At 36.4% G+C, this 120,445-nt stretch overlaps 2 protein-coding genes across 2 annotated transcripts; one reads left to right on the forward strand and one right to left on the reverse strand.

The window, feature by feature from the left end:
- Positions 1-2,222: 2,222 nt before the first annotated feature.
- Positions 2,223-45,194, reverse strand: ANKMY2 (ankyrin repeat and MYND domain containing 2). The gene is made up of 10 exons (XM_036894457.2): positions 44,892-45,194; positions 39,876-39,940; positions 30,934-31,072; positions 29,170-29,268; positions 21,769-21,929; positions 17,550-17,764; positions 16,666-16,801; positions 7,321-7,449; positions 5,630-5,759; positions 2,223-4,376 (listed from the first exon to the last, which is right to left on the reverse strand). The coding sequence occupies exons 1-10, from the start codon at positions 44,956-44,958 to the stop codon at positions 4,192-4,194; spliced, it is 1,326 nt and encodes a 441-aa protein (XP_036750352.2). The 5' UTR covers positions 44,959-45,194; the 3' UTR covers positions 2,223-4,191.
- Positions 45,195-45,497: 303 nt separating this feature from the next.
- Positions 45,498-100,279, forward strand: BZW2 (basic leucine zipper and W2 domains 2). The gene is made up of 12 exons (XM_036894458.2): positions 45,498-45,654; positions 65,483-65,547; positions 72,927-73,103; positions 76,559-76,662; positions 79,542-79,607; positions 82,520-82,655; positions 85,794-85,903; positions 89,283-89,453; positions 90,979-91,125; positions 92,287-92,425; positions 99,022-99,144; positions 99,819-100,279. The coding sequence occupies exons 2-12, from the start codon at positions 65,490-65,492 to the stop codon at positions 99,845-99,847; spliced, it is 1,260 nt and encodes a 419-aa protein (XP_036750353.1). The 5' UTR covers positions 45,498-45,654; positions 65,483-65,489; the 3' UTR covers positions 99,848-100,279.
- Positions 100,280-120,445: the final 20,166 nt, after the last annotated feature.

Consider the following 120,445-nt stretch of genomic DNA (forward strand, 5'->3'; position numbering starts at 1 on the left):
TCTGAATTAGATTGTAGTAAATTGAGGATGGGATGCAGCAATCTCCAGGTAAACCACTAAAGGAATAGTAAAAGAAAGTGTAGTCTGGTATTTTATTTTTAACCCCACAATCACTGAAAAGGATGAAAACTTCGTTACAAAAACATGGCTAATAGATTTTACTTAATCTCCTTTTTAGAGAGTGAATGGAAATTTGTCTCATTTCTATGAAGAAACAGATTTGCTTTCAAATGCACTTCTCAATACTGGGTATTTTCTATTCAATAAGGAAGTCCTGACTACTGAATGATTATCATTTCATTCAGTAGCGAAATTGTAGTAAATATCATTTGGGAGAAACACAAGACAGAAGATATGATCCTTATTTCAGTAACCTAAAACTCAACCAAAATGGAACACACATTGAGAGGGTGTCTTTAAGTTCTTTGTTTTAAACAATGGAGACCCACTCAAGCTGGCTCAAGGGATATTGACTTTAGGATCCATGAGAGCTTGTGACTAGGAAACTGAAAATACTAATACATAGATCCATAGAGGGTAGTGGCTAAAAGTTGGGGCTTTGGAGTCAGACCTAGTTTAGCTCTTCTACTTCGTAGTTATGTTACTCTAACAAATCAGCAAAGCTCTCTGATTTTTAAATTATTTAAAGTTTTAAAATAATAATCATAGTTAACTCAAAGACTCTTGAGGATTAAGTTAGATAATGTATGTAAAATGTTAGGTAGAGTGACTTTCTCAAAGTAAGTGTTCAATAATTGTCATTTACCCATTTGGGATCATTCTGGGATTAAGTAATTTTATATGAGTTAATGAACTAGCTAGCTACATTGCCTTGAAATGGTCAATTATGTAACTACCTGATTTATCTAGATAAATTATAATTATTTTAAAAGATGTCTTCATGTATTTAAAAAACAAAAACTTGATCTTTAAAAGATACAGAAAATTAGCCCTATAAACTATGCTAGAATTACATTTTGAAGAAAAAAAGATTTTCTCCTTATCTACCAAATTATGAGAAAGAAGAAATTTGCTTTTACTAAATTAATACCTTGCTTTTTGTCTATGAAAATGATGCCTTAATATTATCAGTTTACATAAAAATGCACTAATCTCTGTAATATTTTGAGCAAATGTTTTTCTAAAATAAACACTGATAAAGAGATGCACAACACCTGGTGTTAGTGGTTTTCTTTCCAATCAAAATGATAACTACAACCTAATTCAAAACTTAAACTGCTATTATATTTTCTTCCTGATGGCATATGAATTCCAAAAATTTAGATTATATGCCTTCAGGTTTCTTTTAGCTATATTTATATTTAACTTTTAAATTTTGGTTCCATTTGTTTTCTAGCTGTTATAAGTTATATCAATTGGGATTCTTTGGTTCTAATTTCTAGAAATCCAAGTGGAAAATGTATTTGCTCATGCAACCAAACCACATAAATCCAGTGTAGACTGTGTGAGAGCCCAGTGGGCTCAGGTCAGTGTCCCTCCCTCTCCCCTTACCTGTGTCTGCTCAATGGCTGCATTCTTCCAGGTGCCTCCACATGTCAGCAACAACAGTTCTGGAACTCTGTCATTTATCACTGTCCCAAGGGAAACACACACACACACACACACACACACACACACACACACACACGCCACACACCTCCAACTCTTCAGCTTGAGGAATGTAAAATCCCTGGGAAGCCCTCTGACTGGCCAAGTTGTGGCCAAGGAAAAGGCACCACTACTAGCAGCGATCATAAAACCACTTGAATTGGAAGGTGTACAGCTCCCGGGGGAGAGGCACAGGAGATGGGATCCTAAGAAGATAAAATGCTGCAACAATATCTACTTTAAGAATTTCTATTAAGTTCAATGTCTAATAATATTAAAACTCAAGCAAACTCATATACATGACGGATTACTAAAATCCATCTTTTTAGTGGCCAAAGTAATACCCTGTACAACAATGGCTTGTCTTCTGAGCTCTATTATCTTATATCTGCAGAGGTACTACCGTGAAGGTAGCATATTAAGAGTATGGAATGTAGCAGTCAAAACTGCAGACCTCAGCGAGTCCCAGCTCTGCACTTTTGGGTAAGTTAGTTGACCTCTTTAGACTTCCTCTTCTGTGCTGTGGGGATAAAAACATTAAAGTCTAATTCACAGGGTTGCTGTGCATATTAAGCAGAGTCAAGTTACCTATTGAATCAAAAAGCAGAGTCAAATTTCCTAGTAAATTTGTAACCAATTTAATATCCTAATACATCAGCTCTAGGTAGAAGACATACTGAAATAATGTGACTATTGTTTGAGAAAATTTTCCTGATAGCATATTGAAAAGAATTCAACATGGTTTAAAGAAAAAAGAATGATCAGGATGACCACCTGTTTTGATATTACAATGGAAACTTCTATTTTAGATTATTTATGACAAAGGAAGAAATTATAATTAGAACCAACTCCACTTTCTTCTGACCACCTCTTCTCTGAAATACATCCATGGAAAATTGTGATATCAACAATTTTTGTCCAGTGAGAGTTACTGTTTATGCCAGTTATAGCTCTGTTAGAGTTCCAACTCAAATTAGCATTCATTTCAAAGAAGGAGAAATGACCTCTACATTGCCACATCTCTCAATTTTCCTATTTCCTTCTGCTTCTTCACAATCCTTCATGGGATCCAAAAACACCATAATGATAATACAGGATGATGGTAATACAAACACACAAAAAAACTAAAAATCTATGAACTCAATTAAAAAACATATCTGTGGGAGAGGACTGCCTGGAAGGATATTTTACTAGCCAAGGAGGAATGTTTATCAGTGTGTAGATGAGACGCCTCGATGAGAGAAGGCATGATAAGTTCAGGTAAAAGCTGTTTACTGAATTCCTATCCAGTGAACCCCAACACTGAATTTACTCACATGAAGTCTAACTGGAGTGTGGTATAGGGTGTGCAGAAGACACAGGTGTTGGGGATGAGATGAAAGCAGTTGAGTGTAAGGAAGAGAAGAATCAGAAGATCAAGGAACGTGTGTATGTGAGGTGAGAATTCCAGTCATTTTGATTTGTGATTGTACATACTAAAATATTGTTTTGTTCTCCAATATTTGCTAAGTCTCCTAAAATTTCTCAAGTTGTCTAATCTTTCTCTAATATTTGCCACCCCTTTGGAGCAATCAACTGTGAAACAAGGTGGTAGTTGGTTTACATTAGTAGGCACAGTTTATTTTACAATCAACACAAGAAACCGAAACACACCACCATGGTCAGCTATCACAGTCGAGCTCTGTGTCAGTACTGCATACACTAAAAACGGATGCCAGGACGTTCTACAAGTGGCAACTATAAATCAGTTTCTAGATAGGAAGCAACACATGAAAAGCTTATGGGAAGATAAAAGCCTTTCAAGTGGAATATGGCACATGAGTTGGTTTTACAATAATTGTGGACACAGTATGTTCAGCCATCATTTAATAAAAAATTTCATGAGACATCTTTCTTAATGCACATGCTGAGGTCACTGTGGCTATGCCTTAGTCCCAGTGGGGAGATTGGACAGTTCTGAAGGTACAAACACTGTAGCTAAAACGTCACTGCAGGAACTATATAAAGTTCAGACTACTCGGAATAATTTCTATATAAAACTACAATTAGCTGAACTATGGCAAAGATCCTTTACCATACAACTTTTCTTCATTTCACTGCATCTTAGTAAGCAGAACCTCATACCATAAATGCTATTTATATGCATTTTATTCACATATAAGTTATGATTCTTTTAATTAACCATCTCAGTGGCTATAAAATTTTTCTTTCTGAAAATCTCTCTCCTATACCTATTCTGCTGGCCCCTTTGTTCCCTAGAGCCTATAGTTCTTCTTTAAGGGGATGTATTTTCCTTTGAGAACAATGGCTAGGAAGCTGGATTTAAAAAGTGAATAGAAGTTTTTCTCCTACATTTTGAAATAAAAATGTTTCCCTTGGGATATCTGTGCACTTATAGAATAGAGGTCACTAGGAAATTAGGGCATGGTAAACAGAGCTTTGCTTGAAAGCATCTATTCTACAGAATGTGGAATCTTGTCATGGTGCCATGCAGCTGCCATGCGGAAAGGAGGACACAGTCACAGGAGTTTTCCAGCTACCTGCCAGGGTGAGGACCATTCACGCTGGCACTTGCTCTGGCTTTTACTCCTCAGATACCTGTGAACCTGCAGGCATGTCCTGTAAGTCTTCCAGCCCAGCAGCACTCTGAAGAGATTCCTTCTCCCCTTCCACGGAGCCTTTCGGTTCGCAATCCTCTTGGGAGATTCCCGTTTCATCCTCTGCCTGTTCTTCAGGAACGCAATTCAGATTGACATCAAGCTTGCCATCTGACCAAAAAAAAAAACAATGATTTTGTCCCTACTATGTGCCACTCTTCTAACGGTTTTATGTGCATTAAATTATTTAATCTTCGTAACAACCATACGAGATAGATTATTATCATTATTTTATCAATGGGGAAACTGAGAAGAAAATGGTGCGGTAACTTGCTCCAAGTTTCACCACCAGTAAAGCAGAAGAGCATTTGAACTCAGGCCTCTGGCTCCTACCCAGGCCCTGAAACCAGGATTAATGAGTGTCTATAACATTTAGTGTGTGTGACGCTTGACAATGGGGAACTCCCCTTCTTCCAACAATCCTATTCTCCCACTTGCTGAGTACTTGTCCAGCTGTTTATCCTCTGTTCTCAACACACAGGATACAAAAGTTTGGTCCAGAAAACAGGAGAAGGCATAGCAGTCAGAAAGCCTGACTATTCTCCAACAATTTCTTAATAAAATTTAATTTTAAATAAATCATTCGATCCCACTAATAGTGTTTCTCAACTAAGTGGTAAAGGGGACATGGTGCCCTGAGAGGTAGGTAATGTGGCAGTGCTCTATCAGAGCCACCTGAGTGACTTTCTCAAACTCTGGGTACTCCCCGGAGTGTAGGATGTTATGAACTCTCCTGCAGGGGGCATAGGAGTGGGGGTGGTGCTCCTCTCTAATATGTGAGTCACTGTTGGAGCAACTCCCTGTTTTTGGTGAAAATGAGTCATATACCTCATGCGGGAGGGAGAGGAAAAATACTTTGGAACTTTCTGTCTTGGTTGCTTGTAGAAATTTTACCTGTTCATTAGATCTGCAGTTTAATCTATATAAATGTACTCTGTGATTTCACACAGTTTTGTAAATTAAGATATTTAAAGACTCCCAACCTTAAAATCTTTGGGTAACCATTAGGGGAAATTTAATTATTTCTTATTCAAAAACCTTAAAATCCTTTGTGAGCAGAAGTTAAGTGAATACTCATTTGGAGCCCCAGGGTATTTTCATGAGTCAGAATGAAGAATGTGGAATAAACTATATTCCTCAGAATTATATGTCTCTTTGTTTTCCAGTGACTTCTAAGCTGTTCATATTTTAAACATGATCCCAGTGATTCAAACTAGGGACACATGCAAGTGTGACTCTCACGTTGGTCACCCCCAGGTTTCCTTGGTCTCTGGAGAAGATTCAGTTTCTGCGGGCCCTGTGTCAAAATCTATCATTTCCCTTTTCAATAAGAAGCAGTGTGAGCTCAGTTTTTATATACATACTGTTTTCCTCTTCACTCTTTTCTTTGGCAGCTTCCAGCTGTTGTTTCTCATAAATGTCCTTTAGATTCTTACAGATTTTCTTATGTGCAAACCAGTGTGTTTTCTGGCAGGTTTGATCACAATATATCACCTGAAAGCAATCATAGATTTATTTCATTTCAAGAGCTGTGGCTACATAATTTTCCAACTATGACATTAAACCAAGAACTATGCTGTACAAGTTTTTTATACTTTATTTTAAAACCATGATGTATGGATGTGCATTATTTATATTTGTAACTTTTAGTTTATACTTTATAACAATAATGGATGTATAACAAATAATCTACCAAAGACTCTAAATGATTTATTAAGAACCTACTATGTGCCAGCCCTGGTCCTGCACCATGATGAGACATAGCTATTGTCACAGAGGAAGCTATGGTAGAAAAAGAGCAGGATGGAAGAGCATGGAGAGGGAGACACTGAACAACATGATTTATATACAGTACAGGATGTAACAGCAGTAGAAGCACAGAGGAAATGGTGACTCACTCTGGAAGGAGGGAGTCAGCAGACAGAGAAACAGGAAAGAAGCATTCCAAATGGAGGGAATGTCTTGTACAAAACGCAGAAGGAGGAGATGGAATGGTACGTTCAAGAACAGCAATAAGTTTGCAGGAGAGGAGAGTTGACTAAATATGGACATGGGACTTGTTTTGGACAAAGGAATGAGACAGCATGGCAATTTCAAGGCTAGACCTCAGGAGATCTCATGTGGTCAGTCCTACTTGCCCCCTTTTACCTCTGCCATCACTAGGAGAACATGCACAGCTTGGCCTGCTGGTCCAAGAAGGACGACAGACACATGGAGAAGACATGGCCCAGCTGAGCCCAGACAACCACATGGGAGAAACAGTAATTGTTTTAGGTACTGAATTTTGGAGTGTTTTTATCCAGCTATAGTTAACAAACATTAGAGTAATTTCCACAACTCTAGCTCCATTGCACACATAAAGAAACTGAGGCTCAGAGAAGTAAGTGATTCAAGGAGATGAAGGTAGAGACGTTCATATGGCAAAATGTGATAGGTTTTATCAATATGCTGAGGAATGTCAACGTTCAGAACTACAGGCAAGTAACGTTATCTGTAGGGTAAAGTGAATGTACAGACACCTGCCTGTGGGTGGTAGTTGTATGTGAGGAGAACCCAATCAGTTATGTCTTTTATGAAAATACTTCTGGCAGAAGTGTTTAGTACGGTCCAGAGAGCCTAAGAATTGGCCATAGTCAGAAGGGAGTTGTAGTTTTACAAGGAAGAGCTATGAAGAGACTGTAGTTAAAGTCAACTAAAAGATTCAAGATTGCATATTTATGAATCATCCTATTTTAGGTTCTCATAATTGCACCAGCTCCCATCCTCCATTGATAATCTTTTATTTTCTCACATTCATCTATTCATATTCTTTTTTCTGTGTGGTCAGCACAGAAGCGAGAGCAGGCAAAAATCTGGCAGAAGATAGGGCACAGAACTACATTTCTCTTCCAAAATTACTTTTAAGTATTAGATGTAATGCTTTATATCTGATTATATTAGAATTTATTAGAAAACTAATGTCAACCATTACATTTTCAGAATATTAAAACTCAAATATCAACTTGGATGAAATCTAAACTGGATATCAATGAACTTCAAAGAACTTCATTCTTACCATTTTGCACACTGAGCATCTCTTACTTGCTCCCTTTTCTCCACAGGTAGTGCAAAATTCAACATCCACAAAACCCACTTGCCCAGTGATGGCTTGGGTAAGTACGGAGAAAGCAGTAGGATCAGAACCCTAGAGTGGGTGGGAAGACAAGAAAAAAATGCTCTGAAATATCCATGGAAAGACTACAGAGATAACACTCCATGAACAACATTGTCAAAAGCAGAGACAAAATAATTAAAGCAGAGATTACACAAACTTTACCTAAGACATAATGGAAAATACCTCTTTGTGTATATGTTTTTTTTTTTAAGGGTAGTTGACAACAGTATTGCATTACATTAGTTTCAGGTGTACAACACAGTGATTCAACATTTATATACATGATAATTCTAGGTACCAGGTATCACCATACCAAGTTGTTACAATATTTTGACTATATTCCTTATGCTATACATTACATCCCGGTTACTTATTTATTTTACAATTGGAAGTGTGTTTATATATATATATATATATATTGTGAGGGCATCTCATATTTATTGATCAAATAGTTGTTAACCACAATAAATTTCTGTATAGGGGGGTCAATACTCAATGCACAATCATTAATCCACCCCAAGCCTAATTTTCGTCAGTCTCCAATCTTCTGATGCATAACGAACAAATTCTTACATGGAGAACAAACTCTTACATAGTGAATAAGTTACATGGTGAACAGTGCAAGGGCAGTCATCACAGAAGCTTTCGGTTTTGTTCATGCATTATGAACTATACACAGTCAGTTCAAATATGAATATTCATTTGATTTTTAAACTTGATTTATATGTGGATACCACATTTCTCTATTATTATTATTTTTAATAAAATGCTGAAATGGTAGGTAGATACGAGATAAAGGTAGAAAACAGAGTTTAGTGTTGTAAGAGAGCAAATGTAGATGATCAGGTGTGTGCCTGTAGACTATGTGTTAATCCGAGCTAGAAGAGGGCAATAAACATCCATGTATGCAGAAGATTTCTCTCAGAATATGAGGGGGGAGGTTCTAAGCCTCACCTCTGCTGCTCCCCATTTTCTCACCAGATGGCCCCCTGCGACTGTGCCTGTCTTAGGTTGTTCCTCCCTTGAGGAATCTTACCCGTCTCTGGCTAACCAGTCATCTTCCGGGGCCATACAGGGAAATGTGAAGTTGGTAAGTGAGAGAGAAGCCTTATTGTTTGAAAAAGTTAGCTTTTTACTTCTTTGCATATTTATGCCCTGTGGCTTCTATGCCCAGCATTTGTCTTGAGGTGTCTTTACCACTTGGAAGAATTATGATACTCGGTAAATTCGCCATGTGGCACGAGTTCTATTTAAAGGTTGTGATTAGGAAGGAAGAAGAAAAGCTATAGAAGTAGCAGGCAGAAGAAAACCTGGGAAGATTGATTATTTCTTTGACATATCTTCTTGTAGAGTAACTTCAGCATGGATAGGTTTTAAACTACTAATTAAATTGTGCACACACATTAACATAATAGGAATATAGTTACCTAACCAAAGCATACCTGTAATTACCAGCCATCTCCAGTGAAACCAAGAGTGTATATGTTTTTCTATACAAAAATATATAGGAGTATGTGAAACAAATACTAACAGATTTAAAGAGGGACATAGAATGCAATGCATTCATTTTAGGAGACTTCAACACAACGCTCACTCCAAAGAACAGATCAGCCACACAGAAAATAAGTAAGAAGACAGAGGCTCTGAACAACACATTAGAACAGACAGACCTAACAGACACCTACAGAACATTCTTTCCAAAAGCAACAGGATACACATCTTCTTAAGTGCACATGGAACATGTTCCAGAATAGATCACATACTAGGCCACAAAAAGAGCCTCAGTAAATTCAGAAGGTTTGAAATTGTACCAACCAGCTTCTCAGACCACAAAGTTATAAAACTACAAATAAATTATGCAAGAAAACAACAAAGCCCACAAACACATGGAGACTTAACAACATGCTGCTAAAAAAATCAATGGATCAATGACCAAATGAAAACAGAGATCAAGCAATATATGGAGACAAATGACAACAATAATTCAACACCACAAAATCTGTGGGACACAGCAAAAGCATTGCTAAGAAGGAAGTTTATTGCAAGACAGGCCTACCTCAGGAAAGAAGAACAATCCCATATGAACAGTCTAAACTCACAATTAATGAAAACAGAAAAAGAAGAACAAATGAGGCCAAAAATCAGTAGAGGGACATAATAAAGATCAGAGCAGAAAATAAATAAAATTGAGAAAAAAACAATACAAAGAATCAATGAAAGCAGGAGCTGATACTTCAAGAAAATCAACAAAATAAATAAATACCTAGCCAGACTTATCAAGAAAATAAGAGAGTCTACACACATAAACAGAATCAGAAATGAGAAAGGAAAAATCACTACGGACACTACAGAAACACAAAGAATTATGAGAGAATACTATGAAAAATTATATGCTAACAAACTGGATAACCTAGAAGACATGGATGACTTTCTAGAAAAATACAACCTTCCAAGGCTGACCCAGGAAGAAACAGAAAATATGAATAGAGCAATTACCAGCAAGGAAATTGAATTGGTTATCAAAAAACTACCTAAAAACAAAAGCCCTAAACCAGGTGGTTTCACTGCTGAATTTTATCAAACATTTAGTGAAGACCTAATACCCATCCTCCTTAAAGTTTTCCAAAAAGTGGAAGAGAAGGGAATACTCCCAAACTCATTCTACAAGGCCAAAATCACTGTAATACCAAAACCAGGCACAGACACCACAAAAAAAGAAAGTTACAGACCAATGTCCCTGATGAACATAGATGCAAAAATACTCAACAAAATACTAGCAAACCAAATTCAAAAATACATCAGAAAGATCAACCATAATGGTCAAGGAGGATTTATTCCAGGGATGCAAGGAAGGTACAATATTCAAAAATCCATCAACATCATCCACCATGTCAACAAAACAAAGGAAAAAAACCACACGATCACCTCAATAGATGCTGAAAAAGCATCTGACCAAATTCAACATCCATTCATAATAAAAACTCTCAACAAAATGGGTACAGAGGGCAAGTACCTCAACATAATAAAGGCCGCATATGACAAACGCACAGCCAACATCATACTTAACAGAAAGAAGCTCAAAGCTTTTCCTTTAAGATCAGGAACAAGACAAGGATGCCCACTCTCCCTAATTATATTCAGCATAGTACTGGAGGTCCTAGCCATGGCAATCAGACAACACAAACAAATAAAAGGCATCCAAATTGACAAGGAAGAAGTTAAACTGTCACTGTTTGCAGATGATATATTGTACATAAAAAACCCTAAAGAATCCACCCCAAAACTAACTACTAGAACTAATAGTTGAATTCAGCAAAGTTGCAGGATACAAAAATAATACACAGAAACCTGTTGCATTCCTATATAGTAATGATGAACTAGCAGAAAGAAATCAGGAAAACAATTATATTCACAATTGCATCAAAAAGAATAAAATATCTAGGAATAAACCTAATCAAGGAAGTGAAAGACCTATACTCTGAAAACAACAAGACACTCATGAGACAAATTAAAGAAGACACCAATAAATGGAAATACACCCCAGGCCCATGGATAGGAAGAATTAGTATGGTCAAAATGGCCATCCTGCCTAAAGCAATCTACAGATTCAATGCAATCTCTATCAAAATACCAATGGCATTCTTCAATGAACCAGAACAAATAATTCTAAAATTCATATGGAACCACAAAAGACCCTGAATATCTAAAGCAATCCTGAGAAGGAAGAATAAAGCTGGGGGGGGAGGTTACGCTCCCTGACTTCAAGCACTACTACAAAACCAAAGTAATCAAGACAATTTGGTACTGGCAAAAGAACAGACCCATAGATCAGTGAAACTGAATAGAGAGCCCAGATATAAACCCGTACATATATGGCCAATTAATATACAATAAAGGAGCCATGGATACACAAAGGAGAAATGAAAGCCTCTTCAACAACTGGTGTTGGCAAAACTGGACAGCTACACGTAAGAGAATGAAACTGGACTATTGTCTAACCCTATATACAAAAGTAAACTCGAAATGGATAAAAGACCTGAATGTAAGTCATGAAGAAAACATAGGCAAAATCTCTTGAATATAAACATGAGCAACTTTTTCCTGAACACATCTCCTTGGGCAAGGGAAACAAAAGCAAAAATGGGACTACATCAAACTAACAAGCTTCTGTACAGCAAAGGGTACCATCAGTAAAACAAAATAGCATCCTACAGTATGGGAGAATATATTCATAAATGACATATCTGATAATGGGATAACATCCAAACTATATAAAGAACTTACATGCCTCAATACCCAAAGAGCAAATAACCCAATTAAAAAATGGGCAGAAGATCTGAACAGACACTTCTCCAAAGAAGAAATTCAGATGGCCAACAGACACATGAAAAGATGCTCCACATCGTTAATCATCAGGGAAATGCAAATTAAATCCACAATGAAATATCACTTCACACTAGTCAGGATGGCCAACATCCAAAAGACAAGAAACAATAAATAATAAATGCTGGTGAGCATGTGTAGAAAGGGGAACCCTCCTACACTGCTGGTGGGAATGTAAATTAGTTCAACCATTGTGGAAAGCAATATGGAGGTTCCTTAAAAAACTAAAAATAGAAATACCATTTGACCCAGGAATTCCACTCCAAGAAATTTACCCAAAGAAAACAAGATCACAGATTCAAAAAGACACATGCACCCCTATGTATATTGCAGCACTATTTACAATAGCCATGATATGGAAGCAACCTAAGTGTCCATCAATAGATGAATGGGTAAAGAAGATGTGGTAAGTATACACAATGAAATATTATTCTGCCATAAGAAAACAAATTCTAGCATTTACAACAACATGGATGGAACTAGAGGGTATTATGCCCAGTGAAATACGCCAGGCAGAGAAAGACAAGTACCAAATGATTTCCCTCATTTGTGGAGTATAACAACAAAACAAAACTGAAGGAAAAAACAGTAGCAGACTCACAGACTCCAAGAAGGGACTAGCGGTTACCAAAGGGAAAGGGGGTGGGGAGGGAGGGAGAAGGAGTCTAAGGGGCATTATGATTAGCACACATAATGTAGGGGGCATCACAGGGAAGGCAGTAAAGCACAGAGAAGACAAATAGTGACTCTATAGAATCTTACTATGCTGATGGACAGTGACTGCAATGGAGTGTGTGGGGGGGGATTTGATAATATGGGTGAATGTAGTAACCACAATGTTGCTCATGTGAAACTTTCATTAAGATTGTATATCAGTGACAACTTAATAAAAAAAGCATATTTTAAAAATTACATATATATATATAGGAGGTAAGTCATGGATCCAAATAGTCAAAAAGAACTGACCATCCTCTAGTATAAAGAGTCTTTCAATTGGGATTATTCAAGCCCACAAAGATTTAAGATACAGGACAATGAACTCAGAGTGGAATTTTCTTCTGAGAGTTGACATCAATACATATATTTATTCTGTGGGAAATTTCACAGGGCATATACAAAGGTTTAAGTATCTTAATTCTTAAAAATTGGTGCAATTTAAATGTTTTAAATTCTCCACATATTTAAAACTATTTACTAGATGTGGGTCTGCAATTCTATTAGTTAAATTATCACCTTTACCAGTGAAATGTTCCAAACTCTTCAATTGAAGAGACATACATGCAATTGCATCAGGGTATTATGAAAAACCAAAAGTGTGAAAATTATTATTATAGGGTGATTGAAAATTAGAATGGGCTGCTGAAGAGGCTTATGAAATTTTTGTACACAAAAATTCTAAGGGTAAATATTTATTTGACTGGGATGATGCTGTCAAGACTTATTTAGACCAATCTGCTTACTTACCTACTTATCTACTCCTAACAGTTCTTGCTGTGAGCTTTTCAAGTTTACTTCCTTATTCCCAAACAAAATTTTGCTCATTTTCATAATTTTCATTTTCATTTCAGTATTTGCTTTTCCTTCCTAAGAATATTTAGTTTTATCCTACCAACTGTACCTAATAGAGCTTTACAAATATCACCTTTGAACAACGTTTTACCATTATTCTGTGTAATCAAGGTACTCAAAATATTCAAAAGATTTAAGAAGTGTTTTAAAATTAGCATTCATTTTGAAACTGTCATGCTCATTCTGCAAACAAATGATGACTGGGTTTCTTTTCATGTTAAAGTGTTAAGAATTCACTTTTAGAATGAAGGTAGTATAATGGTGAGAAAAACGTAGGTGAAATTAAACCTCAGATGCTAAATATTTAATAATTTCATCAGGAATGAAGGTCTATGGCAGTTGTGCTCAAATGCTGGTGTGCATCTGAGAACTTGTTAAAAATTCAGATCAATCCCTCCATCCCACACCTTTTCAACTCAAACTTCTCAGGATATGGTCCGTGCACCTGGCATTATTTCCGGTAATTCTGGGACATACTAAAAGCTGGGGAATTACTGGTATTTAATGTTATGCTAAAGACTTACTAATTTATGTAATTCTTTTGCCTCAAAAGTAGAATATTAGATCAGACATCTGCATGGTCCACAAATCAACAGAATATGATATACTCAACATATTTTTTTTTTACAACAATCACATTTTCATGTTCAAATATTTTTTCCAAAAATGCCTGAGACATGTTCAAAATCTGCCCCATAATGGGCCTTTTGTGGGAATCAGAACACATAAAAATAATCTATTTTTGTGGTGTAACCAAAGGTAAAACTAAAAGGCATTTTGCTAGGAACATGGCTATTAATATGAACTACTGTTTCAGAGAAAAAAAATGATGGTACAGCTGACAAACCCCACGGAACCTATCTTCACTGCTGGGCAACAACTTGCTTTTATACAAAATCTTGTCATCCACTTTATTAAGTAAGAAATCTGTTTAGGCACCAGTGCACCTTCCATGGAAAGATATTCATTCATCCTAAAAACAAACAAAATGCTTTATTCGATTTATCCTATAAAAGCAGAGACATTAGCTGGTCTTCCACAAGTTAAAATATGCACTGTCGATTGATAAAGCAAAACATTTTCCACAGTAAAATCTGTTATAATGCTGAAGCAACATTGCTTAAACATAGCCATGCCTCACAACTCCTTTATGACAAGACAGAAAGCAGATAGCACTAAGCAGAGAGGGAAGCAAACACCTCTGCTGGAGGGCCCAGGCCTCAGTCAGCATCATCAGAGAGCCTGAAGTGATCCTCGTGGCAGCAGCCCTGAGACTCACCAGATGATGATGTTAGCACTGCTTCAGAGGCTTATGAACTTGCAGCTTAACAAAACCAATTAGGCGATAAATAGCGGCTATCGAGGACATTCACAACCACAAGCATTCCAGATAGATAAAATTTTACAGACAGAAGAATATGTAACACTTAAAGAACAAAAGTTTTTAAAGAGAGAAATTTTTCTAAAATGTACTAAATACTATCTTATCTTCCCTGACAAATATTTTTTTGATGACTCAGAGATCACTAGGATAAACATTAACCATTATACTCCATGAACTCTAACTACATTATGATACAGGGTTAAGATGAATTGTTGACTCCTATACTGACCTGCCTTAACTTTTTCTTTAAATACTCTAGGCTATTTTACTTTTCTGGTTTCCCCATTGAAGGTGAACTGCCAGTTACCACTTGTTAGTGCTGGAAATACTCCACTACAGGCACTACTTTATCACTTCTCTGATACCTATTCCCCCAGCTTCCTTACTAACAGAAGCATAATTTTGTTCAGAGCAGCAGGGTTTTGACCAGCCAAAAACACTCATTTCCCCTGAGGCCTGTGTGGCCAAGAGTGGTCATGGGGCCCAGGCTGCAGGTTTCTAGGAGAGCTCATGTTTTCCACCTATGAACCCTTTCCTTTTCTTGCCTGCCAGGGATAGGAATGTGAGCTTGGAGGAAGAGCATGAGATGCCTTGCAACCATGAGTTCATAAGCATGAGTATAGTAATCTACATGGTTAAAGAATATTGGGTGGGAAAATAGGAAAGTTTTTGGGTCTCCAATCCATTTTGAGCCACAGTGCCAGATCTTCTCTTCCTACCTTTGGCTTCTGAGTAAATGTGAGTAAATAAACCCTATGTAAATTATTTAATATTTACAGTAAAAACACATTCATAATTGATAAACCATCCTTATAATTTGCTAACTTTAATCTTCAAAAAGCTTAAATACCAAATAACCAAGTATATGAAAAAGTAAAGGTAAAGCATTTCTATGTGAAATCAAAGAGAGCTCTCATGCATAAATCAAAGCAAGGACTCCATGAGATCTTCTTGTCTGCTTAAGTCTTATTTCATGGTTATGAATAGGTAAAGTCTTCATGTATAAAGGAGCACCTGGAACCCATTTCTAGTCCTGATTTTTCATACTGAGAATGATTTAACAGCCTAGAGGAGGCAGAGAAGAACTGATATGCCAGAGGGAGGGAGGAGGCCATGGATGGGACTAGTATCAGGATCAATTTCTTGCCTAACAGACAAAGGCTGATATAAGATTTGATTGAAATGTATAAAAGCATGACTGGTTTAGATGAGATGAACAAAAACCTTTCAAAGTAGAGAGGGCAGCAAGTGTCTTACGAAATACTACTTAAATAACTATATGATAAACAGACAATAAATAGTTTTAAGGACACACAATAAAGTTAAAATTTACTTCCCATTAGTGGGAAGTACAAATGGAATTTTTTCAAGTATGGAAAATTTATAATCAGAAACATTAATGTAGAACATAAGAAGCTGGGAAATACTTTGAAATTGTTCACCAGAACATACAATGAGCTTTCCAATGACTCATACCTTCAACATACCCACTGACCAGAAATAATCAACCTAGACTATTAATTCTTGCTTTCAGCTAGTCAGAACTCCCTACTGGTTGTTCACAAGCTACAAGTGTGTATGTATTACACAGCAGCTGTGTACCCACGTTTACACATTCAAAGAGGAATTTAAAATGTAAGTTTCCATATACATTCTGACACAGAGGAATACTGCATATCAAACCACGAGCTACGTAAGTGAAAGAAGAGGATTTAAGAGGGGAAATGGATAATATAGAAACAGAATTAACAGGCATATTTCTCTCCACAGTTGTTCCCGAAAGTTTCCTAAAATAATAAATAATTATTTCTTTATTATTAATTAATGCAAAAGAGACCTTTCCTTTAATTGAACAAAATACAGTAATTAGGTCTTACTGATAGAGTTTACTCAGTTATGAGAAGTCTTACAATTTCAACAGGAGCAATGCTTCGCACCAGCTGCTGGAGGAGAGTAGCTTCACAGTAAGGAAATTTTCGGATACTTTCTCTAATGATCTTTTCTTGATACACTGGAAAGCCATCAGAAGGTCGGCCTTTTAACAAGCTGAAAGACATTTTGTGAAAAGTAACTGGAGGTGAATCAGTAAGCATTTCTAGCTGAACCCATGAACTTTTAGTACTTTCTTTGATACTTAAAATTTTCATTGTCTCTTCAAATCATGGTGATGGGCTCAATTCAAATTGCTATTATCTCTGCACATTAGGCTAGGCCTCCTCAGGTTTAGGGTATATTTACAGACATGACCCCTGCCATCAAAACACTAAACACTTTATCAGGTTAGCTTGTTACTTATTACCAGGTTAGTTATTTGTACACAGAATGAAAATTCTCATGGAGTCACACCCTTCTGACATAGTTCATTTATCTCAGTAAATCTATAGGAGAATTTGATTGCTGGTGGTTAGAGAACAAGGGTAACACACATCTCGCTCAGGTACAGTCATGGAGATATGAGGGCCTTTATGAATCCAGAGCAGCAACCTCTCCTCACATTGGGAACTGGGCTACTTTCTAGCTCTATGATCAGGCACACACTACTTAGCCTCTCCAGACCTCAGATTCCTCACCTACAAACTGGGGATTGCAAAAGCATCATTGTAAAGAGTATAGGATGATTAATCACTTAATCTAAGGATAATATTGTCCCTGTTTCTTACAGATCAAATGTGAGCCCAACAGTAACAATCACTGCTAAATAAAATGCATAATTTTTTAAACTATAATGAGGCTTCATATAATAAGACATTATCCATTTGAGTGTATTTTATACATGACATGGTAAAAACAGTACCTTTTGATGAGAGTGTCCAGTTTATTCTCTCCGTCTTTTAAGAAGCTAATACATTTCTGAAAGATACAGCTGATGTAATGCATTTTCATAGCCAATACTTCATTCATGTCTCTCTGCTTCATACATTTCTCACAAATCAAATCCATCACCTTGTAGCATTTGTTCAGAGCTGCTTCATCTGCCAGCAGAGGATTCTCATTTACAAGCATCACAATCTAGAAGAAATTCCACTGAGCTTAGAAATTCCATGGAAAAATTTTTCATATACAAATTAGGTAGGTAGTCAGTTTTGGTTGATTCAAGGATTACCAAATAAAGTCTTTCTTATGGTCCTTTATTTATTATGCTAATCCAAATTAGAATGCAAATTACCACTGATCAAAGTCATAAAACTAATACCGAAGGGCCCAGACATTGTGGAATCTGTTTAACTCTGTATGTCTAAGTTATCATGTGGTCTGTCATCTAGCTAAATCAGGATGTTGGTATGACATTCAGAGTCATGGTTTTACTGTCTCTGTAAAAGGCACTTTTATTAAAGATAAACATGACATATTTACACACCTTTTATATATGAATCAAATCACTAAGCAATTAGTACTTTTCATTAACATTACTGAGCTTGGGAATTTCATGGCTAGAACTACAATTCTCATTAATTCTTATTAATTATAATGAAATGAGATTTTTAAAGAAAGAAGTCTAAAAATAAAAGGTGTATTATTTTCCAATTAACTACATTTCTCTGTGGAAATTTTCATAATATGCTTCTAATCACATACAATAATGAGAACAGGTCAAAGAGGAAAGCCAAAATAGCTTTAAAAGGAGGAATATTAGAGCTATCAAATCAGATACATTATGAGTCCCACACTTTTCTTATATAAGCTCAAAATTAGTGTAATAAAGAGTATAGAGTGTTTTTCTTAATTGGCTTTTTTTATAGGGTAGATTACCTAAAGTAGGTCTGCATAGGGTAGCTGTAAAAATCCATGGTGACATGCCAGTAATGTAAACATGTGTGCACCATCAGGGTGTTCTATGTGCAGAGCAGAAAATCAGTATTTGTTAACCTACGGGTTGGAGCTAACTGCGTATCCTCAGGCAATGTAAATGTTAGGAAACAAAAAATAGTAGATTTCATGAATGAGATCTTTTTCTTTAGACATGAAGAAAGATAAGTTAACTTAAGTAGAACCCGTACCTAGCCGCCTACTTGGAAATTAAACATAGGTTAAATGTCCTTGTGAAATTAAAATGATTTTTCTTATTTTGACACTGCTAGATTGATACATACTACCTAAAATACGGCACTCAACAATAAATTATTAGAGTTCATGAGGTTAACTATAATCAGAATCCTTGTTGGTAAATTTGCCAACAACTTTCTCTGCCATTACACATATCAAAAATTAACTTGTGGCAGAAAAGGCTCATTAATTACCTGCTTATATTTCTGTCAACTTCAATCATTTGAAGCTGTCTTCTCAATATTTTTACATACAGCATTTATAGTCAAAGCATCAAGTCTTAAATTCACAAGTAAAAAATCCTTCTAAAAATATCAAATAGAACCCAGATCAATCATTTTTTGAGGAGGAAGAAATACGTTTTTATAGACATAAAAGACAGATATATCTCAGCTCTCAAAGAATGGCTACTTTAGAATGTGTTTATACAGTGGCATTTTGAGCTTTTTTTATTTGTTAAGACTCTCTTTTAAAAAGTTATTAAGTCAACAATTCTGGGCTAAAAAAATCATATTAATAATCACAGACAGGATCACTTGCCCACATCTGCCTGCTGACCACTTAGAGACCCTTGGGCAACTCCGCTAATTTTTCCTGTGACTCTGTTTTTCTCTTTTGTAACTTCTGTGCTCTGGCACTGGTGCAATTCCCCAAATCCCTGCCGAAAGCAAACATTTTTATTGCTATAGCAGCCGCCCAACCTCACACAAACGCTGCTGTGTTGGATGCACTGTAGAGAAAAGGTGAGTTGTGGAGGATTTCCATGTTTACTTTAAAAGGTCTTTGGCTTTCTAGAGTGGGTGTTGGTTACTTTTTCATGATATGTTCTATGAAGGAGCATGTCACCTTGAAAGGGGGCAAGGCAATGAAAATGGACCTCCACAAAAGCAACCGGGCTGCTTTTATCTGAAGCGTGGATAAAAGAAAGGTTTTCACATGAGTAAATCATTTATGGCTACAAAAATTACACCTACAAGGTCTGATATGAAAAAAGGAACTATAATCATGAAATAAAGCCAAGCACTCTAAAAAATATAATGTAGGCTTGCCAGTTTACAAATCTTAATAACTTATTGCCTGTATAAATATGCCCTTAATCTAATTAATCAAATGTACATCTTCGGAGATAAGATCATTAGAGGTACAATAATTCTTCAGACACTTAATCCTGAGAGACTAGATTCCATGTAAACATCAAAAATTACCCCACAGACTCAATATTGCAATAATCAAGATTGCTGCAATCTCAAGGGGTGGAAATATAGATATAAAAGACAGTAAACCAGCAAAATACAGGAACTTCTCCTGATCAATCTAAACCAGAATATCCGATAACGTTCAGGCTAAAGGGAGAATAACAGTGGCCTTATAACACCACACATATTCTCTACATTGAGAAATACTGTATCCCTGGGAAAAGTCTTGTCTTCCTGCCCCACCCCTGAGAGAAAAAGTGCCACGGAGAGGGAGTCGCTGCTATTTATGTGAGTTCTCTCCCAGCCAGCCTGCGCTGTGAGGAAAAGAACCACTGGTCCAGAAGAGGCTAAATATTTTCTAAATGTTCAATTCTAAGTCCCATATATGCTCCACTAGAAATACAAACATGTGATTCATGGCTGACTTTCTTTTTTTGCCTACTTAGGACCACAAGGCGTGGCTCTAGCAGTTCTTCCAGAATGTTAAGTAAAAGACTTGAGTTTTGAAAAATGAAAACAGATTACACTGTCCTTTTCTGTCATATAGGAAAGATCTGATAGTTTGCCATCTCTCTGCATGGCCCATAAAATTAACTGGGTGAACAGCCACATGACAGGCATATTTATGTTAGTTTATTTGTTTCTTGAGCATCAAAGACTGTATGTAAAGGGATACATTTAAAAGTGATAAGATTATACACAATTTGAAACTTGTATCTTCAAAGGAATGTTAGTGTTCAAAAGAGGCATTTTATGAGAACTGTCCAGTTATTTTAATGGTGTTCAGTATATTCCACAGATTCTTCTTTTATAATAGACTTCTAGGGAAATCTATTTTACTACCTTGTAATAACACCTTTTGAAGGGGCAAAAAACCCTCAGTTTTTGACCCAATTTACTCTCTTATTCACTAAAGACTTCTGAATTACTATCACATCTATATATTATGGATGAAGATCTATGACAGACATTGAAATCTGAAAAGGGATAACATCACTGCAGCACACATGGAGTTTTCTCTAACGACTCGCTGAAATTATACTCATTTGAATTGATTTAAAAAAAGTAAAAAGGCTGTATGTAAAAATATGAAGAGAACAGCAGTGGGTATAATTCAGAATGGCTCTTACAGTTTCCCAGTTAAGCCATTTGAACTTGAGGGTTGGTCTACAACATTTGAAAATCTGTGCGATTTGACTAATACTGAAGAACTATATTTTTAAAGGTGTCAAACAGCTGGTTGCATTACAAAATGTGTTCATGAGTACATTTCAGAACATTTCCTGGAAGGCTAATTACTGTGGTGAATGCCGCTGGTGCCCCACTAGATCCTCTTTACCAGGCCTGTGCACCAGGCCCAGCTGCCGGGAGGGTTGGTGCTATGGGCTCCGAGCTGCCCCCTTCTCCAGAGGAAGCCTTCATCCATGGGGAGCCACCCCAGGAGACAGTCCTTTCCCTCTGGGGACAGCCTTCAGCCAACGACAGACTGACGGACACAGACGCCTGGCTCCCCTGCCTGGGCTCTAGGAAGCTGGAGATGAGGTGGAAGCCAGACTTTAGCTGAACTCACCTCTGCCGGCATTTTTCTCCTCACCCTTGCCAGTCTCTCTCACTCTCTTTCAGGCTTAAACGGACAGCACTCCTTCATGGTAATCGACCAGCTCTACATCTACAAAACCCGACCCAAGACAACTGTGGTCCTATACAACCAAAGCCGTTTAAACTCCAAAGCAATGTTGAAATAAAAAGCAAATATAATAGACGGTCCCCTACCTTGACGGGATGAAGATTTGTCGTGGTAATAATTTTATGCAGAGGGCCTGCCAACTTTGGGGCCAGTTTTGGCTCTTTGTCCAGTCCCTGGGTTTTAGTGTAATAATCCAGTCTCTCTCGAGGAAAGAAATTGTTGATTATAGTCACACAATCGTGTTGACCTTTTAATAGAAAAATAGGAAATTTGTTATTTTATTATACAAAATAAGAGATTTTACAATTTTTTATTCTGTTGCTCTGTGTTCTTGTGAAGTAAACGTGCATTATCTTTAATTTTCAGGAAAGGAGAGTGAGAAGGAGGAGAGGTAAAACATTTAGGGAAACATTTATAAGCATGCTTTGTGAAGTGAAGACATAATCTGCTTTTAAAGACACTGAATCCACAAGACATATGACATCCATGTGGATTATAAAAAAAGTGTTCAATTTATAACTTACCCTAAATATTTTATAAAACCTGCTTGTAATTTAAATGTTTGTTCTTACACAATGGTTGTTCTTCCCTCATCATATCTGTCTTTCTTTATAGAATAAAAATTTATTCTATATAAGGATAATTACTATTATTTTTCCTATTATTAAGCTAATCTCCTCTCCCCTGGAATTTGAGAAAAGTTTTGCCTCTTTGTAAAATGAATTAGGAGAAAAAGCTTTTGCTCCCGTAAGCTTGGAGTCCACATTAGGGCTTCTCACAGATTCCTGTGCCACTTCTCTCAGACATTTCTAGAGGTAAAACACGGTTCCCTGAAAACAAAACCTTCCCAGGCCAAGTCGGTGGCCTGACTGTGTGTCCCTGTCGCCTCCCCCTTCCCAGCTCCCTCTCCACGACCTCTCTGGGGTAAGGAAGTGGCCACTCTGGGCAAGCAGGCAGAACCTGCAGGGCACTTTTGTGGATGCAGGATCTTCTGGGATCTCCAGAGGAGAGACTTCCTCCTCCTGCCTGCCCAATTAGGGCCGAGTGGCCAGCGGTGCACAGTCCTGGGGGGTGGGTCCAGACACCAGGGCTCCTAGGGACTGGTCCGCCCTGGGTGGTCTGTGTGGTCCCTGCCCACTTGTGTTTGGTCTTGGGACTGTCCACTTGATCCTGCTGACAGCAGGTGACTGCAGTGGGGACGCACTGTGGGCCCAGTGGACCCTGGCACTTGAAGTTGGCAGAGGGCTTAGCTTGTCTGGGAGCTCCTGAAGAACCCAAGAGAGGAGAGGCTTCCCACGTGTGTCTCAGCAGAGGGTGAAACACCCACTGGTTGGTTGGCCCTGAGTCCGTAGGTTTAGAGACCGTAGCACTTCCTTCCACTGTTGCATGACCCCATGAGCGTTACCTGACTGCCTGTGAGAAGCAGAGCAAAGGAACCCAGGGGATCCAGCAAACTTGGAAGATTATGCAATGCCTCCAACAGATGGCTCCTTCAGTGGAAGTATACTGACAACACAACCACAGCCACAGCCAAGCCACAGCCACAATGCTGAACAAGAACACTTCAATCCAACAGACTATAGAGTGTGTAAACAGATTCCTATGTACTGCAGAAAGACTCAAATTTTTAAAAGTAACAGACAAACTGGAAGAGGTCATCCTGACTTCTACTGGGAACTAAAATGGTAACAAAAAGATGAAGTAGATGAAGAACACATCACTGATTTGAAGGGAAGTTGTAGTAGTGATCACATTATCATTTTTGGTATTAGATGTTATTCTTAAGTACCAAAACACCAGTTTCTTTTTCTCTCTTTTTTTTTAATTGTAAAACTCCATTATATATATCTTGAGGAGATATCAACAGTAATAGATATATTAAAAATCTGAGGTACTTTGTTTAGGAAACAATCATCTCTATCTTCATAATCTTCAAGAAAGGAGAAAAATGAGTCAATCAAATTTCCTACTGCAAGTGGGATATGAACATGACAGCTTCAAAATTAACACAGATAACTGTGTGTGGGAATTGGCAACTATCTATGAAGAAAGTAGATAAAATGAAGACAAATTAGACTGCTTCCTTAAAACACAATCTATATCCAGCTTCAATAAAAAGATGAGCATTCCTATTGAAAAAAAAGAAGTGTTCTAAAATAGCTCCTAAAAATATCAAAACAGACTTAGGTATATTTGAAGATAAAGGAGTCAGAGGAAAATATGGAATTAGCTTATAAATTTATCCTCTCATCAGTATTCCACCTGGTATGGTCAGAAATGACTCTATTAGCAGTTGGAAATATTTGTACAAAATACTGGCTATATAACAAGAACACTGTCACAGGACTAGGGGTTTCTTAAGATTATATTTTTGTGAGAAGGATAAAACAAAATTACTTTACTTTTTTTCAAGACTTACCTTTTTCATTTCAGAGAGCTTAGATTATTTTGTTATTTTATTTTAACTAATATAATCATTTATGTTATAGTGTTACATATATTTAAAGTTTATCTTTATAAATATAAGTTTTTACTTAGTTTATATTTAAATTTTTGTAATTGAAACTAATATTTAATTTTTCTGGTTTTTAATTTATGAATTCTGAATACATACAACAAAATAAAAGAGTACTATTAATGTAGAAAATAAATGCCATTGAGGCAGGGGGAACAAGTACATCATTTTGCTTCAGGGTTACTATCACTGGACTTTAGTCCTCTAAATTGACTGGGCTCACTGAGTCCTAAGCAGGATTAATGAAAACACACCCTCAACTAGACACAGCCTAGCAAAATGTTTTACTTCCAAGGATAAACTGAAATTGAAATAAGCTTCCAGAATGAGAACTGAAAAGTTTACAAAGGAAAACAAATCAAATTCTCATTTGCAAAACGAGGTTTAGAGGAACTTCTAAATATGATAGAAAAGAACAGTGACACAAGAATCATGAAACTAGCCAAGACATGACTCACATTTCCAAAAGAAAGGTAGTCTCAGGTTATGATGAGTTTCAAACAATATCCAATCTACATACCATCTGAGAAGGTCCTGTAACCAAAATCTGAATGAGGCCAGAGATCTCATAAAGGAGCAAAGAGAAGAGAGAGTGGACAACAGGCTTTGGCAGCAGAGATAGTTCATGTGAATGGATGGGAGCAGCACGTGAAGTTATGCTATGGTGTGTGAGGAGTACTGAGCAAGAAGTACCACACCATAAATGACACCCTAATAATATATTGGTATGAAAAACAGTGAAGTCTCTCAGCAAAGTTCACAGCTAGTGGAAGCGGTGGAGGAGCAAACGTGGGCCACGGAAACCAGCAAGGCAAAAACGGACAATCTGGAGAAGTAAATGGTTGCAAGGATTTCATCTTAAAAGGGTTGCTAAATGGACAAATACAGCACCCGGCGGGGTGGAGCACAGGATATAGTTTTGTTCTTGTTTTTAGACATACTGAGAAATACGGATTTAACCGGGAGTGGCGTGAACAGGCAAGTAAGCACTAGTGGAAGGAGAGACATTCTTACCTTCCAAGTTAATAGAAGGAGAAGTAAAGGTCCTCTAACAGGACCAGGCCAGTCACAATAAGGAAGCACATACATGCAGATGCTCATACACACACACGCAAAAATAGCCCCCAAGTAAAATGACATTAACAAGTGAGGTAGAAGAGGAGGAAGGCACTCAAGTTTATCAGCAATTATACTAAATATGCATAAGCAGAATACCGGTTAGAAGAAAGAGAGATTATCACTTTGAGTTGTAAAACAGAACCTACTTTTGTTTATAAACATAGGTGTTGGAGTAGTTACACTACTACAATGAAATTATAAAGATTGAAAAGAAAGGATGGAAAGAGAGATTACTGACCAATGTGAAAAAGAAACAAGGAACTGGGAATGGCTATAATATCACAAAAAAGTAGATCTGAAAAATTAACCAAGACAAAGAGTGGCATTATGCAATGATAAAACCAATAGCAATATCATAATTAAAACTGAATAGCTAAAAATATTTCCATTAGAAACAGAAAAAAGACATGCCAATTATAGCTACTATATTTCTACTTACTTTGAATCCTGAAACTAATTCAAATGGAAAATAAAATGAAATTGAATATCTATAAAACCCAGGAGGAGACTAATAAAATGACAAGAAAGAAACAGAAATCAATAGCTTTTTCTTTATTACCCATAACCAGCTAGAAATGACAGTGTGAGGAGTAGTAGTATAAACTCTCCTTACAATAGGGGCAATAACTACAAATTATTCAGAAATAAATTTTAAAATAAGGTAGCTTTACTTAAATAGATTCTAAAAGAAAGGACTGATGTGAAAGAATCTAATAAATATCAACGAACCAAAAACAAGTTAGAAAAAAAAACAACGTAAAAGCATGCTATGTGATTGGATGGGAAGTCTTAGCAATATACAGATATCAATTCTCTGCAGATAACAATATAACCATCTAATGAATATCCAACAAGAACTGTAAAGGACTTGGGGAAGAGGGGTTGCATTTAAAGAATAACTGAGAGAACTCTTATTTTACTTTAAAGTCAATGTGATCAAAACAATATGGTATTATAGAAAACAACCAACAAATCTGTGGCAGAGTCCTAGATCCAGAAATAGATGCCAGTATATCAGAGTATTGCACTTAACACAAAGCGGTATTTCATTTTCAAGTGGGAAAATGTTGTGTAGTTTAATAAATGGTTAATAAATGTAATAAATAACTTTACTATTAACTATATGTCTAGGGGGACATGAACTGTAAAAAAACTAATTTTAGAAGTACAATAAAAAAGAAATTAAAAAAATATGTGAAGGACATTTAGGAAAACATTTACTTAACCCATGGTCAAGAAGACCTCTCTTAGCAGGACAAGAAACACAGAAGCTATAAAAAAAAAACAACTACGATTACTTTCAAGTACATTTTCTATGGCAAATCCCAGAAAGTCAAAATAAATATAAGGCTGATGGTAAAATACTTGAGACACATTTGACAAAGGGCTAGCAGCCATAATACACTTAAAGCTTCTCAAAACAATACGAAAGACAACCCAATGGTCAAATGAGTTAACAGATACAAGCAGATGCCCAGAAGGAAAATACAAATGCCCTACAACAGAAAGAGTTTAATTTCATTAATAGCAAGGGTAAAGTAAATTCATGATACACCATCTTTGGCAAAAATGAAAGAATGAAAACACCCAGTTCTGTTGAGGATATTAATGGGAATGTGAATTGTCATGACTTTTTGGAAAGCAATCTAGACTCACACTAAAATTTAAATATATAACCCCCTCTTAGCCATTTTACTTCTGGGAATATGATTTTAAAGCACTACCATGTAAAAATATAAGATCCAGGGTCATTATTACATTATTGGTAGTGAAGTAATTTAAAAAAAATTGATAGATTGTAAAATTTATCAATTAGTGAGAGCTAACTGGACTATGGTACATCTACATCAAGGAATATTAGGCTACAGAAATAATGAAATTGATATATACCTACTGAGATGGGAGGGACTTCCATAGCATGCTGGTAACTGAAGAAAACAGGTAAAAGGAATCTAATATGTATAATCACTTTTTTAAAAGATTATAAAAATCTTGCAGGTGTGTGCACATAGGTGTATATATATATATATATATATATATATATATATATATATATATATATATATATATACTGTTCTGCTTGAGGAAAATAAGAGGGGAGGATTATTTTTTTTTAAAACTAATGAAAAACAGAATATCAACTAAAAGGGAGTAATTACCCATCTATGAAATCATTCTAAATACATTAAAATGGAATGAAAACATTATTCTTGTTTTAGAATGGGATTGTGGACAATTTCTACCTTAGATTTTCTTAATATAGTAGTGTTAAGAAAAAGAAAAGAGCATTGCATTAATAGTTGAAAGAATAGGCTCCTCTACTTCCAGCCCCATGATCTGGCCAAAGTCACTTAACCTCTATCTGAGCTCTATTTTGTTACACCAGGGACATAATGAAAACTTGTAGAGTTAAACAGAACTTCACATTTAATTCACCAGCTTTACGGTACAGATCAGAAAACAGAGGCCCATGGGGGTGAAGGGATTTGCCTGTGAGCTGGTAACTAATTAGCAGCAGACACAAACTAAAATACAACTCTCAAGATTCCTACTTAAGGGTTAGTTCCCTGCTATACTGACACCCTCAAAACTAGCTTAGAGGTGAATTGGGGGCAACCAGGGAAAACCTTAACTGTGGGAGATAAATATTTCTCTGAAGTTTGCCTAGCAAGGTCACACCTTTCTCAATCCTCTTGAAACTGAACTAAAATAAGGGTTTTGCTCTCAGAGATCTGTCATAAAGTGACTCAGTGACTGAACAGTACCTACTATTAGATTTAAGATAATTTAATGTAATTTAACAAAACATATATAGTTATTTTTCCTGATATTGGAATAATTCCCACTATCGCTCTAAATGTAATTTCTCTTAAAATCCCATTAGAATAGATAGATGATCCTTCTCTGACATATTTTTATGCAACCCTTAAAAAAAAAATGTCCCATGGATTATATTTTCACAATGCCTATCATTGCTATCAGTCTCTAAGTGCCATGAACGCATGAACAGTCTCTGTCTTGTTCACATTGTAACCAAAGCTCCTAGAATGATGCTTGGTATAAAGGCTATGCAAGGAATTATTAGTCCTAGCAAGGCCACTTACTGTACTTCCAATAAATCAGACCTTTGTATCTTTACTATTCTATCAAAGGACTCTTCTAATTGCCAATTCAGTGAGGCCAAAATACCAATTATCAAATATTCACTCCCATTGTCTTTTAAATTCCCTACATTAAGTCCAGTAACAGGTTTAACACACCAAGAAATATTGGGCATATATAAGAAATGGTTTGGGTTGATGAGAATGCTAACAAAGCAGCAGACTATTATTATTAATGCTCCTTTCTATGAAAGAATTGCCTTATTGCTTTTATTAACAACAGTAACTGATGGTATTTATTTAGTGCTATATATGAAGCTCCTTAAGTCTATCATCTTATTTAATCCTTTCAATACCAAGTACCTGTATCACCATGAGGAAACTTAAGGTTAGAATAATTAGGTAACCTGCTTTTGGGTGGCACAGCCAAAATTTCAACCCAGTATTGTTAACTCCAAATATTAGGTTAAGCTACTTGCCTTAGAGAAAAAAACATAGTCAAAGTATTTGACTGCAACTAAAATGGCCCCAACCATTCTTTGTATCTCACAAAGCAGAAATTCAAAGTAACTTATTTTCTTCAAAGTGTCACTGGGTATTTCATTAAGTTAGACAAAACCTACTAACTGTAAACATTTTGTCTTTTCAAAAATAAACATGATGGTATTTGTACTATGAGAAGCAAAGTGGCTATTTTTTCTGTGTAGGAAATATTAGGTGCAACCTAACAAAAAATTGCCATAAAAACTCACCAACAAAGGCTGCCATCTGAGCTGCTGTTCTTCCTACAGAGTTAACAACATCTGTCTCAGCACCAGCTTCCAACATTACCCACGTGATGTCTTTATTACCTAGGGTTAAAAGGAAACATTTGTTAATATTAAGGAATGCACAATTCAAACACCCCCTTCTAAATTATCTGTGCCTTTTTTTTTTTTTTTTTTTTTTCCCACTTAAGTTTTAGGTTTCCATCTTGGTGTTTTTATCTTTTGTAAAACATAAATCATAACTACAGTAAGGAGTAAAATGCTACAAGAACCTACATAGAAATTAACCTTATTTTCTGGAAAACATATCCACCAATACAACCTGGTATGGAATTGAGTATTACCTTTTATTTTTTTGAACAAAACAAAATACATTTTTCTAAGGATAATGCTGAGTATAAAGTCAAAACTAATGAAAAAAAATCAGAATAAAGCTGCAGAGAGAAAATTAATGGAAGTCTCTACTTAATAACTACTAACCCATCCCATTCCTCACTGATAGGCCCTGAAATAACTACTAACAGTTGGGGGTCTATCTTTCTATACTTTTTTCTCTCTAAATATCCATTTGCATTTATTCTATTTGCATTCTATCACTAATAGAATCAAACAAATTTTGCTATTATAAACTATACTCAGTGAACAGCATTTTCCATTACATTTTGCAAGTTTGAATTTCGATTTCCTTAGGAATGGTTCCTGGAAAACACTACTGGATCAGAGGTTATGCATATTTTAAATGCATTGAGCAAAACTGCCTTCCAGGAAGGTTACTCTGATATTCATACCCCAAAAAGTGCAGTTCCCATGGCAATGCTGGGACCTCTGCCAATATGATAAGTGCAAAATAATAATTTATTATTTTAATTTGAATTTCTTTGTTAATTGGTAAAGGTGTTATATGTTTATTCACCACCTGTCTTTCTTTTGTTCTCTGTTCAGTTTTCTGTCCAATTTTCTATGGCAGTATTTGTCATTTTTAATTTACTTATAAGAATTTTTCACATGCAATGAAATGACCCTTTACAACACGTAAAAAATATTTTCCTTAGTTTTTAATTTGTATTTTAACTCTATATTAGTATACTAAATATTAAAATTATATGTAAGCAAATTGGTCAATGTTGTCTTTTTTGAATTCAATATTTATATCATGCTTAGAAATACGTTCTTGTTCCAGGATTACATAAATAGAGATTACTACTTTTGATGTATGAGATTATATTACATCTTCGTTTTCTTAAAAACTGCAACAATTACAGTAACACCACTTAATTTTAGATAAAATTTTCCCAATTGCCTTTATTCAGCAAATCATAAGCAACATGAATCAGAGTAAGTTTCCAAATAGATCATCATATATAGTACATAAATGACAGTGCAGCAGACAGCTCTATCAGAGCAGGTGTTTTCTCAAGAGAAAAACCAAGAAGTTTCCATACTACTTCAAAAAGCAAAGACAGAACATCAAAGGAGCTAACTTCAAAGAATAATAGATCCAGCTCACTACATAAAAAATATTATCAATACAAAGATTCAACTGATTTAAATATCTAAGAAGATCACCAAATTAACCATATAATGTATGTTCTACAACTTTTCAAAAACCACTTTCCACTATTCTTTTCCATAAAAATTGAACTTAAAGTTCCTATAATGAATACGTTCAATTAAAAATATATATGTACTTATAACAAGTACATATAGGTCACTAATATTAATATATTAGAATAAATGCTAAAACTTCACCAGAAAGCGCAGCAAACATGAGAGCTGTGTATCCATGTTCATGTTGATGACAATTTACATCAGCTCCGTGTCTCAAAAGTAATTTGCACATTTCAAGTTTTCCTTTATAAGCAGCGTGCATTAGAGGAGTCATTCCATTCTTTAATAGAAAGGAAAAATGTATTAATTTACTTATCTTTTCCTCTACCTATGAGAAATTTCTTCAATTAAATTAAAAGCATATAAGAAACATGAATTAATCAATTCATCTTTATTATCTGTAAAGTATTTTTATATTGACTTTCCCACTTGGAGCTTCCATAAACTGCTGAGGAAAAATGAGGGTTAATCACTGTGGGTAAAATTGAAACATTTCCAGATTTTCTCGCCTGGCTTTGGTGCATCTGCATATCAACAGGCGTTCAGAGGTGTAAACAAGTAGGCTTTAGTGCATTTGCATCTTTCCTGGTGGGGCGGGTGGAGAATTTCATCTCCATATCAATGGGTAATTACCTGGGCAACAGAGGGCTTATCTGTACCTGAGAGGTGAGAGGGAGGGCTGGTGTTGTGGCTGCTTGAGCAGGAGAGAGAGATGGGCGGGACTTGCAGTCAATAAACGGGTTTTAAACTTTATTTCTCCCTTTGACTGATTTTGGTTTTTAGGGGTATTTTGCCCCAGGATTTCCCTTCCCTGGACTTACAATTGGCATAGTTGGCAGGATTCCTGTGAGGCCAAAACCTGTCACAATGGGTGCAACCTTTGGGAGGGCCGCCCCTAGAAATGATGGGGAGAAGTGGCACTTGCGCTGAGGGACATGTGTCTACACTCGTGTGGTCGTGGAGGCGCCACCACTGCTGCTGGTCATGCTGACCCCAGCCCGTGGCCCGAGCCTAAGGCTACTGCTGCTGCCACTGCTGCTGCTCTTGCTGCCGGCTGGAGCCTGGCCACAACCATGGAAAGGAGCAGAGGTCCGGGTCACCTTGATAGAGAAGCAACTGGCTGCTGTGTACCATGCCTTGCTGGCTACAGAGCCCATCGCCGGAACAGCTCCGACCAAGGTAATAACCTCCTATCCCATTGCAGGGTGGGTGTGAGACTGGACCCAAAGGCCATGGAGTGGTGTGGCACAGACACCTCAAAAGACAATGTGGGCCCATCAGGTGGCTTGTCTTTCACCTTTGAAGAAGTCAGCCGAGCCCGGAAGGAGTGCCCTGCATGTTGTGCAGATCAGCAAACCACCACGAGGGGCCTAGAGCATCTCTCTGCAGCCTATGGTCACCAGTTACTGAGAGCGATCGAGGTACTCACTTTATTTGACATGTGTTACAAGGATGGGTGCAGCAATTAGGAGTAAAATGGACATGGCCCTGGACATTTCAACACATGGATTGGCGATGGCTAGCTCTTCTGGCACCTTGGGGAAAAAGGCCTGGAAGCAGGCCTTCTGTGTATTCCTGTAATAACAGCAAATTGGCCCCTGACAACTACGGTTATTTGCTTCTACAGCCTTTGTGTTCTGGATGCGCCCCCTGGCTGCAGCTGCCCTGTGATGGCTGGAATGGACGAGCTTTGGACTTAATCTGCATGGGACTTTGAACCTAGCTGAATCCTCTGATTTGAGAATTATGATTGTGTTGCTGTTGTCAAGAAAATAATGTTTAAAGAGAGGGTTGACTTTGCCTAATGTTTGGTAAAAGTTTTGTGAGCAATCTAGCATGATTGTTAGGAATGAGTAAACAAGTATAAAAATGTATTTTTGTGCTTAGTGAGAGATTGTGCTGTAAAGTGACCTAGCTGAATCCTCTGGCTTGAGAATTATGATTGTGTTGCTGTTGTCAAGAAAATAATGTTTAAAGAGAGGCTTGACTTTGCCTAATGTTTGGTAAAAGTTTTGTGAGCAATCTAGCATGATTGTTAGGAATGAGTGAACAAGTGTAGAAACGTATTTTGTGCTCAGTGAGAGATTGTGCTGTAAAGTACATTTACTTAATCTGCATAGGCTGAATCTTTTGGCTTGAGGATTATCAAGGTTTTATTGCTGTTGCTATTGCATGCTACTAGATTTGTGGGAAGAGGGGGAGTGAGTAATTTGTAAGGCAAGATTTCTGGAGGGGTGGATTGTGGGTAAAATTGAAACATTTCCAGAATTTCTTGCCTGGCTTTGGGTATCTGCATATCAACAGGCAATCAGAGGTGTAAATAAGTAGGCTTTAGTGCATTTGCATCTTTCCTAGGGGGTGGAGAAGTTCATCTCCATATCAATGGGTAATTACTGGGCAACAGAGGGCTTATCTGTACCTGAGAGGTGAGGGTGGATAACTGCTTTTAAAGGCTGGTGTTGTGGCTGCTTGAACAGGAGAGAAAGATGGGCTGGACTGCAGTTTGAGCAATAAACAGGTTTTAAACTTTATTTCTCCCTTTGACTGATTTTGGTTTTTAGGGGTATTTTGCCCCAGGATTTCCCTTTCCCGGACGTACAATCACCTTTTTATTTTTTATTTTTTTTACGGATTAGCAAACAGATACAGAGATTTATTCAACCTCACATAATTAGTACAATGGCCAGGGTAGAGACTAGAACCCAGATCAGCAAGGCTCTCATCTCCCCCACATGTACTTAGTTTCTGGGGAAACAATGAATCAAGAGATACAAATTCATTAAAGAAAAAAATCTAAGGAAAAACCTCAAAAGAAATGGAATGCCTATCAAGGGGAAAGTTGCATAAGGTTCACCTTTACTGACTGAATTCCTATTGAAAAGTTATTTACTGCATTCCTCTGTAGCTACTGATTTGGAGACATTGACATGAATTACTGCCAATGAGAAAAACAAGACGCAGGAAATGTTTACTATCATTTTAAAACAGTGATTCCCTAAACTATATTTATATTTTGATAATTACATATGATTGTTTGCATATGGAGGAATGGTTAGTAGTATTTATACTAGGCTGCATTGTTTAGTCTCCATATGTTTTGTGCATATTCAATGAAATATCCAACTTCATGTGTACGAGGAACCTAATTTAATTTCTTGGCAGGTGTGAGTAAATTTGCAATATTTCCAGAATCTTTTCCCTGGCCTTACTGCATCTCCATATCAATAGGCATATCCAAGGAGTGAAGTAACATCTCCATATCAATAGGTGATTAGTGGGGAGCAAGGAAACACCTGGGCCTTAGAGGTTGGGTGGGGTCCGGTTTTTCAGACACAGGGGAGCAGAAGTGGATAACTGCTTTTAAACAGTAAATCGGTTTCTCCCACTTTATTTCTTTATTTCTCCCTTTGACTGATTTCAGTTTCAAAGGTATTTTGCCCCAGGCTGGGAAAATATAACTCCCCCACCCTAGCCTGCAGTTTACAGTCCCTACGGATAATATAATCTGTACATAAAAAGCTAGTGTGTAGCCTAGCTGGGAGGAAGGACACAGTACAGGAAGGCAGTAAGTCACCCAGCAAACCTATCCCACAACTAGAGTATTTAAAATATTTAATTAGTTTAAAATGTTTAAAAGAAATTAGTTAAATGAAATTAAAATGTCATGTTCTAGTTATAAATACAGAATAACTTTGTATCTGTTAGAAAAATAACATACCTAATGTGCATCTGGGCTTAAATTAGGAACACAGTAATAAGTTTCATATATAATTCATCAGTTTTAAGAAGCATTTCATTTTCATATTTTAACTTCTGTGAAATTGAGTTGTGCTTTGCAAATACTAGAATCTTACAAATGACCATCATCTCCACTCACCCACATTTTTCAATATCTCTGAAATCTGAATAAACCTTAAAATCTGTGACATTTTAGATTAAATGAAATTCAAAAGTAAAAATTCTCACCTTCTTGTCATTGCCCCCAGACAACCTTGGAAGAAGTCTTATTAAACAAGCTGCTACAATTCTTTAAACACAATGACCCTAAAAATAACTAATGTTTCTTGGCCATAATTCTTAAAGAGCTCATCAATGTTAGCCTATTATGTTATAATTCTATATTATTAAATACAGCATTCATTCATTTAGCAAATATTCATTGAGTGCCTAATGTATGTCAGACACAGATCTATGCACTGTGGATAGCAATAAAGACATTCTTTGCCCATCCAGTCTAGGTCCCTGGTGCTTAAATTTTAGTAGAGGTGACAAAGTAGTGGTGATAAAGTACCTTCCCATCTTTTTATGAAAAAAATGGTACAATCAGTATAAAATGAGAATTAACTCGTCCTTAAAGGTTTTGTAAAGCTTACTCAGATTTGCAGCTTTACAAGGTGGTAGGCATTCAAATACATTTACACAAATTTTCCTTAATCATGTTTTTCTACTTCTGTATGAGATGAACACGAGCACTTTAATTTTTCTAGGAAGTTACTACTTTCCTGTGGGTTTTCAAACGTATTGGCTTAAAAAAGTTATGACACTCTCCTTTATAATTGAAGTTATGTTCTCTTAGTTTCTTGGTGTTTATACATATGATTTTCTTGCTATACTTTCCATATTGCATTTAGTTTTTTTATCTTATATAGATAACTATGTTTTCTTTCTTTTTTAACAGTTTTATTGAGATAATACACATACCATACAATTCATCCATATAATGTATACAACTAAACTTTTAATATATTCACAGAGCTGTACAACTATCACTACAATTAAGTTTAGAATATTTTCATCAGCCCTAAGAGAAACTCCATACCCATTAGCAGTCATTCCATTCCCCTTCTCCCTTTTCCAGAACCTAATAACCAATAATCTAATTTTTTATCTCTATGGAATTGCCTATTTGGACATATTCTATAAAAGGAATCATGTAATACTCGGTCTTCTGTGACTGGTTCTTTCACTTGGTAAAATGTTTTATAAGGTTCATAACGTAGCAAATATCGATGCACCATTCCTTTTTATGACTAAATACTATTCCATTGTATGAATATACTACATCTGTTTACCCACTCAGTTGAGGGACAGGAAGTTATTTCCACATTTGGCTATTAAGAATAATGCTGCTATAAACATTGATGTGCAAGTTGCTGTGTTCACAGACATTTTGTTTTTCTTAAGTATATACCTAGGATGGCTGAGTCATATTGCTAACTCTACATTTAATTACTTTAGTCATTGCCAATCTGTTTTCCAGTAACAGCTACACCATTTTACATTCCCACCAGCAATGTATGAGGACTCCAATTTCTCCACATGATCACCACTATTTGTTACTATCTTTTCTACTATGTCATCCTAATCTCATTATGGTTTTGATCTGCATTTCCCTGGCAAGTGAATATTAAGCATTTTTTCATGGGCCTATTGGTCATTTGCATATCTTCTTTAAAGCAGTATCTATTCAGATCTTTGCCTGTTTTTTAACAGGATTATTTGTCTTTTTTTTATTATTGAGCTGTAAGAATTCTTAATATGTTCTAGTTACAAGCCCCTTATCAGATATGCTTTGTAAAACAATTCTGTGGACTATTTTTTCACTGTCTTAATGGTGTGCTTTGAAGCACAGAAGTTTTTAATTTTAACTTTGTCTTTATTTTTTCTTGTGTTGCTTGAGGTTGATAGCTTTTAAACTTTTTTATTTCTATTCTATTTTCCTTAATTCATTTCTTCTATTATCTGAGCATACCTTTTTTCTTATTAAAGTATCATTGATATATAATCTTATGCTCAGGTTTCACATGAGCAACATGGCAGTTTCTAGATTCACCTTATTATCAAGTCCCCACCATATACTCCATTACAGTCACTGTCCATCAGCATAGTAAGATGCTACAGAGTCACTACTTGTCTTCTGTGCTATACTCCCTTCCCTGTGCCTCTCCCCTATATTATGTGTGCTAATCATAATGCGCCTTAATCCTCTTATCCCTCCCTTCCCACCCACCCTCCCCAGTCCCTTTCCCTTTGGTAACTGTTAGTCCATTCTTGGGTTCTGTGAGTCTGCTGCTGTTTTGTTCCTTCAGTTTTTGCTTTGTTGTTATATTTCACAAATGAGTGAAATCATTTGGTACTTGGCTTTCTCCACCTGGCTTATTTCACTGAGCATAATACCCTCTAGCCCCATCCATGTTGTTGGAAATGGTAGGATTTGTTTTCTTCTTAGGGCTGAATAATATTCCATCGTGTATATGTACCACATCTTCTTTATCCATTTATCTACTGATGGACACTTAGGTTACTTCTATTTCTTGGTTATTATAAATAGTGCTGTGATAAACATAGGGGTGCATATGTCTTTTTGAATCTGTGATCCTGTTTTCTTAGGGTAAATACCTAGTAGTAGAATTCCTGGGTCATATGGTATTTCTATTTTTAGTTTTTTGAGGAACCTCCATACTGCTTTCCACAATGGTTGAACTAATTTACATTACCACCACCAGTGTAGGAGGGTCCCTATTTCCCTGCATCCTCACCAGCATTTGTTGTTGTTTGTCTTTTCTATGTTGGCCATCCTAACTGATGTGAGGTGATATCTCATTGTGGTTTTAATTTGCATTTCTCTGATGATTAGCGATGTGGAGCATCTTTTCATGTGCCTGTTGGACATCTGAATTTCTTCTTTGGAGAAGTGTCTATTCAGATCATCCACCCATTTTTTAATTGGGTTATTTGCTTTTTGGTTGTGGAGGCACATGAGCTCTTTATATATTTTGGATGTCAACTCCTTATCAGATATGTCATTTATGAATATATTCTCCCATAATGTAGGATGCCTTTTTGTTCTACTGATGGTGTCCTTTGCTGTACAGAAGCTTTTTAGTTTGATATAGTCCCACTTGTTCATTTTTGCTTTTGTTTCCCTTGCCTGAGGAGGTATGTTCATGAAAAAGTTGCTCATGTTTATATTCAAGAGAGTTTTGCCTATATTTTCTTCTATGAGTTTTATGTTTCATGACTTACATTCAGGTATTTGATTCGAGTTTACTTTTGTATATGGAGTTAGACAGTAATCCAGTTTCATTCTCTTACATGTAGCTGTTCAGTTTTGCCAACAAGAGCTGTTGAAGAGGCTGTCTTTCCCCCATTGTATAGCCATGGCTCCTTTATCATATATTAATTGGCCATATATGTGTGGGTTTATATCCAGGCTCTCTATTCTGTTCCATTGATCTATGGGTCTGTTCTTATGCCAGTACCAAATTGTCTTAATTACTGTGGCTTTGTAGTAGAGCTTGAAGTTGGGGAGCATAATCCCCCCAGCTTTATTCTTTCTTTTCAGCATTGCTTTGGCTATTTGGGGTCTTTTGTAGTTCTGTATGAATCTCAGAACTACTTGTTCTAGTTTGTTGAAGAATGCTGTCAGTATTTTGATAGGGATTGCATTGAATCTGTAGATTGCTTTAGGCAGGATGGCCATTTTGACAATATTAATTCTTCCTACCCAAGAGCATGGGATGAATTTCCATTTATTAGTGTCCTCTTTAATTTCTTTCAAGAGTGTCTTGTAGTTTTCAGGGTATAGGTCTTTCATTTCCTTGCTTAGGTTTATTCGTAGGTATTTTATTTTTTTGATGCAATTGTGAATGAAATTGTTTTCCTGATTTTTCTTTCTGCTAGTTCATCGTTATTATATAGGAATGCAACAGGTTTCTGTGTATTAATTTTGTATCCTGCAACTTTGCTGAATTCAGATATTAGTTCTCATAGTTTTGGAGTGGATTCTTTAGGGTTTTTTATGTACAATATCATGTAATCTGCAAACAGTGACAGTTTAACTTCTGCCTTACCTATCTGGATGCCTTTTATTTCTTTGTGCTGTGAGTGTACCTTACTCTTAAGTCCAATAATAAAGGCTACAAAATTTCCTCTGAATATCACTTTCGTCACATAACACAGTTTTTGATAAAGGGTAGCTTTTGATAAATATTGTGTTTATTTCTAGACAGTAGGCAATTTCTACTTGTATTTCTTTTAACCAAGAATTATTTAGAATTTAAAACAATTTCAGGTTGTATGTTTTATTATTTGGATTGTATTCTTGTTTATTTTCAATATAGTCTACTGCAATTGATGAACTTGCTTACAATTAGCTAAAACTTCCTTTATAAAATGCCATAGTATATGGACTAATTTTTATCAATGTTCCATATAAAAAGGAGATGTACTATTTCTTTCTCCTATACATAGTCCATAGACTATTAATTAGGTTATTCAAATTTTCTATTCCCTGAATTACTTTGAAAGGTGCTGAAAGGTGCTGCTGTGGTCTTACAAATTTCTCCTTTGAATTCTTTTTTTTTTAACAAACGTCAGATCTTCTAAGCTTATAAGTAAAGGCTTAAAACTGGTATGTTTTGGGGGGATTATTAATTTAATCTATGAGAAATAGACTTCATCTTATTTTTTTTTTTTGCTTTAACCATTATTTTATCTGATATTAATTTTGCTCCTCATGTGTGGGCAAAGGGTTAACAAAATCCCTTCCCCTTCTGCATGAGAAATTGAAGTTCAGTTAACTCTCTAGCACTAGAACCGTGCTGTATAACAGAGTAGTCACAAGCTACATATAGCTAATGGCTGATACTAGGCAGCTCAGAACAGACATTACCATCATCTCAGAAAGTTATTCTGGACAGCAATTGTTATAGAAAGTTGACTCTAGGTTCATTTTACTTTCCCTAGAGGTAGAATTGCTGGATCAAAGGTACACACATTTCTAATGACATATATTCTAAAATTTTCTCCAGAATGTGATGCTAATTTATACCTAATCCACAAAAATAGTCCAATGTTTCCCACACTTCACAGAAAATGATATGATTTTGGTTTAATTTACACTTATTTGATAATTTAAGAAATTAAACCTGCATTGCTGTCTTTTGTGACCTGTCTACTTATATTTGTTTTAGAGATTTGTAAAACTTAAGCACAAATTGCTAGAAAACAACTGTTAGATTTTATATGCTGTCTATTCTCATAGGAAGTAAAGCCTTTCATTCAACTTTTTATAATTTTACCTCATCTAAACAGTTGACACGAACATTCTTGCTGGCTAATAGTGTTCCAGCTTCTTGGACAGTACCTTAAAAAAAAAAATACAAAGTAAGATTATCATTAGAAAATAAAAAAAGATATCAAGGAAACAAACTTTAAAGGCATATTAGTAACACTAAGAATAGTCAGGTTAGGTTGTTAAGAAATAAAGCATCAATCACATACTATCTATTCCACAGAGTAATTATGTAGAAGAACAGATTTATCCAAACTAAAATAGCTCCATCTTGTTTTAACTTCCACTGACCTTAGAGTATATTAAATTTTCCTTTTGGCAGTAATAAAATAAGCACAAAGCATAAATAAGACTCCTAATACTGAAACAAATCTTACAGGGTACCTAATCCAACCTGCCATCTACAGCTTAAATTGCAGTCAATTTTATAATTGTAGTTCAAAATAGAGCACATATTTATATACTTTGTCACCATTAGGCCCTGTGAATCAATGATGCTTATAAGAGAATTCATAGTTAGGAAATGTTTAGGTAACCGTATCTTTAAAGCCTGGTACTATACAAAAGAGCCCTATGGTCAGTATTCAGACTTCCGCATTGAGAGAACTCTGAAGGTAGGTCCTCTGTAAATTTGGAAATAAGCTGTAATTAGGCCATACCTGTCAGGTTTTTCCAGTCTTCTGTAAGGCACGGTGACAAAAGCAAGTAATTGCAGAAGAAAATGTTGCTATTATTCACTTTAATAAGAGTCAGCCGCACATTCTGCCAAAAAATTTTTGGTTTGACAGGGAAGAGAACAATGAAATTCAATGTTCTCAGGGACAAAGAATGAGATAAGCCTCTCCTCTAAAAGGACATAAAATAGGAGCAGGCTTCAACTGGGAGTATTTCTCTTCAAATTCAGAATTATAGTAAAAGAATGTGCTAAAATCTGCTAGTCTTCTAGAGCTAAAGGTGGAATGCAGAATAAAGATGGGCATGCTTCTCAAATAAAGATTGACGTGCTCCCTAGGCAAGTCAACTAGTTGCCCCTCACCAACCAGAGACAGATAAATGTCTCCTAGACTGACAGAGAACTAGCTCTGCTGAGAATTGTCAAATGAATGATATACAAGTCCCTTCATTATAACAGCAGCTATTTTGTAAATAGCATATTTTTCTGAACCTGCACTCCACCTAAGGGCATATGGCATCACTGGCTGAATGGCTACAGAATGAGCCTGCTAGCTTGTTCTACATGGAACCTTACCCCTATCTGTGGCTTCTCTAGAAAGACTTTCTCAAACATCTTATAGAGGAATTAAAACAGCAAAAACTCCCCCCACACCAATTTCACTTGCAGGAGGTGTTTCAGTTCAATCCTATTATCCACTGTGGAATAACTGGTTATTTTCCATATGATCAAGCGATGTTTATGCAGTAAAGCAAGAATTCTATAGGGATTGTGAGCATGTCAAAGCTTGCTACATGTTAGGAGGATGGGGATTACAATCACAAACATTTGGCTCACTTTAGAAAAGAAGCCAATAATTCTATAAAATGTTTAGCTCAGTGGCCAACAATTTAAGTTAAATCTGTCTCATCTGGGAGCAATTACAAATAAATAAATAAAAGATGAGGCATGTACACACATACCACTGAATACCAGTTAGCCTTTTGAAATGCAGGGACCAGGATGAGGATTTTTTTCTGCAACAGTTTGAGCTTCTAGCAAATGAAGACAAATTTTGGAAAATAGAAGAGCAAAATCTTGTGCCAATTTCTAATTTGACCTTCCTAATTAACAACATTAGTAGGAAACTATAGAAGGTCTGGAATATACTTTAAATATGCACCATTGATTGTGTTTTAATTATGCTTCAATAAAACTGGTTGAATAAACCTTATTGTCCAAGCCTGTCTTATAGCTCCTTTCACACACATAATGAAAGACAAGAAAATAGTGAGTACAAAACTTTCTTGTTAAGTCAGCAACAGTGATCTCAGGGATTTCAGGTACTTAAACTTAGTGGAAGAAGGTGTCAATTATTTTGAAATAATGCTTCCTCAGGGCTTAATGAAATAGATACAAGAACTTAGAAGAAAGGGTCAATCTACAAGTAATATAAACCAGCTAAATGTGCTTCAGTTTTTCAATTTTCTCTTCTTAAATATTGTGAAATGGGTGCTGTCATTAACTGCAATTTAAATGGGTATGTAGGAAACAGCTTCTTTCATATGGAACTTCTTAGCTTGCTAACAAATATACCATCCATGTAATACATGCCATGTGAATTCACTCAGAAGAAGAAAGTGTTCTAAAAGTGTCCAGAAGTAATGTGTAGTATTCTCTAGATTATAAATCCCATTTATTTATAGTCTGTTAACTTCTGGAGGCAGTGAGTGACTGGCAGAAGGGAGACACTCAAAAATTTGCTGAGTTTCTCTCAGACTGGCCAAGATGACAGTCACACGTGGCAGAAAATTTATTGTTAATGTTTCTCAGTTGAGAAATGTCCCAAAGGAAAAAAAGTTAAGAACTCCACTCACATGCTTAAAAAAAAAACACTTCTTATGATTACAAATATAAACTTTGCTTATGACTTCTACTCAATAAACCAAATTATTTCATAAATTCAATGCACACAAACCTACACAATCAAACCATTTAAAACTGAAATTAACTTGAGAGATGACAATGTTTTTACTGAAATTAAATAGCCTCTCAAAGTGAATATGTTCTGGATTGCTATGTGCTGGTTTCATTGTTGCTTGTTAGTTTAGCTTGTTTTCAGTACAGCATATTTCAAGGACTATGGCCATATAAAATCTCTGCACTTATTACCTGTGTGACATTGGGCAAGTCATCTAACTTCTCAGTTCCTCAGTTACCTTGTATGTGAAGTAGAGATTACTATATTTACCACAATAGCCCACATGAACAGTATTTTATATGTTTTACGTATACTGACTCATTTCACCCTCACAACGATGTTGTGAAGTGGATACCATTTTTCACCCAGAGAACCTGAAGCTCCGAAACCATCATGTGCACAAGGCCACATCACCAGCTAATGCCTGAGATGGGATTCCAAATCAGACCCGCATGGTTAGCCACCATCTCCTGCTGTCTCATACTGTTGTAGCTTAAAATATTTCCTAATAAAGATCAAAGGCATAAGACATGGAAAGTGCTAATCATGTCTAGCTCATAATAACATTCAATAAAGGTTTGGCTATAGTTATTTTCTCCTATCTCCCATTAGTAATGTGTGTCCCACAGACCTTCACTTGACAAGAATGTATCACATACTAAATCCATCTTCATTCTTGTCTCATCTTTTTGGGCCAGTTAAATTGGGGAAACAGTGTCTGTGCACAGATGCACGATGTGGGTATAGAAATACTAGCATTAACCACACTGTTCATATTCATTCTCTTTCATTTAATCCATAGAATAAAAACTGGTGGATAACTAATAATATATGAAGGATCCCCCTGCCACTGACCACCTGCCCATTTCAGCCAACTCACTTTATCAAACTGCTCCCTGATTTGCATTTTTGAGAGAATGTGATAGCTCTGGACTGTTTAAAAACAGAATTGCATCCTTGGTGGAATCTGAGTTGATCCTTTGTCTCCTTTTGCCAAGCACAGTACCTAGCACACAATTGGGACACACATACTTGCAGAATTGAATCCCAGAGCCACCAGAGGCAGGGAGAAATTACCCAGAAAGCGGCAGAACTGAAAGACTGCCTTGACAGGTGTGCAAGAATCATGAAGAATGAACAATAAAAACACCAACTCAGAGTCCCACAGTGCTGAGCAAAGAACACTTATCATGTCAAATACAGCTGTGACTGACTTATAATTGCTGAGTTCAGATGGGTGGGCTCAGTCGTCAGCATTTGCTGAGTCCAAATCCGATTTTTTTTCTCCTTTACATTTCAACTTTCCTTGTCAGTATGAAGAATAAATTTACCTTAACATCTGTGGGGTCCAGATCTGAGTTTGGCTATTTAGATAGAAAACTAGAAACTGGAAAGCCTTTATGCTCCAAATGACTGGACCCTCTGCCATTCGAAGGCAGACATGGCTATCTCATTCTTGAGCTTTTTCAAAGAACCATATCAACCATGCCCGCAGTCCCACGTATCCCCATCCCCGCGCCCGTGACGGTGCTGTAGAAGTTACATAGTCACGCTGATGTCACCTGCCAAGTAACGGGACTTAGCAGGGAACTCTTCTGGGACTTCCACTCAGGGACTTAGGGGAAAACATGGCCTCTGGCTGTTCCCGGGGCCTGCGTCTCCCTCCTCGCAGCCCAGAGCGGCGGAAGTGGGACACCCGGTGGGAGAGTGCAAGGGAAAACGTGAAGGGCGGTTAGAAGCTCGCAGCGGCACTAAGTGCGCCCAGGGGTGTGCAAGCCTCGTCAACCTCTAAGCTTCTCTGCGGTTCCTGCGGGGTCCAGGGGCTTCTAGAAGGAAGCCAGGAAGGCCTGGACACAGCAGCCTCAATGCAGCAACTTACAGACCTCGTTCTGTACCCTTATAAAGAACCCTTCTCCTTAGGAGCTCCCCCTACCCTCAAGAGGGGGCGGGCACAGCCAAGGGATCCACATCTTTCGGCCTCCGGAAGTCGAAACAGCACTTTGGACACCCGTCTAAGAACTTCAAACTACCAGGCCATCTGCTGCCAAGGTGGACAGTGGTCAAAATCACCTTAGTTGTTCTGAAAAATGCACATCCTGGGAAACACACATCGGGCTCCCTCATAATTCGGGGTAGGGCCTGAAAATGTGTACTTTTCAAAAAACTGAGTTAGATGAACCTCTGCAAGCTCTTCTCTTGTCCCAGCAGTACTCCCCCCTCGCCACTTCTTCGTCCCCGCAACCGGTCCCAGACCAAAGGGAGAAACGCTAATTCCCCTGTTCAAGCTCGCAAAGCCGCAGACAGGGGTCAGCTGGGCTAGGAGTGCCTGCCGGACTCCGCCACGCCCCTCGGCAAGGCTGGCAGCGCCCCGTAGCAGCCCAGCACCGTACCTTTCCCGATTACTTCCAGAAGCGCCTTTTCTTCCTGGGTCAGCTCGCCTTTCTTTATGTGAACCATTGCTCCCGCCAGCTTGAAGGTTATTGTTTCTTTGAAAGTATTAAAAAGAAAGGACGTGTCTGTGTTAAGAAGGCCAGTCGCAGTGGGGCAACTTGACACCAGGCCACTGAGCAGCCAGCTGCGTAAGCGTTCGAATTCCCCCTTCTGCAAGCTGGCGAGCAGCGGGCGAGCTCGGGCGAGCCGGGCGGCGGTCCCCGCAAGCCCAGCAGCAGTCACCGCCCCCTGCGCCTCACTGGCCGGGAGGGGAGGAGGAGCTGCAGGAGCGGCCTCGAGAAACACCCATTGGAGAGCCTGGGAAGGAAAAAACCAAATGGAGAGAAACAGAGGGCGGGGGCCTAATTCCTCTTACACTCTCCCCTGACTTATCCTGTCAGGTTCAGGTATTTAGGGACACGCAGTATTTAAATTCTCTGTATGGAAGTGCTATGTCTGGGGACGGCTGCTCGGGGCATGCAGAGCTCCCCGGCTCGCGCAACACCCCTTCACGTCCCCGGGAGTGGTGCGGCCCGGCCGGGGACGGGCTGGGAGGCGGGGCGGCGCGGGAGGCGGGGCTGCGCCGGGCTCCGTGTGTCGATGTCAATGTGTCTGTCCTTCACTCCTCCATTGTCTGCTGCCGTCGCAACCGCCGCTGCTGTCGCCGCTGCCGGAATCGCCGCAGCCTCCAGCCTCGCGCGTCGCCGCTCCCTCCTCGGACAGGTGAGACGCGACCCAGGTGGGACAGGGGGAGCCGGGAGGGCTGCAGGAACCGTGGCAGTCCCCGTGTCGTGCGGTCCACCCGGGCGGGAGCTGGCCTGGAGGAAGCATGTGCCTGCCGCGGTGGCTTCTTGCCTCGCGGCGGGGAAGCCTCTCCTCCACCTCGTTACCATCACTTTCACCGCAGATCAGTGCCCCCGAGTGAAGCCGCACCACTCGCTGCATGTGGCTGCCCGGGGACACCCCGGGACCGCGAGCGGGCGGAGGCGGGCCACGCGGTGGAAAGTGGCGGGTGCACATCGTCTCGTGCGTGGCACAGCCACTTGCGGCTCCCGGGAAGGCCGGGGCTAGGGCTCTGCGCGAAGAGTGAGTGGGCTGAGGAGGCGAGCCCCCGATTACTAGCAAGGTGAACGCCTGAGAAGAGTCTCCGAAGAATGTGGTTCTCTTTTGGCGAGACTCTAAACACCCCCATCCTCTCCCAGCACACACACACGACTTGTCATCTCTGGCCCCTGTGGAAGCTGTAGAAAAAAGCCGGATCTGATCGCCCTATGGTGCCTGTTAAGGATTTTTGGAAGCAATTTACACTTGCCCTAATACTTCGATTATTAGAGGTGGCCTGGGGGGAAGGGGAGGACGGGCCTCTTCGCTCTGCTAGAGTTCCCAGTCTCTTTGTAACTCAAATTTTGAGATTTATGGAAATAGCGAGCGGAGGGGAAGTGGGCGGAGATTAAATTGGTGTTGCTGTCTATATATAGCCTTGGATTAGCCTCTTAATCCAATCTTCATTCAACTATAATATGTAGCCCCAAGCTTCGACCATAGGCAACTAGGGGGTAAATACAAGTGTGTACCCCCCTGTGGCTGAGAAACAAGACTTGCTTGCTAATATGAAGTCAGTTCATTCCAGGGCACGCATCTGAAACATACTTACAGCATCAATGAAAGCTTCTTTGAAAATTAGTGTTTATGTTTTACTGTTATTTCTTCACAGACTAGTATTGATGTTTCTCCCAAGACCCATCTGCTGCAAAGAGAAATATTTGAATAATTATCTAGATGATTTTGTAAAGTATCCTCACCACTCTTTCTCCCCACAGTGTCCTGTATTAAATGCAATGCATTTTCCTCTGGCCTTATTATGACTTGAGGTTTTTTTTGAAGCATTTACCAACACTTCTGAAATCCTGAAAGATGTTTATCATTATTTCCTGTATGTAACAAAAATCTTCCCTAAATCCCAGCTGTTTTCTTTTATAAGGCTTCATCTTTACAGGCTGGGGTAGATTTGAGCCAGAACATCTCACATGAAAATGGTTGGAAATTATTCATCTCAATGTATAACAAAGAAACTTTTGTTTGATGATGCTTTAATAATGATGTGGCTGTACAAAACAACAAGTAGTAAGGCTTTGAGAATGACCGATCTTTTGTAATCCTCAGAATACTGTTACTGCCGCATGATTTAAAACAGTATTGTGCAGACCCACAAACCTAAGAAAATACTCATGAAGTAACCTCTCTAACATGTGATTTAACATCCTACAGCAGATGCATGGCCAGAATTGGGTACTTCATTGCCAGTATTTCCATCTCTTGTGCCAGATTGGGGCAATGGTTACTTGAAGGTCACACCTGTTTGTCTCACTGAGGTTGTCAGTTCCTCAAGGATAGCAACTTATCTATTTGCTTGGTGCCTTATGGCACCTGGTTGGTATTTAGTCCTTTTTGAATACATGACTTTAAATTTAGAGTCAATGCCATGTAAAAACGAAAAATAACATCTATCAAAAAACACAGATAAAGGTTTTTGTTAAGTTTAAATTTCTAGAAACAGGTATGAAGTGGTTAGTGTCCATCAGATGGATTACAATAGTCATTTTGTACAGTGTAAATATTTAATGTAAGAATAAGGTTAGCTAATGAGCATACCTTAGACTAGATCAAGGAACTTGTACTAAGAATGTATTCCTATCAATGAAGTTTTGTTGATAATAAAATAGCTACCACTTAATTTGGCATTTAGTCTGTGCCAGATAGCTGCCAGATGTTTTGTATAGGATTATTTTAATCGTTGTTATAGTGACCCAGGAATTAGCCAGTTTTATCTGTATAAAAGTAAGAGGACAGAAACCAAAATAGGTTAATTTGCCTACAGCCTCACTGTAAGAACGAATCAGAGCCAGAACTGGAAGCTATGTCTGTCTCTAGAACCTTTTCTTTTTTCACTCTTTCCTAAGGGGGAAATTACACATTCCTTTAACTAACAATACATTCATGTGGTTCAGCCAGCCAAAGGTACAAAAGTCTTTCTCCTACCTCTTTCTCCAGTCCCTTCTCCATGCCCTACAACCAATTTCTCTCATACCCTTCCTGAGACGTTTTATGTGTTTATAGCTTTCGTGTGTATGTCCACTATTTTTTTTTTTAACAGGAATGGGAGCATACAACCAAGACACAGGTCCACACTGTGTCATAAAATTTCTGTGATTCTTTGGTCTCTCTCTTCTGTTTCTTTCTTCACCTTTTTAAAAATAATAACTTCTGAAGTGTCCAAAATTCTTATATGTGCCCCCTCATCTCTTTTCTATGACTGCCACGTTAGACTTTTCCTGGTCTGTTGGCAATGGATTCCTAAGTAGCCTGCTTCTCTCTCACCTCACCCCATTCAGCTAATTCAAGGTTTCACCAATTCAATAAACTTTGAGCACTTATGATCTACTGTAGGATGAGGCATTGTCTCTAAAGACAGAACTGATTCACTTAAAACCTGTCAGTGGGTTTCCTCTGGCATGGAAGACTCCAACTTCTGTCCCAGCCAGCATTTCCAGTCAGCCAACCCCTCCCACACAATCGACTCTAAGGTCACCTCACTGTAGTTCCCTAACATGCCAGTAATTTCCACCCCTTTGTTCCTGCTTTTCTCTTCCTGGAATGACCTTCTTTCCCTCTTCACTGAGTCTCTCTTTCCTCCCCAGGCTGATGGACAGCTCATCGTTCAAATGCTACCTCATGTAACCTCTTTCCTCCAGTTTTCATCATGACCTCTCCCACCCTATCCAGTGAGGGGAGGACAGACACTAGTGAACAATTTATTCATGTCCCTCAGTCAGCTAGGCAGATAAGTAAAAATCTTTACACAGGAGTTGGTGGGTACAGTTACAGACACCCTCTAATTCTTTCCTATCTTCGTGAGCCCTAGTGTCCCTCCATCCCTGAATTAACATCATATCATTGCTTCTTCATCTGGATTCCATAACATTCTGTTCATAGTTATTAATCTGCTTGACCCCTTCTCCTTCTAAACTATAAATTAAGTAGGACTAATTTAGCTTTGTTTCTCAAAATTGTAACCCACTGTCTTGCACCTCATGAATGCTCAGCCCTTGCTGAGTTGAATTCAGTTAGATCTCTAAGTTATTTTAGGTGGATTTGTTTTCCCTGCTTGACTAATCCTTCCTGGCAATGTGGCACTGAGCACACACAAACATAACCAAGGGCAGAGGTCTTTGAATGTTTGCAGTCTCAAGCTTCTTGATATTCTGATGAATGCTGTCAACCAAGAAAAAATTGTTGGTATGCACATGTTACAGAGTTTGCATACTATTCCTGGATTTCCCGCATTAAAGCCCCAGACCTCCAGTTCTCTGCTTTAAAAGACTGTTGTTTCCTTTTTACTTGCAGGGGAATAGCTCATTTTTGAGTATTAAATCTTTCAGGGTAATGTTTTCCTTGACAGCTGACTTTCTTTTCTCAGACTCAGGTACATCTTTTGACTGAGTGGGTATTTGTTGATATTAAGGAATTTTATTTCCTTTTAGGTTTGAAAAATATATTTCACTTAACATTTTAAAAGATCTCTTACCTGTTACAGATAGATACTGAATTATTTAAAGAGAGAATAACATGATGTCCAAGATTTGCTTCAATATAATTCTGTGGCAGTAAGGGACAGGAACTGATTAAGAGTGTACATGAGACAAAATTGACTATGTTGTTAATGATGGAAGCTGGGTGATGAGTACATTGACTTCATTATACAGTCCTCTCTACTTTTAGCTATCTTGAAATTTTCCTTAATAAACTTTTAAAAAGAAGAATTAGGAAGTATTACAGCCTCGAAGAAATGGTTGATGTTACTTAGCGAAACATAAGAAATAATATGAATCCAAATGCGCTTTCCACACACTTGGAATTTAGTGTATGCAATTATTCATTTAAATGTTAAAACACACCAAAATCTGCAGAAGACGGTCTTGGGCACAATGTGTTTCCATAAACTGTTCACATCCCATTTTAACTTCTCCTCAAAACTGAAGGTAGGTGGCATTACTCGGCTTGTGTGACAGGTTTATGAATATCTTACTGGCAGGTAATTTTCATCCATTTAGAAATTGACAGAGTAATTTGCAGACAAGTCTGAACAAGGGCTGTAAATATATTTAGTTTAACTGAGAAAAATCAAAGATGTGAATGAAGTGGAGATACTGATTTTCTTCTCTGTCTCATAAACCAAGTCAGAAAGCATTTCCAAAAAAGAGTACCCGAACTGTGGTGAGCAATATCAGCGTTGTGGGGTAAGTATATTAATGTCAGAAAACCAGGACCAAACTCAGGACTTGTGCCTACAAGGTTCTTATTCAGGGTCAGCTTAACCAAATGCTTATTTTAACACATACTTTCTGGGTTCTTACAACTTTGTAACTGATTTTTTTAAATTATATTTTGGACTTGCTAAATATTAATGTTTCCAAAGACTATGATGGATGTTTTTTGAATCCTTTTTTAACCTATCTTCCCAGACTTTGAAGGGTTCTTTAAAAATATTTAATTAAGCTTCAAAGCCAAGTCTTCACAGTGCCCACAGACAATGTGGTCAGTTTGTATGACTGTCCAGTAACATGGAAGCACACGTTAGTATATATCCAGCTTCAACTCTGAGTTCTATTAGCTATGCTGCCATGGAATTTAAAACTCCAGGCTGGTGCTTTTTATCTGAATAAAATAAAACTGTTTCAATGATTAAAAATAGAAAGCTATTTCTGCATCAGAAAGGAAAAGGTAGCATTTGCTTTCCCAATTCATACCTTAAGCTAGAATTGGTATGTTTTTTTCCTTAGTCATTTGGTTGTCTATTGTGGGATTGTGTTAGATTGTGTCAGACAAAGCAGCCCTTAAAACTCCATTTCATCAGCCTCTGTGTTGAATTTCTTCCTGATCTGTTGATTGTGGAGTAAAACAGTCTGGTTAAATAGCCTCTTTTGACCTGGTAGGAGATGATTATGGATTGTCCCACAGCCAATCACAGCCATATCCCTGGGAGTTGAACTAGGAAAACCAAGGCTCCAGCCTCCTGATGAGGTGTATTTTCCGAGGCAATCCTCCTTTGCTTTCAGTTTCTTCATATCTAAAACCAGGGATACTCACCCAAATTACAGGGTGACTTTGAAGAACCTTGAGGATACCTGATATTACATAAAAACTACTTGTTATTTTTAGGACCAATTCTGTCTGTTTTTACAGTTAGGAAATATATGAATAACACACTTAGAAGATTACTTGATAAATCATTTCAAAGTAAAATTGTATAGACATGAGTATTTGCCATAAGCCTATCCTCCTACTTTTTGGAAGATAAAAATTATTTTTAAAGACACTCTTTCCTCAAATATGTAATTCTCATAATTATATCTCAGGATTGTTTTTAATATTAATAAGAAAGATCTTGGTATGCATCTGTTATGTTCAGTGAATCAAAAAGGACAAGACATGATCTTTGTTCTCAAGAGGCTTACACTAGCCTGCAGGAGACAGGCCAGCCTCTGAAACAATAGGGACTAATGTAATCACCCTGAAGCTCTGTCCTGCTTAGGTTAGACACAGTTGATAACCTTTGGCTTTTTCAAGTGGCTGTCTGGCTCCTGCCAATCTTTCAGCTTTAATTGAAACAATGTTGTTTCTCTTTTACCCACCCACCAGGCTTCCTGCTATGGAATGCCCTCCTCCACACATTTCTGCATATCAAATTTTACTCAAATCCTTCTCAGCTCAAGTGACTTCTTCTCCACACAGCCTCCTCTAGTTCCCAATCAGAGCAATGCAGACGAGTGTGGATTCCAGACAGGGCGGAGCCCAATGGGAAGGCTGATTGCTGGAGAAAGTGAGATTTTGAAGCATTTGGAAGGATTGGTAAATTTTGGCAGATGTGCTAGAAAAATGCAGAGCATTCAAAGGAGAAGAACCCCTAAGAAAAAAGTCTATAAAGTATTGTAATGTGTTATAGATATTTATAAAATAAATATTGGCTGTAATTTTATGGCCAACCATACTGGAGTAGAAATTATCTCATTCAAAGGCATACTTCCCTAAGTATCAACTTTTTTAAAGCACACTTTATGATATGTTCTTGCTCTCAAGTAATTTTATAAAATATAATATCACATGTTTAAAGCTAAGTTGAGAATTACAAGCCAGTGTCTTCAGAATTGGTGAAAGCAAGAAAAGTTGAAAAGAAAAAGAAACAGTGGAAGAGAAAATCATATACATGTTAGCATATTTTGCCCTTGAACATAAAATGATTTGAAGTTAGTCAAAACAGGTAGAATATAAACAGCCAAAACAGCTAGAAAACAAAATGAGTAGGAAATTCTTTGTGAAGTCTATTTTGCAAATGAAATGTATCTAAACATTTAATTCATGGAACCTGTTTATAATCTGTACCTTAAAGGAATTTTAGGACTTGTTATTCTGTCAGTTTGACTGTTTTCCAATTGGTCTGTTCTGGTTTTTTTTTTTCCTGCTACTTTTATCGATGGATGGAATTAAGGCATTGCTGAAACAGTTAAACTTGAGAAATACAACCCAGGGCTTTAATATTCAGATTAATATGAATCATTTTAACGCAGAGTCGTAATTTGCATTAGGAGTTTCTACAGCATGTTTTTTGTATCCATTAGGGGATAAAAAACACGATGCTTTAGAAAATTTTCTATTTTTTAAATATCAAATCTACCAATATTAGCAGGGTATACGCAAATACTTTTAATTCTTAGCTTGCTCTGATGTCTATATTGAGGTCATGGGTCTCTTCAGCAAGTATCTGTTGGGCAGTTAAATGCCAAATGGAATGATTTGGCCTATTCTAAATTTGGCATTTGTTGAGTAAAGGATGCCAAAAAATGTTCTGATAGTCATATTTGTAAACTATCTAAATGAAGGTTTTAGTAACTCACTGAATGAACCATTCTCTTGACAAATACCTAAGAGACAATGCTTTCATTATACTTATTTGATTTTTATTATCAGGTGTATCTTGTTATTTTTTGTAGTTTATGTCAAAAAAAATAAAATAATGTAATAACATCAGAAAGAATAATGTCCCACATTAATAATAGAGGTAGTGCAATTTGTTGGCTAACTTTAATTGTCTTAAGTTTGGAAACAATATTTTAGTAAGAAAGCAGTGATTAATCTGCGGAAGCTATAGATGAGAACTTCCAAGTAAATCTCAAGAAAACCACTGGGCAGAGGTGAGTATGGGGCATTAACTCTCAGTGCTATGGAGAATGTAGCATAAGCCAGTATGGGGTATGCCATTTTTTGATACTCTACTTCGTCTTTTGTATATTCACAGTAAGGACTTAAATGCTTTTCAAACTAACCACCACAGCTTCTTGGATTTGTGATCATTTCTCAGAAAAAAAGAGAGAAATGAACATGACATATGTTTTTCTCAGTATACAAGCTAATAGAATGAGGTTATTATAAACAGGAAGGAGAACCCCATGTTGATGGAACAGAGGAAACTGCTGCCTAGAGGGAAGGGATTTAGCACTGGTGTTTAGGAGTATGAAGATTGTGTTTTTGTTAGAGCTGAGCTTCTGCAGGAAACAATTTGATAACTGGCTCCTGTAGTACTAGAAACCTTGGTGCCATAAATTTCCTACTATTTACATGTCCCTAAGAGGTAGGATTTTTGTTAAATCCTCTTACTAAAGATAAATGTTTTTTTTTTCCTTAGTAGAACTCCATGGAGATCTATTCAACATTTTGGAGGTGACATATGCTAATTCAATTTTTCCAAGTGCTGAACTAGACTTTAAAATGAATATTTATGTTTTACTTTATCTAATTCTAAACCATAAAACTTATGAGGCAAATAATGAAAAGACTGCCTTTGAGAATCATATAAATAATTACCCAAGACACTACAACAACTGTGGTTGGCTCTTTGGAAAGTGCACTGAGTTTAGACTGATTCTGGCCCTGACTATTCATGTATGTAAGCTCCAGATGGGCAGGGATTTTTCTGCTCTGATCACTGATGTGTCACAATGTTAGAATGGCACGCATGACCTCAATCAAGCGGTGTGACATCTCAGAGCCTTATCTGAGTGTTAGATGAGGATCTGGGTTTAGGTCTATGGTTTTTGAAGTGTTCTGTGCTTCATCGATATAAATTTTAAGTTAAAAATTTTAAAACATTTTATTATGAAAACAAACACAGGTGCAACTTAAGTGTGTGATGTGATGTAATTTAACATACCAAAGGCTGTTAATTCTTAACTCACTCTCCCAGATTTCTGTGCAGGGCTTGAGGCAGACCTCCACCTGCTAGAAAGTGAGCACCTCGTTTGCAGCTTGTCTGATCAGTCCCTACCACGTCCCTATTGACTAGTGCCAGACCTGTCTTTGGTAAATGTATATGAATGGATGATTCTCGGGGTGTGTGCACCTTTTAAAAGAAGTTTACTTGAGGAAGTTTATGGCTCTGCACTGTGGTCCCTTGGTTGGATGGTTTCTGTCTTAATTCTAGTGTGTTTGGTCCACTCCTGTGAAATTGTGTCAGGGAGTACAGTCCCGTATCATCAGTGCGCTGGAGCCCTAGGCTGGGCTTTGGCATTTCTGTCCAGTTCATGCTCTCCTCATTGTGAATTAGACAGGTGTATGGTAGGGAAGTTGTTTGTGTGCAATCCTATAGCCTGCCTCTGGCAGTCAGGCTTGGGCTGGTCCCCTTCTGGGTTGGTGGGGCAGGAGTGGCTTGGTGGAGAGAACTCAAGTGAGGAAATGTTTGGATTCCTGCTTACCCCCACCTCTGAGCTTCCTAAAGGTCCAGTAGCCATGTTTTTTAAGCAGTTGCTCCGTAGCAAAGTCCTCCCACTGGTTACCAGTCTAGGGGTTTATTCTTTTTCTAAAACAGTCTATTTTCTTCTCCTTGATTAAAATGCTGAAAAGAGAGCACACTTAATCCCCCTCATGATAATAACTTTTATCTTCTAATGTCTCACTTGAACCAATAGTCATAAACATCTGATCAGAGTTTGCATCTGACACAAAATTGGCCTTAATAAATTGACTTGCTCTCTGGTATTTGACACCACTCCCTGCCTAATTTTTTTAAGACTTCTTTTTTTTTTTTTTTAGAGCAGTTTAGGATTCATAGCAAAATTAAGAGGAAGGTACAAGGATTTCCTTATACCCTTTGACCCAAGCATACAGAGCCTCCTCCATTATCATTCTCCCCCACCAGAGTAGCACAGCTGTTACAATTCATATATTGATGGTTTGTTTGATAACAGACAGTCTGTCTAACATATACTGGGTGCTCATCATAAATGTTCAAGTCATTTTCTCAATGCACACACACACACACACACACACACACACACACTTGTATGTATATTGTCATGTGTGCACAGACATTTTCTGAAAATATACATAAGAGAATGTGAAAGGATTAAATTTGTATTTCCATGTAGAGGGTCTCCACTCCATGGACATGAGATCAGAAGTAAAGGGTTGGGCAGTGAATTTTATTTTTCACTTCATACCCTTTTATACTGTGGGGTTTTTTTCCATCAGTGTAGTAGTACTTTACAGTTTTAAAGAGCCAAAAAATAGAGGCCATCATATTTTTTCTGAGCTTAAAACTACAATTTACAAATTTCAAGGAATTTTCTGTTTCCAAGAAAGGTTGCCTAAAGTGATGCATTAGAAAATAGGGTTTTTAAAAGAAAGATACTTGATTGTCATTGAATTAAGTCACGTAACTGCAACTTCTAATGCAAGAAATTTTTTAAAGTTTTATTGTGGTGTGAATAGAAAAGATGATAGAACTCAATTAAAAAAATTTTTTCTGTATGCATGCACCAAAAAAAAGGAGTGGAGGACTATAATGTATACTAAAAATGTTTTCATACCTTTATCAAGTAGTCAAGTGATATGCATTATAATATATGTGTATGTATATATATATATATATATGACAATATGTCAATGATATAAACAAACATAATGGAAACATAAAACCATATCTTGGTAGACATGAACCTGCCAAATTATAACCTTGTGAAATTATAAATTTACTCTTTGAAAACTGAATTAATCAGTAAGTGTTTTGAATTGTTTTTCTAAATGTTTAAAAAATTGTTTCAAACTACACTCATTACCTTTGGACACTATATAAAAGAACAGATTCATAAAAATATTAATCAAAAGGAGATTTGATTAACAATACCATTATTAGTTCAATTTATAGTTTTCCTTTGGTGAAGGAAAAAATTTGGTAAATTCTGTAATGTATGTTTTTAAGTAAATTACTATATAACATTTTGTATTTATGTGTTTTGCTTTGATAAATATTTTTTAAATATATAGAAAAAGCAATGGGCTCTTTTACCTACATTTTTAAAAACCTTTTCTGTTCAGGAATTATAACTTTGCCTTCAGGTATTTGTCTTGAACTAATAGAAGCTAGAACTTACCATCTTTAAAAACCTCACATCTTATTTTGTGTAGACACACATTTTTTTTTTGTTTTTGTTTTGCTGTTGACTTTATTTTTTCCATGGTGGATCTTTAATAATACTCAGTTTCATTTCATATACTTCTGAATCTCTCCTCAATAAGACTGTAGTGTAGAAGACTATTTCCATGGCAGGAATAGTACAAATGCAGGACATGGCCCAGCAGGTCATAGCTTATTTATACCAAGGGTTTTGTGTGGTCTGTGTATGCGACAAAATACAGACCCACCTCCTCTAACTTAACGGTAAAGGCACTTGTCTTAGTATTGTATACAGGACAGTCAAATACAGGAAATAAACAGTTATGTAATGTAAGCATCTTCAAATCAAGAGTTGAGTTTTGTTTTGTTTACCTGGAATATACAATCAATAAAGAAGCATTATTTCGTTCTTCACAGATGATCAAATTCTGAAGGGTTTGGAAAGTTATGGTATTTCTCTCTGTGGCAAGCTTTATTTCTAAGCAGTCCCGGGAAATACAAAATCCCCATGTTAAGGTTTCGGGGCTTTTTTGGCTCTCTTAATTGTTCTTGCCTAAGTTCATCCCTTACTCCCAGCGTTTGCCTTTGCTCTGTTTTTCTATGCATATGTATTCACTTTTATTTCTAAACCATTTGAGAGTAGGTTGCATACACTTGGCCCCTTCTTATGCCAATGTATATTTCCTAAGGATGAGATACTTCTCTTACAGAACCACAGTACAGTAATAAAATTCAGTGAACTTGGCATAGATGTATATAGACTTAGCATAGATGAATAAAATTCAGTGACCTTAGCATACTTACAGTGATATAGTAATATACAATATAGTAGTAATAGAGTATAATGCTAAGCTTATAATCCAATTTCATCAATTGTCCCAAAAATATTATGTATATGTGTGTGTGTGTGTGCGTATAACATTTTTATGCCCAGTATAGCATCTACTCCAGGATTTCATACTGCATTTAGTAATGTCCTTTTGGTTCTCCTTTAATCTGCAACAGTTCTGGGATATTCATTGTGTTTTTTTTTAAGATATTATCATTTTTGAAGCATATAGGCCAGTTGTTTTGGAGAATGTCCCTAGATATGCATTTGTTTCCTCATGATTAGATTCAGGTCATGCGTTTTTGTTTGGAATACCACATAAAAAAATATCTTGTTCTAAGTGTAAAATATCTAGAGACATGTGATGTCTTTTGTCTCTTGGTGAAGGTGTTACCTTGCTTCTCCACTGTGTAGTTACTATTTTCCTTTTTGTAAATTTATGTGACGGTACTTTGAGGCAATGTAAATATTGATTATCAAGCACGTCTACACACGCCCACATGCCCACACACACCACCATGACCATCAGGGTACACTGAACATACATTGATGATTTCTGCATGAATCAAGTTTTGGTACAGTGATTGCAAAATGGTGATTTCTAAACTCTGCTTCCTCCTTGACATATTAGTTGGCATTCTACTGAAGGGAAAACTTTCACTTCTGCCCAATTACTTCCCTTTCCCTCATGCACTAATAAATTTTCTTTCTCTGAAATCAATGTTATGATATGTGTATTCTTTATTCGATGAATTATTACTCATTGCAGCCCTTATGTTCAAAATTGTCCCAGGTTGTTCCAAGTTATTCCAGTGGAATTGTCCTGAAGGTGGTTCCTGTGCCACTTGATCTATTTTGATCCTTTTTTTAAGCACTTCTGTATTTTCTGACACAAGATGTCCAAGGATAATATTGAATTTTCCCTGCTCCAATCTTGGAATCAGCCATTTATCCAAGAAATCTTGGTTTATTTTTGTATGAAATGATATTTAGATCTTGTGGCATATTTCTCTTTATGCACTAATAATATTATATTACCTGTGACTTTGTGGATTGGTTTGAACTTAAGAAGAGGTTAAGGATTTTTATTCAAACAGGTACAGTTTTCTAATTATTAAAGTTATATATTCTTACAGAAAATACAGATGAGTAAAGTAAGAGGAATAAAATGCCCCTTGAACTCATTGCTCGTTGACCACTGTTGAACGGCAGTATATTTTACTTAGCTAAGATCATATCGTGTATATAGAATTTGTTCTTCTGCTGTTTCTACTTAGCATGGCATTGTTTTCTCCAACTCATAAAAATTAAACAATTGTATTTTTCAATCATATTGCATTTTAAAGTTCCTCTTTTTCTTGTTGTCTTATTCTCACTGCTTCAATACCCTAAAGTAGGGAAAGTTCATCTGCTGCTGCTCCGCCTCCTCTTTTCCTACCTTCTTCAAATCTTACATTGTTACCTATTTTCCATCCTCCCCCTGATTGTTAGGGAATGTAAAATTGTCAGTGTAGAAATATGTCAATTACTATCAAAGACTGTAGAAAGCATTTGTATACTAATTGCCCTTTTGATTTTAGCTTTGACAAGCTACTCAGTGATAAATTTGTTTTCACTAAAATTAACATCAGTGTTTGGCAGACAGAAAAAAAAATCATTCACAAATGTCTGCCTGGCTGTTGCTCTGGTATGTTTACACCCGTGTGCACAATTTTCAAGAGCAGGCAAGGACCATCTCTGGTTTTGCTCACCATTTTTTTACTCTTTGGTGCAAGGTTTTCCACCCTTGGCACTGTTGAAAATTTGGACCAGATAATCCTTTGTTGTGGGGGATCTCCTATGCATTGTTTCACTTAGCATTACTGGCCTCTACCTACCAGATTCCATCACTTAGCACTGGCCTCTACCTACTAGATTCCAGCAGCACCCCTTCTCTGCCCTAGTATAACAATCAAAAATGTCTCCAGACATTGCCAGAACTACCCCCAAAATGAGACCTAGTACAATCCCTTACAAGCACCCCCAATACTGATAAATTAGTAAATATATTTTAACCATAGCCAGATGGTTACTTACTGGACATTTCCTTGTTTTATGCCATCGTTTCCTCTAAATTCTCAGAATTTGTGGTTTGAAATATTATAAGTATGCAGTCATTACCACAATCCTGTTGTCTTGCAGACAAAAGTTCTAAGGGTTTTAACTTCTCTAGAATAGAGGTTTTAGGGTATTTTGCTAATAAATACCCTGAAACATTATATTTGAGGGATGTGTTTTCTAAAAGTCTGAAGTTAGTACAATGTAATGTGCGCAGTGTAAGTGGTGTCTTTCAAAGTGTTGAGAGACAAGAGAGTGACATCAGCAAGATTAGACCATCTGGAAAGTTAAATGAATGAGCCTGGTCCATTGTTAAGGGAAGGGAAGGATGTGGGAGAGTCCATCCAGAGAAAGTGGAAGCGCCCAAAGAAGGAAATGTGTATGCCCTAGGGAACTTGTAAGAGATTACATACAGTAGAGTAGAGTGAAAGTATTTTAGGAGTTAATTCATACTCTTTGAAGTTTTGTCCTCTTGAGAGTTTTTGAAAATAACTATTGAGATGAAACAAGTGACGATTATGTAATTGTCTTATTTCTATAGGTTGTACGTTGATACTTAAAATGTAATTTTTTGAATATTTCTATTTTTATTAAAAAGGAAGCGAAACGGCAGCATTCAGAAATCAGACAGGTTGGCTAAGAAGTTTAAGGTGTGAAATAGTTTTTTTAATGTTCCTATGCAAATTTTGCCTTGATGCTGTTATATATGATTTAGATGAACTTTGTTAACTCTTAGTGCTCTTTTACACAACTCCTTTGCGCTTTGGCCATTCTTTATAAGGTAGTTGCTGAGCACAATTTAAGTTTCTACTATTAATGTCCCTTGCTGGAAAATATAATTGTACAGTTTTGAGGAGAAAACTATTGTAAAGTTTCACGCTAAGAAAAATATTTTTGTTCTTTTTACTATTAAGGATAAGAATGAAGGGGATATGAATATAACAGTGATATTTTTGTGTTCAAGAAATACTTGATTTTATTTAGAACATTTTTCTTTTAAAGGTAGGCTATCTGTTACTTTAAATTTTTAATGTGTTTTACAATTATTATAAGAACTAAAACTTAATCGAATTTGCCAGAAGATATAAGATAATGAAGCTTTTAGTAGAGGCTGAATGATTTTGATTATAGAGAGGCTGTTACAAAGCCATGATAAGAATATTAAACAAGCTTATGTTATTCTGGGCAACAAATTGTACAGCATGATTATAGGCACCTATTTAGTGTATTGCTTTAGAGTCTTACTGATTTAAGCTTTTAGAGAGCAATGTAATTGTTTTTGTTTATTTTGAAAGAATGATGTCACAGTGTTAACCCCCAAATGATTCCTGATTAGCAACTTTCTGTAGAGGATTTTCTGATGTTTGTCCTTGCAGTTTTAGCTTTAGTGGAAAGGAGAATAGTTCATAATTATGGACAATTTTTACTTGCTCTTTTTATGGTGCATTATTTCACTCATTAGGAATATAGAATAAAAGGTAATTCTTGAAACCTGTAACTGAACATAAAGTACTTCATGAGAATGTTGCAGTAAAGTGGTTCAATTTCATTACAAGTTTTGTGTGCTAGAGTTATTTTATGTTTCTGAAACATAATATACTTTGGGAATGATATTGTTGCCCTATAATTTTTATTGCCTTAGAATTGAATTGAAAGTGTTTTGTTCTGTTTTTTCTTTATATTGTCTTAAGTAATACTGACTACATACAGAGTTTTTACTTTGAAGTTTAGTAATTTTCTTTCCCACTATAGGGACATGGTTTTGAATTATGGGCAAAATGCTCCTCAGAGTTACTTTGAAAAAACTTCTTTTAAAAATCATCTTCTTTGGATATATTTTCACCTTTTTATTTCACCTTTCATTTGAGTGTGTTAGGCCATAAGGAATGCGTTAGAACTGGGTTACTCAGCATGATAGCCACATTTGCTATGTCAATTTTTAAAATTTTAATTAATGGAAGTAAATTATAAGAAAAAATTTAGTTCCTCAGCCACACTAGCCACATTTCAAGGTCTCCACAGTCACATATGTTTGGTAGCTACCATATTAGTGCAGACATAGCACATTTCCACTATAGGAGACAATTCTTTTGGATACACTGTTCTGGCAAACTACAACCTAGGGACCCAGTCTAATCTACCATTTGTTTGTAAATAAAGTTTTATTGGAATACAGTCATGACCACCTGTTCACATATTGTCTGTGTCTGCTTTCAGGCTTCAACAGCAGAACTGAGTAGTTGAAAGAGAGACCATGTGATTCACAAAACCTAAAGTACTTTCTTCCTATCTCTTTATAGAAGAAGGTTGTGACCCGACCTTAGAGTGTACATATTCATAAAGTTGAGGTTGTTTGAATGGTTTTTACATATATAGCATACATTGGCAGTATAATATGTTATATAAGGCAGGTTATCACAGTTCAAAGATAAGCCAGACCAGAAGTTAAGAACAGAGTGTTAGGCCAAACCTCTGGGATTGCTAGTTGAAAATAGCCACCCCTCAAGGGACAATTAGGAGATAAGTCCTTTTCTGGCAGATTACATTCTTTCCAAAATGGAGAGAATTAAAGAATACCAGGCAAGAAAATATGCAAGATGTCAGTCTACTCAAAGTGAGCTAATGAACTGGCAGAACTACTACACAGGTACCATGAGGCCTGTCTGTGCTAGCCCATTGTCATATTTGGACCCAGAGTCTGCTTGCAAGTCACAAGTGGAATTTGCAAAGGACACAGGGCAGTTAGATGAGTAGACTGAGTTGGGGTGAAACTAATCTAGTATGTTAGACCGAAAAATCTTTCAGTTAAACCTTTAAATTTAGACTTAAATAGGAATTTATTTTTAAATGTTTATTTCACTAATCAAACATCCTAGTGTTCAATTGATAGCATATTATTTTTATGATCTTTGATCTTGTGGAATATTTAAGAAATTTATGTCTCTGGTGACATGTGAATTACTTAAATCATTTCCTTTTGCCATTTTATATACTTATTTTTCTAAATACTTCTTTTAACTATGGACTTTGTTTTTGGGGGTCATTGAGCTTATTTTGTCTGTGTGTGTTTATAGTTTTTTAATAGAAGCTAAGCCATCATAATGTATAGGTCGTACCCCAGTGAATATGTCTTTGAGGATTCTGTTCATGGTTGATTTTGTTTAATTATGTGTTTTTAGTTTATTTCAGTTTGTGATTTGTAATGCAATCTGATAAAAGTAAGCTTTTGACATTGACTGGTAGAACTGTCTGAGTTATTCTTTCTTTGTGACTTTCCCAGGTTGAAGTTAGTACAGCTTATTAGTCAAAGTGCCCTTGCTTCTCTTCCGCCAGGTCTTCAGTGAGTGCCTTATAAAGGCTGACCCTCACTGCAGCAGATTATAATGTAGCACAGAGAGCTAAATTTAGAGGGAAGCCAGGCCTCTGCTCCAAATAGTAACAGCTAGAGACTTTTGGTGAGCAGACTATCTTCATTTAGTCTTTCAACAGCAGTAGGTGAGCATTTATGTTTGTTTTAATTTTTGGTGTTTTGTAAATCAAAATCTTTCTTATGTTTACATGTTCTATTGTTTTCCACATAGGTTATATAATGCGGGAATGAAAAATAAGCCCACACAACTAGGCTATGAGGAACTAAACTTTTATCTTTTAGATCTGAAGAAAGTGTAAATAGAACTAAAGATTTTAAAAATAGAGCGATTCTCTTATAGGTAGGCTGTGTTTGGTGGTAATTCTCCATTAGCAGAGAAATAGCAACAGAATGCAAAGATGGAGTTAATTAGGGAATTCTGTGTGTTTATATTCTGAATCCTAAAGTTAAATTTCAGAGAGGGCTCACATTTTAAAAATATTTTTTATTCTGAAATAAAAACTTCTTTGGCAAACAGTACTTCCTTGCATGTTCACCGACTAGGGAAATTTCAGGCTACTTGGGCACTGTATCTCAGTATAATACCCAAACTCTTTAACAGATAATTTTATTTGCTACACACAAAAACATTTTATCTAATATTTCTTGTGTTTGGGAAGGTGTGGAAACAATAAGGAGAATAAATATGTATTCATATTCATTACATGAGCCCCAGGAAAGTGATTGCTGATCCAAAGTGAATCTGGTGAAAATGCCAACAGGAAATTTCTGAGTCAAAGAGTTCCGCAAAGGAATATAAATAATGCTTTAGAAGCTCTATTTTCAACATCTGTCAAAAAAAAGAGATTTCATTGACTAAGTTTGTGGCATTAGCTTATTGTATCAGTAAGTGCTAATATGTAGCTGCTGTCCCATACATGTATCTCGTTCAGTCATTTTGTCTCCCTGTTCTAGGCCTGCTCTGGTTTTGTTTCACCTGGCACCTTGCATTGTGGAAGTTTGGATTTTATCTCAACAAGCTCTGTGTTCCTTGAGGGCATGGAATCTGGCTTAGTCACCTTTATATCTAAAGCATGAAGCATTAAGTTCACTTTATAGGATTGAAAAAAGTCTACTTAAACCACAAATAAAAAATTCCCTTTGTGTTTGTTACTTTATTTTTAATTAGTTTCACTTTTCAAATTATGAAAGTTTTAAATGCTAAACATACTGTTTTTTATGTGAAAGTAGGAGTATCTCTTCTATCATGGTTGGAAAGAAGGTTGGGTACATAAGTTGAATGATAACTTTAACATGTTCTTAAGGATGTTTTTTAAAACTTTGAGGCATAATTAAATAATTTGCTTGAATACTGCAAATTTTCTTGATTGTTTAATGGTGTAAGTATTGAAAAAAAATCTAGACATTTTCCAATCACAGTTTAAAAAACTTTGAGAGGTAATTAAATAATTTGCTTGACATCTTATTTGGTCTTCATAATTTAACAATCTAGACATATTTTTAGATTATAATATTCATGCCAGTATCTTATTCTTAATTTGTAAATGGTTTTAGAGCAGGTTTTTCACTTTTCAAAGATAATTTGTATTTTTAATTATACATGAAATCCAACAGAATATTTCATACCAAACCCCCATCCTCTGAGGTAAACAAACAAAAACTAACAATTTCTTATATCTTTCTTAAATTTTCCTTGAAAGCAAATATTATTTATATTCCCTTTTTAACCAAAAATAATTATGCTTTATACTCTCATTCAACTTTTTTCTATTAACGATATGCCTTGAACATCTTTCAATATCAGTACAACAGCTTATTTGATATTTATTAAATAAATACCAGTATTGTTACTCAGTATTGTTTTAGGTGCTAAAGATACAATATTAAGTAAAACCTACAAAGTCCGTACTTATATGGAGGTTATATTCTCATGGGTGAAATAGACCACAGGCAAACATACCATAATTAAATGGCAGATGCTCCCAAGGGCTAGGAAGAGAAACAAGCTAGGTAAGGAGAGAGAGAATGACAAGGGTCCCATTAGTCAGGAGGCATTTGAGTGAGGGCAGGGAAGAAGCCATGTGAGTGGCTGGGAAAAGACCCTTCCCAGGAGAGGCAGCCTTCACTGGCACCTTCGAAGAAGAAAGAAGGTGTGGCTACAGAACAGCAAGTGATGGCAAGAGAAGTAGATGTAGGAAACATAGTGAGAGACGTAGCCAGGGCAAGAAATGTAGTCAGTACATTTGATTCTAATTCATTCTTTCATAAAGCTTCATAATTTTTTATTTGATGGCTTATTATAACTTAACTGGACTGAAGTTCCTGGGCATTTAACTTTCCATTATTTCATACATCTGTCAATGCTGCAACTAAATCTTTTTACACATACACAGAGACACATTTGCATGCTCGTGTGGGTATAACTGTACACTATATTCCTAGTTAGAATTGCTGGACCACAGATTAATACACATGTAAATATTTATAGATATTTACCAAATGTTTCCCAATAGTATTGAATCCAGTTTATCTCTTACACTGAAGTTTATGTCTGTGGTTGTTTTCCCTCTGTCTTTTGTCAACACTAGATATTATTAACCTTTATGTTTGACCAGCTCAGCAGTTAAAATTATATCTTGTTTTTAAAAGTGTATTCAGTATGGGTGAGGTTGAACATATACTTGTTTGCATGTATTTGTATATGAACTATTTATTTGAAATGCATGATGTTTATTTTCTTTGCTTTCAGAAATTTTATGAATAAGCATCAGAAGCCAGTGCTAACAGGCCAGAGGTTCAAAACTCGGAAAAGGGGTAGGTTGTATCATAAGTTTGTGTATGGAGGGGGCGGCAGGGTGGGGTGTGTTTAAAGTTCTAACCAAAATATAAGATTGAAGAAGAATTAGAATTATTCTTTCTTCCACCTAGCCCTAATAATTCCAATCTTTTGAGCTCTGGATGTAGAACTTGAAGTTCTGCACTGAAGCCTCAGAACTGCCAGTTACTTAGGTGTTTGATTTTGGACAAGTCACTTGACTTGTCTAAGCTTTGTGTCTTTATTTACAAAATGAGGATAATTGTATCTGTTTAGGTTGCCTTACTCCCATGTGAGGCTATAAAGGCAATGGATGAACTTTACTGTTTTTGGCATCAGCATTTGTATTTGATACTTGCTTTCTTTATTTTCTTTAATTAAGTGTTGATAGCAAGGATGGTAAAACTAACAGAAAAGTAAATCAGGGAAAGAGATATTGAAGAATTTTTATCTCTTCAGAATTCAGGAAGTCATATTACATTTATTGCCCTAAATATCTTTAAAACTCAGGATATTTTCAAGTGTCTTTTATTGTGGGAAGAGTAGTGGTATTTTCAAGTGTCTTTTATTGTGGGAAGAGTAGTGATAGACCCTGTTTGATGACTGCTGGTAAAATTTATTTTTGTGTGAGTGAAATCTTTTTATGTTATGTTTATCTTACCATCTTTACACAAGTTAAGAGTATTTAAAAACTTTCTATATTTAATCAGCTTTGCATAACTATAGAGAGAGCCTCCTGGATTTAAGAATAGTTGAGCCAAAACTTGATAGGGAAATGTTTTTAAGCAGAAAATACAGTATGAAATTATGATGTTGACTAGCACTGAGGATAGTGACTGAAAAATATGTAAGGAGGTATCATGTATGAAGATAAATGATTGACTACCTTTCTGCAGGCCTCATTGCTGATTTTGGAGCATAATGCCATGTAATGGTCCCCAGTTCTTAATTACTGAATTGATAATCCAGATTATATTTATATATCTTTGGCATTCTTAGTTTTGAGGCAGCCCTGGTAGCTTATATTTTCTGGCAGTGCTGTGTCTAAGTAACAAGTCTAGTCCTGGAGAAAAAAAGTCTCACTACCACAAATCATTTGGATTAGAAGAATTTGCGAGAGTCACTAGAAAGCAGTAAGGCTGAATTTAACTAAATGCCACCTGCTAGAAAGCTTCACATTCCCACTAAAAAATGAATATTTAAAAACGTAAAAGTAACCCCAAATGGTATTTCTGTCTTATGCTCTTCCTTTCTATTTTTTTCATCTCCGGCTCATGCCCTGAAGCTAAGTGCACTAAAGGCATGAGCTATCTCTTTGTCCTTCGTCCACATCTTCGTCTTGCAAATGTGTCCCCACTGAAATTTCGGCATTTCCCCATTGAAATCTGGAAGCTGATATAATACAAGGTGTTACAGTCAATGTACACTCATTGTCTCATTGTTCAAAACAGTCTTGGGGGAAATAAATGACGCAGATGATTTCAAAAGAACTTAATCACCAAGAAACAATATAGTGCAGAAGCCTCATTACAGTTAAGGTATTGTTGGGCCTAGTAATGTGATAATATTTAAAATATGCCCAGCTGGGAGGTGAAGAAAAGGTTTGCCATCGCCTGCCCGCTGGGGGAACTGTTAATCTTAGACCTGGATCTCTAGCTCAAGCAGCTTTATTAGTGTGACGCTGATTCACGGTAACTGAGCTCAAAAGCCAAGAGATGGTCCACGGATGTGTTATACAACAGCAGACATGATTCAGCGCGTCAGTTGGCTCTTAGAGTCAGTCTTCAGATTTTGAACCGGAAAGGTTTTTTCTAATTCTCAGTTAATTTGCCTCTGATTCATGTGATGGACAAGGTTGTGCCTGTGTCTTGTTCCTGTAGAGTACTTAGAGAGAGCTACCCAGATATATGTTATGTGTTATTTGTCAGCTGATCCAGATTTATATAACTCAGGTCTGTTGGGGGTTTAAGCAGCACTAGCCATTTTGTGCCAAACTGCTAACTGGTAAAAAAAAAAAAAAAAAAGGAGAATGGAGTCAACCTCATTTTCTACTCTTCGTCATACTGAATTTACCCCCTGATGATTTATCATGCTTTGGCTTTTCTTTTGCTGTTAGGATGGGGCTGACTTCAGATAAATGGTTGGCAGTAGCTGAGGAAAAAAATCTACTGAGGATGTTTCAAGGTCATTTTTATAGGCTGTCTTCTGAAGATGTGTCTTCAGTTTGAGACTGTTTCCTAGCAAACCTAATGTTCTGCCCATGCCAACGCAATACAAAAAGCATTTCTTAATTGCTTAACATCACAATTAAACATGATGGTAGGACATGTCATAAAGAACTCCCTTCAGACTTTCTTCCTTTATGAAATAATGCATGTCTTGTTTATGATATTTTCTCCAAAGAAATTGTTTTCTAGTGTGGCTGGTGGGAATCTGAAAGGGTGGAGATTTCTCTCCTGAGCCACTGTTAGGTTTAGCTAAATGAAATGTTTAATAACTGGGTTTAGCTAAATGAAATGTTTAATAACTGAATTGGCCTCCCTGCAAATTTTATAGAGAAATTAGGTTAAAAGTCAATGAAAACAGGAGAGGGAAAAAAACAAAGACTGTCCTGCAGGCATTCAGAGTGACCGTGTACTCACGTTTCTCCCTGAGTCTTTGGGTCTGTGCTGGCCGTTTTAAGTCACTGTTAGATTTGCAATAAGTAGTATTAGTGGTACTAATCAAATAAACCTTTAAATGTTGAAATATATATGTAACTGTGTATATGTTTGTGTATATAGTCAGAAAACCTATGATAGTTCTTATTCATTTATTGTACATCTCAGTGACATTCAGAAAGGATTGTCGGTTATGATAGGAATAATGCTGTATTCTCCAGTTACCTTAGTTACCAGTGAAAGTGGTGTGTTGAGATGAATTATAGGCATTATTTCAGTGTCAGAAAGGGGCCTGTTCTCTGTGTCAGTATAAGGGCTACTATGACTAACTCTTCAGTGTCACACTTGTGATTCAGCAACACAGTATAAATTTGAGACCCTAATTATATACTTCCCACTTCAAAGGAAGTTTGACCCGCCAAATGGAAACCAAGCAGGCAAGGGCATATTTTCATTAGGATTTTGTTAGTACTTTTGTAGACTGTCCTCAAATGAAATATAAATTACATACAGTGTTGTTTCAGATGAAAAAGAACTTTGGGTAAAACGTTGGCTTATTTCCCAAGTTCCATCAGTATTCTTGACATTTTCTTGTAGGGAAATTTTGTATTTGTCTGTATGCACACTTTACCTTAGCAGACAGCAGGTTTTCAGCCTGCAAAAGAATTGTTAATCCTATCATGCCGTCAAGATGTTTTAAGATTCTGAGGCTATAAGTGATCATTTTGACCTAGCATAATATTGCTCACTGTTGAAATATTCTTGGCCATGATAAGCTGTCTTCCTCCTTTTACTTTCCTTTTCCTTGGCAAATCTCTCAGGAAAGTATAGCCAGAGGATGAAAGCCTTTAAATAAACATAAGTTTTTAAGTCGTCTTTTAGATTCAAAACAAAGTCTTTTGCATGAATGCTTAGCATAGTCTGGGTTTTTACCTTATTTACCAACTTATATTTTCCAATGCCTTGAATTTATAATTTTGAAATCTTCAAAGTCTGTTCTTCCACCTGAGTCAACATACATACATGTTGTTAGTGCCATCGTGGGGATGGCCTCAACTGATTTGGGGAGCTGGTCACAAGACTTAATAAATAGCTGTGGTCTTTACTTCTGGTGTTCTCATATTATAGGAAAGAAAACTTCTTCCCCAGGGGAAGGCGAGTTCCCTTTGGCTAAGCAGAGGGTGACGTTTCCTTTGAGTGCCAGAGTTTCTCCTGCACAGAGGCACATTCCCCCTCCTCCAGCTCCTGTAGAGGTGTTGGAAGAGAGGTGTTGTGTATTTTCCTCAGTTCTTGTCCCCATGCAACAAAGAATTGAAGAGCAGAAACACAGTAGTGAAGCAGAGTAAAAGTTTTATTTAAAGTTACTTAGAAAGTGCAGGAGACCTCAGAGAGAGAGGAGGGCCCTGAAAGGTTGAGAAAAAGTTAGTTACACACTTCGAAAGTGTGGGCGACCCCAGAGAGAGGAGCGCCCTGAAAGGTTGGGGGTTCCCTCTTTTAAGGATTTTTCAGGAATGTGACAAAGGGCTAGGGGTGTGGACTTGTTTAGTGGTCCCAGGTATCTTTGATGAGACATTGAGTTTCTTATCAGTCTTCTAGGTAATTCTGCAAAATTAGCTAATACAAGAAATTTACTGCTTTGGTCCCCTCCCAGCATAGCAGCTTCCTGGTTTGGGAACATGTCAGTCAAGACTGTCTGCCCTTCCTCCAAGATGGGCAGAGTTATTTGTTTGTTGTTTGCTGCTAAAGAATATGTTAAGAATCTTCTTAAAACTCCTGGATTTTTTCAAAATGCAATTTTGACTTTAAGGTGGTATCTCCCTGTCTTTATGATGCTGTTTATAGGTGGGCCTTTTAGCAGGCTAGAGTAAATTTTACAATGATCTAATTGACACAGTGAAGACATGGGCTGTGCTCAGATACTTCTCTTTATCTAGGGAATACCCAAACATTCAAGGCCAAGTTGCTGTTGACCTTTTGAGCTTTAACTGATTAACTCTAACTCTGAGGCTTTTCTGGCTTTCTGGTTTGAACTGGTTAACTGAGCCCTTTCTAGAGGGCGTTACTGACCTTGTTCTCTTCCCACCCCGCTCATGTCTATTTTCCTGCCCAGCAGAGGTCCTGTCCTCTTTCTTCCCCTATACACAACAAGACCTTCATTCTGTTTTTTCTGCAGTCAACGTTTGCATGTTCTTGGCTGCATAATGTTTTGCTTATGGCTTCAGAAGGGCTTTTAGCTCTTGCTCATGGCGAATAGTGTTCAAGTTAATCTTCTTTCTTTATGGTGTCTTATGCCGCATCACTCTGGTCCTGGGAATGCCATTCTCAGGTTCCGATGCTGGAGTGTTAACCCTTATGACTCATGCCTTCTAGCAGCCCACGATGCATAGTCTATACAAACCAGTTTGGTGCTGTCCGGTTTTTAAATGTTGTTTTTAATTGTATCAGACTTAATGCATGCACATGGTTTCAACAGTAGAATAAATAGTTCAGTGAGACATGATACAGTAACAGCAAGTCTGCTCCCCAGAGGAGCTCTGTCTGTTTTTAACGGCAGCTTTTAGTATATTCATGTAGCCACGAGGCATTCTGATGTGGCCATTTCTTGATTTTTCTGCTGGAGGTGTTACAGCTGCACTTGCGACTGTAGAAGATGATTACCTCTCACTGCCCCCACCCACCTGCAGACCTCTTACCCTTCTCAATCCTTCCATTATATCATGATTTTAGCTAGAATGCTCTCTCAGGTTATTTTCTTGTGACTTTGTAGATGCTGTTCACACCTGAACTGTTATTTGATTACTTTTTCTTTTTTAAATGTCATTTGATTATTGGGTTATTAATAAGTTTCATGGTTTGTCTTTTTTTCTTTTGCCTGGTTTTCTGTGCCTTAAAACTAGTCAACCCTAACCATTCCCTTTGTTATGTAAACAAATCTCAATATAAACATGTTAGGAATTCTCACAATGATAACACTGGAGGAATTCTTATCATATATCATATCATGTCACATCATAATCTTGAAAAACTGTCTCCCAGTCTCCGTGCTCCCTAGGCCAGCCGTATAGCTGTCACCTTGAAATGTTTGAAATGTCCTTTCCTTGCTATATCCTGAAGAGTACTGTTGCCTATCTCATACTTTTTCTCTTTTTCTCTGAGGTCTTATGACTGAGTAAGTTCTTCTTTCATTTTGGTGGAGCATCTGCTTCAATAGGTTCTTTTTTTAGATGTGAATAACATTTTTAATGTTTTTTTATTGAGGTACATACAATAGAATACACAATAGCTTTAATTTTTTTAAATGCATGTCAGAAATGTTTTTGGAGACCTTGAATGTCTCAAAATGTATTCATTTTGCTCTTAACACTTGATTGATAGTTTACTACCAGAATTCTAGTTTGGAAATCATTTTCCCTCAGAATTTTGAAGAAATTTCTTCCAGTTTTTTATATTTCTGTTCCACAAGTCAGTGTCTTTCTGTTTTGATACTTTATATGTGATTTGGCTTTTTGTCCCAGGAACTTCAGACGGTTACTTTATTCCCCATTCTGCCACTTGCCGATAATGAATGTACCTTGCTGTAGGTCCACTTTGAATCCTGGCTCTGGGTGCCCAGACAGCCCTTTACTGAGAAACTCTTATCCTCCTATTTTGCAAAACTTTCTTGAAATTTTTAGGTAACATCCTTTCCCTTCTTCTTTTAATTGTCTTATTATTATACTTTTTATTTGGGCATTTGACTGGTCTGCCTTTTATCTTTTGCCCCCATTTTCTAAGTCTTTGACACTTATTTTCTAGTTTTAAGAGATATATCTCAGCTTTTTCTTTCAACTCTTCCATTGAGATCTTAACTTTTTGTATTGTGTTTTTCATTTCCAAGAACTTTTTTTTAATTCATGAAATCTTTTTTTCATAACCCTCTCTTCCTCTTTTTCTTCTTACTCCTTTCCTCCTTATTTTTTACAGTTGTAATGTCCACTTACCTCTCTAAAGATATTGATGATAGGAATTTTTTTGTTTTGAAGTTTTGGGTTCATCGTTTGCCCCTTTACCCACATCCAGATTCATTTTCCATAAGGGGAAAATGGGTGAAGTCCTTTGAATTGAATCTCAGATCCTTTACCTTTAACCCAGTCCTTTTTTCCCCTCTTTTATTGAGATTAACACCTTCACCTCTTTTCAAGTATATGATCCTTTGTTCAAGATCTGGCTCTACACTGGCCTGGACAAGAAGTCTCTCTAGAGTCAGCTGTGGATAGAAAAGCTACATAATATCTATTGCTAAATCCTCTGAAGCCCTTTCAGGGGTTCTGCAAAGTCAAAACTGTTTTCATAATAATCTAAGATAGTATTTGCCCCTTTCACACATTTTGTCATGAGTTTACAGCAGAGTTTTCAAAAGCTACAGGATGTGTGATATCACAACAGATTATATACAGAAGACATGGGAATTCATCTGCCTGCTATTAAGCCAGGTGTTAAAAGAGCTTTACAAAAGTGTATCTATATATACAAAAAATATATCTGTCTTCTCACTAATTTTTTTCAGCTAAGAAAATATTTTTAAGTTTTCTGTTTTGATTTCTAGTAGAAAAACTCAATTGTCCACCAACCTTTAAATAGTCTCACAAATAAAGAACAGTGAACAGAGGAAATGCATGATTGAGTTTGGGAATATGCTATATAAATGAATATTTTTACAATTTATTTATTGATTTTAGATGAAAAAGAGAAATTCGAACCCACAGTCTTCAGGGATACACTTGTCCAGGGACTTAATGAAGCTGGTGATGACCTTGAAGCTGTAGCCAAGTTTCTGGACTCTACAGGCTCAAGATTAGATTATCGTCGCTATGCAGACACACTCTTCGATATCCTGGTGGCTGGCAGCATGCTTGGTAAACCATGCAATATAGCACCTTCTTGTAGTACTTTCAATTCTATTGAAGTATTTCCTTATAAGGTAGAATCTTTAGAAGCTTACATTTATAAGAATTGATGAAAGATACAAATGGGAGTCTCTACAATTTTTACCTAGATTACAGTTTGGAAGGTATTAGTATGGCTATGAAATGGTTATTCATTAAGAGAGGCACAGAATTGAGGATTTTTGTTGACATTACAGCACAGTTAGCCACTTTGCTGTAGCTAAAAGCCAACTTTCCTGTAGCTAAAAGCCAACTTTCCTGGATGTCTCTAAATACTTATATGTTTCTGGAGCAGACATAGGAGGAGTAATTTCTGCAGTGGATTATAACTTCATATATGTCATCTAGATCCTTGCAGTACATGTTATTAACCCCCAAATGCCATAGAATCTTTTCTTTTGAATGCCACCCTTTTTTTTGGTACACTGAAATGCGATTTTATCAACAAATTTTTTAAAAAGACCTAGTGTTTTGTTAAATGCCATTTCATCCACAGATAATAAAATATCTAAGAAACTTAGTTAAAATACAGTGTTTAAAATTTTCTTATAATTGTGAATATATAGATAAAAGGATTAAAGAAAGAAGTTTGGAAATTATTAAAGATAGGTAAAAAGTAAAATAGGGACTATATCTTACAAAGCAGAGACACCAGGAAAGAAAGCATCAGAATACTATTTAAAGAACATGGTATGCAGAACTAAATGCTTATTAGGTATCATAACCACATTTTTGCTTCCATAATTCTTCTTAGAACTTAGTTTTATAATTAGTTCTAGTGATAACCATAAATCACTAGATGTGATTAGATCATTTAGGCCAGTGATTTTCAGCTGCCTAGGGGACATTTGCAAATATGTGCAAGTGTTTTGGTTGCTACATAGACTTGAGAGTGGAGGCCAGGTAATGCCACTCCTTTGCTATGCAGAGATATTGAACAGAATGAAAAATTGCCTGGCCTAATGTGCTATTGGTGCTTTTCATTGAGAAACACTGCTTAAGCTAACCTGCTTTAAGACAGGGTGTATACAATCTTCTGTTTGGAGGTGGAGCCACCCTTTAATTCCTCCCTCTAAGCAATTATATCTGTTTTGGTACATGGCTCCATTTTTTGCCAGGCCCCTCTTTTGATCTATCTATATCTACCTGTCTGTGTGAGAGACAGAAAACCAAACCTTAAAAGGAATATTCTAATTAATATTTTATCAAAAATCATGTGTTCCTTTTTACCAATAACAATGTTAAGTACTCTCAGTATTGTCAGCTTTTAAAATCTTTGTCAATTACATAAGTGATAAATATTTAAAAATTTTAAGTTGATAGTGAGGTCAAACATTTTTTGATGTGATTATTGACTTTTTGTGCTTCATTAATTATGATATACTTTTATTGATGCATTGGTAAATTCCATGCAAGAATAGTCTTAAGTGAATTTTGGTTCTTCCAAAGTCATACATGACTTCAATCATTAGTCATATGAACCCTTTTCAGGTCTTAATATGCTCCTGACAACACTGTTGACCCTTCTGTCAATCTCAAAGGATTTTACTTTCTTCCCTTACATGAGACCATTTAGACTTCCCCCTGCTTCTCTGGGTGCCACTTGTTACATGACTCCTAGGTTTCCATACTTACTCCCTCTACGTATGTGTAAATTATTTATATGCTTTGCATTGATTATTTCAAAGCTTCCTTACCATATCTATTGTTTGAATCTGCAGCCCAGATTTTGCTCCTTCACTCCACTCCATCCATGCCACCCATGAAGAGGGTAGGGCAACATGTTTGGCACACCTTAAGGGCACAGGCAATGTAACCCCAGGTGCCTACCCAGGTCAGACCTGTGACAGAATAAATGAAGCCAGCCAGGCACATTCTTTATATATAAGCACTTCATTTACCTATTAAGTATGGAAAAATTTTCTTACACCCACAAACAAATTAACTTTCTTCCCTTGTTCTAGAAACAATCAACATCTCAGTTTTTCAATTGTACCTTTTGAAGAGTAGATGTATGAAATATTGTACTCGTTTTTTGCTTCTACTTTGAGCAAAACAGTAGGCTCACCAAAAATTTTAGGTATTGCAATTAATACTTGTTAACCATTATCAGGGGAAAACATTCTCAATGCAAGCTGTAGCAATAATATTAAAGTGTAACATGTTGTTTTATAAAAGAGTGAAATTTTAAAACTTACCTCTAGACTAGAGTTTTGAAATTAAATTTTTCAGTTATGTAGCTTCTATCTGATAGGAATCATTAGCCAAGAGTTTTTAGATTATTTTATTAATAAAATTTTGTTCCAGTTGGTTGTATTTTTATGAAGAGTTAGTTAAATCTTGTTCATAAATTAATTGCATGAAAAGAGACTCCTGAAGGGGCTTACTTTTCTAAAAATTACTTATAAAACCATATGCTGGAGTCTGAAGAAAGTTGTCTGTGTGGAGCCCTCCTAAAGATAAATCAAGGCAGTTACATACTTACCTACATAAAGTTACTGGTACAAGTATTTGCTCTACAAATATTTGAGCATATTAAAGATATTAATCTAACTTAATTAGATTAATGTATTTCATAGGGCTTGTTCAAACCTTCTACCTTAATTACAGTGAAGTGAATCAAAAACCAAAAATACCTAGTGTTCTGATCTGCTTTCCTAATCATCCAGTGTTTGTAGTGGCCATCACTGAAACTTATAGGGGGAGCCTTTGAATGTGGAAAGTTGAGTCATAGAAAAAACATTCTTTTGTTCTGGCCCATTTATTCCATGATATGCATAGGCTATGGGGGGAAAAGGATGAGGGAGAATAAAATACCGTCTTCTCTACCCAGTGCAGCTGCCACTTGATCAAATACAAATGGTAACACATCAGAATGTACACTGTTCAAGCCTGCATGGATAGCTGGGTTAGTGGAAGAGGGAACAGTTTTAATACCTACTAAAGTAGAAACCAACAAGATCCACTGGAAGAGCCAGGTCCAGGCAGTTTCAATGTTGAACTGGAGTCCAACAAAATATTATCAGGCCTGAAAAGTGAACCATGCCCTGGTGTGGGAAGCATCAGGAACTGCTTTGAGAATAATCAAGTTAAGTTCACTTAATAAATGTTACTGCTTAGCTTCCATGGTTAAGAATATACTTGGAAAGAACCAGACTTACAGTGAATTTAGGGAAGGCAAGGATGTAAAACAACAGTCTCATACACCATGGTGATAATATAAAATGGGTTTGTGTTATATTAGAAACAAGCAAATACATACATGTATGCATCTGTACATACACATCATTCTCTGAGATATTATGTGACTCTTAGATTTTTTACATTTGCTTTTGCTGTTTTCCTTGATGTGGAGGAATTGGTCTGTTCTGCAAATGCTCTTCTCATGTCAGTATTGTCCTTACTGTAACTGCCTTTCTTTTCAGCCCCTGGAGGAACACGCATAGATGATGGCGACAAGACCAAGATGACCAACCACTGTGTGTTTTCAGCAAATGAAGATCATGAAACCATCCGAAACTATGCTCAGGTAGAGCCTATCATTGAGAGATCATTGTGTTAGAAGGGAAACACTTGAACAGGATTTAGGGAAACAGTAAGTTCAGAAATTCTACACTCTGCTTTTTAAATGGGAATGTGTAGCTCTTCAACATAGGGAAAGGTACTTAATTGCATTCAGAAGACAGTGGGCATTCAAACTTCACATAGGTAAGAGGCTTTTTTTACCCCTCACCTGTAAGAATGTGGGAATTCAGATGCTCAAATAATTTCTGGCGAGAGTACAAATTGATCAGCCTTTAGGGAGAACAGTTTGGCACTATCTTTCAGAACTAAAATGACACATTTCCTCTCCTGTGGCAGTTCTGCTCCTGGGACTTGGTCCTGCTGGCAGGCTTGCCCGTGGGCAAGGCCACACATCCAGTGGGTATCGTAGTGTTTCTTACAATTAACATCAGAGGATGAAAACAGTATAAACACCAGCCAACAGAGTACCAATAAAGTTTGTAATTCATATTACTAGACTATCGTGTAGCTATAAAAAGAGAGGCAAGAAGATATTTGAAATGCATAAAACCTATAAAGGATTCATATTCAGATTAGATTTTTAAAAAGATGTAAGTTAATAAGATAAGGATAAGCAACCTATTAGGGAAGAGTCATATAGGCATTTCAAAGAGAAAAATAATTCTCCCAAAAATCAGAGTAAGACATGTTCAGACTCTCTAGTAATTGGGGAAATTTTTATTAAAATCATAAGACAGCCTTTTGCATTTGATAAATGACTTAGAAAAAAAAATAAGAAGTCTTTGGGCCCCAAAGGGAAGGTCAAGAAGGGGCAGGAGTGTAAAATGGAAAAACCTAGTAGATGTTACCTTATAAAGATGAACATATATGTGTCATAACTAGCCAATTTAGAATTGGTGTGTTCCTATTCTGATTCTGTCACTGACTTTTTAAAAGTCAGTTGTTTTCCCAACTAAACTCTGAGGACAGTCATGGGTCAACAAGTCATCTTGTTATAAACATTTGAGTATATACACGAAAAAGGCCCATTGGCATTATTGGCATCCGAGTGAGTGAAAATGGACCAAGGTTAAGCACATGGGATTGAATGGGCCAAGTTCTAACCTGTCCTCTATAAAACTTCGCTTTTTACTCTGTATATGAATAAACACAAACATCTTGAGCAAGTTTATACTCAGTTCAAAAGCTCATCTTTTAAAATCGCCACTCACCTTTCTATACATTAGATAAGTACAGTTCATTAAGGATCAGAATTTCTGAATTCTGTTTCTCTTCTGATACTTAGCAGCAGTCTCTGGTCTGCCAAATAATTAACACCTGCCCTCTGTCCCTCATAGGATGCTTATTAGGGTTAAATTAATGCAAGTATGAGGTATATTATTTGCTATTTGAGTTCCACTGGAGAAGAAAGATAAGAAGGCCTGAAAGAAAAATCTGTACTCTACTGTTCCCATAAACTAAAAAGATAGATATGTGGAGAGCTTGCCTTTTCATTATATCTAAATGGAGTAGTTTCTTTTTACGAGTGATTTTATTTTTTTATATGGAATATATATATTTGAGGAAAGACACTGATATGTTATTGATTCTGAATTTTAAAATTATTATAATTTATATACTGACAGGAAAACTTGGCCAATGGTGTAGTTAGGGAGAGAAAGAAATTAAACAGAAAGGGTATTTGAGTGAAGATTAGTTTGAGGAATCAGCAATCATCTAAGTGGACTTAGATAATTTATGAGTACTTTTGTAATATTCATATGTAGACATTGACCATGGGATTTGAATGATCATTCTTGGATAAGGAGAATGCTTTTTCCTGTTAATAATTGTGTTAAGGAATGTGTGAGTGCTAGTATAAGTTGGAAATTAAATTGGTAGGATTTTAATACAATGTATTCTTTCTCCTTATGGCATATTAATTCCCTGCCCTTTCCCCGTAAAGGGAATTCTTAGCCATGGACTCCATCTCGATTACATTAATGAATAAGCATATTAGATGAGAGTATATCATGTAGATGTAAAAGAAAGAGATTACATTCAGAAATCATTTCTGCAGTTATAAAAATAACCAATATTTATAAAATTGCTGTTTAAATAAGAACATATTGTATTAGTCTGTTCTCCTGCCATAACAAAATACCACAGACTGGGTGGCTTAAACAGGAATTTATTTCTCACAGTTTGGGAGGTTGGAAAGTCCAAGAGCAAGTCACAATCTCTCCTCTGGGTTCTTACAAGTCCTCTCAGGTTAGGGCCATACCTCTGTGACCTCGTTTAACCACCTCCTAAAGTCCTTACCTCCAAACGTAGTCACATTAGACGTAAGGGCTTCAACATGTAAATTTTAGGGGGAACACAGTCTGAAATCCCACGGACACAGTCACAGATCCTGCTGGAGAGTTCTGACTGGATTATGGGGACCCATTCATCCTTTATTGCCATTAAATCATACCAGTTTTTGCTCATCTGCTGAAGACATGTTTGTGTCCACATAATTTCCCCCAGAACTCTGCTCTCTCCATCAGATCTGCTATCCATGCGATATATGGATGGACCCTCTTAATTTCACTTATTTTCAATCTCAACTTCTCAGTTTTAAAATTATATTAATTTTATTTTCATCAAGTTAATTTTGTTTTCTCACCTGCTGTATTCTTCAATGAATTTGTTTCATTCTGCATGTGCATTTTGATCCTATTTTTTTCCCTAGGTCATACTAACTCCTTCAAAATGTTTACAGTTCTCATATCACAGTTTGAGCATGTTTACACATTTTTACTATTGTAGATCCATGTTGTGGTTATGGTGAGTTTCTGCATCAATTTCTATTGCCTTTTTAAGTTATTTACATAATATTGAATGGTTCTTTTTTATGTTTAGGTCTTCAATAAACTCATCAGGAGATATAAGTATTTGGAAAAGGCATTTGAAGATGAAATGAAAAAGGTAAGATTCAAATGTAATGCCTTATCTGTTTAAGGAAATGGAGAAGGATAAAAATTTTACCTACACATGTTTGATGATTGACTGAATATGATAGATTAGCTAATAACTATAGGAAGAAATATAGGATTAGCCTAGATCTTTTCATTTATATTTAGTGAAATATTAAATTTCATTATTCCTATAGGACAGCATTCCTATAAACTAGGAATGGTTTTATTGAATATGATCTCTGACCTTGCAGAGCTTAAAGCAAAAACTAGAGATTGCAAATACGTAAGAAAAATAAGAATGTCAAGGGAAGAATCAAGATATGGTGATTTAATTAGTTGAAGCATGTGAAAGCATAGCACAGCAGCTAATAGTAAAATACTTTAGAAAATACAGGTCAGCAAAGGGGATAAAAGCACATCTTTGGAGATAATGTATGATTGTAAATCTCAGTGGTTTTCCTTATCTATAAAATAGCTGCAATAAGATTACATACCTTAGGATTGTTGTGGGAATCAATGAGAGAACATAGAAGTTACTTAACATAGTGACTGGCCTCTAGTAAGTAGGGAAATAAATATAAATGAAATAAATAGTAGCCCCTTATTAAAGAAGACCTCCTTTCAGTAATCTTTGATTAATAACATTTCTGTGTGCATATACAGCAGCCACTACATTGGCTTGTTACAGATTTGTGTGTTGTTTTGTAGTTTTTTCCAGTTTTAGGTAACTGCCTAAGTTATACACAGATTTAAAGGAACCATAACATCTACTTTGCTACTTACAAAGTGATTCCATCTATAATGAAGAACATTTTGGCAGCAAAATCATTTTTTAAATATTTGTATTCTCCATGACTCAACTTTCCTATTTATGAGGATCCTTCTGCATGGGTACATAACTGTATGAATACAGCTGTTCATCACAGTGTTGAGAAATAACCTAAATGTGCTTTGGTGGGAGACTGATTAAATAAACTACAGTCTATCCTTACAATGAGATATTACAGTCTTTTAAAGAATGAGGCATAGCCTCATGAGTTGACTATGGAAAATGTCCACAATAAATTGTTAAATGAAATAGCAAAGTGCTGAGCAACCATTTGGTAGTCGTTTAACCTTAGGTAAGTTAATTTTCTTTGTGCCTCTGCTCACTTTTCTGTAAAATGAGAATCAAGGCTCTAGTAGGTATCAATACTGAAGTGTTCAGAAGTGTCTACCTAATGCATTTTAGCTATTATCCATGTAGAATATGTAGACACATGTAACTGCATTAAAAAATCTGAAAGTACACATATCTCAAAGTGTTAATGTTGATTCTAAGGAAGTAGGATTAGAGAGATTTTTCACTTTTTTTATTCTGCTTTGTTAGATTTTGTACTAACATATTGAATTTTTTAAATTTGAACAGAAAAAAATGTGTTCCTTTATATTTCTAGGTACTTAGAAAATCACAAATGCTTGATTTAAAAGAGGAACAGATATGATGAAAAAAATTAAAAAACACGTTCACATAAATTAAACATCTTACCTCTTTGTCTAATAACACCACTCATGACTTCTCTTCTCTTAACCTTATTTGAACCTTGAAAACTTCCTTAACTGTTTTCATTCATGTGGTGAGTGTACTTTGAAGAATGATTTTTCACAATATATCCAATTTTTTAAGGATGGTTCTGCAGAACATGCAGTATCTGGTTTTAATGTTGATTACTATAATTGAGCAATGCAAATATTAATTTAAAAGAATTATATAAATTTTATACCATTTTGTTATAATTGAGCATTTGTAAATGAATATGAGTATGTTAATGTGCTTAGAAAGTAGTATTAAAATTTTATTGTGGAAACCATTTTATCATTATCCACTTGAATCATACTCATTTTTTCTAAACAGGGAAAAGGTCACATGGACATAAAGTATCTATGATTTTGCCAGTTTTTGCTCTACCCCATTTCCGGTGCTCCCAGGAGCTTTAATCATTGATGATCTCAATCCCCCACTCCCTTTTGTCTTGTGAACGTAGAAGGTGACTTCGTTTTAATTCACTGAGACTTTAATAGGCATAAATTGGGAGTGAAATGGACTGGTTTGATTCCAGTTCTGCCACTTACTCACCATATAAATATTTGGAGAGTCACAGAGCCCCCTGTAATGTAATAATCCTTTAACTGTTGGGGATAGTAGATGAATACTGCCCTAACTACTGCACACAACTCATGGAATTTCATTGGCACTCAAGCACTAAGCCTGCATTGATGCCAGCGACTTTTCAGTGGCGCCAAGTAATGAAAAAGTCAGCAGTGCCTGCATGGTGATACTGAGCCCAAGGGATCTCAGTAACCCGCCTACGGACTGATGAAACAGAAAGTAGCCATGGAATATAGTCGGGTGCTCGATGGAGGAGGGCTAAGGAAGAGGACATTCCTCAAGGCTGACCACTCTTAGAAATCAGAATGGGAAGTGGAGCCAATCCACTTGCTTTCACTTCCCTTTAACCTTTCCAGAGTTGCTATTTTTTCAATTACCCCTCCAAAATTGCTCTTTCCAACTCAATCAGAGGTGTTTTCTCTATTGGGAACTAGTCTTACCTCAGATCTTCCATTACCTCAGCACCAAGACTGATAAAACTGCGCGATCCCAGAAATCCCAAGTTTGAATCTTGTTCTTTTAAAAGGAGCATCAAGAATTTAGAAAACCACTTTCTCACTCAACAGCCTTGTTTTAAAGAGTATTATGTGCTGTAAACTCAGAGAAACAGCCAATTTATAATAGAACATACATATGTGTTTCCAATGAATAATAACTATGCTTTGCATCTGACCTACCAATAGTGTATCATGTAGCTAAGGATGTACAATCTGCTTATTTTCCTACCTTAGTCCTTTGCTTTATAGACATGGTTTTTTTTGTTTGACCCACAGCTTCTCCTCTTCCTTAAAGCCTTTTCCGAAACAGAGCAGACAAAGTTAGCAATGCTGTCGGGGATCCTGCTGGGCAATGGCACCCTTCCTGCCACCATCCTCACCAGTCTCTTCACAGACAGCTTAGTCAAAGAAGGTAATCACTCTCATGTTTCCTCACCTGTCAGATGTAAAAGGAAAAGCCAAGAGAGTTAGAAAAATACCAGTACCTGTTCTTAGTGTCCTCTACTATCTACCCACCCTCCATGTAAGTTTGTGTGTGTATCTTCACAATAAGATTCATACATGTTTATTGTAAGAAATCAGAGAAAAATATGCACACCTGTTCAAAGACGAACAAAATAAAAATAAAATAGAACTTTTGGTGTTAGACTCAATGCCTAGATCAATTACCCTGAAATCGATGTGGCCCAACCCATTTCTCTCAAGTTAGATGCTACTGGCATATTTTGTTGGAACAATGCTTCACTGTGCAGGACTCTTCTTGTTTTATGGGACATTTCATATTTATGTGCTCAGGCACAAAATGCCAGCTGGGAACACCCACCTCTATTTAGTATAACAATAGAAAATGTCCCTTTAACTTCCCAAATACCCCTCAAACTGTTGTCTATTTCCCTGGTTAGGACCATCCTCCCAAACTGTTTCTTCTCAAGATCATGTGTTAGGATGTTCACTTTTATCACATTTTTAAGATGTTCATTATTTGAGTTTTAGAAAGAAGTCTAAATGGCTGCCATTAGAGTCTTGCTTTAATTTTTAAGGCATTAGGAGTTTGATAGGCATATATACAATCACTTGGTTAAAGAATGAAACAAAAGTGGGCTCTTTGTAGGAGGATAATGATATTCAAGTTATAATGCAACACAAAACAAAGAGTTTTTTCTTAAAAATAAGAGAGCTTTTGTGAAAACATCTGTTTCTTCTTAGAATTTAAATTTTTTTCTCCTACAAATCGGAAGTCCTGGCCTCATTAATGCCTGTAGTGAGATGGGTTTTCCTGTAGCTGAGAAAAGAGTAAATCAAGAGTTAAGTGATATTATTTAAAGATTCTCTGTAAATCTTGGCTTAAAATAACTCATATTTATGGCCATTCATATTCTCTGATTGTTATTAGTATGCTGTTAATATTAGGACATTTTAAAGTGTTTTCCTGAAGAGAATTTGTGATGATGCACACATTTATGAGACATTTTGTACTCAGAAAAATAAGGTAAAATGTAAACAGAGGAAGCATTAGTTACTTTAACAGAATCTAGATGGCAGGTATATGAATGTTCACAGTATAATCTGTACAACTTTCCTGTATGAAAATGCTTATAGTAAAATGTTAGGGGAGGAGGGACAAGAAAAATACATTTGTTACAGAAATGACGTAGTGCCTGTGTCATATGGGTTTTCCTTGTAGTCCATCATTTTAGAAACTAGAGGCTTAAACTCTTGCTTCCTAAATAGGAAAAGATTGAGAAATTACTACACCTTTTTCCCAGCTCCCACCCAACAAATGGCCAAGAGGTATGGGATCGTTCTACTCATAGAATCTTAAGTACAAAGAAATTTCCCAAATCTTCCGCTATGAACCACTTTTAATGCAAAGTGACAGGTTTAAGCCTGGATTTTAGTAGTTCCAGCATACTTTATTTTTCTCACTTACAATATAGATTACACTATTATTTGTATTTTTAATTACATACACTTATATTAAATTTTATATTGACTTGATAAAATATTGATAGTGTTTAAAATCTATGTCAGCAAATTTATAACATAAAATTCTCCAGACTATCACAGGTTTTATTGTCTTAGCCAACTTTTAGTTTTTCTAGTTCCTTTGCTTAAGTGAAGAAAATGGGGCAAAGTTGGTGTTTGTTTGTATAAATGGTACAATTGAATGCTTTTCCTGTAAGTAAACTGTAAGATGTTACTCAAATTGGCATTTAAGGACATTTATTTCTTATGTAACAATAAGTATAAAGGTAGGTTAGGCTTCAAGGTGAGTAGCATTATCACTCAGGTCCTGGGGTACTTTCCCTGATTTTCCCTCATTACCATTCATAGCACTGACCTCACTCCAGGAATGGTTTCCCCAGTCGTTAGCAGATGTCTGCTGTTACAGTATGACACACACGTCCTTGTTCAGGTTCAGTTGAAGAGCTTGGGATATGTTCTCCATGTAGGATAATTATCTTGCCTTCATCTGACGGCTGACACGGGCCACGTGACCAGCTGCAGCCTGTAGCAATTGCCAGGGGGATGCCACGGGTAGATGGGCTTCAGCTTGGGTTTCTAAACTAATCATTGCAGTGGTGCCAGGACTTAGACTAATGAGAAGTCACCTGATCTGAGCAAAACGGGAATTCTCTTAGGAAACAGGAAAGGGGAATAGAGGCTGCTTAGACCAACAGTACAAAGTTAAGTAAAATAGACAAAATTAAAATTAAAATAGTGAAGCCTTCAATTCAGAAAGAATCAGTTTAACACTTCAACTGCACTTTAACTTTTCATTAAGTAAATGGAGCATTAGTTTACAAATTTGAAGTGTTCTACTAGTTATCTGTTTTATTTGGAAATAAATTCTAATGTGAATATGGATATGTAATGGATTGGTTTCTTGATTAACATAGCTATTGTGATAATCTACTTTTAAATATCCAGGAAAAAAGTTCAACTGGAAACAACATTGATACCTTTATAGCTTAACTCATGGAAATTTTAAAAAGCTTTTTATACAAAGTAAAATTGTAAAGTAAGTGATTCATGTTCATCTACAGCTTTATTCGTATCTATTACTATTAATGTTGTTTTGCTGATATCCCATATCAGCAAATGAGTGGACATGTTGACATTTTAGTTTTATGTCTTAAGATTTATTTGTTGTACCTCAGGATCCCTGTTACACTCGTGAAATATTGGCGAACCACAGGGTGAAATAAAGGCAAAAACACTAGAAAATTACGGGCTTTGAATCTGGTTTTGACCAAAGTAAAAGTTAAATAAGTTTACAGCTATGCCAGGTTGGAATTAGGGAGTCTGACTTTGAAAATTGTTTTAACATTTTTTTCCCCTCTCATGAAAATGTTGTCTCTTGAGTAATGGTAATAATGGAACTGTGCCTAAAGATGTATCCATTTTTCCTCTATACCAAATCTCATCTGAATTATTTACTCATCTCAGGAAATCTAGTGAGAGATGTTGCCTTGTCCGTCATCAGAAGTGGTTTTCTTGGAAAACAGAACGAATCTCTCTCACATTTTGTTGTTTTTTTTTTTAACAGGCATTGCAGCCTCCTTTGCTGTCAAGCTTTTCAAAGCATGGATGGCAGAAAAAGATGCCAACTCTGTTACCTCTTCTTTGAGAAAAGCCAACTTAGATAAGAGGCTGCTTGTAAGTATCATCTGGACCACAGGGTGTCTGCTTGGTGTTCCCATTGGTAAAATGCCTGGATCTATGTTGACTTGAGGCACGGTTCCTTTTATTTCTTCTGTATATAAAAAATAGAAATGAATTCCATTTTAATCTTTGTCATATAAATAAATGGAATGCAAAAAACATAGGGACTTTAAAATTTTTAAGTTTGTTGATACAGTGTTTACATTTATCAACATTAACACTTTCTTTTGTAGCTAGTAACTATAGAAATTTAAAGTTTTAATATGATGAAATCCCATCAATCCCACTTAATTAGACATTTGTGACTGGCTTAGGTTGGAGATGGATGACACTCATCTCAAATACACTGCCATGTTATTTGTAAACAAAATAAAAGTTTAAACAGGATTCCTTATTTAAATCAAGATTCTGTGGAAATAACTAAGAAAACAAGTTAATTGTAGTTAATTTGAAGCTCCCATTACCGTGATTGCTTGATTATATTTTTATTTCTCTATCTTTGTATGTTTCAAAGAAAATCAATGAAAATATTTTGTCCTTATAATTTCTATCTGCTCCCTATAATTTCTGTCTAGAAGCAGCAGCTGTGCAGATGACAGAGCTTTCTCCAAGTGAAATTGCTTTTTTTAGTCCTGTCAAAAATTTGTCCACCTCTGCCATCTTCTCTTCACCTAATCTTTGTTTTTCTCTTCCAGTGTGCTGGGGTTTTAGTGCAAGAGATAATTGTCCAAACTGACTTTTTTACTTGAGAAAACTTGAAAATAATTTTAATTGCAAACACTTGTACTTTCAGTCACATAAAATTCCTTCGTCTCTTGAAGGTTGCCTTAAAATAGCCCTATTTTTGCCTTCAACGTCTTAAGAATATGGTAAAAAGAAAAATTAGGATGCTGGGTTGTAATTAATGTCTGCCACCCATAATAATTTGCAGTTAGCCTGTATTTATTGAGTACCTGCTCTGTGCCAGGCATGATCCTAGAAGCTGTAGCACCATTAGAGAACAAGGTAGAAAAGTTCTCTGCCTTATAGAACCTACTTTCTTGTGAACTTAGGGTGAATCCTGTATGTGGAAGGAGAAGTCATGAAAGATAAGAGCATAGGTTTCTGGCAGGGTGGAAGTTCATATGAAGGGAACATATTCTTGTGCCTGAGTCTGGATTAGCTGTATCTTGGCTGTGCCCCACTGTGACTTGCATGTCTTTTCATTCTGGGACCCAGGCTGAAGGGGCAGCTCCTCTCTGGGCCATTTGACCTCATGGCAGAGGGCAGGAGACTCACGTGAACACTTGCAGTGCATTAGAAGCTCTTGTACTATTTCTTGACCATAAGAAGCCTGTCAGTGGGGTGAGAAAAGTTAGTCCATTCACAGGCTGCTTCTCCAGCCCCTCCAACAGACACAGTAAGAAGGACTTCTCTTAATACTTAATATAAGTGTGGGGGCAAATTATTGGGAACAAAGATGCAATCTATTACAACTTGCTACAAAAGACTCAGTTATTTCTTAAAGCTGTGATTCCTTAAAGATACCAATAGGCAGAGCTCAGTTAGCTTACTTAGGTCGCTTCATTTAAAAAACAAATTTTTTTTTCCAAATTTTCAAAAATCACATCATTGAACTCTTCTTACTAGGTTTCTATGTTTACCTACATTTTGGGTATGAAAAGCAGAGGTGGCAGTTTCTCTGTAAGTGTACCAGGGTAGGGTTTTTCTAACAAATGTAAACCATGGTCCAAGCCAGTGAATGCCATGGTAGAATTTAGACTGACTTTGCCTAAGTTTAATCTGAATAATAATTTTCAATATATTATATATCATTTATGAGGATTTTTAAAATAGTTCATAAATACACTGCCAGTAATACGTTTGATATATTGTTTTGAACGTAACTTTAGATCAAACTTCGTGGTCACATTCTTCCTAAATTGACTATTGAAGGCCCCTAACTTGAATATTGAATACTGGCCCAGAGTAACCGTAATTACCGTCTTTGGGGACATACAGTCCTTAAATATTTCTGGCTGCATAATTTGGGTCAAGCTACTTAAATTTGTTGAGACTTAGCTTATCCCCCGTAACTTTTCTATTTTCTACAGCTATGAGCCGAGGGCCCACCACATCTTGATTCATATAAGAAACAAAAAAAATTAGTTCCCAGAACATCCCCCCACACATACCCAAATGTGGAAGACTTCTTCAATGGTAAAATAAATATCAGTGACAGAATTTCAGTCTGGTTGAAATGTTTGCTTTAACAGGGATGCGTATCTGATAGATAACTCATCTCATCAACTCCGTTCTGATATTTTGAAATTCATGACTCAAAGGAAGTTACAGGATGATACAGAGAATATTGAGATTTGAGTCATGACACAAAAGCCATTGGTATGTGTCTGTACATGGTGGCAAGCCCATTACGAATCTTTTTTCTGAGATTTTTATTGAAGCCACAGAGATTGACCAGATACATGCAAGTCTGAACATCATAAAAGTTGGGATCTATTTTTTAGACCCTGCAGCAGTCTGAAACATGTGAGAGCTTTGAAAATTGCTTTAATTTCTTAGTTGGGTGTTGAAGGTATACAGGATTAGAACATGACTAAGTGTTACTTAGACTCTGCCAAGCTGTGTAAGGTAAAATGTAAATGAGGTAAAAATATGAAAACAGCCATGGTGTATTGCTCTTTTTAAAAATTTCCAACAAATTATATAATGAACTAAAGAATTGGTAGGGTAGGTTTAGATTATATCTTACCATGAACTTAATTTAGAGCTCCTGTCTTTAACAGATACAACAAAAATTATCTTTAGCTTTGAGCTAGTATTTTAAATAATAGCAGCATTTTCTCAAAATGTGAATAGACGTCCTTGAGATAATAGTCATTATTGTTTTTCTAACTATCAAAAATCATTTTAGCATTATTAAAACTGAGTTTTGTCTATTAAATCATAGTTAAGAAAACAGTATGATAAATGATTTCAATTATTTCTTGTCAATTTAAAACAGTTCAGATGTTATTAAAAGCTACCGTCTTATCTATATTTAATTTAGCAAATTTAGTTCTGTATTTGTACATGCTATACTTTGGGGAAAATAAAAGAAAAAGCCAATAATGGTTCAAAATGAGTGAGGCTGGTTTATGTAAGCGCCTAGCATTTTTTTCTCTTTCTTTGTTAAATTACTTTATTTTAGAAGGTGCTTAGCAAACGCTCGATATATACCCAAGATTTATTCTCTTGAAAGTCAGTCCTTGTTCTTTTCTTCCAAATATGAGATATTCAAAGTGCTATTTTAATATGAAAAATGTGTACTTTAGGCTTGCTGAAATTTGAATAGCTTGTTGTATAACAGTCTCTTTTTTCTTTTCTCTTTCAGGAGCTCTTTCCAGTTAACAGACAGAGTGTGGATCATTTTGCTAAGTACTTCACTGATGCAGGTCTGAAGGAGCTTTCCGACTTCCTCCGAGTCCAGCAGTCCCTGGGCACCAGGAAGGAACTTCAGAAGGAGCTCCAGGAGCGTCTTTCTCAGGAATGCCCAATCAAGGAGGTGGGAGACCACGGGCTGATCCATGTGAAACACATGAATTAGAGGAATAACATTGACTGTGTAGCACGAGCTTTCCCTCCCTTAAAGAGACCTCCCTGTTTTGTTTATTGTTATGAACTTTATGCACTTGTTCATACCGTTTAAGTTAGCTCAGTTTCAAAGTATTAATTTAGAATCCTCTAGTTGTTCTGTAAATTAATGATTATTGCCATGCAAGTAACTTCTTTTTACCAGGCTGCTATGATTATCAAAATACTTCATCTGTCAAACAGATTTACCATCCACTATCAACATACTCCATTATATGATGGTTTTCCCCATTCTACTGCAGATTTCATACTATGGTGAATACTTGGTTAATGTTTGAAATAGACAGTGGGTATTTTGTGCATCATTGGGTAAGGCTATATATAGGTTTTTCTTCCTTTCTTTCTTTTTTAATTTTCAGACAAGAAAGGTTGATTTTGAATTCACATTTTGAGAAAAGACCAGTTGGGCCAGTGGCTTGTTTGATCACACTCACAATAGCTGTATATACCCATAACGTAAATACTACATTTTTTTGCACCATTATAGTTCATATGGCTTTTATTTTAATTCATGACTGAACAAAACTTCCTATTTGAACTTTGAAAACTTTTACTTGATAGTCCAGATACTAAATTAGGAGACTTTTCCTTTTGCAACTTACTCCCAAGTCTCAAGCCCTCACCACCCTGCATGTACTAAGCTCTGCAAAGCACCTTACATGGTTTAAGACTGGAGAATTCCAGACTGATGCTGTCCAGCAGATGGAGGTATTAGAGCAAAAAATATTCCTGAGTCTTATGACATTATAGTCAACAATAGACTGAATAACATTTCTCCAAGCACGAATGGGGAAAAAAGGCAAAACCAAAATGATTGTGATGCCTGAGGTGGCATCTTACTTACTCTGCAGCTTCCCCCACCAGCTCAGGACTGGGAAAATAGCCTGCTGAACGTTGCTACAGTGACACATATCATATAAGAAAATTGCTTTCGCACTTTAACAGTTTATTTACATGGGGCATGAGGATCATCAGAAATAATAATTAAAGGATGAATTGTGGAGAAGGGACTTGTACAAACCCATGACATTATTCATTAAGAGATTTAAAGTTGAGGGTCGTAGTTAAAGATTCACAACTCTGTTCCCTTCTTCAAATCCCAGAAAGTCAAACTGACTCACGTAATCTCTTTTGCTCGACCACAGGGGTCCCAGCATGTAAAAGAATAACTCCTAAGAAACAAAGATTCTTTACTATTTCCTATTATCCAGTAGCTCCTGGCCAGAGCTAAGCCTCTTAATTTACGGACTAAAAATAAATCTTTGAGAACAATTCATTGTGTTTTTCCTCCCTCTTATAATCTGAGAATATGTACCAGGAAGGGAGGAACTGAGCAGCATATTTATCTGCTTCAAACCTTTTATGGACCAGGCATAGTGAGAGGGGAACTCCCCATCTGCCTGTTACTCTCTGACTCCTTTTTTCATGCAATGTAGGTAGTGCTCTACGTTAAAGAAGAAATGAAGAGGAATGATCTTCCAGAAACAGCAGTGATTGGGCTTCTGTGGACCTGTATAATGAATGCTGTTGAATGGAACAAGAAGGAAGAACTAGTGGCAGAGCAGGCCCTTAAGCATCTGAAGGTACAGGGTCTCAACAAGGGACAGTGTCAGCTGCAGGCTAACTGCAGCTCTAAACAGATGGGTTCCAACCACAACTTGCCCAGACACAGCCAAACATATATTTCCTAATTTTTTTCTTTTCAAATACTGCCACTGCCTAAAATATAAGAGCCCTTGAAATAACTAAGGGTAAATTCTGAAAGCAGTGTCAGGAAATCTACAGAATAGTCACATCTGCAGTATTTAAAGAGAAATACGGTATAACTATTGGTTTGCTTTCTATTCTACATGAGAAAAATTCTTAGAGACTCTTTTTGTTTAAATAAATTTCAGATTCATGTTAGAATTTGAGAAGTATCTGAGTGGTGGAAGAAATCAACTGATTGTGTAAATTGCACATTTTTACATTTTTTATACATTTTTGTGCATAGATGCATATGCTTTTGTTTTTATTGTCTTCTCCCTATAAAACTGTATGAAGACAAGTGGAAGACTTAGATTGTGCCTTCAGAGTTCACACTTGGACTCAAGAGACTTTGACTTGAAGTCAAAGACCTACCTAGTATAAACTAGGTAGAATATAAAGTAAAGGTAACTCTCAGTGTTTAAAAGAGGGCAGTGTGTAAACTGCAGGTTAATTGTACGAAGAAGGCTTGTCCAAGGAAATTGAGTGTTTAACTGAGTAGGTCTTAGAGAAAACAGTGGCTGTGCATCAGTGACTGGAAGCCAAGAACAACTGGGATGAAGGGAATGATATGAACAAACCCATGAAGGCGCCCTGGGAGTGGGCTGGGATGTCTGGGGAAGGAGAATTCTACTCTCGTAATGGCAGAGCTGCCGTCCACCAATCCTGAAGGTTCCATGGCTGTTCCAGACACCTCTCTCTTTGTCTCATTTTCACAGTGTCATTAGGCAGACATAAGAGAACAATAGTTAGTTTCAGTATAGTCAGAATTCCATATTTGGTCTCTTCTTTGAAAAGATACAGTGAGAGAAAAGAAAATTTGATAAGATGCTCGGATAAGAAATTCATTTTGATTGAACACAATATCACAGTATGAAGATAATCCTGAAAAATGAATATTTTCTGAGTATATCTCCAGATTACTGCCATGATTCAAGTGTCCTCAACCCTGTATGTCCCGCAAAAATTAACGGTTTTTCTCCCCCCTTCTATGGCAGCAATATGCCCCACTGCTGGCTGTGTTCAGCTCCCAAGGCCAGTCCGAGCTGATCCTCCTCCAGAAGATTCAGGAATACTGTTACGACAACATCCACTTCATGAAAGCCTTTCAGAAGATTGTGGTTCTCTTTTATAAAGGTATTTATCCCTGTTCCACCGCCATGTTTCTAGGCTTTATTAATTTGAGGCCCAGCCCAGAGGGTGAGGCAGAGGAGGGCAGGGGTTCATGCTGATCTTTGAAGATTTAGGGCAGCAGCCATATTATACAAAGAAACGGTGCAAACTCCATTTATTCATGGCCTCAGGAACCAGCCTGATTAGTCCCCTGCTGGGCACTTCTCATTGGTGGAAATTTCTAGAAGACTGGTGATAACTGGCTGTTATTTTGAGGGGGGAAAGGAGGGTGAGAAGGACTGTAATTTCAAAAAATAGTAGGTCTGTTTTAGAATTGTAAGGAGTAGCTCTAATAACAATGATTACTAAATATGACATATAGTGTATTCTAACCTTTTCAGGTATCATAAAGCTTACTTTAGAATTACTGCAATAATTAACTCTTTACTCTGTATTTTGGCTATTTGACCAAGCTGTTCTCCTATATTCCAAGGAAATGGCTGTTTTTAGATATTCACATTTATTGTCTTTCACTGTGCTTGTAAGGACTAGGTTGTCATGACAACTGGCACTGCCTTTTATAAATGAATGCTATCAGGCTTTTCACTGATCTCAATTGCTGTATCTATAGTATATAAAAATGACCCTGGACTATTCTTTGGTCTGGGTTTATTTAGTTTCATGAGGGGAAGAAAAGAACACAGAAATGATAAATTGTGAACATCATAAAATGGTTATCAAAAGTTACTGCAATCTTAAATGGCATAGTATCAGAAAAAAACTAAAGTGTAAATTAATGCCAGCCAGATGTTTCTTTTCCTTTTGATGTTTTTTTTAATTTGTCTATTTTGAAGGCTAATTTAGTCATTTGGCATATAAAATTTTTACATTATTAACAGCTACTTTTTAAATGTTTAATAATAGCATTTCACAAAGAGTTTTAATCAGCTGCCCAGATTCTTCATATACATACATCTCACCCACAAAAATTTGTGTGATACAGTACTTTCTTAGCACTAAGGTATTTGGTGCAATTTTATATCAGTAGGAGAATCTGATAACTGCCCAGTTCCATTTGAAGTTCAGTTATTGGTGCTTTTCTGTAGCCGGATCTGAATTAGGTCTTCTTAGACATGGTCATGAGATAGCAGTGTCCTAAAAAGAGAGTTTAAATGATACCTAGCAGAACCAAACCTACAGGTCATATTACCAACCCTTCTCTGGTCCCAAGCAGCCAAGAAAGAGAAGCAAGACCCACCCAGCTAGTGGTCATACTCTCCACACTAGCCGCATCTGGCTCCATTTTAAACTGGTAGAGAGACTGGGATAGGTTTCACATCTGTTTTGTGAGTGGTCAGTATTTTCCACTACAGAAAAGTGAACTGTGTATAAACTAGTAGCCAAAGCACAGTTTCCTTCCGAGCCTCATTTTCAGGAGCCTATTATTTCACTATTGCACTTACCTCACAGACGAAAGAACAAACTGCTTTTTCTCAGTATTGGCACCTAGGTGGCCAGAATTGAAATCCTTCAAATTTCTGACTTTAGCCATTAATGCCAACATCCTTCCCCACTGTACTGCTTATAACAACTACTGACAGCTAGCAAACTGTCTGCTTTGAGTTATTTCCTCTTCTTCAGCAAATGCTAAGGAACAGGACCTGAAATTATAAAATAACCAAGGAGTGGGCAGCAAGAAGTAAAAAAAAAAAAGACATTAGCTCTTCCTTAGGCCATTGATTAACTAGGTGATTAGCTTTTAAAGAATCTAAAGTTAGTATGACTGTGGCAAGTGTGAGCTGGCCCAAGGGAACACAGGAAGAGAAGTGTCAACATCAATTATATTCTGGCTTCATTATTCTTGGAAATGAAATCTGGAAATTTTTAAAAATGGAAACCTAAAGTATGTCACCAAGAAGTTAAAACTGAATGTCATTTTCTAGGTAACTTCATAACTTACCACAAAATTATACATACACTCTGTTTTTCTGAGTATGATTACATTTTCTCTTGAGAACATGGAATCCCTAAGGAGTGATTATTCCATACCACTATTAAGAGAGTCACTGAATTTACCTTCCTACTATTTTTTGAACAGTGGTTTTTACTTTGACCTTATTTCATCCAACAAACACCTGTGCACCAGGAGACAAATATCTTGTTTTTATAAAGATTTGGATGCTCTTGCTCTGTATTTTAAATGCCAAGAAAGGCTTGATGAACTGTGTATATTAAAGCCCTCCTTTCCCAACACTAGGGTGCTTATGAATCACCTGGAGACCTTGTTAAAACGCATTCCCCAGGGATTCTAATTCAGTACATCCAGGGTTAGGCCCAAAAATTTGCATTTTAACAGATTTCTGGGTGCTGTTTTGACTGTTGGTCAGGACCACTGGTCAAGGGTATTGAATGCCTGAAGTGACACATTCCACGAGCTATCGCAACATGTTCAAGATTATAGCTATGATTAATTCCATGCATACATGCACATTTTACAAATACCAAATAGTGTTGTGTTTGCTTCTTTTATGTAGTGATAAGGATTCCTTTTATTTATTGTCAGGAACATTTTCTTCAAAGCAGATTTTTAAAAAATAATGGAAATCATTTCTCCTTTCCCATTTTAATGTGTTTCTCTCTCTATTACACACACATCTTCCCTATATTTCTAGAACTTGGGGATAACAGAAACTTGAGGACATAGTTCCCCATGTCCCCTTTGACAAACCTAATTACTTAAATGAATGCCATTATTAAAAGATTTTCAAGTATTTTATATAAAAGAAAAAAAATGAATAAACTATAAACTGCTTTTCAGCAATGACAGAAAAAAGTGGGAATTGATCATCTATTAAAGATTCACTTTCAGTACTAAAATCTAGATTTTTATATTCCTGAGGCAATAAGGAAAAATAGTAAATGCATCACTAATCTCCAAATATCACATAATTCATTTTTTAAAAGAATTTCTCTTCCCTTCTTCCTAAGTCTAAGTACCATGTTCTTAGCATGAGGTTCTCAAAAATATCGAACTATCTTCTCAGGAACTGTTAGTATTGCTATTATGGGTTTTACTGTTTACAGATATTTCTTAGGTTAAATCCTGTCCCTCATGTAAATTTTTCTGAAAGAAGTTTCTTATTCTCATTCTTTAAAAAGATCAGTGGCCTTCTTCATACATATTCTCAGCATTCTTATGGTAAATTATTTTTGACTTGTGCCTCTATGTGACAGCCCTAATAAAAATCCTGAATCTCCTGTTCCAGGTAACATAGTTTTCAACTTAAATATCTAAATAACCAGTGTTACCCAATATTTTGCCGTTCTCAAACCACTCTTAACAATATTATCTCTTTGAACCTCATGAAAACCTAAATTTTAAGTTATAATTGAGTTACAATTCAGTTATGATTAATTATAATCATAGAATTAAAATTAAAATTATATATAATATATAATCATAATTAATTATTAAATATAATTATAAAAATAATTAATTATTATTAAGTTGTAATTAAAACTATTTAGCTTTTCTCTTCATGGTAATGGTTGGCCATTCTACACTTGTTGAATGCATATTAGATGGCAGGTTTTCTGTTAAACCAGAGAAATGAAATGATGAACAAAATAGTCCCTGACTTCCAGAGTTTCAGAGTGAAAGAAATCCAAGAGTTATAGTCACCATGTTTGCTAAAATAAGATTAATACAGAGAGTGATGAGAAGTGGTAATATATCAGGAAAGACACCTAACTTAGAGTTGGAGCTAATTTGGAGGCAGAAACAGGAAGACTTTCAAGGGACATAAGTATTTCACCAGAGATAATAAAGAAGCTGGCCAGAGAGAAGGGAACATGTATATTTTAATCTGAGGGACACTGTGCAATTGTAGAATGTCTGCCTTTCTTACTGTGTTTTTACTGATATTCTGTGTTGCTAGCAGGCATTTCTGGGAGATACCAACACACACTTTGATTTTAATGCACTTCTCTCCTCACTTATCCTTAGTGAAAAAACAGTTCTGTCTCTTCTTCATCCCTCAAGGAGTTCCTTTTTAGATTTAGACATTTCACTTAAGTAAAGTTGAGTTTCTTCTTAAACTTTTTGATGTGCACGCCTTGCCTTGTACGTTGCCCTGTGTAGTAGCTTCTGCCCCTTCTTCATTACTTCTTCCTGGTACTAGAAATTTAGTTTTGCAGCAAGTATTTATGATAAATTAGATTCTTTAAGAACTCAACTTTGCAGTTTGTTTGACTTTCAGTAGACAGCATCTGATTTTTATGTATCATGTAGTGTCCTCCTCACAAATACGGTTGTTGACTAGCATTTTAGTAGTTGCATGACCTCTTTCAGCCTCTGTGGGGCAATAAAATCCAGGAATAAATGCTCAACCTTCCCAAGAAAAAAACTGAGACAAATAGTATCACTACACGGCAATCTAAACCAGCTTTCCAACTGGCACATTGTGTCATACATAGTGCAGTTGGGGGAGGAGCAAAAGAGAATTTCCCTTTACATGTGTGTCACATTTTAAATTCTGTAGTTTGTTTTATAACATTAATAATAGTCCTGTAGTACATGCATATAATTTACAAACCAAAAACATGTTAGGTACACATGCCCAAAATTGTCTAACTGATGGAGGAACATGATCAAAACAGTTTAGAAATTACTGACCTCAATCACAAGCATCATAAAGGTGTCCTAAAGACAGATTATTTTTAAAGGACTTTTAAAATCCGTATTTGAACTAATCTTGAAAAATCTCTGCAAGCAGTCTTAACAGTAACAAGTCACTTCTGAGGCTGCGAACTGTCTCTTCTCACCTCTACAAAAACTTTGATAGCTAAAGGTGGGGACGTTCCTTCATCATTGTGAATGGAGAGTGTGGAGCTGGAAACACAAGAAGCTAAAAGACTAAAAGTTAAAAGTAATTTTAAAGGACTCCTGATTATAATTTTGATATCCAGTCCTTATAAATGAATAAATCCAAATTTCCTTCTTCCTTTGCAAAATGTAGTGTACTTCATGGTAAAAATAAATAAAATAGACCTTGTATTTTCTAAAATCAGTCATACATTTTTAGTCAATTTAGTCTCTTCAATTGAATCTAAGCACCGATCGTTAATTTTTTAAAAACTTAGGATTTTTGTTCTGAAAAGGTCAGTGATGTTTTCAATCAAAACAGTATCAAATCATCTCATTTTCATAAATTAAAATTCTATTTTAACTGCAAAAAACCTCCATTGGAGTGATTATCAGCATTTGTAATGGATTGGGCAGGTATTGGGGACAAGAATAATTCCTTTTTATCTGTTTACCATCTGATTTCCTACTCGGAGATCCCAAAAGACAATTAAAACATTGGCGAAGTATGCAGGCTATTATTTTTTAATTTCCCTTACTATTTATAACATTAAATATTCTTGAGGGTATCAAGGCATATTTGTGGAATTTAGAGTTCTAGGTAGTAGATAGGTAGCTAATAAATAACACTTTTTACTAGAAACCTGTAAGAAGTCTGTCTTGCCAATGGGTTTCAGCCCTGGGCAAGTTTGCTATGGATTCAATGTGACCAAAGAAATTGACAGCAAAACGTTCTTGGGGTGAAAGGGATATACCCAACTTTATTTCCATGTGGCAGGCCAGTCACTAGAATCCCATTCACTCAGGAAGTCTGCATGCAGCAAGCTGGTCTCTCCCCTTGCTTCTGGGCACCTCTGTCTGCACAGCCATCCCACACAACCATCCTCTGGGCCTCTGTCCTCGGCGCTGCCACCACTCCAACCTTTGCTCTGCTCCCCTGCAGCCTTGCAGCCCTGCCACCGTGTCACACCCAGAGCACTGGGCAGAGCTCTTTATATAGAATCAATAGCCATGTATTGCCCACAGGTGTGCAGTGAGCTAGTCAACCAGGGACAGGTGAGTATCCTGGCCACAGGAACTCTCATTTTATCCACAAGTCAAATATGTCTGTTCTCTTAATAAAGTACAAGGAGAACTTTGATGTTGTGATTTAGGATCTTATGCTGTAAGAAATAAATTAGTGACTTATCAATAGAGTAAACTTAGAACTTAGGGTTATATGTGTATTGGTCCCATGATACAGCCAGGAAGCTCATCTGTAATTGTTAATATCATTTTGTATCTACTTTTTTTTTCATTTGCCCTTTTATCTCCTAAGAAAGTAAGTCCCCTGAAAAGACCAGTCATTTCAGGTTGCTGCTTAATCAAGAAGTGTTTGAGTTGGCAGGACACAGAGTGCTTTAAATGGTGGAATTGCTGATTCATTTGCAAAATTAGAAAATAACCCAGTTTCCTATGAGCATATTAACACTAAAAGATTTCAAAGTTCCATGAATGATTTGCATATAGCCTTGCATTATATCATGTCTGATGGTATGACTATCATCATCCCTAAAGTATGTACTAAGCTAACTACTAAGATAAAGTATTGTGTGCTATATGGAAATGAGCTTGCTTCCTGTCTTCTAGTAAGTTACAGACATGGATTTCTTCTACAACTGAGCCTTTTATATTGCTTTCTGTTAAACTGTAGAACTTGGAGTTGCTTTAAAATATGACATTTATATAGTAACAGATCTCTGATTTGAAATTGCAGCTGACGTGCTGAGTGAAGAAGCAATATTGAAATGGTACAAAGAAGCACATGTTGCCAAAGGCAAAAGTGTTTTTCTTGACCAGATGAAGAAATTTGTTGAGTGGTTACAAAATGCAGAAGAAGGTATGATTCCATTTAACTTTGCTGGCCATTGAGCAATACTTTTTCATTATAGTTCAAAATACCTACCTCTTCCGCAGATTTTTCTTGCTTTCCTAAAACTAAACTTCTTGAAGTATCTTCCATAGCAAACATTTGTCTTAGACTTATCTTGCCTTTGTGAAATCAGGCCATGAAAATTTCTGCATAGTAAAAAACAAAATCAAACCTTTTAAATTATCCCCATAATGGAGGGCAAAGAGAAAGAAATAAGCAGCAGGTGTGAAAGGAGAAAAAAGGCAACATTAGACTTAATCACACATTGTAGGATTATATAGATTTTGGCATCACCTTTACCAATTGATTGGTATTTAAAATGGGAACACAAGCTAGAAGAATAATGGATGGCAGTGAAGCCAACTAGCATGGAGTCTATTTTAGATAATCCAGAAGTATACAAATAATTATATTCCCAATAATATTTATGAGCATGTTTCATTTTTAGGAAGGCAAATTTCTTTTAAAAGTCAAAAGTCAAAGTTTTCTCTTTGCCCTTATGTATGACTGTCTTACCTAGTGAATGGATACCTAAGGCAAAATATCATTTGTAGTGGGAGGAGTAGGTTAGAAACTCTTCCATGACATTATTGAAAGGAGTCTCAGAATAAAACCTGACCTCTCTCTTTCTTCTCTCCTAGAATCTGAATCAGAAGGGGAAGAAAATTAGATGGCTCGAGAAGCACAATACCTAGGTTACCACACAACACTTTTACTGGGAATGCTGAACCATTTGAGAAGAGAAACTTGGCTTCTGTTTTCACAGAGGAAAAAAACAATAGGATAGGCTTCCCCTGTGCAGAGGGGGAAATGGTTTCTGTTTTTGTTTTGTTTTTAAATGGAGCCCTGAGGCATCAGCTCTTATACTTGGGACTCTACCTCTCACTCACTATATGCTAACTTAAAGCCATTCAATGGGGAGTCAAGTAGGTATCTGAAATTAAATACTCAACAGACTCCTCTTTTTTAGCTGTATTTTTCAGGTACTGTGTGGTGAACGCCCCACTGGTGTCTATTACAGGGCCACTTTGGTAGTTGTGTATCCGCTTGTGTATGTGATTTGACAAACCAGTTTTTTAAAATAAATGGCTTTTTAAAAATCTGGGCTTAACATTTGAAGAGCTTTTACTTCTTTACTGTGCATAACTTCTTACACAGATGACATTTCAGTGTTAGGTTTTTTCCCCCCCATCCAAATGCTAGTGGTTACATTTCTTATCATCTATAAAAACAACTCTGTTCCTTTTATCATCATAAGTAATACATCTCAGTTATCTTTGTAGTGAAGTAGAAATCAACCCAAATATACATGCACTTTAGCACTAGTACCATGAAGTAATATTATTAATAATTATTATTTGTTATGTAAATATATAGTTCCACACTTCTCATATTTACCTCAGCTCTTATTTCTTCCCAGTTTAGAGGAGAGCTAAAAAATCTTATGTATATAAGTATATCTTTGTTCATATTGATTTGTAACTAGGTGGTTTTCTTCTTTAAATTGTCTTGTTCTCAATAGTTGCCATGTGAAACATCTTACTGTTTGGGAAAGCTCATAGTTTTATTACTTAGGTCATTCTTCACTCTTGAAAACCTGAAGGACTGACCTACTGCTGTTAAGGCAGTGGTAATGTCAAAGACAAATGTTTTATCTACATAAGAGTTGAGGATACATTGGAAATTATATTCACCAAGGTAAGTATATGAAGAATTTTATCATTATTAGGTTATCCTGTATCAAAAGATGTTTTATAGTTTCCAATCTGCCTTCAAGAAGAAATGGAAATCTTTTCTCCGTGACTTGACCACATACCTATACATCTGTAACATGATGGATTCCTACTGTCTTTGAAATGCTGAGCCTTTGATAAATACCTTTGTTCCCATGTTGTTAGAGCACTGTCAAGGTCTCTGTCTGGATAATGAACAGAGAAATATCAATTTGAGTAGATCTTTTTGGAAAATCATCCATATGTGAGAATATCATTTTGATTACACAGGAAATAATGACAGAATAACTGTAACCAAGAATGATTGGAAGTCATAGAATAATGAGTGTTAGGACACCTGAAGTGACTGGCATACTCCTGATGCACACGTAGACTCTTTCCTATAATTGTTCTATTGGGTTTTGCCCCCCTCTCCTACTCGTTTCCTTTCCAGTCTGCCATAGGTTCACTGCCCTGGAGATGAACACCACATGTACTAAACAAAACAGTTGTAGTTGCTCTACACATGCATTGCTCTAAGAGGACAGGCCTTTGAGAGAAAAGCAGGGAACTGAGGGGAAAGGTGTCTGATATCTTCCAGGTCATCAACTCATGGTGAGTCGTCATTATCTACCTACTTACCTTCCACCTCTTCTAATTAGAATTGTCAAGTTAAATGGTAGTCACATCATAGAGTGCATAATAATGTGATTACTTAAATTGAAAAAATGAAAAATTTTAATTGAAAAATAAATTTGGCCAGTTAATTTGATAATTGATGACCACCAGTCACGATACATGGCAGGCATATTACATGAATTGAGTAAGTTACATCTGTATCTATTATATTGTCACAATGTATTTAAGATAAAATACTGAAAATTACATTCAGCTTATAATGTAGGCCAATTTTTGTGTTTTATTTATATATTTAGTATTTAATACTTATTTGATATATTTAATATTGCATGTCAGTATGTAAGAGGGTTTTCCCTTCATTTTAAGAAATCATGAGTAAAAAGTGTGAAGGGCACTGTGTTAGAGGATATTTGACTTGTCCCACTATTTCAAACGTGACCAAAAGACCTAGAAAAGCGTGGAATTATCCAGGTCATGGAGCTAGTGACCGAGATGGAACCAGAAGTCCCACCATCTGATTCCCACACCTATGCTCTTTTTCCTACGTTCTGCTGTCAAATTATGAGAATGTAAATGTACAGTTCAAACAACTTTTTTCAACTAGCATATCTATTGAATACACATCTGGAAAGTTGTTCTTCTAATCTATACACTGTGGCAATTATAGAATACTAAATATTTAACATTTTCTAGTGCAGAATGTTTTTTCCAAACAGAATTTGAGATGATGATTTTAAGGTAAGCAAGCATTAAAAGGGGTGGGGATTCTCAAACACCAAGGACTTAATAATGAATCGCCAAGACAAAAGCCCTTTATTTGAAAGACAAGTATCTTTTTAAAAATAAAAGCTGTCCTAATTATAAAAATAGTTCATGGAAAGATTCTCAAGTTTAGCGTTAACTGGCAAAGTGTAAAATAATGTATTCACTGAATTGGGAAAGAATTACTAAAATCAGTAATCAGTGGTGGTATGTTAAAAATGGATACTTTCCTTTTGCACATAGCCTTTACAGTTAAAATTCGGCAACAAATAATATTTTTTAAATGCATGTTCTTTGAGTACTTCCATTCTAGAAATCATTCCACAGTTATTCTCACAGACCTGTGCAATGATCACTTAATGATAAGACTGGAATGTACTAACACATTCTTAAAATGTTTCTGAGAAAGGGACTAGTCAAATAAGTTATGATAAAGCCTTATCAGGGAATGAGATTAGCCTTAAAAAGTTCATAAAAATCACTAAAGGAAAATGAAAGTTAAAACGAATATATTTTTTCCATTACTGAAAGCTATGTGTGTAATATGCTTTTACAAATACATAGAGAAGGAACACTATTTTCCCATTGTTATTTCTGCATAAGTTTGGGGAAGGGCTGAGAAGTGGAGAGGAGAATTTTCTTTTTGCTCTACTTGAATTCCTTTAGAAAGAGTATGCAATGTATTTATAGTTTAAAAATACATGTTTATTTTGGAAGATATAAAAGCTTTTGGAAGAAACTAAACATTACATAGTATTCTGCCACAGAGGTGAGCACATCTTATGTTTTTATATTTTTACAAATATGATTTGCTTAATTCCTTGAAAACTTAAGCACATTCTCTGATTTATATCCTGCTCTTTATTAAATAGTATGATATAACATTTTACAATATCAATACCTAGTCTTCAAAAACATGACTTTAAAATATATATAATTGTTCTTGGTATGAATGAGGCATAATTTATTATGAGTTACTTTATAACTTTCTGCTTTTAAAAATAACCATTTAAATATTCTAACAAATCTTTGTTATTTAGAAAAAAATAGAAATGGAATCTGGGTCAAAGGATTTGAATGTTTCTAAAACATTGTCTTATTTTCTGAATTTGCATTTATACATTTTAAATGCATTGTACTTCCATTTCTGGCATAGTTTAAGGCAGTATCATTTCAGTAAGAAATTTATAAATAAACTGAAACTCAGCAGATCCTACTTGTAAAATTGTAACAGTGGGGGAAAATTTAAATACATCATTTTCCAGCCAAGAAAACCAGCAGTCTGAAAATACATCAGGTCCTGCATGGCTATAGAATCATCTGGTTTGAGCCAATGTGTTGTCTCTAGCTCAGCTGATTCAGCAACTCTGACCTTTCTGTCTCTGAGCTAATTCCAAGTATTTCTTTCTACTCTACTTTTGAAATAAGGTAGGCCTTAAGGTCCCTCCTGATAGATGCCCCTTCAACTGCCATGGCCCTCGCTCTGCCTGTGGAATAGATGGGAGTATGTCTTGCCAGTGAGCTTCAGCCCCTGGCAAGTTCCCTCTTGATTTGGTGAGACTGGAAAAATGACAGGAAAGGGTTTATATCCAACTTTATTCCCACCGTGGCAGGTCAATCACTAGAATCTTGTCCACTCAGAGCAAGTCTGCATGCAGCAAGCCGGTCCCTGCCTCTGGGCCTCTTTGCCCCTGCAGCCGTCTCAGTCTCTGTCCTTGGCGCTGCCACCCCTCCATCCTGTGCTCTCCTGCAGCCATGCAGCCCAGAGCACTGGGCAGAACTCTTTTGTATAGAGTCAATAACAACCTATTGCCCACACCTGTATAGTGAGCAAGCGGACCAGGGTGGGGTGAGAATCCTGGCCATTGAAACTTTCACTTTCTCCACAGAGTAAAACATTTCTTCCATGAAAAATGTCTTTTAAAACTCTACATATTTAAATTTCTACACCTTGGGGTCTTTTGTGTGTGTGTCTCTGTGTTTCAACATTGATTGATGTATAACAAGACACATGGATTATCTATGGCATGAGTAGAAATTGAGCACACCAGTGTAGCCAGCAATCAGGTGAAGAAAGTGAACATTAGCAAAGTCCCAGAAGCCCCTTATTCCACCTCCTGACCTCCATCACTACCCCCTCAATGTAAGTCATTATCCTGAGTTCTGACAGCCTGGAGTCATTTTGCCTGTGTTTGAAGTAGATGTGTATAGTATTATTTTGTTAATGCCTCTTTCATTCAACTTCCCTTTATTTCCTTTTCCTTTCTCCTCCATGATTAAGCAAACATAGTTGATGTACCAACAATAATACCCATCCCTTTCAACAAGAACATGTGAAACATGAACACATTTTTTAATGGGCCAAATATTGCACTATTCTCTTTGGGCACAGAGAAGAATTTCTAGGCACATACCTGTTTTCCAAAGAGTTTTAGAACACAAGCATTTCCTCATAGCAGTAACTGCTAAAAAGGAAATCCCTGGCATCTCTGAAAGAGTAGTCCCATTTTATATGAGCAAGAAAGATTTTTTAAAAATTAAATCATAGATTACCATGGCTTCATCTGTGTGTACTTCCTCCTATGTTTTGCTTTTGCTGCTGTGTAAGCAAAGAAATAGATGAACTTGGAATTGGTTGGCTTGAGCTTGGAGGCACCATTTTGCCATTAATTAGCTGTTTAGCAAATTAGCAAGTCATTTAGCTGTTAGTATTTACTTGGCTTAATTGTAAAATTAGGGCCTGGACAAGATAAGTCTTAAACTGTGACTTCTCAGTTCACACTAGCCAAAGTTATAAGCAATACTGTTTTCAACAGATTCTCAGTCAACTAAGAAAGGTAAAATATAAATAGCCTTGACTGCTAGTTCTCAAACCTCAGCGTGTGCGTCAGGATCTCCCAAAGGGGTTTAAAATTGACTGCAGGCCACACCTCTCCCCATCCCTCCTATCTCTCTGAGGACAAATTCTTGGTGATAAAGATCCTCCTGGAGTCAGGGCCACACTCAGAACCACTGGGCCAGATGGTTACCAAGGTCCATTCTTCTGCAGTCTGTTATGTCTTCAATAAAGGAGGTGGGTTGTATTTTACTCAACTCTATCTTTGATCGCCATTCAGCACAATGCAAAGCTTGGCAGGAAGCTGGTGTTCAGTAAATGTTTGAATGAATAAATGAGCAAACATGCATTGTGAATTCCTTTTTAAAGGGCTAATCATAAATTCATCCTAATGTGTTCCTATACCTTCTTCATAAAAGTCAGCATTGGGACCACAGCCTGCCTGCTACTTAGAATTTGGATTAATGCACCACAGAGAAACACATCATTATTGATTGTGTCATAATCTGAAGCAGAGCCAATAAAATGTAGGTTTATAATTTATAAAATGATCCTGACACTATCCCTAATTGTTTCCAAAAGAAGCAAAAATACTTGCTTGTAGGCAGGCTCTGTAACAGAACTTTGTGGGTGTTGACCACATAATACTGACGAACAGTGAGCTTCTCGGCCTACCTCCTCCATCCTGGAACAGAAAGGGAAAGTATCACTGAGCTCGATCACTAGTTCTCAAACTAGTGTGCATTGGAGCCGCCACCTGGGAGAGTTGTTAATTACAGGTTGCTTACAAAAGCCCCAGAGTTTCTGACTCATACATACCCCTGGGGTGGGGCCTGAGGATTTGCATTTCTATCAAGTCAGCAGATCCTGTTGCTGCTTCTGGTCCAGTGACCACACACAGAGAACCACTGGGCTAGATGTTTTCTGATCCCTTAGTAACAGGTATTTTGAAGCAATGCAGTTCCATATAAGGGGACAGTGACTTAGACTAGCTCAAAAGCTACTGTATTTCTGCAATTTCTTCCCTAGCTCTCTCAAACTCCTTTTTCCTCTGAAATCCTAAAGTATGCTTCAGAGGTATTATCTCAGTTCAGACCATCTTGATTTCTTGCAATAGAAAAAATCCTTTCAGTAAGTTCTGGGACTTTTCTTAGCATTCTCTTTCCTCTTGAACAGGAAAACCCAATGGTTTTCTAAGTGGAGAGCCCAGACTAGCAAGCAGTATAGGCATCACCTGGGAGCTAGGTAGAAATGAGCATCTCTGCCAGACCTGCTGAATCAGAAGCTCTGGGGCCAAACCATTTAACAAGCCGTCCTGGCAATGCTGATGCATGCATAGGTTTAAGAACCACCGACCTAACCTAAGCTTCAGGTGTCAGACCATCTTGGGGCACATGGCCAAAAGACATAAGAATAGGATGACAGTTTGAAGAGAAGCAGGGTCAGGCTTTGACACAAGATAAAGTGTTAGTGAGACTAGATTTCACTTCTTTTGAAGACTGATCAGAGACTGAAATATATCTCTGGGGGCCAGATGATCTGACCTGCTTCAGTGGTTTTTACCTGATTTAAGAGGATAAAAGATGCCCTGTAGCTATATGACTCACATCAGGCTATGAAAGCAGCCGGTAGTTAGTAAAAACTCTTTCCCAACTGCATGGGGACACCTTATGCAAAGTAACAGTTCCTCTAAAAACTGGTTTTCTCAATTTCTTATCTTCTTACTGACTAGTGAAGGGAAAAACGTGTTTTTTTCTTCTCTCTAGTATACCCATCAGCGACAGCTTTTGTAGTAACAAGCAGCAGCTTTTCTAAATACAACGGAATCTGGAAGATGCTTTCTCAGCGTGTCTCAAAATAGACTTAATAATAAAGAAAAACATAGGGGCGACAGTAGTAAAAAATGAATTTTATATGTGTATATGCATATAAGAGTCGAGATAGGATTACATTTAGGCTAACTAACTTGTAACCAAAGATTTTTAAATTCTGATGTTGCTTTAATGCTGGGGATAAAATAACATTGTAACTTTTTTTGGCCAAACCTTAAAGCTTTTCCATGGATTTTAGAAAAGCTTTTATCTTTAATCTTTGGTTCACATCAAAACCTGGTTCACATCATAGCATGTGAATACTGCATAACTTCTGAAATACTACGAACAATGACAATGGCCTATGGACAAGTGGATTTTGAAATTTCCAGATATTTGAATTTTCCAACATATTATTATTGATTTCTAGTTATGGCTTTCTAGTCTCACTGGTTAGAGAACATACACAGTAGATATCAAAGCTTTTTAAGTTTATTAAGATGTGTTTTATAGCTCAGCATATGGTCTGTTTTGGTGAATGTACCATGTGTACTTGATAATGTGTCCTCTGCAGTTGATGGGTAAAGTGTTCTTTAAATATCACTGAGGTCATGTTGGTTGATGGTATTGCTCAGAGACTCTGCCTTAAGTGATTTCTTTGCCCAGTAGCTTTATCAATTGCTGAGCAAGGGGTATTGAAAACAGCCCTAATTTTAAACTGCTCATTTCTCTGTTTAATTTGACCAATTTTGCTTCATGTATCTGGGAGCTCTGTTTTCAGATGATGCATATTTATTGTTATTTCTTCCTCATGAATTGGCCAATTTTTCATTATGAACTGTCTCTCTTTATCTCTAATAATAATCTTTGTCTTGAAGTTTACTTTATCTGGTGGTATAGCCCCTCCACTCTTTTTAGACATACTGTCTGTATACATTTTTTTTTATTTGTGTACTTGAAACCTATGTCTTTATATATAAAATAGTGACACTTGTACTCTAGTACACAACACATAAGTGAGTCTTGCTTTTTAAAAAAATCTCCATCCTGATAATCTCTACCTTTAAAAATGTGTCTTTGGTCCATCACTGACAAAGTTGGATTTAAATCTACAATTCTACAATTTTTTCCCTACTTGTCTCTCTATTTTTTATTCCTCTGTCCATGCATTCCTGCTACTTTTAGAATTAATTGAATATTTTTTGGAATTCTATTTTAATTTACCTATTGTCTTCTAGCTCCTTATGTTATCTTTTTGGTGGTTGCTCTAGGGATTATAATGGACAATTTTAAATGTTTAGTCTAGTTAGAGTTAATATTGTAATCCTTTGCATAAAGTATAAGTATGTTATAGCTGTATAGATTTATTTACCCTCTCTCCATCCTTTATATAATAGTTGTTATATATGTTATAGCTATGAACATTATACACTCTAGAGTATAGTTTTGGTTTTAAACAGTTTTGTTTTGTTTATTTATTTTTTAAACAAAGAAAACCATGTTTCATACCTACCCATTTATTTACCATTTCTGGTGACCCTCCACTTTGCTGAAAATTTTAGTTTTTTTACCTGGTATCATTTTTCTTCATTATAAAACAAAAACCCCTATTTTTAGGATTTTGGAGGTGGAGATCTTTAGACATATTATCTTCGTTTAATTTTATTTGAAAATATCTTTATTTCGCTTTATTATAGAATACTTTGCTGGATATAGTGTTCTGGGTTTGCAGTTTTAATCTTTCAGTGCTTCAAACATTTTGTTCCACTTGTATTGTGGCTTCCATTTTTTTCTGATAAGAGGTGGGTAGAGGGTGGCTGGGTGGGGGAATTCAAGTCATTGTCCAGGAACTGCCCCCATGTTAAAAGACACACACATGCACACACACATTATGTCAACTCCTCCCATTGTTTCCCCTGCTCCAGTGTCTGCCTAATTTTTGGCCACTCTCCATTGCTTTCAAGTAATTGTTTTTCCTATTGTGTTTCAAGTTTATAATTGTTACCTATGGAGGGTTTGGTCTTACGGAAACTACTCGGCCATTATCAGAAGCAGGACTTTGAACAATGGATTCTCTTAGGCACTTATTGACCAGCCCAGCATTCTAGCTTGTAGCTATAGCCACATAATCCACATACATACCTTTGTTCATTTATGTATTTATTAGAAGTAAACTTTTTTTTTTTTGACTCTGCTACATTTATCTCTTTGAAAAACCTGAAAAAAAAACCCTGTGGCTTCCACATCTGGAGAGCTAACTTTAGGAACAACCTACCATATTATTGTTAGTGGCTCACAGTAGAGTTCAATTTGCCCCAAAGTTAGAGATCTAGGAGATGACAAAGGAGAGCCTGTGTCTGCTCTAAGTTGGACTTCTGACTCTACTGCACTCAAACAGTAATTCACATTCTACAACATGCCAAGATCCTAGTCAGAAATATGCAGGAAAGTTCAACTTGACTGCTCACAGCTGCAAAGAGAAGATTCTGATTCTAGAAATCCTCCTTCACTTTAGATTACCATCTCTGTCAGATATTAGATATCATGGCAAAAGCAAGAAAAAGGTGATTAAAAAAATTATTATTGGACAAAAATCTCTACTAAAACTTAATCAGGAAGGCAGCTATGCTCACCACAATAAGAAAAAACAGAAGACTTGATAAAGGACAGGGAATTTATGCTGCTGTGAGGAAGAGAGAATTATTCCCTTAGGTCTATATCGCAAAATTATATCACACAGTGAATGAGCATCAATATATGCCATGGGAGAAGGGAGCAGTTATCAGGCCTCTTTATTTTGTATGCTTATAGACACCTTTAATCTGTTGTACCTTCCTATGCTCTAGTTGATAAGAAGAATGAAAAATTACAAACATTAGTAATTTTAATTTAAAAATACCTGGTAGTTTTAATATTGCTTCTACTGGCAACTTATTCAAAGCACTTAAAGGTGTTGATAAAACAGGTTTACAAAGATATAATTTTTGAAACTCGATTGGAATAATTAGAGGTGGTGCTAGCCTCCAGAGCTACAATACCCTGTGTGAACCAAATGTAACTTTATGTCTTGTCTTTTTAAAAATGTGATCTCTTACAGGCCATCTTTCAGCAGGATTTTAACAGAAAATCAGAAAATGCTGGAGGACATGGACACACAGGCACAGAGCTTTGAGGTTATTATCTTGGAACTTAAATGAGGGATAAAATAAAACAGCAATCACAGAATCCAGCCCTAGAGAATGAAGGGAGACAGAACAATAGTCTTAATTCTGTGTGTGGAAGCAGAAGCAAGCCGTAGACAATCTGGGCTCTGAACCAAATGGGGGAAGAGCATAATCAGAGAAAACCACAGAAGATCGATATTTAATTAAGGAGAATAAAAGTACTGCAGTTGGGAAGCATTTTTTTATATCAGTTTAATCTGATAATTCCAGATTTGTCTCAAAACAGTGAAGGTTCAAGATGAGTTTATCCTACTCATATTTACAAGAAACTCAAATTAGATTAAACAATGATGAAGAACAGTTAAAACTTGTTAGAGTCACTAACTGGGCTTAGGTATTGGCATTTCCTTAAATCTTCCTCTAGATTGTCTCTCTTGTTTAAAATTAACTTGCTAGTGTTTTTGTGACAGTGCATAGCCTTCTAATCTATATCTTAGGTAGTCAGTCACATGTAGGAGAAACCTAGCTATTTATTATAAGGCAGCTGAGACAACACCATTCACCTAGGGTTTCAACCGCCATTTCAGCCAGTAACCAGACACACTGGCGTGAGCAACGGTAACCTCACAAACCTAACAGTACACTGCAGGCAGCATGTGGGTCCACAAGGGAGATGAGTGCTTATAGATAATCATACTAGTTTTTTATTGGCACTATGACAAATCACCAGAAACCTGGTGGTTTAAAACCACAAAAGTTTATTATCTTACTTTCTGAAAGTCAGAATTCTAAAATGGGTCAGCAGTGCTGGGTTCCTTGTGTAGGCTCTTGCCTTTTTCAGCTTTCTGCATTTTTGCATTCTCTGGCCTGTGGCCCTTTCCCCATCTTCAAAGCCTGCAGTACAGCCTCTCCTGTGCATGCCTGCTCTACCTCACATAGGACTCCTGCGATCACGTACATAAACTTGGATAATCTCCCCATCTCAAAATCCTTAATTTACATACATAAACTTGGATAATCCAGGATAATCTCCCCATCTCAAAATCCTTAATTTAAGCACATCTGCAGAACCCCTTTGCCATGTAAAGTGAAAGATTCAAAGGATCTGGAGATTAAGATGTGGGTACCTTTGCTGGGAAAGGGCACATTATTCAACCTACAACAATTATCAAAATGTCAATCAGAGTATAAACAAGCTTGGTTATAATGCTCATTTACAATGACCTATTACAGTAGTTCCCCCTTGTCTGTGTTTTCAATTTCTGCAGCTTTCAGTTTAAACAAATGATCATCCTTTTGATGTATCCTCAGGTCAACAGTAGCCCGATGCTATGTCATAATGCTTTGTCTCACCTCGCTTCATCTCATCACACAGGCATTTTATCATCTTACAGCATCCCAAGAAGGATGAGTATGGCACCACAGGATATTTTGAGAGAGAAAGACACCACATTCACATTAATTTTATTACAGTTAATTGTTGCAGTTCTATTTTTATCAGTTATTGCTGCTAATCTCTTACTGTGCATAGTTAATAAATTAAACTTTATCGCAGGTATGTATGTATAAGAAAAAAAAGTATATATAGGGTTGGGTACTATTTGCAGTTTCAGGCATCCACAGGGGGTCTTGGAATGTATCCCTGCTGGTTAAGGTGGACTACTATAGAAGAGGAAGAAGAAATTATTAGCTCAGATGCTTTAATTAAACCTGGAAAAGAAGTCACTAGACAAAGATTCCCAAAGTGAAACCTGGAAGGAAAAATAAAAAGATGCAGAAATGATTGACTCCATGAACTCAAACCACTAGGCTAGTCATTACGATGTTTAAAGAGATAAGGAAGAAAAATAAAGAACAAAGAATATTTAGCCTTCATTTACAATTTAGAAAAATAAGTTAAATTTACATTTAATCTGTTCCTTATCATCTTAAAGAGGGATCTTTGTTTACTGACGGGAAGGGAACTTCCCCCTAATAATAAAATTTTTTATTTTTTATTTATATTTAATTTTTGTTTTATTAGAGGTGCTTTAAGTGCTGTTACCTTAGAACTACTTTGTTTTATGGAAATATGAAGATATTTGTTTTGGGGAATAGTGTTTGCTCACTTAAAGTTGTAAACAGTGTGTCTTAGGAGGTTGAATTTATTCACTAGCCTCATGATCACTATGACTTCATAGTGATCCAGTTGGAAGCAACTCAGTCAATAGAAAAAACTGAAATTAGTCATTTAATTTAGAAGAGTGTCTATGGCCTTCTTTTTGTAAAACTTGATTTTGCAAGTAACTACTTTCTTGTTTTTTAACAAACACAACATAAAATTCTTCATTCCTCAGTAGCACAGGATTTTTGTAAGTCTTGTGATCCTTCTTTCAGCTCTTAGTAATGTGCAATTGAACCTTAAATTCAGGTAGGTATTCAGTTGTCCCTGCATTTCTCTTCTTTTTTTACATATTTGAAATATTTCCTGATTAAAAGTGAAAAAAAAAATCCTTGCAACTACTCTATAATCTATATTTGAAATTACATATTAGAATCTAATGGCATTGCCAACTGTAACATTGAAGTTTTTCTGTGATGAAGCAAGTGGATTTCAAGCCCATACAAGCTTTTTAAATATCAAGTATTTCAAAATAAGATTAAAGTTTTTATTTACAACATGGATTTTACACAGTATCACTTCAGCTAACCTAAACCCAGCAGTACACACCTCCCCATCAGCCATACATGGAGGAAAGAGGCAGAACATAGATCTCAGAAGGCTTAGTGAAGATTTAAGTTTTAATCATCTCAGAACTATAAATGCTTCAAAATTTTAAAAAATCATTTGAAAATGTAATTATTTACATTCATTACACTCAAGCAATTTTGAGAAAGTTTGAATAATAGATTTTTTTATTATGATAAGAAGAACCACAAAAATTTACCATCTTAACCATTTCTTAATGTACAGTTAGTAGTATTAAGTATAGTCACACTGCTATGCAGTCACCAGAACTTTTTCCTCTTGCAAAACTAAAACTTTATACCCACTAGGTAACTCTCTATTCCCCTCTCTCCCAAGTTCCTGGCAACTACCCTTCTACTTTATATTTTTATGAGTTTGACTAGTCAAGATACCTTTTATTAGTAGAATCATACATTATTTATCCTTTTGTGACTTGACTGGCTTATTTCACATAGCATAATGTCCTTGAGGTTTATCCATATTGTAGCATATGACAGAATTTCCTTCATTTTCAAGACTAAATAGTATTCCATTGAGTGTATATTCTACATTTTGTTTATCATTTCATCCATCAATGGGCATTTGGGTTGCTTTCACCTCCTGGCTATTGTGAATAATGCTACCATGAACATGGGTATACAGATATTGCTTTGAGATCTGGCTTTTTAATTCTTTTGGATATAGGTCCAGAAATGAGATTGCTGGATTATATGGGCATTCTATTTTTTTTTATTTGAGGAATTGCCATACTGTTTTCCACAACAGCTTCATCATTTTACATTATACAACAGTGTACAAGGGTTCTAATTTTTCCACAGTCTTACCAACACTTGTTATTTTCTTTTTTTTTTTTTAGTAGCCTGTCAGATGTGAGGTGATATATAATATACCACTGTGGTTTTGATTTGTAACTTCCTAATGATGAATGATGTTGAGCATCTTTTCATATCCATGTTGGCCAAACAATACATTTTTAATTTTTCATTTTAGTCAATGTCTACCATCTTCAGAGCAACTAAGACAAAAAATTAAATGTTAATTTTTCAAATATTTCAGAACTAAGTAAGTGTAGAGAAATCAAATAGTTTTCCAAATGATGTTCATTTTGCAAGTTTGTAACATCTGTAATACTGAAGATGTTAAAATTTAAAACTTAACCAAGATTTCCGGGATACCATAAAGATTTGGGTTCTTGTTTGAAGCTGTACATGGCCAGAGCCCCAACTGCACCTCTGGGTTTCATGCCCCTAAAGAGCCCCACTTGGAGCTACTTGACTACAACTCCTAGAGCTCCATCCTGGGCTGCTTGTCCATCATGGACAGCACAACCTCTGTAGCTGCCCACTGCAGTAGATACAAAGTGGCAGAACGCCTCTTGAGCATCCTCAACATAGACAGGAGTGGTGAGTGCCCATGTCACTCATTTTGCTCACTGTTTTGGGTCACCATGGACATGTCCTTAAACTCTTCTTACTTTAAGAGCTCCTAAGGCAACTAACCAGGACTAGAGGTCACCCAACTGAGAACTCCAACACCCCTAGAGCCTGCCTGGTTACCAAGGAGCTGCAGATGTCCCATTCCAGTAGATAACCAAGTCTTTCTTTCATTGTGGTTATATTTAGCTCTTAAGAATTTGTTTGTATTGTCAACCTAATCATTCTCCTGTAAGCTGATAAAACTTTTGAACTTCATAATTTTCTGTACTTTCAAGTATATATTCAGAATACTTCCAGAATCTTCTTGACTTTTAATCTCATCAGAGATTGCATGAGCTGACAGGTCTCTGAAGGCTAATGGATATAGACCCAAAGGATAGTCAGAATGGTATTTTGAACTTAACCCTGAGTTATTGAATGCCAGTGGGCCCAAACTGTAAAGTGTTACTTGCTAGTTCCTTCTAAATCATTTGAATACCCTGAGTTGTACATAAATAATTGAATAGTGACTTTTAATCAAGGCTCTGTAGTGAAAGCTGCTTTATGCAAAATTAAATGCTTTTTAATAGCTAATTTAGAAACCACTTTTAAACACTGGAAGTACCATACCAGCAAACTGAGCAAATTGTTAATCTGATTTAGCAAAGTGTTTTCAGATGACATGATCCAGTTTTTTTGTTGTTGTTTTTATAAATGAGTCTTTCTTTTTGTTCACAATGCTTGGAATTTTATTCAGTATTGCCAATATTTCCCATAGTTGAGAAGATAACAAGTAAGAAAACACAGACCACATAATATATTAAATAATATTTTATACTAATGCCAAAAAATAATACAGCCTATGAATACTTGGGAGCTAAATAATATGTTTCATATCTTTGAGTTTTATAGATCTTAAAGGTAACTGGCATTATGGACTGATTTGTGTCCCCCTCCAATATATTGGTGTCCTAACCCTCAATACCTTAGAATGTTACCTTACCTGGAAATAGGATCATTGCAGATACAATAAGCTAAGAAGAAGTCATTCTGGAATGGAGCAGGCTCCTAATCCAATATGAACACAGGCGAATTTGTATTTTGAAGGAGAAAACTGAACAGAGACACAGAGGAGAACACCATGTGAAGATGAGGACAGAGATCAGGGTGATGTAGCAGAAGCCAAGAAATGCCAATGGTTGCCAGGAAACCTCACCAGAGGATGAGAAAGTGACATTGGAACAGATTCTCCTGCACAACTCTCAGCGGGATCCACCCCTACTGCCATTGATTTCAGACTTCCAGCCTCCAGAACTGTGAGACAACACATTTCTATGGTTTACACTGCCCAGTGTGTGGTACTTTGTCATGGCAACCCTAGCCAAATGTTACAGATTAAATGTATGTGTCCTTCCAATTTCAGATGTTGAAGTCCTGGGCTCTCATGTGATGGTATTTGGAACCAGAGCTTTTGGGAGGTAATTAGCTTGAGGTGAGGTCATGATAGTGGGGCCCTCATGATGGTTTAGTGTCTTTATAAAAAGAGACATTGAAGACCTTGCACTCTCTCTCTGCCCTGTGAGGACACAGCGAGAAGGGGGCCATCTGTAAGCCAATAGGAGAGCACTCATCAGAACCCAGCTGTGCTGGCACCTTGATCTTGGACTTCCCAGACTCAGATCTGTGTGAGAAATCAATGTCTTACCTAAACCACCCAGTGCATGGTATTTTAATACTAATAGCCTGAGCTGACCAAGATGCCCGCCTATACACCAGGTTGAGCGTGAAGCACAAGTGGCTCAGCTGGTTGTCTGAAGTCAAGTTTACATAAACATTTATTTTAAAGTACTGAGGATAATTATGATTAGATGTCAAAATATTGAGCATTCTATAATTGAACAGTAATTGCTTTTAGAGAAAGATGAATATAGTGAATATCATTAAGAATGCAGTGCCATACTGTGTTCTAAAAGGCTCCAATATTGGGGGTCTTGCCACTCAGAACTGATTAAAACCTTTAGTAAATTAAAACATAGTAATCAAGTTAACAGGCTTCTGTACATGTGACTAGGCAAATGTAATGGTCATTTGGTCATTTCAGTAATAATTCTTAATTCTGTAAAGCCAAATAATCAGTTTTCTTTTTATCTTCAAAACAACCCTGTAAGTTAGAGCTATTATTAACCTGACATTAGGGCTGGTGAGCCAGCTTAGCAAAGGTAAGTTACCCATCCAAATTTTTACAGATAGCAAGTCATGGAAGCCCAACTTCTAGATATGAATACTTACATGCTATACCACCCTTAAAGAAAATGCCTAAATTTCAAAATAAAAATTCTAGTAAGTTTATTTTACAAATCTATCATTATTTCCATAAAAAAACTTAGAAATGGAACTTAACCATGGAATTTACCATCTTTAAAACTATGAGATTATATTTGTTGTGATTTATTTATGTGACTAAAGTATATTTAAATGTATTATCTCAGTATGATTTTTTTAGGTAGACAGCTAAAGGAAGCTTTTAAGTTCACTGTTGGTCGGATTTTTATTTCTTATGGAGTCTTAAACAGATTCTAACTTAGGATCCATGCCTTATTTTTTCCATCTAGTATTTTGAAAATTATATAGGATGGAACTAAAATTTGCTTTGCAAGTATAAAGTTCTATTTCTTATGACTGAGACAATAGAATATCAGCATTATCCTTTTCATTGAAGTATAGTTGATATACAATATTATATTGGTTTCAGTCGTGCAACATAGTAATCCAACATTTATATATATACTACAAAGTGTTTCACCAGGATAAGTATAGTTACCAACTGTAACCATACAAAGGTATTGCAATATTATTGACTGTATTTCTTATTGTGTACTTTTCATCCCTGTGACTTATTTATTTTATAATTGGAAGTTTATACCTCTTTATCCCCTTTACCTATTTTGTCTATCTCCCACTCTGTCCCCTATGGCAATCACCAGTTTGTTCTCCATATTTATGAGTTTATTTCTGCTTTTTTTTTTATTGGTTTTATGTTTTAGGTTTCACATATAAGTGAAATACTGTGGTATTTATCTTTGTCTTACTTATTTCACTTAGCATAATATTCTCTAGGTCCCTCTATGTTGTCACAAATGGAAATATTTTATTCTTTTTTATGGCTGAGTAGTATTCCATTGTATATATGTATTACTTCTTTTTCCATTCTTCTATTAATGGACACTTAGGTTGCTTCCATATCTTGGCTATTGTAAATAATGCTGCAATATAAGGTGTGCATGTATCTTTTCAAATTAGTGTTTTTGTTTTCCTCAGGTAAATGCCCAGAAGTAGAATTATTAGATCATATGGTATTTCTAATCTTAATGTTTTGAGGAAACTCCATACTATTTTCCATACTGGCTGTACCCTTTTAAATTCCCACCAAGTACATGAGGGTTCCCTTCTCTCCACATCCTCTCCAACACTTGTTATTTTTTGTCTTTTTGATACTAGCCATTCTGACTGGTGTGTGGTGCCATCTCATTGTAGTTTTGATTTGCATTTCCCTCACAATGAGTGATGTTGAGCATCTTTTCATGTGTATTTTAGCCATCTATATGAATTCTTTGGAAAAATGTCTATTCAGGTCCTTTGCCCATTTTTAAAGTGTATTATTTGTTTGTTTTGATGTTGAGTTCTGTGAGTTCTTTATATATTTTGGATATTAACCCCTTATTGGAAAATCATTTGCAAATACATTCTCTTATTCATTAGGGTGTATGCTCATTTGTTGATGGTATTTTGCTGTGCAGAAGCTTTTTAGTTTAATATATTCCCACTTGTTTGTTTTTGCTTTTGTTTCCCTTGTCTGGGGAGACATATCCCGGAAAAAAATTGCTACTGCCAGTGTTTGAGAGTTTACTACCTATGTTTTTCTTCTAGTACTTTTATGGTTTCAGGTCTTATATTTAAGTTTTTAAGTGTCATCCTAATAGAGGATGTTCTTATGTTCTATTCTTATGTTCTACTTAAGATCTGTTGTCTAACTCTACCAAGACATTGAAACAATGCTCTTATTTATCTAAAGTTTTACCACAGTTATTACCTTTTCACTTATTACCAATATTCCCAAGCCTTCTTTTATTAATATTATTATGTCCCCTATTACAAAAGCTTAGTAACTTCTCACAGGGTTGCCATCACAATTGAATGAGGTGAAAGTTATTTCATAATACAGATAATCTCATATATAACACTATGCAAGTTAGTCTCTCACAAAATTATGGTCACAATTAGAATAGTTAATGCATACAGTATGTTTAGCACATTGTCAGGCACATAGTAATCACTGACTACGTATTAGTTAATAATAATAACAAAATAAGATTGTTTTAATAGTGAATACAGAGATTTGTGTTATAATAACAGGTAATTATCATGTACATACTGATAATAGCTAACAAATGAATGGTAAACAAAAATAGAAAATAGATATTTTGCCTATGCTTTATAAATTAAAACACACAAAAATACTTTTTTTCTTTATACCTCTATACCTTTAATAATTATACCTGTTTATCAGTAGGGATACCCCAGAAAGTTAAGCAAAGAGACCCAGATTGCTCATGGGGACCTTGAGGGAATAATGATGCCTAAATTGCAGTTGTACTTGGTACCTACAGATATTTCATGACCTGAGTCTTACTCTGCAAGGCTCCTCTGGGACCAGAAAATAGGTCTATGAAGTATGGATGACTCCATTAATTGACTGCCCTGAAATTGCTTCCTGTGCATTACTTGCTGCCTGGAAATGCTACATATATTTGAATTTACAAGTCCTCATGCAGACTGAGCTCATATCAGATGCCTGGAAGGATGAAGGCTATGAGTACCTCTGCTGGGTAATATCTTCAGAAGTCTCCAGAAATTTCCATGGTGAGTTCTAGAGCCTACTTAACTATGTCAACACCAAATGCTAAAGCGAGAGATGTAAGAAATGCCTGTGCCATTTTCCTTCATAGTTCTAGGTACTATGAGCTCACTGTTTTATTTGATCGATTGCCATAAAAAAGTAGGGTTTTTTCAAAATTTTAATTAGATGATTGGATGATCTCCAAAAAAGAGTAGATTGTTCTTTGATGATTTTAATATCTGGCACATATCCTTAGGCCAGCACAAGACTGGCAGAAACATTATATATTTCCTTAAGTGGACTCTGATATAAAAATGATTCAACTATTCAAATTAAATAGAAACTAATAATAAATTGAGATAAGCATAAATGCTCACAGACACAGTTCAGAGCATATATGGCTTTGTGCTGAGATGCTGAGTGTAGTTCCCAGGGAAGGAGTTGGGGGGCACTGCCTATACAATGGCTCACTGGAAAACAAATTTTCACATTTTTGCCTTTTTAATAAAAGTGAAAATCCTCTTCAGATTTCTTTCAGTTAGTGAAAACAGATACTAATGTAGGTTTTTCATAGAATCAATGTGAACTTTTGAAAAGTGAGGGAGAGGTGTGTATAATACAGTATTAGTAGCTATAATCAGCATGCTATACATTAGATCCCCAGAACTTGTTGATGTTAAAGATGGCAGTCTGTACCCATCAGACTTGCCCCATCAGTATTGCCCCATCAGTATTGCCCCATTTCCCTTATCCAGACCCTGCTAACCACCACACCACTCTAGAAAGATCTTGAAAGCTCTTCAGCAAGAGTGCGTCATAAACAAATTTACGTGGAGGATGAAATGTAGGAGAACAAGAGTAGAAGGGGAGATGGTTCAGAGACCATCCTGGTAACCTAGGTACATCTGAGGGGGATTGGAGCACTGTGAAGGCAGTGGAGATACAGACAAGTGGGCAGATTTCCTAGAAATAAAATCAGCAGAACCCGACTGAATATAAGGATAGCGTGATGTACAGGGAAGTGTCAGGAAGTTAATCACATGAGTGAGTGGTGATATTTGTTTGCAGTGAAGAAGGTATCTTGGAGGAGAGGGTGAACATTGAAGAAGAATGAACTTGAATTTTGGGGAGGTGAATGTAAATATCAAGAGTTAAGTTTGAAGTACACGTGTGTAATTCAGAAGAGAATTGTAGTAACAGATAGTATCTAATACAACAGATCATGTGGGACAGAGGTACTCAATTCTGATTTTTCATAAAAATCACCTGGAGAGAAGGGTATGTGTGTGTGTGTGTGTGTGTGT

The sequence above is a fragment of the Manis pentadactyla genome, chromosome 7 (genome assembly GCF_030020395.1).
Source record: "Manis pentadactyla isolate mManPen7 chromosome 7, mManPen7.hap1, whole genome shotgun sequence".
In the NCBI taxonomy this organism is placed as follows: Eukaryota; Metazoa; Chordata; class Mammalia; order Pholidota; family Manidae; genus Manis; species Manis pentadactyla.

Coding starts and splice junctions, on each gene's coding strand:
- ANKMY2 (XM_036894457.2), bottom strand. CDS start 44,958: ATGGTTCACATAAAGAAAGGCGAGCTGACCCAGGAAGAAAAGGCGCTT. Junction 29,269..30,933: donor CATGTTTGCTGCGCTTTCTG/GTGAAGTTTTAG, acceptor TTTTAACCCTAG/GTAATAAAGACATCACGTGG. Junction 4,377..5,629: donor AAAGAGTGAAGAGGAAAACA/GTATGTATATAA, acceptor TTTTTTGGTCAG/ATGGCAAGCTTGATGTCAAT.
- BZW2 (XM_036894458.2), top strand. CDS start 65,490: ATGAATAAGCATCAGAAGCCAGTGCTAACAGGCCAGAGGTTCAAAACT. Junction 65,548..72,926: donor GTTCAAAACTCGGAAAAGGG/GTAGGTTGTATC, acceptor TATTGATTTTAG/ATGAAAAAGAGAAATTCGAA. Junction 85,904..89,282: donor ACTTAGATAAGAGGCTGCTT/GTAAGTATCATC, acceptor TTTCTCTTTCAG/GAGCTCTTTCCAGTTAACAG.